This window comes from Spermophilus citellus (assembly GCF_964194105.1).
Source record: "Spermophilus citellus genome assembly, chromosome: 2".
Taxonomy (NCBI): Eukaryota; Metazoa; Chordata; class Mammalia; order Rodentia; family Sciuridae; genus Spermophilus; species Spermophilus citellus.
In genome coordinates, this window is record NC_138183.1 from 186859551 (window position 1) to 187003729 (window position 144179).

General features: G+C 34.5%; 1 long non-coding RNA gene across 3 annotated transcripts; it reads right to left on the reverse strand.

Annotated features, from left to right (window-relative positions):
- Positions 1 to 52089: 52089 nt before the first annotated feature.
- Positions 52090 to 113275, reverse strand: LOC308642879. Of its 3 annotated transcripts, none has more exons than XR_014020659.1 (5): positions 113222 to 113275; positions 111570 to 111656; positions 97176 to 97248; positions 72110 to 72169; positions 52090 to 52222 (listed from the first exon to the last, which is right to left on the reverse strand). It is a non-coding gene; the product is annotated as an uncharacterized lncRNA (long non-coding RNA). The 3 variants fall into 3 exon arrangements; XR_014020660.1 differs by lacking the exon at positions 52090 to 52222 and adding an exon at positions 61974 to 62095; XR_014020661.1 differs by lacking the exon at positions 52090 to 52222 and adding an exon at positions 70376 to 70780.
- Between the last annotated feature and the right edge of the window lie 30904 nt (positions 113276 to 144179).

Below are 144179 nucleotides of genomic sequence, written 5' to 3' on the forward strand. Positions count from 1 at the left end.
AAATAAAAGTATCATGTGCAACTGAAACTAAAGAATAATTTTAAAAAGACTAGTATTTTTTTAAAAAAAAATAAAAACTTGTCTTTAAAAGACATTGTAAAGTAAGTCCAGCTAAAAAACTCATAGAAATAATAATTTGCACATAATGTATCCAAAAAATAAATTGAAACAGAATATATAAAGAACTGACAAAACACAATAATAAAATAGCACAATAAAAGATTTCAGCATACAGTGTACCACAGAAAATGTATTGAAGGTAACTAAACCCAGGAAGACATTTAACATAGTTAGTCATGGAGGAAATATAATATTGTAATATACTCCTATTAAAATAAGTAACATTTTAAAAAATAACTTTTACAAATGGATATTATACATTGGCAAATTCTTTGGGAAATAATATTGTTTTTAAAGTTAAATATACACCTACCATGAGATCCAGACATTCTACTTCTCAATATTTTAATAAGAGAAATAAACACAAGTCAATAGCTACATTTCTGTCTACATATATTCATAACCTCTCTATTTGTGAGCCAAAAAATCAGTCAGAATTAACCTTAATGTCTATCAGCAAGTTAATGGGTAAAATATGGTATATCCATATGATAAAATGTTATTAATTAACAAAAATTAACTAAGTATTGCTACATATTCATTAATGAATATGAATTATGTTGAGTGAGAAATCAGACCAAATGTGTAGTTTCATTCTACTTACATAGAATTTTAGAAAATGCAAAAAAAAAAGTCATGACAGAAAGCTGATCAATGTTTGATCAGGGATGAAAGAGGCATGAGGAAACATTGAATGAAAACTTCATTATGTAAACTGGTGGCTTATTGTTGTGTATACCTATGTCAAAATTGATAAAATTGTACTCTTAAAAGTCTAAAGTATATTATAGGTTAGTTGCACCATACTTTTCTGTTGAAAATGTGAAAGAATAGTTCTCTAATCCAGAGAAAATCAGTTAATGGCCATAGAGGATCAGGAGAAAAGTAAATGCTTGGTTCTGTAAAAGGATCAGAGATTTGGCATTTAAATCAGCAAGAGGCTGAAAAGATGTATAATACTGATTAATGAAAGCTTTGAATTGAATATTGAAGTACATGATGCAGGTGAATTCATGAGGGAAGTCCCACAACAAGAGGCTTTATGTGCAAAGGCATGAGAGAGAAGGAAGGGTGGTATGTCTGGAGAATTACAGGTTGGTCTATTGTCAGACACTAAACATCTTTGTTTTCAGTCATGTTTTCATAATTTCTATTACACTATTTTTACATAGTATACATTTCAATTGTACATTTTTATACCTTTATTTTGTTTATTTAGTTCTTTAATGTGGTTTTGGGGATCACACCCAGTGCCTCATGTGTGATAGGCAAGTGCTCTACCACTGAGCCACAAACCCAGACCTAAACTGTACATATTGAAGACCTATGTTGGTCAGCTTTCCACAATTATAGCAAAAACCTGAGCTGATTAACTTATGGAGAGAAAATGTTTATTTCATAGTTTTAGAAGTTCAAGTCTATGTTTGGATAGCTCTGAGCCTCTAGCAGCACAACATAGTGGGAACACATGACAAAGCAAAATTGTTCACCCCATGGCAAGGGAGCAAAATAGAAAGTAAGAGACAGGGGTCCCAAGGTCATGTCCCCAGTGATCTAAAGACCTCCTACTGGGTCCTGATGTTAAAGATTCCTGTAGCCTCCCACAGTATCAAGCTTTAAAATGTGTGATTTTGGGAGAACCTCTACCAAACCATAGAACCCAATTTCCTTAATAGTCATCTTTGGGTTTGCAGAATAGGACTGTACCTGTATCATCTGCATCTTCATCCAAGAGCACACTGGTTTCTGCACAAAAAAGTCCCTTAAGCGTTTTACATAGTCCATGTCTGTAAAATATTTGTTTAGGAGAGTTATGCTTCTAAAATGAGAACAAAGGTAAAAGGAAGTCACTATTTTCCCTTGTGTGTAATATTCTGTTTTCATAAGGAATGTTCTCTCATTCCTCTTATTTGACTTTTTCTTCCTAGTACCAGAAAGGTCCTTGCCTTCCACATGTGTTCTCCAATTCTATCAGTGCTGAAGCCATCCCAGGAAAGCCTTTCTGGATTCCCATTACTTAAAACATCTCTCCTTCTAATAAAACCCACAACACTTTATGTAAAAACATCCCTGATGCCAGTTGCATGTCAGAGTGCCTGGCACTTTCCCTTATGCTAAGGGATAGATCTTCTCAACATTATGGTGAGACAGGCAAAATCACCTCTGCTATACACGTGAAGGCTCAGGACCATCCAAAACCCACACAACTGTATCATGTGCATCTTCATCCAAGAGCACACTGGTTTCTGCACAAAGAAGTCCCTTTGTTGAAAGCCAGAACTAGGAACAGGGTGCAGGGCTTTCACTTCCAAGCCACATTTTAATTCCATTTTAACACTGTTGCTACCCCCTCTCCCAGCAACTATGCTTTTCTGGCTCTAATGAGCACTTAATTTTTTTTTCATACTCATCTTTGCAGTACCATTCTAACAAGATCACATATTTCATTAGAGAAAGCAGGGTCCTTTTTTAAAAAAAAATCAGTTTATATAAGAGTTGTGCCTTTCAGGTGGTCAATAAAGGTTTGAAAAGGAAGTAATAGTAGAAGAGGAGAGAATGTAGGGAGGATGGATTTACAGGCAGAAAGAAGGGATGGAGTTATAGGAAGAAATGCTTAGCATTAATAGTGTCTTTCTCTGGGAGTGTAATATTCATCAGCCTTTGCTAAATGCTATAGATGAATTTCAGAGGAGTGCTATTCAACCTTCTACAAAACAGAAGTGTCTCCTATTATGAATCAGAATCTCATAATGAGTTTCCATAGTGCTTATATCATCAGAATTAGATGATTTTAGATCTCAGAGTAGAAAATTGTTATTTGCCACAAAATATTTGATCACCTGCAGCCCAGTTTGACAGGGATAAGGAAACCTGAGGCTTTTAAGGTAACATCCTTCTTTTTATCTGAGTAAGATGAAGCTCCAGTGGAGACATGACTTGAGGTGACAATTTAGTTTCCCATGCCACAGGGCACAGTGATTGTTTCAGAATGGGTGTGTGGCCGTAGCCACACCAATTACAAGCCACCAGAATGTTCACTAGCTGGTTTTTGAAGAAAGAGAGCAAGGCATGTACTAAATGCGGAATATTGTGCCTCTAATTAAACTATATTTAAAGCTAGAACTGACTTTGAAATTTTAATTATGTGAATTAACAGTAATTAATTTATTTTTGTCTTTAAACTTGTTTAGCTTGGATCTTTTTTTTTTCTTGTGATTATTTTCAATTACAGTGTTCCTAATACAAACCTTTCTTGTGCCTTCCAAACATATGCAACTTTTCAAGTGAATTTATTGGTATAGTCAATCTCCATCTCTGGTAACCTAGGGATAAATGAAACCATGTAACTGAGCATAGTGGTACACACCTGTAATCCCAGTGGCTTGGGAGACTGAGGCAGGACAGTTGCAGGTTCAAGGCCAGCCTCAGCAACTTTTCAAAGCCCCAGGAAACTTAGCAAGAACCAGTATCAAAATAAAGATTAAGTGGTAAAATGTATCTGGGTTCAATCCATAGTACAAAATAAACAAACAAACAAACAAGAATAAAACATTGGGTCATTCCTGTCATCTTACAATGGAAACCCAATTGTCTGTTTTCAGTATAGGATTAATTACGATTGGGTGTGTATAATGTGCTACACAGTATTCTAGGCATACATATAGAATAATTAAAACTAATTATTTAACCCCTATAATTAGCTCATAAGATTGAAGCTATTATTAGTGGTGGTGTTTTTTGTTGAGAGCAACAGCCAAAGGGGCCCCAGCAAACTTCCAGCTGCCAGCAAACCTTCAGCCTGCCAGCTGATGATTGGCTCACATCGGCCCCAGCAACATCTAGCTGATTGGATCCTCTGTGGTGATGTTCATTGGGCTGTTTCCCCGCCCTTCAGACTGCCAGCTGATGATTGGCTCACAGCGGCCCCAGCAACATCTAGCTGATTGGCTCCTCTGCGTTGATGATCATTGGGCTGCTTCCCTGCCCTTTCAGACCACGGAGCTGCTCACTGGGGGACTTCTTTGGCTCCGCTCATGCGACCCAGCCAATCGGCCTCAAGAGCAGGAGGATATGGGGAGGTGGTGAGGCTTGTGGGTGAGAGGCTTGTGGGAAGCCGGTGGTGGCAGTTGAGCTCTGAAGGTTTTCCTGAGGAGCTGTTTTGTTTGGCGTGTGTAGATCTAAAAATAAAGTTAGTTTCTTTTGACAAGTGGCTCCTGAATTGTGCCCAGCCAGACTGTGGCAGTTTTTTATTATTTTTTATTTATACATGACAGCATAATACATTATAATTCATATTACACATATAGAATACAATTTTTCCGTATCTCTGGTTGTATATAAAGTATATTCATACCAATTTGTGTCTTCATACATGTCCTTTGGATAATGATGTCCATCACTTTACACTATCATTTCTAACTCCATGCCCCCTCTGTTTTCCTCCCACCCCTATGACCTATCCATAATTTGTGTATTCATCCCACATTCTCCCTCCCTACCCAACTATGAATCAGCCTCCTTATATCAGAGAGAACATTCTGCATTTTTTTTTTGGGGGGGGTTGACTAAACTTCACTTAGCATTATCTTCTCTAACTCCATCTATTTACCTATAAATGCCATGATTTTATTATCTTTTATTGCTAAGTAATATTCCATTGTGGATAAATGGATAAAAAAATTAGCATTTATATACTGAAGGTCTTCTACGTTGGTTCCAAAATTTAGCTATGGTAAATTGTGCTGCTATAAACATTGATGTGGCTGTGTCCCTGTAGAATGCTGTTTTTAAGTCCTTTGGATAAAAACTGAGGAGAGGGTTAGCTGGGTCAAATGGTGGTTCCATTTACAATTTTCTAAGAAATCTCTGTACTACTTTCCATATTGGATGCAACAATTTGCAGTCCCCCCAGCAGTGTATGAGTGTAACTTTCCCCCCACATTCTCACCAATACTTATTGTTGTTTGTATTCATAATAGCTGCCATTCTGATTGGAGTGAGATGAAATCTTAGTTTTGCTTTGCATTTCTCTAATTGCTAGTGGTGATGAACATTTTTTCATACATTTGTTGATTGATTGTATATCATCTTCTGAGAAGTGTCTCTTCAGGTTCTTGGCCCATTTATTGATTGGGTTATTTTGTTGTTGTTTAGATTTTTGAGTTATTTATATATCCTAGAGATTAGTGCTCTATCTGATTTGTGAGGGGTAAATATTTGCTCCCAAGCAAATATATATATATATATATATATATATATATATATATATATATATATATAAAATTTATTGATTCTTGATTTTAATTCTTTCATTATAGGAGTTTATTAAAGAAGTAGGAGCCTAGTTGCATATGATGCAGATTAGGGTCTATTATATGCAGGGTTTCTGGTTTTATTTATAGGTCCTTGATCCATTTTGAGATGAGTTTTGTGCATGGTGAGATAGAGGGGTTTGATTTCATTTTGTTGCATATAGATTTCCAGTTTTCCCAGCACCATTTGTTGAAGATGCTATCTTTTCTCCAATGCACAATTTTTTGTGCTTTTGTCTAACATAAAATAATTGTATTTTTGTGGGTTAGTCTCTGTGTCCTCTATTCTATACCATTGGTCTACTTGTTTCTTTTGGTGCCAATACCATGTTGTTTTGTTACTGTTGCTTTGTAGTATAGTTTAAGATCTGGTATAGTGATGCCACCTGTTTCACTCTTCCTGAGAAGGATTGCTTTAGCTATTCTGGGTCTCATATTTTTTAAGATGAATTTCATGGCTGCTTTTTTATTTCTATGAGGAAAGTTGGTGGGATTTTGATCAGAATTGCATTAAATCTGTATAATGCTTTTGGTAGTATGCTCATTCTCACAATATTAATCCTTCCTAGCCCCGACCTCGAACCCCCCATATCTCCAGCGGTGACTCCCAAGGTCTTAGCCGCCAGTTTACCAACAGCATTGGGACTTAAATGGGACATGTGGTGGGGCTGCAAGTGTAACTAGATCTCTGGGGGAACCTCTTTTGGTGAACAGGACCTGGCTGGCTGGCTGACAGGAGGAAGGGGGGTAAGAGCCAGAGAAGTGAAATGGCTCTGGACCGACAAGTCTGAGAGACTCCCAGGAGATGCCTTACAGGGATTACTATGGGCAGGTAGAGAGCAGAAGCTCTGCTCGGATGGCACAGCTCTTCCTACTGGAAGAGAAGAAAATGCAGGACAACTTAAATCTACAGGAGGACCTAGAAGCATCAGAAACATGGACAGGGAAAGAAATCAAGGCATACCTAACTCAGATGGAACGGAATATTAGAGAAGACATGAGACAGCAAGTCCAAGCAATGAAATTATATTTTGAAAATGAACTAAACAAACAAATTCAAACTGCAAAGAACGAGCTTTACCAGGAGATAGAGATTAAAAAAAAAAAAAACAGTAATCCTAGAAATGCAAGAAACCATAAACCAGATTAAAAACTCTAACAAGAATATTACAAATAGACTAGACCAAGTAGAAGTCAGAACATCAGATAATGAAGACAAAGTTTATCAACTTAAAAGAATATAGTCAACACAGAAAAGATGCTTAAATCTCATGAGCAATCTATCCAAGAGATATGGGATCTCATAAAAAAACCAAATTTGAGAGTCATTGAGATAGAAGAAGGTACAGAGGTTCAAACTAAAGGAATGGACAACTTATTAAATGAAATAATCCTAGAAAACTTCCCAGAGATGAAAGATGGAATGGATTGCCAAATCCTGGAAGCCTACAGGACCCCAAACACCCAAAACCATAATAGACCAACTCCAAGACGTATAATTATGAAGATAGCTAACATACAGAACAAGGAGAAAATATTAAAAGCTACAAGAGAAAGGAGGCAGATTACATTCAGGGGTAAACCAATTAGGTTATCGACTGATTTTTCATCACAGACTTTGAAAGCGAGAAGATCCTGGAACAACATATTTCAAATGCTGAAAAATAATGGATTCCAACCAAGAATACTGTATCCAGCAAAATTAAGCTTCAGATTTGACAATGAAATTAAAATATGTCACGATAAACAAAAGCTAAAAGAATTCGCAGCTAGAAAACCAGCACTGCAAAGCATTTTGAGCAAAATACTACAAGAAGAGGAATTGAAAAATAGTGCCCAAAACTAACAGTGGGAGGTATCTCAGTAAAGGGGGAGAAAAATAACCAAAGAGGAAAAACTAGCCAAACTAAAATAAATAAATAAATAAACATGACTGGAAGTACAAACCATATTTCAATTGTAACCTTAAATGTTAATGGCTTAAATTCACCAATCAAGAGACATAGGCTAGGAACCTGGATTAAAAAAACAAATCCAACAATATGCTGCCTTCAGGAGACTCATATGATAGGAAAAGCCATACACGGGCTGAAGGTGAAAGGTTGGGAAAAATCATACCACTCACATGGCCCACGGAAGCAAGCAGGAGTGGCCATACTCATATCGAATAAAATCAACTTCAAACCTAAGTTAATCAAAAGGGATAAAAAGGACACTATATACTGTTAAAAGGAACCATCCACTATCAAGACATAACAATTATCAATTTGTATTCACCAAACAATGGTGGTGCAACGTTCATAAAACAAACTCTCCTCAAGTTCAAGAGTCAAATAGACCACAACACAATAATTATGGGGGACTTCAACACTGCTCTTGCCATTGGACAGATCCTCTAGACAAAAGCTGAACGAAGAAACTATAAAACTCAGTAACGCAATCAATAACCTAGACTTAACCGACATATATAGAATATATCAACCATCATTAAGTGGATACACGTTCTTCTCAGCAGCACATGGATCCTACTCAAAGATAGACCATATATTATGCCATAGGGCAACTCTCAGTAAATATAAAGGTGTGGAGATAATACCATGCACCATATCTGACCATAATGGAATGAAACTGGAAATCAATGATAAAAGAAGGAAGGAAAAGTCCTGCATCACCTGGAAAACGAACAATATGTTACTGAATGATCAATGGATTACAGAAGACATAAAGGAGGAAATCAAAAAATTCTTAGAGATAAATGACAATACAGACACAACATACAGGAATCTATGGGACACAATGAACGCAGTTTTAAGAGGGAAATTCATTTCCTGGAGTTCATTCCTCAAAAAAAGAAAAAACCAACAAATAAATGACCTCACACTACATCTTAAAACCCTAGAAAAGGAAGAGCAAAACAACAGCAAATGTAGTAGAAGACAAGAAATAATTAAAATCAGAGTGGAAATCAACGAAATTGAAACAAAAAAAAAATCCATTGAAAAAATTGATAAAACTAAAAGTTGGTTCTTTGAAAAACTAAATAAGATCGACAGACCCTTAGCCATGCTAACGAAGAAAAGAAGAGAGAGAACTCAAATTACTAACATACGGGATGAAAAAGGCAATATCACAACAGACACTACAGAAATACAGAAGATAATTAGAAAGTATTTTGAAACACTATATTCTAATAAAACAGAAGATAGTGAAGATATCGATAAATTTCTGAAGTCATATGATCTGCCCAGATTGAGTCAGGAAGACACCCACAATTTAAACAGACCAATAACAAAGGAAGAAATACAAGAGGCCATCAAAAGACTACCAACCAAGAAAAGCCCTGGACTGGATGGGTATACAGCAGAGTTTTACAATACCTTCAAAGAAGAATTAATACCAATACTTTTCAAGCTATTTCAAGAGATAGAAAAGGAAGGAGCTCTTCCAAATTCATTCTATGAGGCCAACATCACCCTGATCCTGAAATCAGACAAAGACGCTTCAAAGAAAGAAAATTACAGACCAATATCTCTAATGAACTTAGATGAAAAATTCTCAATAAAATCCTGGCAAATCGAATACAAAAGCATATCAAAAAACTTGTGCACCATGATCAAGTAGGATTCATCCCTGGGATGCAAGGATGGTTCAATATAGGGAAATCAATAAATATTATTCACCACATCAACAGACTTAAAGATAAGAACCATATGATCATCTCGATAGATGCAGAAAAAGCATTCGACAAAGTACAGCATCCCTTTATGTTCATAACACTAGAAAAACTAGGGATAACAGGAACTTACCTTAACATGGTAAAAGCTATATATGCTAAGCCTCAGGCTAGCATCATTCTAAATGGAGAAAAACTGAAGGCATTCCCTCTAAAATCTGGAACTAGACAGGGATGCCCTCTCTCACCACTTCTATTCAATTTAGTTCTTGAAATACTAGCCAGAGCTATTAGACAGACAAAAGAAATTAAAGGCATAAAAATAGGAAAAGAAGAACTTAAATTATCACTATTTGCGGATGATATGATAATATATCTAACAGACCCAAAAGTGTCTACAAAGAAACTGCTAGAGTTAATAAATGAATTCAGCAAAGTGGCAGGATATAAAATCAACACGCATAAATCAAAGGCATTCCTGTATATCAGCAACAAAACTTCTGAAATGGATTGAGGAAAACTATTCCATTCACAATATCCTCAAAAAAATAAAAATAAAAAATAAAATACTTGGGAATCAATCTAACAAAAGAGGTGAAAGATTTATAGAATGAAAACTACAGAACCCTAAATAGAGTGATAGAAGAAGATCTTAGAAGATGGAAAAATGTACCCTGTTCATGGATAGGCAGAACTAACATCATCAAAATGGCAATATTACCCAAAGTTCTCTACAGGTTTAATGTGATGCCAATCAAAATCCCAATGGTATTTCTTGTAGAAATTGATAAAGCAATCATGAAATTCATATGGAAAAACAAAAGACCCAGAATAGCAAAAGCAATTCTAAGCAGGAAGTGTGAATCTGGAGGTATAGCGATACCAGAATTCAAACTGTACTACAGAGCAATAGTAACAAAAACAGCATGGTACTGGTACCAAAACAGGCAGGTGGACCAATGGTACAGAATAGAGGACACAGAGACCAATCCACAAAATTACAACTTTCTTATATTTGATAAAGGGGCTAAAAGCATGAAATGGAGGAAGGATAGCATCTTCAACAAATGGTGCTAGGAAAACTGGAAATCCATATGCAACAAAATGAAGCTGAACCCCTTTCTCTCGCCATGCACAAAAGTTAACTCAAAATGGATCAAAGAGCTTGTTATCAAATCAGAGACCCTGCGCCTGATAGAAGAAAAAGTTGGCTCCGATCTACATATTGTGGGGTTGGGCTCCAAATTCCTTAATAGGACACCCATAGCCCAACAGTTAATAACAAGAATAAACAAATGGGACTTACTTAAACTAAAAAGTTTTTTCTCAGCAAGAGAAACAATAAGAGAAGTAAATAAGGAGCCTACATCCTGGAAACAAACCTTTACTCCTCACACTTCAGATAGAGCCCTAATTTAGGGAATATACAAAGAACTCAAAAAATTAAACAATAAGATAACAAATAACCCAATCAACAAATGGGCCAAGGACCTGAACAGACACTTCTCAGAGGAGGACATACAATCAATCAATAAGTACATGAAAAAATGCTCACCATCTCTAGCAGTCAGAGAAATGCAAATCAAAACCACCCTAAGATACCATCTCACTCCAGTAGGATTGGCAGCCATTATGTAGTCAAACAACAATAAGTGCTGGCGAGGATGTAGGGAAAAGGGTACACTTGTACATTGCTGGTGGGACTGCAACTTGGTGCGGCCAATATGGAAAGCAGTATGGAGATTCCTGGGAAAGCTGGGAATGGAACCACCATTTGACCTTTCTCGGACTATTCCCTGAGGACCTTAAAAGAGCTTACTATAGGGATACTGCCACATCAATGATCATAGCAGCACAATTCACAATAGCTAGACTGTGGAACCAACCTTGATGCCCTTCAATAGATGAATGGATAAAAAAAATGTGGCATTTATACACAATGGAGTATTATGCAGAACTAAAAAATGACAAAATCATGGAATTTGCAGGGAAATGGATGGCATTAGAGCAGATTATGCTAAGTGAATCTAGCCAATCCTTAAAAAACAAATGCCAAATGTCTTCTTTGATTTAAGGAGAGCAACTAAGAACTGAGCAGGGAGGAAGAGCGTGAGGAAAAGATTAACATTAAATAGAGATGAGGGGTGGGAGGGAAAGGGAGAGAGAAGGGAAATTGCACGGAAATGGAAGGAAACCCTCAACGTTATACGAAATCACATATAAGAGGTTGTGAGGGGAAAACGGGGGGAAACAAGGGAGAGAACTGAATAACAACAGATGAGGTAGAGAGAGAAGATGGGAGGGGAGGGGAGGGGGGATAGTAGGGGATAGGAAAGGCAGCAGAATACAACAGTCACTAATATGGCATTATGTAAAAATTGTGAATGTGTAACTGATGTGATTCTGCAATTTGTATTTGGGGTAAAAATGGGAGTTCATAACTCACTTGAATCAGATGTATGAAAGATGTTATGTCATGAGCTTTGTAATGTTTTGAACAACCAATTAAAAAAATAATAATAATAATAAAAAGAGCATCTGTGTCTTGCTCAAGTTTTTAGAGGGAATGCTTTCAATTTTTTTTCCATTTAGGATGATCTTGGCCTGGGGATTAGCATGGATAGCTATTACAATATGTTCCTGTTATCCATAGTTTTTTAGTGTTTTGAACATGAAGGGGTGCTGTGTTTTGTCAAATGCTTTTTCTTCATCTATTGAGATGATCACATGATTCTTATCTTTAAGTCTATTGATGTGATGAATTACATTTATTGATTTCATATGTTGAACTAACCTTGCATTCCTGGGATGAACCCCACTTGATCATGGTGCACTATGTTTTTGATATGTTTTTGTATTTGATTTGCTGGAATTATATTGAGAAATTTTGCATCTATGTTCATTAGTGATATTGGTCTGAAGTTCTCTTTCTTTGTCTTTGCTTTTTTTGGAATCAGGGTGATATTGGCCTCATAAACTGAATTTGGAAGTGCTTCCTCTTTTTCTATTTCATGACATAAACAGAAGAGTATTGGTATTATTTCTTCTTTAAAGGTCTTGTAAAACTTAGCTGTTTATCCATCCGGTACTGAGCTTTTCTTGGTTGGTAGGCTTCTGATGGCATCTTCTATTTCATTGCTTGAAATTTATCTGTTTAAATTTTATATATCATCATGATTTTATTTGGGCAAATAATATAACTCTAGAAATTTGTTGATGCATCGATATTTTCTATTTTATTTGCATACAAGTTTTCAAAGTAATTTCTAATTATCCTCTGTATTTATGTAGTGTCTGTGGTGATATTTTCTTTTTCATCCTGTAAGCTAGTAATTTGGGTTTTCTCTCTCCTTCTCTTCATTACCATGGCTAAGGGTCTATCAATTTTATTTATTTATTCACAGAACCAACTTTTTGTTCTGTTAATTTTTTCAATTGTTTCTTTTGTTTCAATTTCATTGATTTCAGCTCTGATTTTAATTATTTCCAGTCTTCTACTGCTTTTGGTGTAGATATGTTCTTTTTCTTAGGGCTTTGAAGTATAATGTTAAGTCATTTATTTTTTGACTTTTTGTTTCTTCTTTTAAGGAATGAACTCCATGCCACAAACTTTCCTCTTACAAGTAGTATCTGTGTTCTCAATCACCTCTAAAAATTTTTAAATCTCTTCCTTGATGTCTTCTGTAACCCATTGTTCATTTAGTAGCATATTATTTAGTCTCCAGGTGATGGAGTATCTTTTATTTCTTATTTTACCATTGATTTATACTTTCATTCCATTACGATCTGATAGAATGCAGGATAGTATCTCAACTTTTTTTATATTTGCTTAGAGTTGTTTGGTGGCATAATTTATTGTCTATTTTAGAGAAGGATCCATTTGCTGCTGAGAAGAAAGTATATTTACTCTTTGAAGGATGAAATATTCAATATATGTCAGTTAAGTCTAAATTATTGATTGTATTATTGAGTTCTATACTTTCTTTGTTCAACTTTTGTTTGGAAGATCTACTCAGTGGTGAAAGAGGTGTGTTAAAGTCACCCAAAATTATTGTGTTGTAGGCTATTTGACTCTTGAACTTGAGAAGAGTTTATATGATGAATGTAGATGCTCCATTGTTTGGGGGCATATATAATTCTTAAAGTCTTGTTGGTGTATGTTTCCTTTGAGCAGTAAATAGTGTCCTTCTTTGTCTCATTTGATAAACTTTGCCTTGAAGTCTACTATATTTGATATGAGGATGAAAACCCCTGCTTGCTTCTGCAGTCCATGTTAGTGGTATGATTTTTTCCCAACTCTTTACCTTCAGTCTTTGGATGTCTTTTCCTATGAGATGAGTCTCTTGGAACCAGCATATTGTTGGGTCATTTTTTAAAAAAATCCAATCTGCTAGTCTATGTCTTTTGATTGGTGAGTTGAGGCCATTAACATATTGAGACATGATTTGCATTCCCAGCCATTTTTGTTTATTTTTAGTATTTAAATAATTTGATTTCTCCTCTGATTAGATTTTACTTTAGAGTAATTTCTTTCTCTGCTGATTTTCATTATTGTTTTTCATTTCCTCTTCTTGGAATACTTTGCTGAGGATGTTCTGTGGTGCAAGTTTTCTAGCTTTAAATTCTTCTAATTTTTGTTTATCATGGAAGGTTTTTATTTCATCATCAAATCTAAAGCTTAGTTTTGCTGGATATAAGATTCTTGGTTGCCATCCATTTTTTTTTTTCAGAGCTTGCTATATGTTGTTCCATGATCTCTTGGCTTTGAGGGTCTGGGTTGAAAAATCTGCTGAGATACAAATTGGTCTCCCCCTATATGTAATCTGATTCCTCTCTTTTTTGGCTTTTAAGATTCTATCCTTATTCTGTATGCTAGGTATATTTATTATAATGTGCCTTGGTATAGATCTGTTGTAATTTTGTACATTTGGTGTCCTGTAGTCTCTTGTATGTGGTTTTCCAATTCGTTCTTTATTCTTGGGAAATTTTCTGATATTATCTCATTGAAGAGATTGTGCATTCCTTTAGTTTGAAACTCTGTGCCTTCCCCTATCCCTGTAGCTCTTATATTTGGTCTTTGATGCTGTCCCTTATTAATTGGATGGTTCTGTTTGTGGTTTCTTACATTCTTCACTATGTGATCAACTTTTTAATTTTTTTTTCAGATTGTATACTTTGTCTTCATTATCTGATGTTCTTTTTTCCAAGTGATCTAGTCTGTTGGTTATCCTATCTATTAATTTTTTTTATCTGGTTAATCATTTCTTTCATTTCCAGGATTTCTGACTGTTTTTTTTTTTTCCAAGTCTCTATCTCATTCTTAAAGTAAACTTTTGCTTCCTGTGTTTGTGCTCTTATCTCATTGTTGGAGTGATCAATTTTTGCCTGTGTTTGCTCATTTAGTTCATTCTTTAATTCACAGGTCATTTAAATTATGAACCTTCTAAACATCTTCTCTGGCATTTCATTAACTTCACTGTCTATGGGGTTCTGTTATTGTAGTATCCTGGTTTGTTTGGGGCACTTTCCTCCCTTGTTTTTTTTTTTTTTGGTGTTGTTGTTGTTATTGTTGTTTTTTGTTTTTAATGTTGTCTATGTGCCTTCTTTTCTTGCAGTGTGGATCTGAGATATTACAATTTCTACCCTATATTCTTATAGTATCCATGGAGATTTTCTGTTCTTCAGCTTGATGTTGGGCTTCCAGACCCTGCTCGTGTCCCTCAACATATGCTGCTGCAACTAAAGGTGGTGGTGGCAATAGCCAAGGTAACTTGAGATAATAGTAGAGGTGCCCCAAGATGGATGTAATGTCTTACAGAGATGGGGCTGAAAGGGCGGGCCTTACACCCTCTTTGGGATGTCAGCTCTGAGATGCAGCTGCTTCTAGGCCCTGTCTGTTGTCAAAAGGTAGGGGCTACTGCATGGGGAAGGCTATGGCAATGACTGCAGTGTCCCAAGATGGAAGTGGGTTAGGCTTGGGCTCCCAGAGGGAAGAAGGGATGAACTCCAACCTACCTTGGCTGGGTCCTGTGCAAGTCAGTGAGGGCAGATCTGGTCTGGGCCTGTCCTACTGTGGTAGTCTGCTGGTTGGAAGGGGTCATTCTGTGCAGAGGCTGGGCTCCAGTGGGTGTCTGTTGGTGGTGGGATGGACCCGGACCTACTTTGAGCCCAGGTCCCATGCAGGCCTGTGTAGGAGAATCTGGGTCATTCCTGAACTCTGGAGGTAGTCTGCTGGTTGGAAGGGTCTTGGTATTTTCCATTTAGGAATGAGTTAACTAGGGCCTAGAAAGATATGTAACTTTGATTACCATGCCAGAATTTGAACATTTTTCCAACATCAAGAATTGTTTGGGCTGGGGTTGTGGCTCAGCAGCAGAGTGCTTGCCTCGCATGTGCAAAACCCTGGGTGTGATCCTCAGCACCACATAAAGGTAAAAAAGTGAAGAATTGTTCTATGATAGTAAATTATTCTGCTGTGTAAACAATTACTGAAAACAATTTTCCTTTACCTTCTAAAAATACTTCCACAGCAAATAGGGAATATTGACATGGGGTGATTTTGTTTGCTCATTATTTTAAAGAAGCTAGAGTAGATCTCTAAGGGCTTATATATTATCTTTCCTCTGGAGTCATCATGGGGAAAAATACAGGCATCTTTACATTGCACCCTAAACACAAAAAGATATTCTGGTTAAAATAGCTTGACACTGTCAATCTTGAAATAGACATTTAAAAGCCTTTTCATTTTATAATGCTTTCAGTGCAGCATGTGGATTTATGGTTATACTTTTCCACACCAATTAAAATGAATATAAATAACATTCTTCATGTTTAGAATTTTAACCTTCTTTTGTTGGTGGCATGATGCTTTCAGCACATTTTCCTGAATACAGCATAAATAATCCATAAATTCAATCAGATGTGCATAATGCTATTTATATCTAAAAGTCTACAAAATGTTTCTTTGAATATATCTATTACATGAAGAGAAATAAGCTTAAAATTTAACTTCAGTGTGTTCTCTAGGCTAATTAATTAACTTGTAATTTTATGTAAATTTATAGAAACAAATAAGAACAGAAATATAGTTCATGAAAACCTCGTATTTAGTTTGAATGGTAGGAATGTAGATTTTTCCTGCACTGTCTTTCCATATATTATTTTAATGTGAGCTTTACAAATAATATCAGGGCTGGGGATATAGTTCAGTTGGTAGAGTGCTTGCCTTGCATGCATAAGTCCATGGTTTCAATCCCCAGCACCACACACACACACATACACAAAAAAGAAATAATCAATTTTGCTTTACCATTTCACACAAATTTTATTTACTGTATACAAAATTCTAAATATTTCCAAATATTTTAGTGAAATATAGAGATAGCAATTAATTGTCCAAAGCTATACATTTATTTATTCTTTCAATTATTCTTTTGCTAATTCATTGCATAATAAGATTTACAGTGAGCATTATGAGTCAAACTTTAATGTTTCTCACATTATGAATATTGAACATATGTTTGGCATTATAACAGAAGGAAAAAAATGGGGAAGAGAACAGGTCTAAGTGCATACATACCAGATGTGTACACATACACAAAACACACAGATTCCAGAAATATACATATGGGACAAGTGCCATGAAATTCAACAAAGTAATGTGGTAGATAAAAATTGAGGTGGACAGGGTCTTTCAAAAGGATGTGTACAAAAATAAATAAAAATTTGCACATGAAAATTATCATTGTGTTGGCCTTTAATATCAATATTTTAAAAAGAGAAAACACTCTAGTAAGTGAATAGATAGTCTTTGCTGCCACTTGAAAAGATAAATTATGTTGAATGTATCATAAATACTAATATCAGTACATTCTTATGAAATAATGTACAAAACAGTATGAAATTTCACTATCATTTTAAGCACACAGAAAACATTTAAATAGTCATAGTAGGATTAGGATATGTCATTGTGAGTTATGTTTTTAATGTTGCTTACATTATTTATGCCATCAAGATAATCTAATTCTTTTTTAAAAATCTCAAAGAACTAATTATTTATATCTGAATGCAAAATGATTCATCCTAATTTCAAAATTTGAGAAAATATAGAAATGAGATTAAAATGAAGACAATTTTATATCTCAGTAGAATTTATTTTAAAGAGAAATATTTTAAAAAAGCTTTCTTTTATGGAATTATGCCATAAATTATCTTCTCTCATATCTAGAAGGTGAGTTTTTATTTATTTATTATTAATGTCATGGCTTTCTTTCACAAGTATATTTGCTTATGCTAAACTTGGATGTGTCCATTCTTGCAGACCATCACACCCATCAGTAGTTCAGGACACATCTACTTGCAAGGATATGTGCAATGGAAGAGTACAGAGCCAGACCAGGGAACTTACAAGTTAAGCTTATCTGGTTTTTACTTCATCTAGCAGAGAAAGAATGGTACCAATAAAAGCTGTAGCAATTTTTAGCACTGTTTGTCACTATTTTACAAGGGGACTGAGATTATAGTTGCGACCTGACGAGTTGACCATTCACTCATTCACTTCATAAGAACACTGAATAAAATACCTTGCTTGTACCAGAACTGAGCTAGAAATGTTCTCCTAGAAATGAACATCAAGATTTGCAATAAGGCCTGAGATACTAGAGAAGAATACTATCACCTTAGGTTAGGTAAAGGGGAGTGAAGGCAGGGGAGGGGAAGTGATGTGGGGATAGAAAAGATAGTAGAATAAAACAGACATTATTACTTTATGTATATACATAACTGCATGACCGATATGTACACTCAAAAAATGAGAAATTATATATCAGCTATGTGATATATCAAAGTGCATAAATGCATTCTACTATCATGTATGACTAATTAAAACAGATTAAAAAATATTTTAAAAAAGGTTTGCAACCCCAGGGAGTATAGGTCAAAATGATGACTACTGTTTTTTATGAAATTGTTCCTTTGGAGGAAGTGTCTCCACATGCTCCTGGAAGAGTCACAAAAGTTTTAAATTGGAGTTTCAATGTTAGTTAAGATGAATATTCTGAGTAGGTTTGGATCAGAAAATGATAGAAAAGGGTATAAAACTCAGTATTGGTAAGGGGTTATGTGTTTGTAGAAAAATATCAAGATGGATCTTATTTTGTGTATCTAATTGGTGAATCTATTCTTTCTCCTCTGTTCTCTGGACACAGCTGTGTAACCTAAGAATTGATCTACTCATCTCAGCCTTGAAGGTTAGACTGCCCTTAATAGGACACAGAAGCTATGTGAACATTTATTTTTTAAAAGATTAGCTCTGGGAATTGTATCAGAAGTAGTTTTTAAAGGGTTTAGCTAAATTTTAACAAAATCAAAGTGGAGTAACCCAATCAATATGTATCAAAATTTATTCATAATTACATCAGTAATTTCAGTTATAACTGAGTCTTTTAGTGATATAAGGAAAGAGAAAACCAATCTCAGGCTGTTTGTGAAAGGACATTCTCTTAATAGCATTCTTAAGTTTTAGCCAAGGAAGACTACTAAAATACAAAGTACTAACCTGTATCTTTATGCCTTGTCATTCATATAATCCTAGAAAAGATTCTAGGAGAAATCTTAAATTTTTCCCATTTAAAGAAAAAGATCTAAGGTTCAGAAAAGGTAAGAAATGAGTTAACATTAAAAAAGCTAATAAATGGTAAACTCAGGATTTGGAACCAGATATATAGTTATGAGGTCTGCCAGTCTCACATAGATATAAGCACATAGATATAGGCAGATACATGCTTATTTTGTGTGACAGGGCAATTCACAATATGAATTTTTGTGTGATTATAACATGAACCTGCTGATATATAGTTATTTAGAGAACTCATCTTTTATTGTAGGTCACCCAATCTGGCTCTATAGTTTTTATCACATGTAGATAGCATTCCCTTCTATATGGGATTTTTTTCTCTCAAAATATTTTCTAAGGATAAAATTCTAGGAATGTATTCATATACTTTGCAGACCCATCTTAAAAGAGTGGTGCTAGTTCTAGGGGGGGAAAACAGAACTATTTCTATCTCCAATGAATTCTTCTTTTTTTTTTTTTACCAATTTTTTTCACCTGTTGAAGGTTGCTCTTCTTACCAACTTCTCTGTTAGTAATTGGTTTTCATTAATTGATTTATCAGAATTCTAATTTACATAGTATTAATTTAAAAGGTTATGTTTAAGTGTAATTTGGCCCAAGGAATAAGAAGTAAGTAGAGTTTGGAGTCAAGAAGATTTCAGAGTTCAATCCAATTGATATTTTGATAAAATTAGCTAATCTGAGGCACCTTAGTTTCATAATCTGCAAAATGGAGAAAATGGTCCACACTGGCAGGGGTGCTATGAAGACTGCCTATGGTATTAGAAGCTTCACACCTGCCACATATGTTACTAAGTTGCCTTGCCTTTGATGTTGATAATCTTTTCAATATCTGTACATTTTGAATTTACATGCACATTTTAAAAATTTACTTTTAACTGATAAAACCCCCAAATATACATATTATTGGGGTATTAACACATTTTTTACTATATGCAAACATTGCATAAATCTTTATTCATGTTAAAGAGATTTATTTGCTCATGTATCCATTACACTGAAAAATTCCACAATCCTTTCTACTAGCTTGAGATATACATTACTTTATTATCTACAGTCAGCATATTGTACAATTGCTGCCCATTCTGGTGCAAACACCAGAACTACTTACTCCACCTATCTAGCTGTACTTTAGATATTAAATTTAATTAAGCTACATTTTACCTTACTAGAAGTTAACATCTATTATATTGAAACTCATGTTTTTCTAATTGTTGAGATTTTTTTTTTAGTTATTTGAGCCTTCGATAGATTACTCTTTCACTTTAAATGAATGATATATTTCCCCTCAAAGGAAGATAGTCAATCATATACCAAACCTTGGATTAGATGCCTGTGTGTCTACAGAAATCTGTATATATCTCAACACTGAATTATAGGGAACAGACTTTGGAGTTAGGGAAATGGTCATTCTATAGTGAGGAGGTGTTATATAATTGTAACTTTTAAAGACTTGGAAAGTTACTTTTATTCTCTGAGTCTCTTTCCTCACCAACAGAATGAGGTTGGCATTATCACGGCCAGTAGTTGTGTAAGTGAAGGAACTGCACCATTGCAGAAGAGCAGAATGAAATTATCTCCTCAACCTGTGCCAGCATGTTGACATTATCACATGGCCCCTTCCTTAATACTCCTTAGCAATAAAAAGTTTAATTAGTTATTTAATACTTAGTCTTTCCTTAACATTTATTCCATTCAGTCTCTCTTTATAATCAATAGTTGCTTACAGATTTAACTTCTTTCCTGCTACAGCCAGATTGGCATCTCTAAACAATAAGAATTATCTAACTATAACCACCCCCAGCTACTTTCCTCAGCTTATGAGGTACAGAATAATGATGGATCTTAGACTGTCTTCTACACATTAGTTGATGTTCTCACTGCCAACCTATATTCACTTATTTAATCCTTATATCTAGCTTATAAAGCACACTGAGGTCATAAAACCTCAATTTAGCAGATTAGGAAATAGGCTGAGTAATTAATGGCCTTAGGTAACTAAGGTCTTGTTCTCTAATACTACATTGTACAGCTTTGTGCTCTGGGGAAGGCAGGCACCGTGTATTTGTTGGCTAGAGATGAAACAAAGACAATGTTGTAGTTATTTACTAATATTTCAAATATATTCTTAAGTAACTTTTAAAGTTATGCTTTGAAACCTAGTTCCAAATGGTCAATAATAAGATCCTTCAATCCCCTATAAACAAGCATTGTCATACCTTGAAAATGAGCTTTAAAGTGTTATAACTTGGGCTGAGGCTTCAGATCAGTGGCAGTCCCTTGTCTAGCACATGTGAGGCACTGAATAAAAATAAACAAAATAAAGGCATGTTGTCTGTGTTCAACTAGTAAAAAATTAAAATATAATAACTCATGAGTGATGTGGATCATGATGTATGCCCCTAAAGTTCATGTAGCATGATAGCAAGCGCTTAATAAATGGTGAAAATTCTTGTGTTGTTATAACTAATAATAAGACCAAACAATCATAACATCTTTCCACTTTCTGCTCAGCCTTTGTAGCCTGAGATGGCCTTCGTGTATAGGGTATTCTGGTTTCAGTTTCTGCTCCTCCCCTATTATGATTTTCTAATTTGTAACAGTTGATCCCTGTCCAAATGGTTCAACAAGCTTGCAGGTTCTTCCCAAATTTGCCTTTCTTGGATGCCATGTAACACCCATTCAGCTATCAGTCACCTCCGTCACCTCTTCTGACTGCTGACCCCCATCTCCTTGAGACCTCATTCCAAATTTCCTTTTGTTGTAGAGACGAGAAGGCACATGCCCTGAGTAGATCCCTCAGTAACTGCTTGCTACTGCTGTTGATTTATTCTGACTTTTTCATTTTGAAATGTGAGTTATCCCAGGGAAATTGAGATAAGCCACTATGAACTTTATTTGATCCTTTAAAAACCAGTGTTTGGAGAAGGAAGCTACCACTGAGATTCAAACCTCTCTGGCAGGCAAAGAGAAAATGAAAGTAATTTGTAAATGCTAAAACATCCATTTTGGGGAAAAGTATCCAGGGATTCAACAAAAGGTCATTTTCAGGACCATCTATGTTTGTCTTCATGAACATTTCAGAGAGGGACATAAATGGGGTGTTAATCACACACTCTGTACAAACTAAATTGGAATAGACAACAAATAGACAAGGTGGGGAGGGAGAACCACGAACAATATAACCCCAGAGAAAAAAAGAACATATAAAGCTTAATTTAACTGAAAGCTCAGGGAAGTTATGTATCATTATTCAAAAAAAAAAAACACAAGATAAAAATCATAATTTCCTCCACTGTTTTCTGCCCCTGACTTAATTTATCTTCATTTCCTTTCAGTCATTTCTTTTGTGGCATTGCCCATGTTAGGTCAAAGCATCCTGGAGATGAATCATTTCCTTGGCATCTGTTTTATGATGATACTCACTCAGCTTCCAGCGTCTCCAGACTGGGGCTGGACACAAAAGAGGGGAGTAGTAGTCAGGCAAGCATACGTCTTGAAAACATCTTTACTTCTGCTATACACTCCTCTTGAGTTGTTTCTTTTCCACTGCATTGATCCAGTTCAAGTACCTCCATCAAAAATTTCATCAAAAATAAATAATAGGTCCTTTTTAAAAAAGCTTATGATCTAGTGTTGGAAATTAAAATAAATTCATATCTGACTGTCAGTCATTAAAATACATCTATTCATGCTAACCAGGAGTTAGTGTGGAAAGGGGATGCAGAAGACAATGATTAAAATCATGCATGTACTTCTAAGATCAGCTTCTCTGTTGCATAGAGCCTTTCTTGAAATCACTTATGTTCTCATTGCTCATTTTTATGAACATGTTTTGTTCTTAAATTATTATTTTTTTAAAAGAGAGAGTGAGAGACAGAGAGAGAGAGAGAGAGTTTTTAATATTTATTTTTTAGTTTTCGGCGGGCACAACATCTTTGTTTGTATGTGGTGCTGAGGATCGAACCCGGGCTGCACGCATGCTAGGCGAGCGGGCTACCACTTGAGCCACATCCCCAGCCCCTTAAATTATTTTTATCTCCCTTTATCTTATACATTTTTCCCTTCCCCCACAGATAATGAAGTCTTCAGAATTGACTAGAATATCTCTTTATACAATATCGACTACTAAGTACTTCCAATGTGGTTAGAGTTCTCAGAGTGCAATATATAAATCATCAAATTTTCCTCATTTCTCCAACTGGTAGAAAAAGAATAGTAATTTCCATTTTTTTTTTTTAACATGGAGGAATTGCTCTTGAGAGAGGCTGCAGTTTGCATATGAAGCTAAGATGAAAACATTGCTCCTTTTTGGTACCACAGCACTGCCAGCCCTCCTGTTGGACTGTGCTCACTCACACACACACACACACACACACTCACTCTCTCTCTCTCTCTCTCTCTCTCTCTCTCTCTCTCTCTCTCTTTGTAAATACATAAGGGGTTAAAACAGAATTCATGATGATTCAGCTTTCTTGGAGTCTTTGATTTGCCCATGACACTTTCTTAATTTTAACATACATCTAATGCCAATGAAAATGATATTTAATCAAACATACTTTGTCAGTCTCAATCCCAGAAATTCCTTCCATAGAGTTCTTAACCTTTAAAGAATATAGTAATTGCCTATAGTGGTAACAAAAACAGTATCCTGGGTGCCCTGCCCCCAATTTTCTGTTCAGTACAGCAGAGCATAGATCTGCGATTTGCATTCCAAACAAGATTACAGGTAATGCCAAAGGTGCTGTTCAGTAAAACACACAGAGTACCACCAGAGCTTTGAGAAAAGATTTGTAGCTACTCTGATGTTCTACTCAAAGTCATACACATGGAAGGAACAACCACAAGAGACACACAATACTATAGATCCTTGCTACTCAATGAGTGGTAGCAGATGGGTCATACCATTATTTGAGGGCATTACAGAATCACAGTCTGGGGCTCTACCTGAAACCTAAATACAGATATGCATTCTAACAAAGTGCCTGGGTTACTGATACCTACATTAGAGTCTGGGATGCAGTGCTCTAATACAGACCAACCTAATCACTTGGAAATTTCAGTTCTTTCTCTCTCGTTTTTCCTGTTCCATAGAAAATGGGCCCTGATTTCTCTTTTTTAAGAAACTGTATCCTAAAATGGGTGGCGGTGCTTTATGGCTCAATGTTATAATGTGAAGAAACAAGTGCTATTTTAAGATTTTTACAAATTTTAAATGAATTTGTCAAAATATAATCCTACTCAATCAGTTAATGGACAAAAGAACTAAGCAGACATTTCTCAAAAGAAATAGAAATGGTCAACAAATATAGGAAACGTTTTTCAACATCTCTAGCAATTAGGGAAATATAATGTAAAAACACATTAAGTTTTTATCTCTCCCCAGTAAAAATGTCAATTATCAATAATACAAATAATAAACATTGGCAAAGATGAGTGTACCTTGGGGAAGCAGGTACACTTATACATTGTTGGTGGGGCTGAGAATTAGTGCAACCACTCTGGAAAGCAGTATGCAGATTTCTCAAAAAACTAGGAAAAAAACCCCCACCATATTATCCAGCAGTTACACTACTTGGTATATATCCAAGATCTTAAATCAGCATACTACAGAAATGCAATCATATCAGTGTTTATAGTAGCACAATTGAAAATAGCTAAGCTATAAAACCAACCTAGGTGCACATCAACAGATTAATGGACACACACACACACACACACACACGAGTATTCGTCAGGTATAAAGAAGAATAAAATTATGATATTTAGTGGTAAGTGGATGGAAATGAAGACTACCATGCTAAGTGAAATAATTCCTAAAGTGTCAAAGGTCAGATGTTTTCTCTGATATGCAGAACCCAATCCAAAATACGAGTGGGGAATTATAAAAACGTAAAAAGTTGGGATAGGGAATTTCATCAAAATAGAGGAAGGATCAGTAGAGTAGACAAAGGGAATTGAGGAGAAGGGAAAAGGGAGGAAGTGTGAATAGAATTAGCCTGAAATTTTGGGCATGCATGGGTCCTACCATAGAGTAAATCCACAGGACACTAATTTAAAAAGTTAACTATAAATGGAATGAAGCAGGGTAGGTGGAGTGGACAGAGGGGAGCAGGGTCCTGGGGGAAATTCTGGTTATTAAATTGCAATGGATTGGGTTACATGCTTTTGTGATTAGTCACATCATAACCTGGTGTGATAGCAGAACTAAAAAGAATAAGAAGTTTAAAAAATATAATTGTATTCAGCCTCAGTTTCATACATGAATTATTGATTTTATGTAATATAAATCCAAATATTCCATGCACAAAAGAATAGCCAGAAGAATAATAAGGTGTTTGAAAATTGTGGGATAAAGCTGGGGTTTATCTGGACCTCTGAGATTATGAAGCCAAAGATTCAAATGTCTACAAAATCCCCATCTGCACATTCCTATGGCTGCCTGCTTCAGTCTCTAAGATTGCCTTTACATCTTCCAATGTCCTCCTTTCTATGCAGGGCTTGAAACTCTTCCCTTGTTCCCATAAAAGAAAAATCCATAAGTAGGCCAATTAGTTGGTCTAATTTGAGTCCTATTTCCATTCCTGGATCAAATCAGTTGTGTATCAGAGCACTTTGATCACTAGTCTTCATGGAATCAGAGATAGCAGTTCCAGAGGTGGCAGGTATGGAGCATGTTGAATGGAAAATCAACCTATGACAGCATGTGCTATAATATCTCAGTAGCCTAAGATATTATTGACTTTGCAGTTCTTCTAGGGGCTTTGTGAGTATTTTTCTGTGCATAAGAACTTGGGAACTATCTACTGAAAGCTCTGAATGAGAAGTATGTATCTCTTGGTAGTTTTTGGAGACTGAGTCTAGAAGTGGTAACCATGCCTGTCCTATCCTACAATCCACAACACAGGACAATATCAAATAAGTAGATTGTGGGCACACAGAAGACAGGAAACAGGATTTTTGGGCAGAGAGATTTTTTCTCATTTATACAAATGAAAATACTAATATGAATATTTTACTTTCAATTTCAAATTCAAATTGATCTAGATGTTCAATTGATTTTACCAAGTCTCCCCACATTTCTATTGTTGTAACCAATCAGCCATCAAGGAAATAATCTACCATTAATTTCCACATTTTTTTCATTGATTATGAAACCATTATCATTCTTCATTCTAAAGATGTATTTGACATTCATTAATTTTTTCCTTTTTTTTTTTTTCATCCAGATTGGCAAACAGGATAGACAAATTCAATTTTCTCACTTCCCAATTCTGCTATTCCTTTCTCAGAAATTTGAATCACGCTCTCAAGTAGTGTTTGGATGTCAGGTATTTTAAAAGGAATATATTATTTGTGAAAGATACCAAATGTTATAATCACTTACTTTTAAAATCAACTCATTTGATAAAAATTTATTAAACATATGCTATGAGCTACACAGATGTGAGCAGTTAACAGTGGCATTTGATGGATCCTACTATTGTAGAAGGAAAGTAGACAGGCACTGAATAAACATTTCACTGAACAGGGAATAAATAATAAAAACAATAATCAGTCTATGATTAATACCATGCAGAGAATTAGAATAAGGTGACATGATAAATTGATGATAAAGTGATTACAGTGTACTTAAGAGATAAACTTAAATCTAAATGACAAAATATACCCTGATATGTCAAGATCAGAGGATAACATTTCAGATGAAAGGATTCTCTAGCCCAGGGTTCCTGAGGTAAAAGCCCTTGTTTCCTACTTTTTCTTGATAGAAGCCCCTTCCTGGTTCTCCTTTCCTTCTTGTTACACAAAACTTAGACATGTAGCCTCTGAAATGGATTGGCTCTCCTCCTTTTGTTGGAGGTGCAGTGGGACAGATAATTTTCAACAATAATTTTTTTATCAATCCTTAATAAAAGAAAATTAATGAAAAAATATCTACATACAAAGAATCATACTCGATGCTAGAGATGCAATGCTAACTAAGAAAGAGTCCCCCATTTTCACAAAGTGCGTACAGTCTGTGAAGGTTGTAAGCATGTCACAAATAGTGTATAATGAGCATAGGTAGGTACTGGATAAAGAGGAAGCACAGAGTTAGTGACAGAAACTTCAGAGATGGTGGTGGAGTTCCAGGGATTAAAAACAAACAAAAAACAAACAAACAAAAACAAACAAACAAACAAAACAAACAAACAAAAAACCTTGGCTTTTATTGGACATGGAGTAGGGATGAAGGAGAGAAAAGAGACATCAAGGGAAAGGGATTTTCCCAGTTTGGAAACAGTACCTCAGTTACCTATGTAATGATGGTTAGATTAAATCCTCTAGGATTAAAAGAATGCATTTCTAGGGAGGTACTATTGAAATCAGGGCTTTGTATGTGTATAGTATGTGCTCTGCCACTGAACTGAACTCCTGCCCTCTAGAGTGCATTTTTATACCCAGCAGAGACACATAAAGTGTGTATGATCCTCCGTTTGTCCTCAGACTCAGGTGTTGCTGTTCACATTCTTCAGAATGACTCAAGGCAGATTTCTTCATTCAGGTTACATATTGCATATTTCCAGCAGGGCAAAATTCTCAGTGCATCCTAAGAGGTATTACTGAAGAGCCTTTTTACACTGGTAGAGGATGACTAGATAACAATAAAATTAAACAATTTGTGTTTTCCTCTAATTTATTTGTGCCCCAACTCTCCTATTTTAAGGTGGCATTCAATTAAATGCAGAATAACTAACCTGAAGAGAAAGGGGGGGGATTATATGTTTGTTTCTTCCCTTTATATACTCTTGTAGGCAGTAAGTTCTGGTAGAATTGTGATTCTTTTAAAAAAAAGTAATGAATAAAGAACAAATTCTTAAAAAAGATGAAAGTTTAAGACATTTACTTAATATTAGAAACACAAACACTTACCCATGTGAGTTTAAGAACTCAAAAGGAAGTTGTTTGCTCAAATTAATTACCTGGAAGTTCAGTAAAGTTAAAAATTTTAGTGGAAATCTAGACTTAAAACCTCAGTATGTGAAAACTTATCGCAGGAATGTTTGGTCAAAAAGAGTGAGGATATTCACTGCTATTCTTTGTGACCATAATTATCACATTTAGATATGATGTAAAAACTGTATTTAGTTAGATATACTCAGGCTACTGATATGCTGGAAGTGACATTTTACATTAATTTAGTAAATGATGATTTAATGCAGTAAGTAACTTTTGTGCATGTTATTTCCAAACAGTACATTGTGTGAACCTCTAAGACATTAAGAAAGAACTTAAAACATGTTTTCTCTCATCAAGCTGCTAAATAGCTATGAAGAGAGAAATATTTAAATAGGTAACATATGTATAGTATAAAAATGAGAATAGCTGGTTTCTACAGTTAAAAAAAAATTCTGAGCATAGTGGTGCATGCCTGTAATTCCAGTCACTTGAGAGACTGAGTCAGAGGATCACAAGTTCAATTCCAGCCTGGGCAACTTACAGAGAGCCTGTCTCAAAGTCAAAAATAAAAAGAGCTGAGGATATAGCTCAGTGGTACAGCACTTGGTTAGCATGTGCAAATGTCTGGGTTCTATCCCAGTACTACACAAAAAAATAGTTACCAACTATTTACTGTATATAGAACATTATCCTTGGGATCATTGGTATCTAAATGCACTTCTGAGTTCACATGTGTTAAACATATGGTAAATTAGTTCTTCAGCAAACACAAAGAAAATTCATGAGTAGATAGATAATTGGGGCCAAAGCGTCCGTGAAATAGTAACAGTTTCTCTTATTTAACCACATCTCTGTATTAAGGAGAATTAATAGAAAATGAATGTTGGTAATTAAAATGACCGATGTTATTTAATTGGCATTGTTTTGTTTAAACTTGTTTAAACTAGTGCAAAACACCTTTTCCCCCCTTCTTTGACCTTGTGCTTCTGAAGGAATCTAATGGATTTTAATAAAACATAGGGTGATAAAATTACCAAATTTATGGGTTCAGCTGCTGTGCATTTCTTCCCTTGGTAGGGCATATTAACCTGTAAGTGTATATTCTTCCCATTTGTTATGAGAGATACTAAATGAGTCAATATTGCATCAATAATTCAAGAGATAATTCAGCTGCATAATTATATTTTATTGCATTAATGCTTTCAGCTACTTTGGTCTAAAGCACATCTATTGCAATATAACAACATGAAATGGCTCTTCTTTACACAAAGCTTTGTAATTATTATTAACCATTATAAAATTATAAGAATTATAGGAAATACAGAGAAAAAAGTTCCACAGGAGGATTTTTCAGACCACACTGTGAATATTTTTTAGTGTTTCCCCACTTTCTGAGTACATTAGCTTTTCTGCTTGAAATTCTTGACTTCCCCTTTGTCAGACTGTATTTAACTTCATAGAGTTGTGACCCCAGCAGTCCAGGGCATATTTGATAGCACTGCCACACAGTAGTTACAAATATAGGTGGGACATGGGTGGCTTCCAAGGCACTTTCACATTCACAGTCTCCTGGGCTCTTTGAGGTACTCCTGAGCCTCCAATATTCTTGTTCATTCCATTGTAAACATGAGATGACTCACATAGATTTGCTTTTCTTCTTGCCGCACATTATAAGTCAGGTAACAGAAAGCCAAAATTTAAGGTATTCTGGCTTCATATATTTTTTTTAAATTTTTGTTATTTGTTTCTAATTTGTTCAAGTTAGAACTTTGTGTTCAAGCTGGATCTACTTATGGCACACATTTTGGCTTTTGACTTTCTACAACTTTTTAATACAGGCAGTATGAAAATCCTATGGAAATATCCCTATTCTATAAAGAGATCCTATGGAAATATCCCTATTCTATACAGAGAAAGTAGCTCTTGCATTTTCCCCCTAAACTAATTATCAATTCACCACAATGTCATTACCTTTTTTCTTCATTGTTAAAAATAGAGCCTCATCCCTCCTAGAATACCTTGCCCAAATATCTCTTTCCTAGATTGGGATGTCTATTTCATATGGCTGAATGAGTTTTGTACTTGTGGAACATTATATTGATTGTTTTTTCCTCTACTACCTTTTGCTGTTTCTATCTAGGACCTTATTTTAATGTTTATTGCTACTTGATCTAGAGAAATCACTCAAAATATCAACTATTTGTTCAACATTGGCACGTACCAAAGGCTTAGTTTCTTTGCCAATCTGACAGGTAGTATACCTCAACTGACTTGTTATTGTAAAGTATTATGGAAAAAATAATAAGAATATTAAAAAAAAAACCTTTACTATCACTTAAAACATGAATATCTTTGTGTTCCTCTTTGGTGGTTGCAATACTGTCAGTATTTACTCCAGAAAGTAATATTAGATGCGCATACACACACACACACATTTAGAAGAATGTAGTTAGGGTATTAAAAAAAAAGAAAGAAAAGAAATGGAACTAATGTTATTTTAAACATTTTCCTCACTTTGGTTATAAAGCATAAAAATGTAACTGGAGAGGTTAGGGATTAAGGGGAAGGGAGAAGACAAGAAGAGGGGGCAACTGCTGAATGAAATAAACCAAATTATAATATGAACATGTATGAATATATCACCATGAATTAGACTTTAATGTATAATGTACCAATTTGAAAATAAAAATAGGTCAGTAGAATACTGAAAACAGGTCATCATATTTTTTTTTCTAAAATACTTCCTAGAATGATTGGAACTTGAAATAGTACTAGGAATCAGACTTTAAAGTGTAGTTTGGGAGATATTCACCCTTTATTAGACAGAGATAAGATAAATTGAGAGCTTGTTACTTGGTATTATTCTAACTTTCTGCTGAGGAACTGTGATGAGATACCATGAAACAGCTCTGAATGTTATCAATGAATTGGAAAAGATAATAAAAGACTAACAACTTTTAATTACCAATTAAGGGCAAATTGACACTAGAGGGCTTCCTCTGCAATGTAAAGATAATTCATCTCTTATACCTGGAGGGCAGAGAAAATTGAGGATTAGGTCCAGGATTTAATTATAAAGGTCATGGGACTCCAAAAATTATTAGATTCTCAAACCTAGAAAGTAAGCTATATCAATGTCAGGACCCTAAATAGGAAGACTTGAGATTATGAAACATGGAATGAGCACATCTACATTTAAGCACTTGTAAATGTTGAATCCACATATTCTATTGAAACTTCTGGGCCTGTAGACATGGTCCATCCCATTTGTTAAAGGCAGACACTCTCACAATGCTTGAAGATGTGGTAGTGATCCTTAATTTTTGGAACAAGCATCCACTTCAGGACACACTCCTCGATTTGGTAGGGCTAAAAAAATCAGTAGTTAGCATCAAACCAAGATGTGATCTGACTAGGCAGGTATTGTGTCTTTAGGATGTAAGTGGTTATACACCTAAGAAGCAAAATGTCCTAGCCCACATGTGCTAGCAGAACCAAGAGTATATTAGGGTTCTCTAGAGGAATAGAAACAACAGGATGTATGATTACAAAAAGGGGATTTATTAGATTGGCTTATATAATCAGAAGCTGAAAGGTACACAGTGGCCATCTACAAGCTGGAGAATTGGAGGGAACTATAGCTACTCAGTCCAAGAGGCGGAAGCCTCAGTACAAGAGGGATCAACAATGCTACCCCAGTCTTTAACTGAAGGGTTTTGGAAACCTCCTGGAGAATCACTGGCAGAGTCTGCTTTGGAAAAGTGAAGGAGCAAGTGTCTGATATCCTCAGGAGATCACAGCAGTAATCAAGAACTCCTTCAAGAAGAATCAAGCTTTTATCTTCTGCTGTTTTCTTGTTCTTCCAACTTTTATTCCATCCACGCTACCATCCTATTGAAGGGTGCTCTCCTCACTTAGGGAGGCTCTCCACTTCAATTTGCTATCCACATGCCAATCATTCCTCATACACACCTAGAAGCCTCTTAATCTTTGGCATCTCTTAATCCAATCAAATTGACAGATTAACCATTAAAAGGAAACTGAATGGTTAGAGGATGTCACACTAAGAGAATGTAGTATTATTTAAGCAAAGGGAAAGCTTCTCTATCAATACCTGTTAATATATGAATATGCTCCCATGATATGAGGTTTAAACTGACAAGGACTTTGGGAGACCTTCATAGGTCTAAGAAGCTGAGAACACTCTTGGAAATTTAGATTAAAGGTAAGTAAAGTAGAAGTGACAAACTTTCACAAGAGATGGTGCAAAAAACTATCAAATGATTCAAGCCATAGACAAACTAGAAAGAACAGGGTACATAATCTAGACGAAAACAAAGGAGGTCAAGAAGACAGTCCTTTTAGCAAGCAATGAAGAAAATCTTAGATAATGTGAAATCAGCATTGTTGAGTAATTCATTGGTGACTTTCCCCTACAAGGTAGGCTGATGGTGGGAAATTCTTTCACAAGTATGAATTTCTTAATAGTAATAGAGATAAAAGTATTCCCAAGTAATGAAGGCCAGATGACGGCACTTAAAAGCCAGAGAGTACATGTATCTCAGGTTACACTAAAGGCTGCATGGTAGATGAAAAATAATCTCTTGTGATCAGCTCACAGAATGGGAAAAATTCCAAAGTTTTTCCGCAGATAAGGCATCTAATTATGTGGGTTCAGAACAAAAAAGGACAACTGCTTCATTACAGCTGTGGTCACCCTTATAGATAGCAATGAGTGACTCTGTAAGAAAAGTTGATGTCAGTGTGCCTGCTTACTTGTTTTAAAAAGCCAGTGGTCCAAGGTGAGGATGTGTATGGAGTCTTGAACACTAGGGGATGGCTTTGTTGATGGTTCAGGCAGAAGCATAAAAACTTTCTTAAAAAGAAGAGTTTTGACATAGAACATGATAAAAGATACCATCAAGAACACTAGAGAACTATTCCCAGGTGGGAATAAATTCTTTATAAAGAAAGGGGATCCAAGCAGGAAAACTTAAAGAATGGAGTGGACAGTATGATCCACAATCCAGATTCCCCATAAAATCATCATTTTCCTGATCTTTCTGGATTGGTGGTTTCTGATGGTTGGAAGTCTAGAAATTTCTCTCTGCACAGAAGAAATATTATGCCCAAACTCGAGTTCCTTTCCTAGGAGCAGCCTTCATCCAGTGGCTGGTCAACATGGGGTATACAAAGGTCCACCCACTTTGTTTTGATACAGTTACCATCTGAAGGGCCAGCCCAGCTCCCAAGTTCTTGTGGGATCAGCTGAGCCTCTGCTGTAACTCCATACCAGTTTAACTCCTATTCTTGTTCAGTCCTGCTCTTCTCCACCTTTCACAGATATTATTTTGAAGATTATTTCCCCAATAATTCTCAGCACAGAAGTATCAAAACCTTAGCATCTATTTCCTGGGAAAACAGGTCTGTTTCTATTGTAACTTGTTACTATCAGTTTATTTCATTTTCCGGATATTAAATAACAAAGATTATTCTGGATTACTAGGTGGACTCAGTGTGATCACAAAGGTCCTTGCTGTAGGGAGGGAAGGAGGTCAAATATAGAAGGATATTTTTGAATGGATATAGAGATTTGAAGTGATTTTCTTGGAAAATGGAAGAAAGGGTCATGCACCAATGAATACCGGTAACTTTATGAAGCAGGGGAAGATTAGGAAATAGATTGTCCCCTGAAACCTTCAGAGACCATAGCCCTGCTAAATTTTGTTTCTTGTTCTAATGAAGTCTATATGAGAGTTGAATATATTTTGACATATTATACATATATGAAATATAACTTATTATTCTTCTGGTTATAATGATGTAGAATTACATTTGTCATGTAATCTGTTTTGTTAACCTCTAAAGCTGTAAGATAATAACTCTGTTCTGTTTTATTCCATTAAGTTTGGGGCAACTTATTACTGTAATCATATAACACTTGTACATATGGTAATAATTTAGCCTTTACTTGAAATTGATTATATATATAATATTTAACATATATATTAATATATAATATACATGATACTCAAAGGAATAATATATAATATTACACATGAGATATATGTATATTTATATATGTGTGTGTATGTATATAATTTATATATATAAAATACCCAAAGTAATTGTGTGGTATCCAAGTAGAGAAAATGCATGTTATTACTAAGTGTGTCTTTCTTCAATGCTTGAAATACTAAAAAGAAATAAAAAGACACAATATATAATTCTTCTTTATGTTATTTAACTATTATATGTCTAAAGTATTTTTTCCAAATAATTATATTTTTATAATTGTGAAATTTACAATATCATATATTTATGAATATTTGAAAAAAGCTGATGCTAAAAGAGGCAAGAGAGTAGGCTTTATTATAATAGGCAAATTCAGGCTCAACAGGAAGATAAAACAGCTTCAAATCAGGGTTATCTCTGTTATTTCACCATTCTGAGCCATTTTTCTCATCTGTATAACAAAAAAAGTTTAAGCCAATGGTTGAGTGTTTTCTCTGATATGTGGAAGCACAATCACAAAAACGGTGGAGGAGAGAATAGAAGGTCAGTGGATTAGACAAAGGGGAATAGAGTGAAAGGAGGGGAGATAAGAAAAAGGAAAGACAGTAGAATGAATCTGACACAATTTTCCCATGTACATATATGAAAACATCACAGTGAATCCCACCATCAAGTATATCGACAAGAAAGAAATCCTAACTATAATAAGGTATATTCCATGCTTATAAATTATATGAGAATGGATTCTACTGTCAAGTATAACTAAAAATGAGCCAATAAATTTTAAAAAATACTTGGAGCATGCACACATTACCTAATCTAAATCTGACAACATCAGAGATAATATGGCTTTCTAGGATTTACTGAAGAATAAACAAATATACATCATCTAGCACAATGCTTGAGACCAGATTGTGTTCAGTTAGTAGGAATTCCTACACATGTACATTCCCCACTGAGGAAAAATGAGCAGTTTTACTAAAAGAAGAAAAAGGAAAAGTGATCCATTTGTCCTGAGAGGCAAAAATGAAAGCAAAGTTTATATTTTCCCCAAAATGAGAGATAGCACCTATCCCCTGTGAAAATGAGGTGATCACAATCCAACTTAGAGAAATGAATATTGCATTCTTTTTCTTGTGATGATTTTCATTTCCATAGTTAACCAACACCTACTTCTATTGAAGTTAAACTTCTGAATAAATTATTTTCTGTATGTACATGTATATGATTGTACAATTTTCCATGAAAACTACTTGCTTTTCTGTTGGGTGAAAGGCAGCAGATTGAAAATACTACTTTTTGATTAGTGTTGCTTTTGTTCCTAGATGTGTATATTTAAGTGTCTCTATTTCTTCTTTGATACTGTTTATTAGAATTTATTTTTCCATTTAAAACATAAGTGATAAATAAATAATTTGCTTACAGCTATGTGTCTCTTTAACAATACCCACTGATCTACTGTATTTTAAGAAAAATGAAAATTATATTTTCTCTAATTTCAAAGCTATAGAATATTGAAACAATGCCAAGTCTCTCTAATTATTATTTATAATTCAAGAATACTTTTATCAGATAAAAATTCATCTTTCTCAATAATAAACAATTCCACATCCCCAGCTCCACCTTATTTTGAAAACTTCGTGGATTGAAGTTCTATCCACGCACAGATTTATTTAATTTAAGCATATCTTTCACATGGTGTTTATACATGGTATGGGACTCCCACTCATTTAAACTGAACCTCTAGAAGGAGGAAATTTTGATACATTAAATCAGAACTGTAACAAGAATACATGAGAGGTGGGAAATCATTCTGAGAATTATCAAAGGTTCTTTTCTATTTAAAACCACTCAAAGTGAAAAAGTGAGAAAGGCCATGTCGTAGTCCAATGGCAGTGGGCAAAGATAAAAGAAGAGAGAAAAGGAGATTGAGAAGCAAAGAGAAATTATAAAGTGAAGCAAAAGTGATTTTCTAGGTAGGGTGCTTTGACTCTGACTAAATGAAGAGTTGAAAATCCCTGATTTCCCCCCCCCCCCAAACCCAACCTTCCCCTGTAGACCCATGCTGTATCCAACTGGGAGTGGTACTATGGAAAATGATTAAACAGTTATGATGATAATAACATCATGTGCCATTTATGAAGCACCTCTTATGTCTACTGCACTTTTTGCAAATAAATGAATATCAATTATATTATTTTATCCCATAAAATAAGTGCAATGATTTTATCATATAGTGCTTTTCTTCAAGTAAGTAAACTAAAGTAGATTGAAAGAGAGTAAGTGAGAAGTCACATATAATGTTTGACATAAGTTGCAAACACATTACCCAAACTCCAACTCATTCTATTACATTAAATGTTTCCTAGGCCTTACATTTAGTATATATTGCAATATTAACCTTCCTATATTTTTATTTAAAAACTCATTCCAATATAAATGTTAAAAGCTTTTATACCAAAAATATAAAACACTTCCTGATGCTATCCAAAAAACATAGTTTTTGCTGTCACATACACTTTAATATAACCATAGTCATAGTGCAGATTCAACATTAATGTCATTTTTTTAAAACTAATACTCCTTCCATAAGAGTTTGCCATTTATTTTCTATTATTGTTTGTTCTGAGATGCCCTTTCCAGTTAGTTGTGGTTACCTGAAGCATCAAGGCATGAAGAAGATTGAGCTATTTAAAGATTATTTCAAATCCAGTTTTATTTCTAGAAAGTCTAGTTTAGCTCCATGGAAAATTGCTATGTTTTTGAGCCAGGTAGACATAGAAACTGACATTACAGTTATCAAAACTATTAATACTCAGCTAAGAAGAGACGTAGATTCAGACTGAGCAGCACAGACAATAACAAGTTGGAGGTTGGTGCACATCTCCCTTCCCAAGATGTCTTACCTTCTGGATGCCAGGTCTTGCCCAGTTCTTGTCAGTGTAATCTCTGGCATGGCCATTTTGATATTGGGTAAAGTTATTATCAAAGAAAAAAAAAACAGGAGATATTCACAGGTTGTTGTTAGTTTGCTTCATTGGTGTTGTGTGGTAGATTTGACTTTGGAGAGAAGTAGCATTAATGAGTTGACTTTGGACAATTGCCAAGACTTCCTTGACACTGAGGAGCACTAAGAAAGAAATAATGTTTTGGATGGGGAGCATTGAGGAATAGTTCATGGACTAGGTCTCTGCTTTATGTAGGACATTTCTTCTCATAAAGAGTCTGTGATTGTGCTTGGCACATAATTTAGCTTATTATGTAGTTGATTATAAATATTATGAGACAGTGAACATTTCAATGGTTCTAAATATTCTTTAAATCAATACTTTATATAAAGACTAAATTGGCTTTTCCATTAGACTGAAATGGAATACAAAATAGTTGCATAGGCCAATAGCATGATTTTATGAAAAAAAAATCCTGAAATCTACGTATCTGCTTATACAACAGCTATTGTTATTAGTTGGGGAATTCCACTGATACAAATAAATCATAGTAAAGTTTCAGAGCAATCTAAAATAAATACTAACTTTATCCTCCCTTGTATGTGATGTAACTTCACATTCTATAATGATTCTAAATTTGAGGATACTATAGTATTCGTGTATCAGATATTATGCCTTTGTATATGTAATAGAAAATATGATAATGACACAAAGACAAAATGTGACCTCAGAAATCCTTTAACTCACTCTTCTTATTGACTTTTCAAATTGAGTTCAACAAAGATGAATTATAATGCTCAATATCACGTAGTGAATTAATGAGTTTAAACAGAAATTAATTTTTAAAAACTCATTAAAGTGCTATGTGAACCTTACTAGAAGAATATAAAATAAGAACACTACATAGACCTAGCCTCAAGGTATTTATGTTGTTTCTTATCACAATAAAAATTATTGATAAAATCAAATATATGCTATGAAATAAAGATTGAATAAATTGATGGAGGGTTTTAGAATTTGGGAGATTGGAAATGTTGATTGAAACAAGTATAAATGATCTTGCATGTTAGTTATACCAGGGCGTCTCAAATTTTAATGTGCATGTGAATTGTGTGGGGATTTTGTTTGAATTGCAGATTCTGATTCTAGAGGTCTGGGAATAGACCAAAAATTCTATATTTCTATCATGCTCCAAGGTAATGCTAAGCTGATTCATGGACATACTTTGAATATCAGAATTAGATGGCTTAAGCTTCTTACAAGTAATGGATATTTATGTAATATATTTTTATATGGGTTGCTCAGTGGAAAATTTGATTCTTCTTTTTGACAATATTTAAATGATCTACATTTCATAGACTGAGAAGTTATGTGAAGAAAGTCATAAAGTAGTATTTAAAGCAAAGAGCTCACAATTCTTAAATTTCTTGTGTTTTACTCACAAGACTAAATTATTTCTCAATTTCATGCTATGTGAATATTAACCCAAAGCAATAAATTTTCTTTGAATCTCTTGTTATGTTTTATTTAAAATTTTTTAGGTTATGTTTTATTTTAAAATTCTTTAGGTATAGCCCATATTTTTATCTTTGTACCTCAGTCATATTCTAGCTCTTTGACATACACAGGTTAATAACTGCTTTTGTAGGCCTCACAATATTAAGTAAAGGATAATATTCCAGGAATTATGATCAATATCAAAGAAGACATACTAATATTACACATATAACTTGTCTATAAGATATATCAAATCCAGTGGGAAGAGTCAGATAAAAGGATATAAAACAAATGGTAAATAATTAAATAATATGTTACAATACACAAAGCATATTGAACATGAAGTTAAAAGATTTAATCAGGCAAATTCTGACTCTAGATGGTTATTGAAAGTTAGATTAAATGGAGAGTTACCTAAATTCTCTTAGACTGTTTCCTTGTTGATAAGAAGGAGATAGTAATAACAATATTATAAAATTACTATATGGATTATCTGTAAAACATATGCCTAAACACATAGTCCAAAGAGAGAAAGTATATAGAATGATTAAGGGCATGAATTTGGAAGCAGATTACCCAATTTATAATGTTGGTTCTGCTAATATCTGTGTAAGACTTCAGGGGAGTTATTTTATCTCTATTTAAATAAGTTTTCTAATTTAAAAAATATTTATAGGCAGTAAGACAAGAAAAACCATTTTATCAATATGGATGGATAATAGATAAGGGATAGTGTATTGAAATTCTCCAGAGAAACAGACCATATGAAATGAACGAGTGGAAAGATTACTTAAAACATTGCATCACATGATTGTGGCATCCAGGAAATCCCACAGTCTGCCAACTGCAAGATGGAGAATGAGGAAAGCAAGAAATATAATTTAGTACAAGTACAAAAGTCTGAGAATGTCGGGTACAGAGGGTATGTCAATCTGAGTCTGAAAGCCCAAAAAAACCAGTTCCCCAGAGTCTGAAGGTAACCATGACAGGCAAATTGACTGATAGAAAAACACACACAGTGTCTGGCACATAATATGAGTCATATGAAGGACTGATATCATGTTTCATGGAAAAACATTCATTAGCTCTTTGCTCCTAACTTCGGTTGATTAAGAGCAAGAATAATATGGAGAAGAATAAAAGCAGAAAAGGCCTTACTAATAACAAAGAACTTCAGATTCAAAGGACTTGTTGTAATTACAGCAAAATCATGCAGTTCATAAGTATATTTAAGATAAATAAGTTCTCACAGTATAGTAAGAGTACAATACCTAAGCAAAAATAGGTTGCTCAGTGGTAAAGAGGTAAGTGTAAAATATTTCTTACAAATATTTTGCAGGTATTTGTCAGTATAAAATAAAACAAGGGGCACAGAAGGAGTTATGGCTCTAGGAAGCAGGGATTATTTCACATTAAAGTACATGACAACTATTTACAAAGTTCCTAATATGAATCATTCCCTATGATAAACTGGCTCTAGGTACTACAAAAATAGTCTAGAAATCCATTTTAATCTAGAATGTGTGTTCATAGAGATGTAAAGTTAATGTTGAGTTTTGAAGGACAAGTACTGCTCAGGTGAATGTACAAAAGCTGATGGCTGCTTTATTTATTATTATTTATTATTCTCCATCTTTAATATTGGAGGATGCTCAAGGGCTTTCAGTGATGAAATAACAGGGCTCAGACCAGATGCAAGTTTCGCTAACTTCTCACAGCATTGCCCTGTGGTTGGAGAACTAAAGAGGAGAAAATGGAGCTGTGTTTCACCTGGACCACTGAGCATGTTGGTACTTTAAACATTTAAATTCTTCATATCATTTAGAGTGAGAAAGGAATTTTAAAGTTATCTTAAAGGGTAGCAATTAGTTACACTTTATTTATTCATAGAGAATAAAACATCCTTCACACTTAATGTTTATGCAGTGTGTGAATATTGAACATGTGTTTTGTGTGTTTTGGAATGGACTTATCTGAATTTATGTAAGTTATCTAGGAATGCAAGATATCTGAATTGCACAGGAAGTGCAGTCTCAGCCCAGCTAGAGTTTGTTTAGTAGCTAGTTAGAAGGACTAATCTGTGCTCTCCTGCAAACTTCTTTCTTCTCAAGTAATGCTTGGAACAAGCTAGAAACTAGGCTTCCTGCTGGATGTTGAAGACGTGCCTGCTGTTTTTTCCCACTGAGTCATCAAGAGAGATTTGATTGATATTACATATGCATCAAGGAAATATGTAGCAGCAAGGAACTTGATTGATCCTCTGATTTCTGACCAAACAGTGTGATTCATCTCTCTTTTTTTTTTTCTTCTACTCAGACGTGATTAAAATGGTTCTTACCGCTAGAGAGCTAACCCATGGTATACCAGTTTTTTGGAAATGTAGGTGGGTACAGATCTTTAGGATGAAATTATAGAGAATATTCTCATTTTACTCAAAATCCTACCTCTATCAGTAATTAAAATTATATAGAATAAATGGAATTTAGAAACAGTGCATTTGGTTTTCAATCTGGGTTCTACTACTATGAACTATGAAAAAGGCCCTTTTACCTCTCTGAGCCTCAGATGGCTAATCCGTAATATAAGGTCCAATTTCCTTTCAGAAATGGATGCTCAAATAGAAATAAAAATTTGAAAGTATTTAACAGAGGCTAGAAAATAGTATGTAGCTATTGTATACCAGTCCCTTTCTCCTCTTACTTGAAATGTATTCTGCTTAATTTTGATATCCCTGCATTGGGAAAAGTACACATTTAAATTCTTCATTTTCTTAAATTCAGCTTTTACTGAGTACCCATTATTTTCAAGGCATTTTATAAGCCACAAGTGATAGAAGGGGGGACAATACTGCTTTTAAATTTTTTAGAATGCAGTTCCTTCAGGGAAGGTAGTGCAGGAGAAGAGTATGATTTCACAGAGTTTCATAAACTCAGTGGATTAGGAGATGTGAGGCAGATAGCTCCATTCTATTGAGCAGGTAGGCCAAAAGCTAAAATGTCTTGCTCAAAGTAAAAATGATTATTTTCATTACCTTGATAATATAGGCTCTAAACTGAAGTGTCTATCTTTGCTTTTCTCATTTTATGAATCTCTGAATTTGGGCATATTTGAATCACCTAATGTACTAAAGGTTACAAATCTTCTAGGCATAAATATCCTCAAAATATATGCTATCTAGGAGACTGGAGCTGGGGCTAAGTGGTAGAGCACCTGCCTCACCTGTGAGGCACTGGGTTTAATCCTCGGCACTACATAAAAAATAAATAAAGATATTGTGTCCCCCTACAACTAAAACAATATTTTTAAAAGATATATACTATCTAAATGCTGAGTAGACCACAGGTTACCTGTTGCTTTTATGTAGGGTGGTGTTTTACAATTACCATGTTGGTGATTAAGATACAAAAGAGGTTATACTATTTCTATATCAATGGTTTTAACAAAAAACAAGAATATTAAAAATATGACTATAGTTAATCCCTAAAATGTGTACTTTTCCCAATGCAGGAATATCAATAACTCTTTTACATGAGAGAAAAAATTAAGTAGAATACATTTCAAGTAAGAGGAGAAAGGGATTAGTAAACAATATCTACATACTATTTTCTAGCTCTGGCTCTTCTCAATTGAATAACTCTTACTATTTTACAGTAAAAATTGACTATATATATTATCTATCAATCAAGAAAGATGATTTTGTTAATTTGAACCCACTTGTATGGACAGAGACCCAAAAAATATCTAAAAGTTTCAATATTTCAGATAATAAAATTTTTAGGTTAACTATTTCTATTCTACTTGGACTGATCATGAAAAAAGCAATATGAATCTAAGCCTAGTTTTCTAATACTGAATCTAGTACACAGAATTTTCTTATTCATTTCTCTAATAATTACTGAAATTTAGTAAATGCCAGACACAGCTCTAAGTGTTGAGGATATAAAATCAGAATAATCTAGCTTCTTTTCTTGAGGAGGTAACTGATCAATGAAAGACACAGATGGATAGACTTGCAATGGAGTATATTAAGGTTGTAATGGATAAGCTGGAAGTAGAGTGAGGAGGATAAAAATAAGTGTATTATACCAATTGTAGGAAGTAAAGAACAGCATGAGAGTACGTTGCAAGAATAGTTGACCAGGTTTGGTGTGGACAAGAATGTTTTCCTGAGCAATTGGTTGCTCAGCTAAGACTGGAAGGAGATTTAGAAAGAAGAGATTTTTTTTCAGGGAAAGTGAAAAGCATGAAGATTATGTGGAATAAAGAAAGTACATGACAAAATAAAATAACTAAAACAAATGTGGTGTGATTAAACTGTGAAGGACAATGAGGACGATAGGACATCTTAGATGATGTGAACTTACATTAAATATATTAAATTTTATTCTGAGATAAATTGGAAGTCATTGAAGGGTTATAAATTGAACTGGTCTAATTGTATTTTTTATTTAGTAGACCTACTGTCTGCAGGGTTTGTGACAGAGTTGGTTGGAACAGACAGAAAGCAAATTAGAATACTTCTGTATTAAAGTTACCCAGGGCCAGGGTAGTGAAAATACTTTAGAACATTCAAAAAAAAAAACTTGATATGAAGGAAGATGTGAAGCAAAGTGGTGAGATGTGTCCAGATTTCTGGTTTAAACATGGATATAGTTTAAGAGCCACTCGCCCTTATGAGTCATCCCCAGAGAGGGAGCAGATTTGTAAAGACCAGCAATGTAATTCCGTTCAGTTACATAATCAGCTTTAACCTTGTCCATGTTAGATCTCTTCTGAGCAAAACTGAGCAAGGATTATTTGCATGACCTGGTCAGCTGCTTTCCTCCCACAGAGAGCTGTCTACCAGAGATGTAGCAAATGTCTCCTCAAGTTTCTCCCTCAACTCTGGATGAATTTCAAAAATTACCACTACTTATTCTGCCATCCCTTCCCACCTTTCCTTCCTTCCACTCCTCAGTTTCTTTTGCAAATTATTATTAATACATCCCAGCCAGATTTTTTCCTTTTCTCTGACCCAGCTGTAACTTTTCTCAAAATAATGCTTTTTTCCCCTAGACAGGAACAGAAATGGCTCTAGAATTAAAGTTCACAGAATATATCTTCGAGTACTTTAAAGTCTCCAGTGAGAATATGTGACTGTGGTTGATATGTGATTATGAAAATTCCAATTAGATGGTACTGAATGAAAGTTTGAAATAGTAGATTAGCAATGTCATTATGGATCCCGATCTTCTGTGCTTTCATTCATGGTTCTAATACAAAGGTGATTACCAGCACTTTAGAATAAACAAGGGCAGACTGCAGGACTTAAGCCACTAGAATGAAAACAAAACCATTAACACCAGGATCAAATGAAATCAAACAGAGATGCCATGCCAAGTGCATTAAGGGGTTGGGAGGTATTTAATCAGGCTTGAGGAGACAATCATTCCACTGCTGTCTATAGGTCAAAGAGGTTCTCCCATACTTTAGCAAAACACTCATTTGTTCTGTTTAGAACCTGGCAAAGCAGATTTGTTGGGCAGTAAGTAGTTTAGGAACATTGTTATTGGCAGAACTAAATTATCTAAGGTTGATTTTGCTCCTGAAATACAAAGTCCTAACATAACTATATTGTTCAGATATACATGTGAAAAGCCTTAGCACTTCATTCCTCAAAATTCTTATTTTATAAAGGTTATTACCTGGGCCAGGAAAATCTTTGAGATTTTGACATATTTCTGAAGTATTTGGAACTCCTCACAAAGATCCAGGACTTTAACTTGAGATCAAATGCTAGCTAAATCTAATTACTTGAGCTTTTTTCCTGAACTTCATGGCAGTTTTGCTTTCTACTCACTGTTTGTTTTAGACAAGACATACGTAGGGAGGTAGAAAAAGGAATGAGAGCAAGGGAAGATAGAAAAATTTAGAAATCAGAGTTTTGAAACTTTGTATATGCTCAAGAACAGCATCATGCATTTTTCACACATTATGTTATTTGCATTTTCCAAAAATGCGTATGAGGTGTAAGCCCCCCTTTCCTGATCAACAGCATAGAGTCAAAGAAATGTCCTTCTAGGTCACAGAACTGTTGAGCAGAAGTCCTAGATTGTGAAACTCCATTTGGCTTCAAGTAAGATATTGTTTGAGATACCAAAAATATGGAAGTACTAGACAAAGTAAGACTATTTTTTAAAAAATGGCCTAACACCAAAATAACTCATAGTAATTTATACATTAAGATGAAAATAGATGTAGTTCTTTCTTTTTGTGATTTAAATGAGTGTTTTAGAGTTTGAATGTATCCTCCAAATTTGTGTTGGAAGCTTAATTCCCAGATTCATAGGAGAAGAACATTTGAAAGTAGGGCCTTTAGCAGGTAGGTAGGGTTGGATGAGGGCATGAAAGTGGAACTCTCATGATGAGACGAATGGCGTTATGATAGGAAGAGACCCCTGAGCTTCCATATTGCAGTTCTCTTACCATGAGATGCCCTCTATCATATTATGCAGCATGAAGGCCTCACCAGATGCCCACACCATTATCTGGGAATTCCCAGATTCCAGGACTGTAAGAAAGAAACTTCTGATACTTGTAAATTCTGCCATATTAAGATGTTGAAATTTTAAAATTCTTAGCCTCCATTCGCCAGTCTTTCATACATGTGTAAAAATTAAATTTCATATTCAAAACATATTTTTATTGATACAATCAAACTCCATGGTTATTTAATGGTACCCCATATGCTCGCTCACTGTGTCCCTAAGACACAAGTGTCATCAATATTAAGTGATGTCATCTAAGATTGTGGCTCACAAAGCAAAATATTTCAGTAAAATTTCATGTGGACATAGTCATTCACAAAATAGTCTATCAGATATTTATGTGCTAGGTAAAATGATAGGGTGAAGAACAACCATTTTATAAAGCATTCCTGTTATACATATTTTAATGGTGGCCACACATGTGTTTATATAATGTCATCTACAAATATCCACCAAATTGGATACCCACACATGTATATCAGAATGAAACAGACTTTATTACTTTATTCATATGTATGACTGTATGACCAATGTGATTCTACCACATGTACACCCTGAAAAATGAGAAATTATATCCCATTTATGTTTGACATATCAAAGTGCATAAATGTATTCTACTGTCATGTATAACTAATTAAAACAAAAAAATTAAAAATTAGAAAAGAGAGCACTACCAAGAATTTGAATCTGAAGTTGCTCTGTGTATATCTTCATTCATTTCTCTTTTTGTTCTCAGTTTGTATCTCTGAAGCACTCCCTGATTGACCTGCCTTCCTCTATCTCTTTAAAACTTCACCAAGCTCATTTTATTTTTAACATGTCACTGGAGTGATTTTTCCAAAGTACACTCATCACATCTTCTTAAAGCTTTTAATATTTTGACTTGAGAAAAAAAAATCTGAGATCTTTTTTTGTTCAAAGCCTTTTATAATCCAACTACTACTAACTTTTCATCCTCAAGTGAGGAGTAGCAAAATTTTCAGATAACTTCTACTTTTGCAAGATGTTTTATCAATGCATCAAAAATGTGAATGTGTCACTGGCTTTGCTTATGCTCTTGCCTTTGTCTAGATCTGCTCTTCACTCCTCATTGTCCAGCTGGGAAATTTTCTCAATCTTGAAGACCAAGTACAACAAAATCATTGCTTTTCTATTGTTTGCCGCCCCCCCCCCCCAATCGCTGGATTCCCCCAGATAGATGAAACTGTTCTCTTTGTTTCCAAAGCACTGCACACATACTTCTACTATAACACTTATCACACTCTTTAACAAAAAGCTGTAATTCATGTCTTTGCACCCCAGTAACCTATGAGCTCATTTGTCTTTGTCTCATTCATCTTTGTATTTTTACAGCCTAGCACAATTCTTGGTCTAGAGTAGATACATAATAAATGTTTGCTGAATTGCTGAGTTAAATTTTCATCCATTGCTTTTTGCTGAAGCCTCCCATATAACTGTGGCCTCTTGTTCTTTTGTATGCATACAATGTGTCTATAGCCTAGTGGGGAAGTTGTGATTCCCCTGGTGAATATTTCACTGTCTAGTTACTATCATAATAATGTTTTTCTGACTCCTGTGGACTGGCTTCCTTCATTTCTTTGTCCTTTTAATTTCTAAGGTCTTCTGTTTTTCTTCTGATGCTTGGTCTGTACCCATTTTTGTGATCAGCACATTCCTCCACCATTTGCCTCTGCCACCACTGTTGTGGTGGCAGTATTGAGGTTTTTTATTTATTTTTTCCCCTCCAGGTCAATTTTTTTCCCATTTGCTATACTTCCTTTTATACAACCATAAATGCAAATTCTACCTTTTAAAAAAATTGTGGCTGATGGAGAGAACTGGCTTCCTTATCCTGTCATTAATTGTGCAGATATTTTCATTTGAGTTCACTAAGCACATGACATTGAATCTTGTCCCAGGATAGAACAAATCTGACAGTTGTGGTCAAAACTTCAAAGTCTTTATTTTGCTGCATAATTAACATCTGTTCACAGATAACTCTAAAAATAAATAAACAGACGAGGTCATTGATAAGAATCACACTTACCTTTAAAATTTCTGGTGATCTTCATAAGTGTCTTCACCAAGGCTGCAAACACAAACCTGATAGGCAGATTTGTGGTAGGGACCAACCTATGGCTAATACTGAACATTCCAGTCTGTAACATGAGATGCTTAAAAAAAAAAAAAAAAGATTCAAGTACCAAATACTCACAGCTAGGTGAAGCTAAGACTTTCACTTAAGAGATTTTTTTTTTTTATCTGCACCTGAAGGCCCTTGAAGAATGGGCCTTATAAGTATGCCTTAATCATTAGGTTGATAAGATTAGGGAATACTTCCAAGACATATACAAATAGTGTATTAATTTGAACTGCCAACATAATTGTTGGGGTTCTCTAAGGTTTAGTGGCTACTTCCTCTTGTTTACTCCTTTGTTCAGCCATGTGAGACTTGACTTCTTCCCTCATTATTATGTAGGTAGCTATTCTCCAACTGTAGGAGTTAGCAAAGACAAACATCTTTTTGGAAGTGTTCCAGGAATCCCCAAACTGGTAGTAAAAGCCTCCTCCTGTATTACTTATCATGTGCTTATTTCCCTTGTAGAACTGACCTCACCGAGCATTATGTATTATTTGATCTATTTTTCTTTTTGATTTGAATGTTATGGGTTTCTTCATCTCATATATTCTATCCTTCTTACCTATTCTTATGGTTTGGATTTTAAATGTTCCCTCCAATCCAATATGCTTAAGGCTGTGTTCCCATCCTTTGGGTTCTTGGGAGGTGGTGAGACCTAGTGGAAGGTAGATCATTGGTGCCATGGCTCTAAAGGGAATACTGGGACCCAGCTTCATCCCCTCTCATTCCTGGCCACAATGAGGTGAGCAGAGATCCTCCAATGCATTCTGATCTGAGACACTCTGCAGCAATAGGCTCAAGTTACCATGAACTGAAACTTCTGCAATCTTTCCTCCTTTAAGTTGCTCTCCTTAGGATTTTTTTTTTTTTTGTCATGGTAGTTGAAGGCTGACTAACACAGCTATCAATTCCCTTTTATCCTTCCTCCTTCCTTATTTTTGTCTCTTTATGCATTACACATTTCTGTGATGCACTCGGGGCCAGGAATCATGAAGCAAGAAAGTGAAGCGCTCAATGCATAACTACAGTATAGATATGTCAAATGATAGTTAGAATTAGTCAACAGAAAAATATTATGAGAATAAAGTGAAATAATGCATAAAAAACATTCAAAAGGTTTATTACCATGTGTTTCCTGCCCAAAAAATGGCAGCTGTTATTGGATTTCTCAGACTTACTCTTCATTTTGTAGTTTATCTTATTGAATATATTATCTAGCTATGGAGTTTGGGGAAGATTATATGGGTATATTTAAATCACTTACCAAGTTCTCATTATGTGGTAAGTACATGATACAACACATGATAGTTCTTGATACTGCAAATTGACCCTTGAAGAATAGGTAAAAATCAGACAGAAATCAGAGAGGGACTTTTTGCTATTCTTTGGTCATTGGCTCTATTCAAGGAAGCAGAAATCATTTATTTTAGGTTCTCTAAAGATAAGTTGAGGAGGTAAGAATCAAGATTTGATCCTGATTGAGCTTGGAAGTCTTGCTGTGTGGCAAGAATTTCTGGCAACAGTCTTAAATATTTGGTGCCAAAACGTCTGCACCTGTGGCACCTGTGTTATGGAAAAACATTTAGCACAAAGGGAAATAATGACAGGAAATACAAAGAAGTCTCAGCCCTGGATGACTGATTGCAGAAAAGGTTTTAGACAATGAGGCTGCCATTGTATAATTTAGGTACTCTGTATGATCATACATTCTTGGATATGCTTTGTGTCATTTGTTTTAAGTATTTTTTGGTACTAGCTTATTTTGGGGGGGTGCCTTAGGACCTCCATCACACTAGCCCTAGCCAACACCATTTTTTTTCTTCAATTTTCCTTGGCTATCTGAGGACTGTTCCCTGGACAGGGATTAACATATTTCTCAGATTTTTATGTATACAGACTGAAACGAAACCTGCAGAAGCAGCAACAACCTGTGACACAGTGGGTGACCCAGATCCCAGACCCACCTTAGCAGGATATATAAGGGCCTTTGCAACCTGATGCAGACCTACCATTCCAGACACATTGCTGTCATTCAGCCTGGTTTCCTATGTTGTCCTTGTGCAGTCTAATCAGTACTACCCCCAGAAGCCTTTATTGTCTCCATGACTTGGCACATGTTGATGTTTTCATTTCACTCATTAGCAATATTTTATCCTTCACTTGTTTCTTACTTGTTTTCTTATAAAATCTTTGGGGTTTAATTGCTAAACACTTGAGATTTGAAGCCAGAAACACTTTGCTTTACTATTTATGACCTAATAAAATATAACTCATTAGTAGTAGCATATGTATTAACAATAATACTATATGCTGAGTGTTCATTATTCTCTAAAATCAGAACTAAGATATTGACATGCATCAAATTATTTAATGTTCATTAAGTACTTATTATGAACGTTGTGTTATTATAGCTGATGAGGTTATAGATTCTGTTGCTCCTCATAGAAACCTCATGAGCATGACCTTTTCTCATGCTGTATAGAAAGGGTATTGCCCAATGCCTGGTGCCTAGAGAGCACTCATTAAGTGGAAACTTTATTATAATGAGAGTAGTATTCTTTAAGATGCCAACCTAGATGCCTTTTAACAGATAAATACATAAAGAAAATGTAGTAAATATTCACAGTCGAGTATTACTAAGCCATAAAGAAGAATGAACTTATGGCATTTACCAAAATGAATGAAACTGGAGACTATTATACTCAGTGAAATAAGCCAATCCCCCAAAGTCAAAGGTCAAATAATTTTGCTGTTATTCAGAAGTTAATCCAAAATAAATTATAGATTATTAAAAAAAGATGAGTGGAGTAGACAATGAGGAATGAAGGGAAGGAAGGAAGGATGGGATAGGGAAAGACAGTCAATGAATCTGAGTTAACTTTCCTATGTACATATATGAATATTCCACAGAGAATCTCACCATGATGTATGCCCACAAGACACTAATTAAAAAAAAAAAAGAAACTATCAATAGCAAAAATATCAGTAGAATAGAGGGAAAGAAATGAGAGAAGAGGGGAGGAAAGGAAAGGTATTGGGGACTAAATTCTAATTATATTATGTGCTTTTATAATTATGTCAAAACAAATCCTACATAGAACTAAATAGAATCAAAAAGATTCAAATCGTTACTTTTGTAAGGCCTGTCATCCTTAGATCACCAGTATCTCTATTTTACCTCTATAGCAATTTTTACATAGTAAATAAGATAGGACTGTGTTAGACTTTTGTCTCCTGTCATAGCTGAACAATCTCAATTTGGGGCCTCATTCACCTGTGACTCGCTAACAATAGGGTCTCAAACTCGGCAAATTGATACTTTGGGATACATAGGAATTTGTTGCGTATACATTACAGAGTGTTTAGCATGGTCCCTAATTCTACTCACAAAATGGCATTTGCAACATTTTAGTTGTGACAAAATTATGTCCAGACATTGGTATATGTAATCAGGGGAAGTGATCTGGAAAATCACCTTCAGTTGAGAAGGAATGTGGATCTAGACTTAGAAATGTGCTCAGATAAGAAAATAAAGAGCAAGGATAAAAATAACAGAAGTCGTAAATAAGGGAGTAAAGAAAAAGCAAAAGCGAAAGGAAGGAGTTAAGGAAGGAGGTAAGGAAGGAGGCACAGGGAGTCAGCTAGTGTTCCTTAGGCCATGGGACTGCACCATGCCAAGGGTTTCAGCACTTTACCTTGTGGAATCCCCACAACCAAGGAAGAGAGGAGCTCTGATTACTAAGTCCTCAGAGGTGAGGAAGCTGCGGCACAGTGACACCTATTAGTGATGCGAATGTGGGGTACCAATATTTGAACCCAGGGGAAGAGGGAGAGAAAAAGGTGGATTAAAGGAAGCAAAGGAAAACAAACAGCAGGGGAGAGAAAAAGGTAGAAGGACAATATCTGCATAATTCCCTAGTTGCTTCTGGGGATAAAATTCCACCAGAGATGGTGCCATATGTAATATGGAAACTACAATGGGGTCTGGCTCTGAACCCTGGATATTTGAGTGTAAAACAGAACTAACATTAGACTTGTACTAGATAGCTCCTGAACTTTAACATGTGCCTTTTAATAGAATGAAGATCTTACTGGGCTAAGGAAAGGTGCCTATCTGGAACCCATGAAGGCCCCTTACAGACACTTGCTCTGGGTACTTGGGACTCAAGGATCCACTTTCTAAATAGCCTAAGGATTTTCCCCATGGTATGTCTCTGAAAAGAAATACCTGTGTTGGACACATCCTAGGTCCAACTGGCCATAGGATAGGTATGTATGGGTATGTGGATGGACCTTAGATGTATGAGGAGATGGTCCCCAAAGTTCCCCTTAACATGGGTTGAGTCAAGTAGAAAAGAAGGTATAGGACTGCAGATATTGGGACTTAAAAATGAGGAGTAGGAGGAAGCTCTTGTTTCAGTAGCACATTCATCTCAGAATTCCAAGAAGTGCTATAGTTATACATTAAAGTTAAGTTTTTCAGGTTATAAGATAGAATATCTCCTACTACATTTGTGTGACTTAAAACTTTTAAATATTTGGGCACATGATATGTGGACTTCCATTGATAACTTTCCCCAAGGTGCCATAGAGGGATTAAATACAAGTTTTAAGAAGGGAGAGAAGAGCTAATTATAAAACCAATGATGTATTTTTGGAATGTTTTTCTGGTAGCGTTAAAGATATGGATATCCAAATCTAGTAGAAACTTTCTTTTTCCTAAAAGGATTATATTCTCTATTAACAATATCAAAATTTTATGTGTGACAAAGATGTTCATAAAAATAATCTGCCTTTAGAAAAAGATAAAAATAAAGATTTGGTTACATTTTTCTAATTATCTTTGAACAAGCAACATTTCACTGGCCCTTAGTTTTCTTATCTCTGAATTATATATGGTAACATGTACCTTTGCAGCAGTTCTAAAACACAGAGATCATGCACAGTGAGGCCCAGAGAAGAGCATGTCATGTCCTGGGTTCTCTGGGAACGTCTCGTCAGCTGTAGCTTCTGGTTTCCATCCCTCTTGGCAGTGAACTCCCATAGCTTTAATGGTATCAAATGAGTTTTCCAAAACTACTCAAAATAGAATGAGCTGAGGTTACTATGAGTGAATATTAATAAATATGTAAATAATCATAGCAGATAATTTTCAGAGAGGACATTATATATCAGAAACACATCAGCTAATTCTAAAAAGAGATTAACTTTATTGACATGAACTTCCCATTATAAGGTATCTTTGCTTATTTGGAGTAAGAAAAAAATTGCTGAGCAGCTTATAAACAACATAAATTTATTTCTCACAGTTATGGGGAGTAGGTTATCCAAGATCAAGATGCTGGTGCATATATTGTCTGATACAGGTACTTTTTGGGTTTGCAGATAGCCATCTTTTCATTGTGTACTCTCATGGCTGAAAGGAAGACAGAAAATAATCTTTCTCTTATTTTTATATACAGGTATTAATATCATTCATGAGGGTTCCACCTTCACAACCGAATTACATTTCACAGCCTGTTTCTTAATATTTTGCCTTTGGGGATTAGGATTTCAACATATGAATTTGTGGGAGTGAGGACAGAAACATTTAGTCCACATTTATTATTTTATGTTCAGAATCACCCAGTTAAATCAAGTTTTAAATATGCAGACGGTGCATAGTAAAGAAGAACTTTATTTTAGGTTGGCTAATTTTAAAGCAAATGCATTTTCTATAAAATCATAATATTCTTCACCAATAGTTATTGCATATACATTTATGGCCTTTTATCACTTTGAAACCTAGCATAAGCAGAGAGGGAGGGATAGAGAGGCAGAAGTGTGACTGGGATAATCTATGTGAATGTAAAATAAAGTGCAATAAAGTAATGGAAACAGGATTTAAACTCGAGTCCCTCCTATGGCCCTGTCACTATAAGACAAGGGACATTGACACAAAGTTTTTATTTTACTGAAAATTGAATGGCGTATACATAAAACATAAACTTTTACTTTTCATCATTGGTCCCTCTTGACTAAAGAATCAGAGAAAATATTGGTCTGCACCATCCCTGACAGCTGGATAAAAAGAAAGAGAAGATGGATACCTTGAGAGTTTGCATTAATAAAGGTGCAATTATACTAGGCATGAAGAAAAGACATGCAGAGCAGATTTCTGTATTTAAATGAATTGTTTTGTGATGCAAATTAGCACACTCTGCACTAATGAAGTGAATTCTTTAACTGCTTGAGTCATTTCTGGTTATCATTAAACCATAGAAACCCCATGAAAAGAATTTACAACAGAAGATGGTGAATAAAACAAGGTGATGAATAAAACAAGCCATTATAAGTTCACCAAATTGATGCAATTCAGCTTCTGAAAAGTAAACTTGTTGTTCAGTTTTCAGAGTTTATATTGTAAAATGAAAATAAAGGAAATGGACTTGGCCTGTGAAGAAATGACTAACAAGTAATGCTCTGAAGTACACTGAAGTCAATTACTAGTAAAAAGCCTTTAAATTTGTATAAGCATCCTCTCAACAATAATTCAATGAGTGTCATCCATGTGTAACACACTAGGGCCAGCACTTCAGATACAACTGAAGATCATGGAGAATCTTACTTCAGGGTCAATGACAGGGCCAGCCATATTTTTACAATTACTGATGAAAACAAGTGGGTCCATGGGTGAAGATATATCTACCTGCTTGGGAGTGAAGAAGGCTTTCAATTATGGGTGAAGCCTGTGGTATTGGACCCTGTGTGAGGCTTCAGTGTACCAGGATCCTGGACACAAGGTTGTGATGAACCAGGAAGAAACAAGAGAAGGTCAACTGAGTGTTGCCAGAGAGAAAAGTTAAGTCAGGGGTAGGAGACAAAGTTTGGAAGATTAGTCCCCTCCACAGTTAAACATGAATGTCATATTATAGTTTTATCTTCTTACTGAAAGACTTGGGAGCCCATCAAGATATGCAGCCAGAGAGAAATAAATCAATCTTGCTTTTTAGAAAGATTACTATTCCCTAAGGATACACTAAGTGGATCTGTGACTTGGAGGAGAAAAGGTTACAGGTGGCTATCCTGACTGTGTTTGTAAAAGATAATGAATGTATACACACTACCAGAACTTAGTAGTAATAATGGGGAAAAAAAGATGGAAGGAGGCATTATATTTTGCAGCAGCAGATAGCTGGTATTACAGTGAAATGGGAATGCTGTGAGAAAGTTGCTCATACTCTGTTAAGCACCTCATGGCCTCATATTTCTGATGCTTCACAAAGAGAATGTAAGGGAGTCTAATAATCATCTTCACTCATCTTAGACTTAGGTAGGATTATCAGATGGGCCTAGAAATGAGATTAATTCATGGAAGATTAACAAAGGAGAAGAAAATGAGTTTTATTAATTTTATGTGTGAATGGGGAACCTTCCCAGGAGAATAGAGATTTAAAGAATGGTCAACTCAAGAGCCTTTTATGCTTGCCTTTTAGACAAAGAATAATAAATATGTGAAGAAATGAGAGCACGAAAGGATGTTAGGACTAGGGGCAATCAAGAGGGGAGTCATTAGGAGATGCATAGAATATCTACAGCTAGATAAGTGTTATGTCAGTGAGTTAATTTTTTCAGGTCCACTTATTGTAGCACTGATCTTCAGTCTCTGGTAAGGTTTATACCATTGCTTTGGTTTGGGAAAGACTGTTATGTGTAGGAAAATGCAATTCAAATAGTTCCTTATACAGCTACATTTCTTGAGGTGTGTTCAGCTAAAAATGATACACCAACTCAGTGTATTTTGAGTTGCATGTCCTTAACTTTTTCAAGAAGTTAAAAGACATAATCCCATCCTACCAAGTAAAAAGGTGACCAGACTAAAAAATCTAAAAGAATTTCTTAGATACATAAGATAAGGGTGAGCACAGAGGAAATTGTACCCCTCTTAATTGGAAAGATGAACTGGTAAATACCAGGAGTCACTGCTTACATAACATACTTATAAGTCGATTTCCTGTTTTCAGCAGTTTCCGGATAGGAATCAGCAAGCTATAATTGACCAATTGCTAGAGACTCTGTGTTAATGTCTGTCAGTCACACACTCCACATGGACCAAGTCATAGGGGCACCCTGAAGCTCAACCACGTTTGCTCAATAAATATCAGAGAAAAATCATCTTTAAATATAGGGAAGGGAAAAAAGCCATTTTGAAACATACCCGATCATGCTGTTCTTAATAAAGTCTAAGCTCAGAAAAAATTAACTAACCAGAATTTAACCTCCTAGGCCTACCTGACCTAGAGGAATGGAAACATCCAACTCGATCTAGGTGTTGCATTTTATATGCTAGAAATAAAATACACAAGATAATTTAGCTTTCAATATAGAAGAAAGGAAATAGCCAACTCTAGCCCCCTCTACCTATTCTGTTCCACATAAAGTTGGGTGGAGAAACTGAAGAGCACTTGTGAAGTTTACAGTGCAGAGGCCTATTCTAAATAAAATACTGAGAACAAAATATAGAACAAGAAAATACTGACTTTTCTCCCTGCACCTCTCAGGTCATCATTATAGGCCTATTTGCATCAACACTTATCACCTAGTACATAATTTCTGGAAAGTTACCAAGAAAAAATTACAAATCATGGTGAAAGGAAATAGTATTTGAGGGGCAAATCAAACATTAGAATTAGACATGCAGGAATTTTAGAATTATCAGACTGAAAATTTAAAACAACAATGATAAATAAGCTTAAGGACCCTGATAGATAAAGTAGATATCAAGCAGAACAGATGAGCAAAGTAATGGGAGTGATGAAAATCCTATGAAACTATCATAAAATAATGGTGGAGATCAAAAACACTGTAAAAGAATGATGAATGCCTTTGATGGGCTGTCATGCATTGCTGTCACCCAGAAAACAAAATTCAGGGCCCAGCAGGTGGAAGAAGATGTAAGATGAAGATAGAATAGTAGACAGGCTTTATTCAGAAGTGGCAGCAAACCTCAAACCTTAGCAGCAACTGTAGTCCCCAGTCAGTTCTATTTTGCCCCCATTTAGTCCATGTCTTTTCCAAAGGTCCTTTTTTTTTTTTAATTTGAAGCTAAAGAAGGCACACTGCCAACAGTTTACATCAGTGGGCAAATGCTCATAAGCAAATGTTTATGACCTTGAGCACATATACTAAATCAGAATGTTTCTCACCTTGACTATACATTAACCATAACAAAAAGAATTCATGGCCTTGGCTATAAACTAAACACATAACATAAAACATAGCCTGCTTGAAGCCTTGGTGAGAGAGCTAAAGTACAGCTATTTGGGGCCTGTCCTACATGAGCCAATTAGTAGAATGGACATGACTGAAGAGAGAATGTCTAAGTTGCTCAAGGATATATCAATTAAAGCATCAAAAACTGAAAAAGAAAAAAAATACTGAAAAAAAGAATATTTAAGGACTCTGGAATTATTTTTACATATATTATAATGTCATCAGCAAATGATTTTCTTTACAATTTGGGTGACTTTTATTTTTCCTTCTCTGCTTGCTATTGCTAGTACTTCTATCTGCATTTTGCAAAAAAGGGATAAAAATGCTTTGAACTGAATTTTAGTAGAAAAGCTTTTAGTCATTTCCTCATTAAGTATAATGATAGCTGCATATTTTATGTAACTGGATTTTATTATGCTGAGGAATTTTCCTAATATACCTCAACTATTTAGAATTTTTGTTAGGAATTGATGTTGAATATGTTTCCACATCAATTGAGATGATCAGGTACAATTTATCTATCAGCAAAGGTATAGTCTATGAAAGAAGTAATTAATGAAAGAGGCTACATTAAAGCTTAAGACTTCTGCTTTGTTAATATCAAGAAATGAGGATACAAGCCACAGACTGGGAGGAAACATGTATAAAAGACATTTGATAAAGATTTGTTTCCCCAAATACTCAAAGAATTTTTAAAACCCAGCACAAAGAAAACTACCCAATTAAAAAAAAATGAGCCAAAGATCTTTATAGCCACCTCACCAAATAAAATATACAAATGCCAAATTATCATATGAAAAGATGTGATTCTGCAACTTGTATTTGGGGTAAAAAAGGGGAGTTCATAACCCACTTGAATCAAATGTATGGAAGATGATATGTCATGAGCTTTGTAATGTTTTGAACAACCAATAAAAAAATAAAATAAAAAAAGAAAAGATGCTTCTCATCACATATTATTAGGAAAATGAAAATTAAAACAGAAAGGAGATACTACTCAATACCTACAAGAATTCTAAAAACACTGACAATGTTAAATGTTGGTGAGGATGTGGAGCAATAAGAACTTTCATATATTACTGGTGGGTTTGCAAAATGATACAGCCCCTTTCAAAGAGTTTTGTGGTTTCTTAAAAAGCTTGATATATATTCCAGCAATCATACTCCTTAGTATTTACCCAACGGGATTGAAAGCATATTTTCACACAGAAGTGTCCACATAGATGTTTATAAATCTTTGTTCATAATTTCAAGAACTTGGAAGCAACCTATATATCCTTCAGTAGTTAATGGATAAAAAAAACATAATGGATAAATAAACCTTACATGTAGACTATTGAATATCATTTAGTGATAAAAATATGCAATTTATTCTGCAATAAAATCACGTGGTGAAACTTTAAATTCATATTACTGAGAAAAAGAAGCCAATCTGAATAGGCAATATACTTGATGGTTCTAACTATATAACATTTTGAAAAAGCCAAAACTAAAGACAGTAAAGATTATTAGTTGCCAGGGATTGAAAGTGGTGGCAGTTAAATGAATGATGTGGAGAACAAAAAGAAAAGAAAAATTTAGGGCAATGGAAACACTCTATATCAAGCTCTGATGGTGGATATTTATTATTTTACCATTGTCCAAGCCCATAGAATGCACAACTCCAAGTGAGAACTCTAATATGAAGTATGGAGTTTGAGTGATTATTACATGTCCATGTAGATTTATCAGTTGTAGCCAATGTACCACTCTGGTTGGGATGGAGATAATGAGGGAGGTTATGCATGTGTGGAGATAGGATGTACTTTCAAAATCTCTGAACTTTTCCTCTCAATTTTTCTGTGACTGTAAAACTGTTTTAAATTTTTTATGCTCCTCAAAACCAGGAATATCTTACAATACCTCAGATGCATAAATTAATAGTAAAATGCCAACCATCAGTTTTTAGCATGTGAAACGGTTTGACTTTTAAAGGTCTACAGGCTGTGTAGTCCTTCACCATCCCTAAGTTTCTCTGCTCCTAATTTGTATTATCATCTGTATTAAAGTTCTCCAGAGACACAAAGTAACAGAATCATGAGGATGAATGAACACGTAGTGTACTAGCCTTTTTTTTGCTATGACAAAATACTTGATAAACATAACTGAAAGGATGACATATTTATTTTGGCTCATGATTTCAGAGGTTTTAGTTAATAATTGGTTGGCTCCATTTACTATGGGTCTGTAGTAAGGCAGAGAATCCTGTTGACTAGAGCATCATGGAGCACAGTTAGTCACATTATGGTGGCCTGAAAGCACAAAGAAAAAGATTTCTCTCCAAGAAACTTGTCAAAGTAAGAGAATATCCCTTTTCTATTGCCAAAAGATTTCACTTATTTCAGAAATTCTGATGCAGGCAGACTGAAGGATAGTGAAGAATAAAAACATGAAGTTCAACCGAACTAGCAACATCTTTAAAGGTAATCCTTTTATAGGAATGCATTTGGTTATATGATTAGTTTTCACACCTGAGAGTTTGAACTCCAGGAGCTACATTGTTTTGGTGCTTCTAGAAGTTGCTATTAAATAATAATTTTCAGTCATGAATAATTTAAAATTGAAGAGAGAGGATTATGATAACTGACATGTGGATTATTTTTCAAAATTTCTTAGAAATTATGATGCCTGAAAAATACAAAGTATCTTTTGCCTCCAAATCTTCCTGTTTTATAATAAAGATATACATTGTTCCTGAATTTCAGAAGCTCATTTTCTCAGGTTTAAATTATGAATTGGTGCTGTGAACAGGAAACTTGTTCATAATGAAAAGTTAAAGCACAGTTCTTTCCTCACACTTTCTAATGGCATAGCTCTCTCTCACACCTGTGCACCATTGTCCACAGAGAGATCAGTTTTATCCCAATTTGATTAGAAACTGGAAACTCCCAAGTAGCTACATGATTTCCTCCAATTATAACAACTAATTTGACATTTATACTTGCAAGAGTCAAGTAAAGGCTCATGATATTCCTTAGGAAAGAAAATATCTTGTGAAATTCTGACATATTTGAAAAAAATGTTGCTATAAGAGAATGAAATATTCTCTTAGATGGATGGAATTTTGGAGCAGAAGGAGATATTTTAATCACCTTTTTTTTGCTGCTTTTACCAAAAGACCTGACAAGAAAAATTAGTGAAGGGAAAATAGAAAATTTTATTAGAGAGCTCACAGTTTCAGTTCAAAGACAGTAAGTTTCACTCTTCAGGGATCAAGGTGATGCTAAATAAACATCATGGAAGAAGGGTGAGAATGGAGGAAAGCAGCTCAAGACATCACATTAGAAAGGAGGAAGATCGAGAAGACACTCTGCTCAACAAGTACAAAATATAAACCCCAAAGGCATACCCCCCAGGGACCCACCTCCTCCAGTGACACCCTACCTGCCTACAGTTAGCACTTAGTTAATCCCTATCAGAGTTAAGGTTGTCAGAACCCAATAATTTCACTTTTAAACCTTTTTGCATTGTCTCACATAGGTGCTTTTGGGGAATACCTAATATCTACACCATAACAGGGAATGTAGTTTAATCTTATGTTCTTGGATCTATGGAAATGCAAGATCAGAGAAGCCCACAATTTTGAAAAGGTTTCTAGGGTGATACCTGGTGGTAGGAAAGATATCATCATGTCCTCTCCTAGTCTCAATGATGACTATACTTCTTTGTTGTCACCCCTATTTTTCTGACAGTCTCTTCAGAAACTCTTAGGTGTAACTGGGTCAGTTTAAAGTAAAGCTTGGTGGTTTTGTCACATGTTTCTTTGGGTTATCATACCATGCACTTAGCATGTTATATAAGTTATCTATGTATCTGATTCAGTGTTAAAATAGTAGTTCAAAAAACAACAATAAAATTATAGGTATTTTCAGCAGAAAAGGATTTAATACAGAAAGGAAAAAGGTACCTAACCATTAGATGAGGAATGTTAGCAGTATTCTGAGACCACCCCCAGACCCTGAGGTAGAGAACGTACCACAGGACCTATGATTCAGAGGTGCAGAAGCTGCATCAGTCCTCACTCCTGCAAATGGGTAGGAAAATGGAAATACTGGATGTCAGAGAGGCTGCCACCACCAGCAATTTGTAAATACCTACCTCATGACCTTGCATGTCAACAGCCATCCCAGTGGCAAGAATTCATGTTACCATTTTTCTTTTTAAATCTCATGCAAGTGCCACTATGTCCTGGAATCTAATTTGTATATGGAACCCAAAGGCAAAGAATATGGGGGCTGTCATTGTTACTTACACTCTTCAAGTTGGAGTTGAAACATTATCTATCCCATTTACCTACTCAAGTATGAACTTATGCATATAGAACATCTTACGTTCATTTTTATATCAATCAATATGTCTATCATACTGTAAAGGATAGTGATCCCTTAATTTGTAAATGCTAATTGAATTGAATCAGTTTATTTCCCTTTTTGTTTCCATACTCAGTCACCACACTATGATGAGTTCGTGTACAAAATGCTATTTTTTCAATTTTTTTTAGTTATACATGGGCACAATATCTTTATTTTGTTAATTTATTTTTATGTGGTGCTGAGGATCGAACCCAGGGTCTCACATGTGCCAGGCGAGCACTCTACCGCTGAGCCACAACCCCAGCCCCCAAATGCCTCTTAATTAATATTCCTCTCGATTCACACAACACTGCCCTGGTACAGTTTCCTTTTCTTTATGAGTAGATTTTCCTACTGCTTCTATTCTAATTACCATTGATTTTGCCTCTTTACTATAGTTATTGTTCCAAAGCATGCAGACCTAACTCATCAGTTGGCTTTGTGTGAGGTTTTTGCAGGTGAAATGACCTTTAACATATAATTAAAACATTATTACATGTAAGATTTTCTGATGCAAACTGTCTGTATTCTAATGTTCCTATTATAATACATTTTATTATTATACAGTTCACATTTTGTCACGTTCTTTGCTTTTCATTTGTATACCAACTTTCTTTTATCTTCACAACAAACACTTCAATACTATGTGAAGAAATTATTTCCATGTTACTTTTTCATCACCAGACCTTTCTAATCCAAGTATGAACTATTTGTTCCCTGACTTTCAGCTATACTATCTTGGTTGCTCTCTCTCTCTCATGCACTTTTGTACCAGCTAATGCATCTTCACACTGTAGCCTAAGATGTCTTTTAAAATGAAATATATTCACCCTGAAGTCATTTTATAAAACTCTTCCATGTTCCTTCTCTCCTTACTTTCCATTCACCATGGATACTGCTCATAAAAGTATTTTTTTTTCTTAATCTTCCTTTTCCCCTTGTATCTAATTACGTTCTACTTAGTCTCAGATTATATCTGAAATTTCCATTTTATTAATAAGTCTTCCTTGACTCTTCAGATTAGATCCTCTCATGAATAAATTTACATATATGTATTATATTTATATTATGTCTATTTATAGGAGTTTATATTGTTTGAAATAGTTGTAGGATTATTTTGATAAATTTTGGCTGTTACAGAAGACTCCAAGCTCCACACAAGTGGTGATTATGTCTATTTTGCTCAAAAGTACATCCCTAGTAATTAATATAGTATAGGGTATATAATATGAAAAATATGTGATGAAATAATGAATAAAGTAATTTATGCTACACAAATAAAATGGGAAATTGTGACTACTCACAGTAAAATATTCCAGCAACACATATGAATATGACTTCAACTCATTATATTTGATTCCAGAGCCTCTAAACTTCCTGCGATATCCTGTGAACTTTCTGGGTTCATTTCTTACAGTTATATGTAGACACACATTATATAGAAAGAAGTACCAAACTTTACAACTCTGATGTTTGCTCACAATGCTTCCTTTCTACATGGTCATCTTGCCCATACTTTTTCACCTTGAACAATCTTCAGTGTCCTTTAAATTCATACTGGAAAGTCTGCCCAGAGTTATAGTAGCAGAGGTGTTGCTCAAATCATTTATTACAGGATTCTTGAGACCTGCAGTGGCCTTGGATTTCTGAAACAGCTAGAATGGGGAAGAAAGGAGGTAGACCTGAGGTTGAGGTCTGGTATGGCACTTGTAGATTTAAGACTGAAAAAGTTGCATGTCCATGCTTCTTTCATGTTAGAAGTATAATGTTGAGATTGACCTAATAGGTTATCATATTATATAGATAACTAAGAATGGGAAGTGACATGTGTGAATACTTACTAAATAGTAACTTTCTATGACATGATTTTCCTTCTATTTGTCCCTCCATCTCCTTTTTCAATAGTAAGAAGACTATTAGCCCTGTGATTCAGAATGCAATTAATCAAATTATATTACATGCATGTATGATTATTATACAATGAAACCTGTTATTTTGTATAATTAACATCACCAATAAAAATATTTTGAAAAGAAGAATATTACCTCTCATAATCTTTTCTTTTCCCAGGGCTTTTTGTTCTTATTCCATGTCCTGTTCTTTGAAGCCCTACTCTATTTTTTCAGTCTCTTTTGACTGCCTAAAATAGCCTAATTTTGATACCTCACATATATACTGTCCTTCCTCTATTTTGCGTTATATAATGTGGTGGTGTTTTAAAATTCCTTAACATATTTTCTTTTCTTTCTTTTTTTTAATATTCATTTTTTAGGTGTAGATGGACACAATACAATGCCTTTATTTTTATGTGGTGCTGAGGATTGAACCCAGGTCCTGCCCTTGCTAGGAAAGTTCTCTGTCGCTGAGCCACAATCCCAGCCCCGATATATTTTATTTTCTAACATATAAGATCAAAGAGATATTCCCATTTAATGAATCTTTGATGTCATCATATGAAGAACTTCAGGGCAGATATTTCAGAGCTTGGATGTTCTAACTGCCATAGCTACATTCAGATGGCCTATACTGTCAGCACAGCCATAGAATCTCCAGACAATCCATGCATTTGGAAGACTCCACACACATTTTTAAACTATGCTGCAGATGACTTAGACTTCTATGTGCTCTGAAAGACTTGTCTATTTCAGGTCATATTCATGGAGATTCGATGTATATTTAGTACATAGGTACATGTTGAACTGAAAGCTGCCATTTTTAAAATTAGTTCAAAGTGATTAATTTGGTGGTGGTTCATCAGAGAGAATGAGAAGAAGAATTTGGTTGATTAGCCTGCTGATACTTGTAGAGAAGGTTAAAGATTCTAAGTGTGTATTTCAGGGCTGCCATTCAAATGTCATTTGGGTCTAAATTAAATTGATGTGGTATTTTAAAACATGGCCACATGTTCTTTTGTCTCTCCTTCATTAGGAAGAGGGACCTACGTTCCCTGCCCCTTATTGCTGAAAAGTCTTGGGAATATTGATCAATAAAGTCTAGTAGCACTGACACCAAATGGCTCCTAAGGGTAGGTCACATAACGCCAGGCAGCTTCTGACTTGTTGACTGAACATTTGCCAGGCTCCACTTTCTGAGACATCTGGTTACCATGAAGCCACCAAGCAAGTAGGAAACCTAAAGGCCCTCCTGTCATCAGTCCTAGCAGAGCCCAGATTTCCACCAGTTTATGCCAAGTTACCAGAAAAATAAACAAAATCCTTGAACTCACTAGAACATTCCAATTACCAGTGTAATACTAAATAAAGATACAAATAAGAAGGACACATTAATGTGGTAACAGGCCAATGTTTTTATCTACTTTAATAAATTTTTAAATTTTCAGAATTTATTAATTTATACAAAACATAAGATCTTAATGAAATCAAAAGAAGTAGATAAAGCAATTAAATGTAAAAGCAAATAAAGAGGAGAGATCAAACTAGAATAATATAAGTGCAATAGAGTTTAAAATTTAATATTAAATTCCTGGGCACATACCTGCTTACCTCTCTAACTTATTGCATGCCATTCTTTCCTAGCCCCGAATGTTACCACCTCACAGGCCTTCATTTTGGTCTCCAAATCACTGGGTACAAGATGATATAGCATAATGGTCAAGAGCATAACTATAAAAACCAAATTCTGGCAATGTTTAAGCAAGATACTTGACCTCTGTATGGTTTCAATTTCTCTATTAGTAAAATTATAGCTCCAGTATCATGATTTGTTATAACAATAAAATGACTTCAAGGTACCAGACATAGAATTGTAGTTTTATGCATGTTAGCTAGAATTATTACTATTACTTTTACTGCTTTAATCATCTTTATAATTCCAGTAAAAAGACGTTTTTCATTACCTATTAGCCTTGCTTTCATTGCATAATATCTTTAAGGAGTTAGCATTTGTGTTTCATTCAAGTCTATATATTATCAGCAAAGAGGATGTTAAGACCACCCAACATCAAGAAGCTACATGGTTACTCAATGATACCATTTTAATTATTTGGCTATTAGTGAGCAGTTTCTTTTTTTTTTTTTCCATGTGCAAGGTTTTATTTGGACATAGGTTTTCAACTCCTTTGGGTAAATACCAAGGAATTCTGGATCATGGTAAGAATATGTTTAGTTTGTAAGAAGCTGTCAAATTGTCTTCCTAAGTGGGTATATTTTACAGCCATTCAGTAATAATATATGATGTTGTGTATCTTTTCATGTGTTTATTTGTCATCTGTATATATTCTCTGGTGAGGTGTCTGCTCAGGTCTTTTGTCCATTTTTATCTGGATTGTTCACTTTCCTATTACTGAATTTCAAGGATCCTTCACATATTTTGTCTTTGGTCAGATATGTCTTTGAAAATATCTTATCCAAGTCAGTGGTTTATCTTTTCATCGGCTTGACATTGTCTTTCACATAGCAGATGTTTCATTGAAGGCCAGGTATCAATTATTATTTTCATAGATCGTGCCTTTTTTTAATTTTTAAAATATTTATTTATTTATTTACCTGTTTATTTATTTATTTATTGTAGTTGTAGATGGACAGCATGCCTTTACTTTATTTGTGTATTTTTTAAAATTTTTATTGTTGGTTGTTCAAAACATTACATAGTTCTTGACATATCATATTTCACACTTTTATTCAAGTGGGTTATTAACTCCCATTTTCACCCCATATACAGATTGCAGCATCACATCGGTTACACATCCACTGTTTTACATATTGCTATAATAGTGTCTGTTGTATTCTGCTGCCTTTCCTATCCTCTACTATCCCCCATCCCCTCCCCTCCCATCTTCTCTCTCTACCCTATCTACTGTAATTCATTTCTCCCCCTTGTTTTTTTCCCCCTTTCCCCTCACTTCCTCTTGTATATAATTTTGTATAACCATGAGGGTCTCCTTCCATTTCCATGCAATTTCCCTTCTCTTTCCTTTTCCCTCCCACCTCTCACCCCTGTTTAATGTTAATCTTCTTCTCATGCTCTTCCTCCCAACTCTGTTCTTAGTTACTCTCCTTATGGGAGACTTCAACACACCTCTCTCACCACTGGACAGGTCTTCCAAACAAAAGTTGAATAAGGAAACTATAGAACTCAATAACACAATTAATAACCTAGACTTAATTGAGCACTTTCTTTTTTATTGATGCATTTAAATGTATATCAAAAAGTTTAGATTTATGCCACACATATTCAGTACTTTGATGTTAATATGGCAATAATGATAACAGCACACAAATAGTAGTGCTGCTAGTGATTAGCAACTTGTATTGACCACTCAATGTGTACAAGTCATAGTAATATTATATGCAGTATATAATTTATATTCACAACAATTCTTAGATATGTGAGTTCCATTATTACAGTCACTTTAAAGAGCTAAAAATATAGATGCAAGGGTATTAAATAACTTATCCTAGTTAACAATAAGTAGTACAGACAGGGTTGAAATATTTTAATAAAATTGTATTATTGCTATGTTACTAGGAAACAATAAAAAAATAAGCACACCACAAAAAGGTAGAAAATAGAGTAGAGGCCCAAGTGTTGAAGGGAGATGTTAATGCACAGATGAAATTTCAATGTATGTGAAAATGACTGGGCATGGTGGCACGCACCTGTAATCCCAGCTACCCAGGATGTTTGGACAAGAGGAACACAAGTTCAAGGATAGCTTGGGCAATTTAACAAGACCTTGTCTCAGAAATGAGACAATAAAATGGGCTTGGGATGTCATTTAGTACTACAGGTTTCATTCCCAATATCTTAAAAAAATGTACACATATGCTTAAAACATGAATACTAATGAACTATATAAAGCAGTGCCATGTTGATTAATGTACTGGCATTTTTGGTATCTGAAACTGACACTCCACAAATCTGTATGAAAATACAATGTGTATTTGAAAGACTACATAAAACTTATATCTCATTTTAAATTAAATTTACTTGTTTCAAAAAGACTATATCCCACTGTGGACTATGCATAATTCTTCCTGCTGCCATTGATCTGTGAAAAGCACACTTATACATTATTTACAATACTGCCATTTTCTAAAGATTTGCTTTTGAAAATTCCAATATGCCTCCTTATATGCCATCATCTCGTCATCTTATATAAACTTTGTTTGTTTGGTTGGTTTTTGAGCTCTGTTTTTTAAACAATCATGTACTGCTGTACAACTATCCCCATTTTTTGAGACATTCTTTTTTTGTAGGATCACTGCCCAGTCCTACTACAGTGTTTTGAAGTAACCCTCTAAATCTGATTTTAACCAAAATCCCTTGGCAGCACTTCTAAGGTTCGTGTATGTGTGTGTGTATGTGTGTCTGTGTGTGTGTGTGTGTGTGTGTGTGTGTGTATAGTTACCAATTTAAAAAATTCAAACAGCGTATTTGAGAAATGTAATGCTCAAACTCAGTGCTTCCTTAGGGTTTCTAATAGAATTTTTTATTAATGTTATTGGGCTTTCTTTTTATAAAGGCTTGGGAGGATCTTTTATTTTTCCTTTGAAATAAAAAAGTGATGTTTTTAATGAAAAAAAATAAGAATTCTGCAAGATATCCATATTAAGACTCTAAGTTACTTTAAGGAGCTAAATTTGGTGAGCCCATTTGTGATGTTATTTATAGAATATTGAAATTTAACAATTCAATTAATATAGAAACTATGTCTGGAATTTATGTTTCTTCTGAGATGTTATCATTGGAGGTACATTTTAGAACTAACATCATAAAATGTGGTACCTACTTTATCTCATTTCAATTTAGTCTCTCACTGTTTTATTAAAATGTTCAGTGGTAACAGAATATAGCAGAATGTACACTAGCCCAGGAAGAAGGAGATGTAAATTCTGTCTGGGTTCAATCATTTATCAGCTTTGTAATGTTGATTACATCTTGGAAAATTTTAAGAGCTTGCTATCCTCACATATAAAATAAAGATGGTGTTGTTTTTACCCTGTGAGGTCATTTGTGCCTTGTTTGAATTACTGCAAGTGAAGTCTTAAAAGAAAAAAAAAAGTACATAATTGTTATGTAGTAGTGGCAAGAGTACTGTTAACAATTTTTTTTTTGTAAGTAGATGCTCTTATTTTAGTCAAATAAGTAGCTATTACCAAACAAAAACAAAATCCCAACAGCAACAAAATCTCTACTTTAGTCTACTTTTTTTTACTTTGAAATATTTAATTGATAAATTTAAAAAGTGAATGTACTCAAGTCATACAGCATAATGATTTGATGTGTGTACATGTTGTATAATGCTTATGACAGTCAAATTAATTAGCATGTTATTCAACATCTGTAGTTACCTGTGTGTGTGTGTGTGTGTGTGTGTTTGTATGCGCACGCACGTGTATACATATGCATGCCCATTTTTTCATGAGGTGAGAATGTGCTCTGGTCAAATTTTGTCAGGGGTTGGGGAGAATAAGGAGATGTTTTTCTACCATTTTTAAAGAAAAATAAAAGTTAAAAGGAGCTTACCTCTTACTGTTCTCACTAGATAGAAATAAAACTTGAGAGAATGATATCACAGGCTAGATTTTTTCATTCACAAAATCACTTAATGATGCATTAATATAGACAAGTAATACTATATATATGTATATAAAAATATATACACACACACATACACTGAAGATCTCCATCAGAATATGTATTTTTAAAAAGGAAGTGCTAAACACAGTGGTGCACACCTGTAATTCCTGTTACTCAGACAGCTGAGGCAAAGGATTATCAATTGAAGGTTAGCCTCTTCAATTTAAACCCTGTCTCAAAATAAAACAAAAAGTTTTGGAAATGTAGCTCAGTGGTAAAGCATTCCTGGATTTAATCCCCAGTGCCAAAAGAGAAAAAGACTGATAACGACAACAACAACAAAACTATTTGGTTAAAGCCTTAACTCTGGAGCTACAGTTTGCAGATTTAAGATTTGTCTTCCTCTTCCATTGGTAAAGATCAGATAACCTCTTCTTAGTTGATAGATAATTGTGTGGTTAGGGAGACAAGGTAGGTGACACAGAGCACATAAACTTGATAAGGAGCTAAATCTATTCACCTTGATATGTAGTTGTCCCTAAATATCTGTCAGGGATTAGATCCAAGACCCCCAGTACATGATAAAGTTCATGATGATCAAGGCTCTTGTATAAAATATTATGGTATTTGTGTATTTCCTACACAATCTTCTCATGGGTTTCAATCACTTTCAGTTAATTATAATAATTAATACTTAATACAATATTAAAACTATTAAAAGGGTTGTTATATTACAGTGTTGAGAGAGAAATGGTGAGAAGAAAAGTCTGCATGTATTTCTTATAGACACATATTTTTCCCTCATGTATGTCAGCTCTGTGTTTGGCTCATTTCCAGGATATAGAGCCTATAGTTGTAGAGGACTGCATGTATTTTAACTAAAATTTCTTCTTACATTGCAAGCTGATTGAACTATGATTTAAGACAGGCATATAAAAATAGATTGCATGGTGAAGCATTTATATATGAAGGCCCAAATGATTTTAGGAGGATAATTAAATAATTTTTGCTGAAATGAAAGACAAGGCAATGTCAGATCATCCACCATCTTCCCTGTTGGTGACTCCTACTTTGCCCCTCAATGGCAATGCTGTGTGTCTCTTGCTTTATATGAACAACATGGAGACTTTTTAAACATACCTCATGCGATAAAAGTATCTAGCTTGTGTCTTTAAAGAAGTGTTCAAGATCATAGACGACATTCAGCCTTTGGTTTTGGGGGATTGACTTATTTCACTTAGCATGATTATTTTCCAGCTCCATTCATTTACTGGCAGATGCCATCATTTCATTCTTCTTTAAGGCTGAGTAATATTTCATTATGATAGATATCACATTTTCTTTATTCATTTATCTGCTGAAGGACACCTAAATTGGTTCCATAGCTTAGCAAGCTAATTCACAATAAGGACTGGGGGGCGGTGCTAGAGGAGACCATAGTTGCTTTTGATTGGGTAGAGGGGAGTGAAGGGAGGGGAGGGAGTCTGGGGGAAGGAAGTGACAGTAGAATGAATCTGACATTATTACTCCATGCACAGGATTACATAACTGGTGTGATTCTATATCATGTACAACCAGAAGAATGAGAAATTATACTCCATATATGTATGATATATCAAAGCGCATTCTACTGTTATATATATGTATAACTAAATAGAACAAATAAAAAAAAATCTTTTAAAAAAAGTGTTCAAGATTATGTAAGTTTTTCCAAGGAAACAGGTGACATGAGTTCTTGCCTGTGGGTAGCCTGGATTTTTATCAGGAAGGGACCTTCTTGAGATTGTACTGGTTAGATGTCTATTGTGTGAAAGGCATTCTACAGGTAGCTGGGGGAGCTATACTCAAATAGTAGTCTTTCAAGGACTAAATAATAATCTATGTGGTTATTGGCACTTTTAGATTCATGATCTTTCTCAGATTTATGATTATTAAGATACCCTTTTCATTTGTCCAGTACTAAACTAAATCTCATTAATAACCATTTGGAAATACAAAAAATAATTTCTGTTACAGGAATTTTTAAATAAAATCCTGAGTTAAATATTAAAGATATATTCTCCTGAATTCTGAAATATGCCTGCTCTTCTTATATTTGACTTCTACTTTCATCTTCTGCCCCAAATATCTTTACATAACCCAAAGCCTACATATTTAGTAACTTTTAATATGCTTTCAGATTTTTAACTAAACTTTGTCAAATCTATTTATTGTAATAAGTGAATCTATTGAACTTCAAAACCAAGTTGAAGGTTAACATTAAGACATTCTTATACTTTTAGCTTTTGTGTTAAATATACTGATTTTATTGAGATTTATTTGATAAGTATCATGGAAATCATACAAGAAAGATTTTATTGGAAACATTATTTAATTAACTAAATTGAAATGAACCACAGGATTGTTTATCATTTTAGTTGCATCCAGAATCCATGCAGAAGGATAAGCAGATGGAGCAAAACATTCTGTCCTATATTCATTTGTCCTTTATGCACATCTCAGATTCTTGATTCTGTATATATGTAATTCCCTTGTTTTTTGGAACATGTTATTTCTGCTTTATTTTCTCCTTCCAAGGCTATTTTTTTCCCCAAAAATAACCAGTCTTTCTCTGCCATCCATCTTCTCTCTTCTCTACTCAACCCACACACACCTTTTTCCAATTCTGACAAACTCAAGCCATTGTGAATTTTCCCTGAGCTACTTTGTATTATTGGACTTCATTGTTGGCATATGGGGAGTATAGATGTTCCTCAAGTTTCAATGGGGTACATCCTGTGCTGACAAACCTAAATTGTACATAGCATGATAGAAAATTCATTTGGCACATCTAACCTGTCAAAAATGGAGCTTAGCAACACAGAATACTGTAGATTATTGATTGATTGTCATTGTGATTTCATGGCTATCTAGAAGCCATGATTTGCTGGTGCTCCTTCCCAACATCAGAACTGAATCTCATTTTATGTATTGCTAGCCCAGGTAGGGATTAAAATGCTTTTAAAAAAGTTTTTCTTTTCAATCAGTCCTTTATTTAGGATTATAATCTTCCAATTAAAAACAGTGAAGATTTCAAATCCTATCATTTTGTTACATTGTAAAGCTTCGCCACATTGTATTTTTCAAGAGCTACAAAGTTTCACTTTTTTGATTTACAAAATATTGGTACAAAAGTGAATTTCAATTAGATTAACAGTGACTGGCACTTATTCCCAACCTTGTGACAACAGAGTATCAAGTTCAAAGAAATGATTAATTCAGCCAGGCTCAAACCGTATGCAGTAATACCAGTTCAAAGGCATTTATAATAGGTTGGTTTTTCTTTTTTTAATTTGAAGTATGGCTTTTATTGAATGTGTATTATAAAAACAATAGTGTAAATTTAAAATCCAGTAAAACCATAATAAGTTAGGAACTATATATTTTACAGATAAATCTGCTTTCACAAAAGCATATGCCATTTGTATAAAATTTATGATGTTTAGGAAGATCTAATTAACCAATGCTAATCATGTAGAAGTAATTAATCATTTTTAAGATCAATAGGAATAGAGAAGTTATTTAAGGCAAAGTCTTGTATTTAGAGTTATAAATATAAAAGGTTTTATTGCCAGGTCTGTTGGCATACCTGTTGTCCTTGCTTCTTGAGAATATTAGGCAAAAGCATCACTTCAGCCCCATGGTGAGACCCTGTTTCAACAACAACAAAAAGTAATATTCAAAAAAAACTTACTTACAAATAAGAAGATGGTATTATACAACTTCATCAGATTGATAAATTTAATTAATTGTTTTAATCTTCGTAAGAATTTGTCTAACTTCTACTTAAGCCTTGAACTGCTATATAACAGTCATTTGTATAATGTTCACATTTCACTTTCTTCTCACTTATTTCATTCCTGATAATAACTTGTTAAAATAACTATTTTCCTCATTTTATAAGTGGGGACATTGTAACTGACTAATGTGGCATAGTTGCCACATTTAAATATTGTAATATGACCGTACAAGAATGCTTTTGAATGCAATGCCAATTCTTAAAATGTCATTGAATGTGTAGCTTCTTTTAAAATAGTTGCCATTTTCACTAAGAAATTATCAAGTGACTTAAAAGTTACCTGCTCATCGAGGAGCTGTCCACAGCAAACTCTTCATGAAGCTCTTCACGTTTCTGTCTTCTGTTGATGAAGGAGATAATTGAGTTAAAGGATAGACGAGAAATTCTGCCTTAGGATTTGGTATCTGATATTTAGTCTTTCCTCTATGTCATCCAGATAGATAGATAGATGGACAGATACAAATATTTAGCTCTATATCTAGAGATATAGATATCACATGAGAATTTATGCAACCTCTCTCCAGTATAATTTCCTAATATATTTATATCAAATTTTATAGAAAATTATGAAGATGAGATGGTAATAAAATATGTCGAAGATCATGCCCAGTTCTGGACACAGTGTAGATTTTAATAATTCTTTCCTCTTTCTGTTTCCTTACTCAAGATGATTCCGTGTTTTCCTAACTTTCAGTGTTTAAGAACCACTGGTGGTATGCTTCAACTATTAACATTCAAACCGGCAGGAAGCTTATAAACAATAAACAGGACACAGAGTTACCACAAAGTCTGTATGGAGTATATAAAATTATGTTACTCATTATCTATGTAGAACTGTTAAATCCATAAGCATGTTTCTTATTCAAAAGTAAGTTCTTTTAAGAAACAACTATAAATGGATTGCAGACAGATCAGTAGAGCAGAGAGAGGAAAGCAGGTGGAAAGAGGAAGGTATGGGAGGGAAGTGCTGGTGACTGAGTTAAAGTCAATTTTATTATGCGCTTTTGTGATCATGTAAAAATATATCTTTTTTTAAGAGAGAGAATTTTTAATATTTATTTTTTAGTTTTCCATGGACACAACATTCTTTTTTTTTTTTAAAGAGAGAGAGAGAGAGAGAGAGAGAGAGAGAGAGAGAGAATTTTATTTATTTTTTAGTTTTTTCGGCGGACACAACATCTTTGCTTGTATGTGGTGCTGAGGATTGAACCCGGGCCGCACGCATGCCAGGCGAGTGCGCTACCGCTTGAGCCACATCTCCAGCCCAACAACATTCTTATTTTTTATTTTTATGTGGTGCTGAGGATCAAACCCAGTGCCCGGCACATGACAGGTGAGCAAGTTACTGCTTGAGCCACATCCCCAGCCCATGTCAAAGTATATCTTAGTGCTATATGTAACCAGAAAGAACCAATATTTTTTTTTTAAAAGTAAGTTCATGAGTTTCATGCTTGTGTTGCTGTATGAGTTGGCCTGGGACTGAGTAGGATGTATCTAGCTTGGTAATTTCTCAGTCGGCTCAGATCCACATGGTCTAACATGATCATCACATCTTCATCATTATATCAGAATAGTTTATGGTCATTTCAAACCTGTAGTAAGGGTTTTACATCTGTCAGGCCCTTTACTACATGACTTATATGCATTTCTTTATTAATTCTTCATCACCACACTTATTAGGTTACCATCATTAACCTCATAGTATAAATCAGAATAACAAGTATTAGTGTGGTTAGTTTTTCCAAGCGCATAAGCCAGTAAATAGTAAAGTTAGGGTTTGAACATAGGTGGAGGCCTATTATGATTTTATATCTTTATTAATCCATACAATTAAGTATAATCAGTAATGGCAAAATATATTTTACAGGCAGGCTAAAATTTGAAAACAAAAAGAAGAATCAGGCTCAGTTGCTTAATTCTTCCAGATACCATAGTTTGTCTTGACAGTGCATCTGGGTGGCAGAGACTTTACAACTGACTGAAGTCTCCAACATCGGAGAGCTTTCTAGTAGCATATAGTTGAGATGGTTTAAAAATTTTTTAAGATCAAATTTGATCATGCTTTGGAATTTTATACTTAATATTTAAAATAAGCAGAAATTTCCAGATTATGAAGTGTAGCATTTCTGGTTTACACTGTAAAATCTCTACTTGACTGATGAGTTAGTATTTGTGTCTTCTACTCAGTAGGCCCTGCAAAGACAGGGGCCAAGATATATTCTCATTTTGAGTGTTACAGGACATATCATCACTGTGTATGAATTATCTCTCTGGTGCAAAGGGATGAGCTCTAAATTTAACTTCAACAAACCTTTGTGTATTTGTACAATATTTTCTTTATCCATTGATCTGTGATGGCACCTAGGCTGATTTCATGCCTTCTCCATTGTAAATCATGTTGCAAACTCATTGAAATTGAAGTATCTCTTTGTACGCCGAGTTTGTTTTCTCTTGATAGATTTTCAGGAGTGGTATAGCTGAATCATATGGCAGTTTTAGTTTTGTTGAGGAATCTCCATACTGTTTCCCATATTGATTGCATTAATTTACATTTCCATAATATTTGAATATTCCTTTTTTTTAAGAGAGAGGAGAGAGAGAGAGAGAGAGAGAGAGAGAGAGAATTTTTAATATTTATTTTTTAGTTCTCGGCGGACACAACATCTTTGTTGGTATGTGGTGCTGAGGATTGAACCCGGGCCGCACGCATGCCAGTCGAACGCGCTACCGCTTGAGCCACATCCCCAGCCCGCCTTTTTCTTCACAACCTTGCCAGTATTCATTTTATATTTTGTTTTTTTTTTGGTAATAGCCATTTTGATAATAGCCTTTCTGACTGTGGTAAATGAAACCTCAAAATACTTTTTATTTGCATTGCTATAATGGTTAAAAAGTGATATTGTTTTCATATATTTATTGGCTGTTTACTCTTCTTATGTGTGATGTGTCTATTCAGATCATTCACCCACTTAAAGATTAGATTATTTTTGAGTTTCTTATATATTCTGCATAAATCCTTGGTTAGATGAATAGCTGATAGAGGTTTTATCCCATTCTGGATGTTGTCCATTCACTCTGTTGATTGTTTCCCTTGCAGGGAAGAAGCTTTTTAAATTGACATAATCTCATTTTTTAATTCTTGCTTTTGTTTCTGGACTACGAGAATCCTGTCCAGGAACTTATTACTGGGCCAGTTTCTTAAAGTGTTTTGCTAAGTTTTCTTCTAGTAATTTCCAAGTTTCAGGTCTTATGTTAAGGTCTTTGATAATTTTGAATTTTATGCAGGCAAGAGATGGTTTGAGTCTTGAACATGTGGATCTCGAGTGTTCCCAGCACCTATGTTAAACTGGCTATAACTTCTCCAGTGCACAGTTTTGGCAATATTTTTTGGAAAATAACTTGGCTAAAGATATGTGGACTTATTTCTGTATTTTCTATTATGTTCTGTGTTCTGCATGTCTATTCTTATGCCAATACCACACTGTTTTTGTTAATATGGCTCTATGCTATATTTATAAATTAGGTATTATAATGCCACCAACATTGCTTTTTCATTTGTCTCTTGTTTTTTGGTACAGGAGATTGAACCCAGGGGGGCTTAGCCACATCCCCAGCCCTTTTTATTTATTTTACTTTGACTAAAGGGTGTTACTAAGTTTCTAAGGGCCTGGATAAGTTGCTGGGGCTGGTATTGAATTTGTGATCCCATGATCCTCCTGGCTTAGCCTCCTGAGGAGGCCCAAGTCCTTGGGATTGCAGATGTGAACCAACAAACCTAGCTCTTTCTATTTATTTCTTGCTCATGATTGCTTTGCCATCTGCAGGAAAATATGTGGAACTGAAAGTCATGACGTTAAATGAAATATGCCAGATACAAAAATACAGATATCATATGTTCTCTCTCATTTGTGGAGACTCAATCAAAAACAAAGATGAACTGAAATTAAAGAGGGATTATAGCGTGTAGAAAGGGAGTCAAAGGGAGAGGAAAGGGGAAAGTTGGGGAGTGCAAAGAAAGTGAAAGTGGACGTGTCCAAAACTCAACATATACATGCATGGAAATGCCACAGTAAAACACTTTAATTTGGATAATTAATACATGCTAATGATAATAATCAAAAGCATTTTTGAGCTTCATTGCTTACTACTTAATACCACTTTTACCTCTGATATACTATTTCCTTTGAAGCTCATACTGAAGATAGGAATAATGTTTTAAAAATTTAATAAAAAATAGAAAAGTACTGTATAAATATTATAAAATATATTTATAGTAATGCTTAGAAAACAGTTTTAAAATCATATATATAGTACTGATCTCACACTTATTGAACAGATTAATATATTGTAAGGCATTTGTTTAACGTAAAACATTGTTGTAGAATGCTCCTTGTCTAGCAATATTACATACACGTGATTATGTTTAACATTAAGGTACTTCCATATTTGTACTGAGTATAATTTAACAAACATTGTACTATTTAATCCTTGGAACCCGCCTTTGAGGTTACTATTATCACCTCTAACTTACAAAAGTAGAAACTGAGGTAAACCTTAACCTCCCCAAAATGCAAAGCTAGAAACTGGCAGGCAGCTTCTATAACTTAACATACTTGTGTGTTCGTTAGTGTGTTAATGGTGCAGCCAGGAAAAATTTATAAGCTATTTCATTAATTTTTGTGAAGAAGTATGTTTTAAAGTTTAGGCAGAGCACTTTAAAACCTTGGGTTACTGCTTATGTTTAGTCTTTCTCAGTTCTGGCTGCCTAATTTTCTGGGCCCAATGCAAAGTGACAGTGCATGGCTCCTTCTTCAAAAATTACTAATGAGTTGATGACAGAGGTCTTAACAGCATGGTGCCTCATGCAGTTTCACAGATTGTAGGACCAGAGAGGCAGCTCTGGTCAGTCTTCCCAAGGTCATGAAAACAAGTTTGTTCACAGACCCAAGAACATGTCTTCTGTGGTTTTTTGAAAGTGCTCTCATTGAAGGAATCTGAGAGGAGACAGATGTCATTTTTGCTATAATGTAGTTTGATTGTTTGACTCATATTGATAAGTTAAACACTGTTACAAAAGGACTGGATGGAGTAGGGTGACTATAGATAGAAAATATTTACCATGCATTTCAAAAAGCTGGAAGAAAGGAATTTGAAAGTTTTCACGATTAGATTAGATAGAGGGAAGTGATGGGAGCGGAGGGAGGGGTTATGGGCATAGGAAAGACAGTAGAACGAAACAGACATTATTACTATATGTATATATGTGACTGCATGAACAATATGGTTCTGCAACATGTACACTCAGAAAAGTGAGAAATTTTATCTCATCTACGTATGATATATCAAAGTGCATAAATGCATTCTACTGTCATGTTTAATTAAAACAAATACAAAGAATTGATAAATGTTTGAGGAGATAACTATTTTTAGCCTGATTTGAACCTTACACAATGTGTACGTGTACCAAATATTCCATGACATTCCATTAATATGTACAGCATTTGTTTTAGTCACTAAGTTTTAGAAAGGATATGTAAGACTTCCACTTCTTATCAACGTCATTATTATCAATTTCAACCACATCATTGTAATCAGTACAATTATTAGTATTAATCATTAGCTAACTAGATTTCATGATCACAGAGATGATACAATAATTAAGATAATGACACCTAATTTTAATTTTATGAAAAATATAGTTTCAATACTTGAGACATTTCCCAAATACCAAACATTCTTCACGTAACAAGGCATGAATCTCAATCCAGATATCTTGGATTACAATACTTAGTATTATTCCCAAATATATTATCTTCTAGAAGAAAATGGTAGCAAGCAGTGTGAAGAGACCTCCTGATTAAACATTAATTTGTAGATTATAGAAGATTCTTCCTCAGAAATCTGTTTGAGTGAGAAACTCTCTCTCTCTCTCTCTTACATTTTTCTCTTTCATTAAGAAATAGAACAATTTATGAAAAGATTTTGATGAGGTCATAAAGTAGAACCAATGCTTAAAACCCTACATATGCTTTATGCTTCATTATTCCAATTGAATAGAGGAAAGAATTAAGTGTACTTCTGAGAAGAAGGCTAAATTATTTGTTGCTTTGTTTTGTTTTAGAATGTCACTATCCTACAATTCACTTCATTATCCATATGTGTAGCAATTTGGGTAATTTTGTTTAAAACACACACATATGCATTAGAATTTCTGCTTTAAAAGTTAAAAGACTATTTGCATATGAATTATCATTCAACAATTATTGAACAGATCCTGAATTTACATTTGCACAAAATATATCTGATAAGAATATGAGGTCTAAATTTAAAGTTTTTTTTTTATATTTTATGAAAACTTATTTTATCTTACAATGCTTATTTTGGTTTGGTTTTTTCATGCCTGCCTCCCATGAGAGTTTAAAAAACACACTATTGAAATTTAAAAGTGTGATTTCCAAATTATATTAAATAAACAATTCATGAAAATAAAGTTTATACTGTATTCTCATTTAAACTCTATGAACTTTATATTCTTACTCCTATGTTTTTTTTTCATTTTATACTGTAGAGTTAAAATTTTATCTATTTCCATTTCATCGGTTCAGTTGGTCATTAAACAAGAAATTATTGAGCACCATACATAATCTCTGAGGGGTAAATCAATAAAAAAGATAAATATGCTATGCCCCCTGCTGCCAAAGATAGGTGATATTTCATCAACTGCTGGGCTTGCTCTGGGGAAGATAAAATGACTTATGTTGTCTGTAGTCTTTGTGTGTTTGCCACATGTGCTTTCAGTCCAGATTTGGTTGCTGTCCAAATCCTTATCTGCTCTATTCTTCCAGTCTCATCAACTGCCCTAAGGTAATGGAGAAATAATGTGGTCCATTTGGAACTTTCACTCCCATAGTGTTTCACATTTCAGCAGACAGCCCTTTTGCTCTCCTTTTCTTGAATCATCCTTGGCTGCTGCTCACTTATCCTCCGAAGACTGTTCTCAATCAAAAGATCCCACAGTTCTTTATCAACCCCTAATGCATCGGGGAAAATATGCATAAACATGAATAGAACTTGGTTTTCTTAACATTCCAGACCAAATATTCTCACTGTCTCATTCAGTGAATGCATTGCTTGATTTTTGCATTCAACATTCTTATTCCTGAAGCAAGAGCAGGCAGCTAGTGACATACCAGCAAAAGTACAAAGGAAAGAATCAGACAAAACTCTCCTATGTACATATACGAATATGCCACAGTGAATCTCCATGTCATGTACCACCACAAGACTGAGATCCTAATTAGAATAAAATATGCTACACGTTTGTAAGTATGTCAGATTATACTCTACTGTCATGTGTCAATAAAAAGAAGAAATAATAAAAAAGTACAACCTAAAAGCCTAAATGGAAACTGCTAATAGCCAATAGCCAAGTGACAGGGACTATGGGGACAGCAAGTGACTGAGCAAAGAGGGATTGCACAGCCAGATTGGCTGGTGAGGGATTATTGGCGCTGTTTTGCTATTGAAAGTGTATGTTTTGTCAGATTTTTCACTGCTGTGACCAGAAAGACCTGACAAATTCTTTAAAGGAGAAAAGTTTATTTTGGAACTCATGGTTTTAGAGGTCTCAGTCCATAGACAGCTGACTCCATTCCTCAGGGCCTGAGGGGAGGTGGGACACCATGGAGAAAGAGGGTGGTAAAGGAAAGCAGGTCAGGACATGACACCAGGAAGAAGGAAGGAAGGAAGGGAGGAAGACTCCATTTGCTACATAAAATATCTATGTTCCTGTGGCATGGCCCCAGTGATCTACCTCTTCCAGCTGCCCCCTACCTGCCTTCAATTATTGCTCACTTAATCCCTATAAAGGGATTAATTCACTGATTGGGTTAAGGCTCTCATAACTCAGTCCTTTTACCTCTAAACCTTCTTGCATTGTCTCACATATGAGTTTGGGGGTACATCTTATATCTAAACCATAACATTGTGTGTAAAGCTTATCCCAGGTAGAAAGAAGAGTATAAGTCAATTTTGTGGAGGAAAGTAAAGAAATAGTATAAGCTCATCCACGAATCTGTTTCCATGTATATAGGTATACATGTATCTATTTAGCTAACATCTTTTATATCTTTTGCTTTCTTTTATCACTGGAACTTATGTTTTTGAAATCAAATCTCATTTTTATATGTAGAGTTGATCATAGATGATATGTACATCGCTCTTCTGATACCTTCCTAGAACTCATTATAAGTTATATAGGTGAAGTCACTTAGTTGTCTCCAAAGTTTACTACTATAAACACGATGAGAAACTGTAAATTGTTTAACGAAACTTTAAATGATTTTATAAACTATGGGTGAAATGGAAATCCAACAGTTGATGAATTCCCTATTGGATCATATTTGGAATGTTTTCTATATTGTGGCATAACTTACATTAGCAAGTACTTGGTTCTATTGTTAACCCCAAGCATATAGGAAATATCTCATTTTTATAAAAAAGCAATTTGGAGTTTCAAGTGAAGTTGAACTTTTTTTAAAAATTCTTCTCAGGCAGAGAGGGTTTCCCTTTGTTAAATAACCCGTTTGTAATCATTTGCCAATTTTTAAACTGGTTTTATTGGTCTTTTTTTAATACCAATATGCAGATATTCCTTATATGATCTGAATCCCTTGTATATTTCCCTTCATTTAACCCTGTAAAATTTCCATTTCATTCATGGTTCTTTAAGTTACTTAGAGGTTCTGTTTATGATACGACATATAGGTCTAATTAATTAGTGGGAAGCAATGAAGTATAAGAGGAATGACTCTGTAGCAAAACCATTGAATTTTTATTTAGCCTAGTGCTTCACACCTTCACTCTTCTCTGCCTGTTTCCTCATCTGTAAATCCATATCCTAGTGCCTTCTTTAAGGGGTAGTTGTGTTGAAAGGGTTCCTAAATTTAATTGTTGAGGTCATTGCCTGACTCATTCTGTTCATCCTAAAGGTAATACACTGCTTATTATTATTATAACTGTTTGTTAACAATTGACTAATATTCCCATCATATTAAACAAAGTAACTAATCTTTTCCACTTTGGAATACTGATTACCATGTCACATCCATTATAAATGAAATCCCAGAATATAGTCTGATCACTTGCTGGACCTTTTGTTTAGAACTTTTGTTATATGCTTCCTTTGTTGCATTGTATGACATTGTCCAATTTATTGTGGCTCTGTATTTCTTAGCAACTGGTAAATGAGACGCACCCTAGTATTCAAAATCCTTTTTCAAACACATCTTTGCTATTAAAACACCATTGTGCTCCCATAATAATTTAGAATTATTTATTCTCAAAATCATTATTGAATTTTTTGGTAACTGTTTTGAAATCATTCACTAATTTGGAAAAAAATGGAAATCCTTTATTATAGTAAGTTACAATATTCATTGTAATCTAACTTGCAATTCATTTGTATTTCCTATGTCCTTAAAGTATTACATTATTCATTGACATATGATAGTTTTGTTGCACACAACACCATAAATTTTAATTTATTAATGAAAAGGTATGTTATTGCTTTTTAAAACATTATCCTTGTACCCAACAATCTGAAATTTTGTGTGATTTTTTTAATAATTATTCTATTGTAGCTAATCACAGATTTTCAGACAATAATTGCTTTTTTTTCCTGTGTGTTACATTAGCCCAAACTCTTAGAACAGTGACTATGAGTGAGGACATTTTCATCTTGTCCCTGAACTTTAAGAGAAAAAAAAATACTTTGTATTTCAGTTTCATGAAACATTATTTTTCATTACTTTTATAATGAGACATAACAATTAGTACCATGAAAGTAAGTAAAAATAATTTAGCAAACCCATGAGTATTTTACACATATAATTTCAATGTAGGCAGTTTGTTCCTAACAATTTCCTTATGGGAAAGAGAGTTAAAATGTTAATAAACAAGATGTCATTTTACAAGACTATCTCAAAATGAGAGTAATGCCACTATACATGTCACCAAGTGGCACTGATTGCCTCTCCAACTTGGAATAATTTATTGCTTTACTAAATTCTATAGCAATATTATTAAAATGTTTCAGGTAATGAGGTCTTTTGATGAAGGACCTTTGGATTTTCAATAGCAGATCTGTTGGTAAACCTGACCTTGGTCAAGCCACTTGAATTGCAATCTATGTTTGCTCAGTTGGAATTACTGTTAAAAATTACCTAAGAAGATAAAAGCATAAACAAGGCATCTTGCTTTCCTCTCTTTTTCCTCATTAGCAAGAATATTTGTGACCTCTTTTTTTTTACTTATGTGTATGACTTCTATTATAAGTGGATATAAGATCATTACATCAACAAAAGATAAGATATAGAATAGCTTTTATTTTCTTGTGTTTCTTTGTTGGCTTTAAGAACTTTTCAAAGTTTTAGCAATTGTTTCTGTAGCTACGATTTCCAAAAATTATGGTTAGTATTTCTACATGATTATTTCTATTTCCTTCATGAAATTGGAGGAAAGCCTTAGAAGGATTTTGGGGGCTATGATTCTTCACACTTTGCTTTTCCTGACTAGAAAAATAGAATTTCAATACAAAAAGTTTATTGATATTAGAGAGTAGATATTTATAAATTATGCCTCATATATCTAATAAAATGACAATTAGAAATAGGAATTTTTTTCATAATAATTTGTGTGTATTAATATGTATTGTGTCTTATAAAGTATTTGGAAGTGATACCCATTTGCTGTAGATGTACTTTCCACTGATCTTAATCATCCAGTGCCTCAAATTCCAGAAAATAGTGTTTGACATATTTCAGAGACAAGAAGGAAAAATTGTGAAGCTTGATTATAACCTTTTATTTCTATCTCCTATTGTGCTTTGACATGTAATATCAACATTGTTCTGTTGCCTGCAATTTGAATCCATGTAAGTCATAATAAGATGAAGGCATCTGTGCCCCTCTGCTGTGCAAAGTTGCTGAGGCATAGATACAGATCAAGTTCACAACACAGAGTCACAATTGAATCTCTGGTGTGAACATCCTCTTATTTTGTTAAGGGCATGAAAGCTAAACCAAGTGCTTCCATGTTTACAATCTCTGTTAGTGCTCACAGCAAGCCCAGAGGTATACAAAATAGAAATCATGAGCTTCATTTGACATTGAGAAAAATTGAGATTTACAAAAGCTATGTGTCCTGTCTAAGAAGATAGACTAGAGAGCAACAAGGCTCTGACCTTCAAATCATATCTTTTATGTTCTAGGGCCATGAAGAAAACGCATATCCATTGTTTCCTTCATTTCTGCAGCATGGGGCCATGGAATTTTGGACAGCAGTCTTTTAAACACAAATAAATTATAACAGTTGAAAATACATGTTTAGCTTACTTTTAAAATATATATTTTAATTAAATATATTCAATGTTAAATAAAATATTCACTTACATATAATTATACATAAATATAAAGAATGTGAGTTTACTATATTATCATTTTCTATCAAGTACTAAATGATTGCAAGCAAGATGAGGATTTTTTTCACTGTGATTCAATTTTATTTGCCAAACTTATGCACCATCTAAAATTATCTGCAGCATTTCACACTAGAGAAAACACTACTCCAAGTCACCAGAGTTCTAAACTCATCAAAAGTTCCAAGAAAAGATTAAGAGTGATTTTTTTTTGTTGTTATGGGACTGAAGATGCATTTTATTTATTTTTTTTATTTTAATTCATTATATATGACAACAGAATGCATTATAATTCATATTACACATATAGAGCACAGTTTTTCATACCTTTGGTTGTACACAAAATAGTTACATCCTTCGTGTCTTCATACATGTAATTAGAGAAATGATGACCATCACATTCCACCATCTTTCCTACCCCTATACCTCTTCCCTTCTCCCCTCCTCTTTTCCCCTTTGCCCTATCTAGAGTTCATTTAATCCTCCTCCCCAGCCCACCTCCTTTATATCATGGATCAGCATCCTTAAATTGAAGAAATCATTTGGCATTTTTTGGGGGGTGGGGTTTTCTAATTTCACTTAGCATTATATTTTTCAGCTCCATCCATTTACCTGTAAATGCCATGATTTTATTCTCTTATAATCCTGAGTAATATTCTATTGTGCATATATTCCACATTTTCTTTACCCATTCATGTATTGAAGAGCATATAGGTTGGTTCTACAGTTTAACTATTGTGAATTGGGCTGCTATAAACATTGATGTGGCTGTGTCCCTGTCGTATGCTGTTTTTAAGTCCTTTAGGTATAGATCAAGGAGACAGATAGCTGGGTCAAATGTTTTCCAAGGAATCTTCGTACTGTTTTCCATATTGGCTGCACCAATTTGCCATCCCACCAGCAATGTATGATTATGCCTTTTTCCCCACATCCTCACACACACTTATTGTTGTTTATATTCTTAATAGCTGCCATTCTGACTGGAATATGAAGAAATCTTAGTTTTGATTTGCATTTCTGTAATTGCTAGAGATGTTGAATATTTTTTCATATATTTGTTGATTGATTGTATATCTTCTTCTGAGAAGTGTCTGCTTAACTTATTTTTAAGAAGAAAGTTAATATTTCTGCTCATTTCTTTCAAAAATCTCTCACTAATGCCTGCAGATATAAGTACATGTCTCTTATACAAACTTCAAGAGCAGAATCAGTAAGATAATGTATTAAGAGATTGATTATAAAGGCATAAGCATTTATGATTTGAGATATTGACCAGGCCAATCTGAAGTCCATAGAACCTGCTGTCTGGAAGGCCAAATTTGTAACTCTGGGGCAAGAGCTGAAACCACTATCCACAGGTGATAATTTTCTCTTTTAGGCTAACTCTGCCTTTAAGGCTTTTTACCTCCATCAGGCCTACACAGATTATTTAGGTTATAAATATTAATCATACCAACAAAATACCTGGGTGATTTGATCTCGCTATGTTGGCACACCAGAAAGACCATCACAGTGTCACAGTGGAGGTGCTACAAACTTCAGAAAAACTGTTGGACACCAGAAATCATGATTATGAGTTCCCAAACTCTTTGCTATTTATTTTTTTCTAAAGTTATTCTTAGCCATCTTTATCTAAAAAGTATACATTATATTAAAGTTTTTGACAATGTTCTTAAGATTAAATGAGATGGGACTAGCTTATTTCTTTTTTAATTTATTTATTCTAATTTGTTATGACAGAAGAATGCATTTCAGCTCATAGTTCACATACAGAGCACAGTTTTTCATGTCTCTGGTTGTATACAAAATAGAGTCACACAATTGGTGTCTTCATACATGTACTTAGGGTAATGAGGTCCATCTCATTTCACCATCTTTCCTACCCTCATGCCCTCTCCCTTTCCCTTCCTCCCTTTTGCCCTATCTAAAGTTCTTCCATTATTCTCATGCTTCACCCCCACCCTATTATGAATCACCATCCATATATCAGAGAAAACATTCAGCCTTTGGGTTTTGGGGATTGAATTACTTCACTTAGCATGATATTCTCCAACTCCATCCATTTACCTGAAAATGCCATGATTTTGTTCCCTTTTACTGCTGAGTAATATTTCATTGTGTATATATACAAAAGTTTCTTTATCCACTGACTTACTAAAGGACATCTAAATTAGTTTCACAATTTAGCCATTGTGAAATTGGGCTGCTATAAACATTGATGTGGCTGCATCACTGTAGTATGCTGTTTTTAAGTCCTTTGGGTATAAACCAAGGAATGGGATAGCTAGGTCAAATGGCATTTCTGTTCCAAGTTTTCCAAGGAATGTCCATACTGCTTTTCGTATTGGTTACACCAATTTGCAGTCACACCAGCAATGTATGAGTGTACCTTTCTTCCCACATCCTCATGGGAATGGCTTAGTTCACTTAGCATGAGAGTCTCCAGATCCATCCATCTTCTGGTAAATTTCATAGTCTTTCTTCTTTATGGCTGAGCAATATTTTTTTCTGGTATTTGAAAGCTAACCCACAATAAGGGGTGGGGGAAAGGGAAAGAATAGAAGTTCAGTGTATTAGACAATAGAGAATAGAGGGAAGGGAGACTGGATAGGAAAGAAATACCAGTGAAATGAATCTGACATATTTTTCCATGTACATATATGAAAATATCACACTGCATTCCACCATCATACACATCCACAAAAATGAGTTCTAACTAGAATAAGATATATTTCATGCTTGTATAATTATATCCAAATGAATTCTTTTGTCATGTAATACTAAAGAGAACCAATAAAAATAAATATAGATTAAATTAAGTGACTTTTCCCCTGAAGTCTTCCCCGAAATTCCAATCTATATCAGATTCCTGCATTATTCTCTCACCTAGAAACCAGTATTTTTCTTTAGATCAATTAATTCAGTGTGCAACTATGTATATAATTTTGTTTGTTTGTAATTAGATCTCTTCCTAGATTATGATGGTGAATACCATATTGCTTTGATCACTATTTCATCTCTGTGAATTTTCTTCTAGATATATCATACACTAAAAAATCCAATAACAAATTTCAGTCAGAAAGATATATAAACAGATCTTAAGCTTTGTCAAGTGAAAAGGTATTTATAGGAAGCAGTCTACCCATAAAGCAACAGATTCCTCTGACCTGAAATTAATTTGTTTGAGTGTAATATACTAAACATTGCAAAATATACTAAAATCTCTGCTTTGAGGTTCAGTAGTGTAGGATATGCCAGTTTATCCAATTGGTACAAATGATAAATAAACTAAGAATAATTGAACTCTGTTTTTATATTCTCTGAACCATGAAATGCAATTTAGAGTTTGTAGTTTCAAATTAAAATCAGAAAAAAATAAATAAATGGGAAGCAAATAAAGAATAGGAGGCTTTTCTCCAACCCTGATGTCTAAAATCTGGTCTGCTACAAAGTGCTATGACAGCTGTCACTGCACATTAAAGACCCTGATAAGCAGAACCCTCTCATTCCAGCAATTCTGACATGGTTCAGAGAAGATTATGTCTGATAATAGAAATTCAAAATAATGACAACTTTGTTACCTCCTGTTCATCACTTTAGCTGAGCACCAAAAGAACTAGTTCTGTCCTAGAGTTGGGGATTTGGTATAGGGACGTCAATCAGAGGATTGCCTCCTGATCCAGAGTTATTTATATCAGCACCTCTAACTTCTTGAGCTCTAAAAGGTTAAGAATATCACCCCCATAGAAGCACAATACATGACCGAATGTGCTCAAGGCCATGTCACTAGTCAGTATGGGTATTGGACATGACAACTCCAACCCCCTGCACTAATCAAGATTTGATTCTCTATCTTATGTTGGAGTAGAAGATCAAAATCAGGTGGACAGTGTGACATCTTTTTTTTTTTAATTATGAAGTTGTACTGAAAAATAAATAAAACTTAAATTATCTTAATGTCAGAATAAGCATCTGTAGTACATGTGCTGGAGAAATCAAAGAAAAGAAAAAAGTAAGAGAATATGAAGGTACAAGTGAAATAGTGACACAGGAAGGTAAAATAAGGTTCTCTTGAAGGCTGTGATGTAAGACTATCATGAAAATGATACAAATCAAAGCTGCTCTTATTTTTAAGATTGAGAAATCACAAGGTACATTTTTAAAAAAATGAGTTTTTTTCATTTTTTAAATCATAATTATGTTGCAAAAATTTTTGTTCTTTTTATTGTAAGATATCTTAGTGCATTTCTAATACAGTATGATTTACCAAAAAATCATCATTTCTGAAGAACTGTTGAAAGAGAAGACTATATATTGTCTAAAGTAAGATGTTTCAGTGTTTCACTCTGAGACACAGAATAATGTTTTTGTGAAATGACCATTTTCCAAGGGCAGAGCCTCTTAATTCTGGATATTTTTCTCAGGTTTAGCCCACCCAAACTGTATTTACAGATGGTAAATTACACAGTGGTGTTGTTCTGAGCATATTCCCCGATGAAGCATATTGTTCATATTAAAATATCAGTGGAGCGGTAGGACTGGCTTTTCCAATCTGTTAAAATCATTATACAGGTTAACATTTTTTTACTATATAATTTTGAAATGGTAGATCTAAATACTCATTGATAATAATATTTAGTATATGTTACAAATTTATCACAAAATAATATTTTAATAAATCTGGCTTAATATTTTATATGTTGCTTTGATAACACACAAGCCTTTTGTTTATATGCTGAACTGCTTTTTTCCTTCATGTCAAGTAGCCAATTCAGGTGTGAATCCTTGTGATTCCTTCCTAAGCCAACTTGTTCATTTGCTTAACATGTTCTGTTTTTCTTTTCTGTGTCCTCATGTTTATGCAGTTCGGCAGTGCTCTAAATTGAATGTCATTTTCCAAACACATTTTCCTAGAATTTGCATGGAGAGAACCAATATTATCTGCCTCTTCAAACTCAGTGTAAATTGCCTTTGTCTTTTTGATACCACGCCATGCTGTAAAGTTGCACCCCATTGTGTGGGATTTAGAATGCCTGAATGAATCTGGGCTGAGAATTTAATGTTTGGGGGTTCTAGTCATGAATCTGTTGCCGACCCCTTGTGACCTTTTGTCTTGGGGGAATTAACAGCATGTTTAATTATTGTATTTAAACAAATATGTGTTATGTACCTCCTAAAAGAATGCAAAAATGATCATAACAGTTCATATTCTCCTTGAATCCACAGCTAAAAGTATAGACAAAAGCAAGTACATCAGCAAAGTGTCCAAAAATAACTGAAGACTGTTCAGTGCACATGTGACTGCTGCATAGACTGTGCTGAGTTCCACCTGGAGATATGTAATAGCAGGAGGTACCTTTTGTACTAGATCCTAGAGGCTAAATTATTTTGCCACAGAGATTAAAAAAATAAATTTCATGTGAGGATTTGTGAACATTTTCTGGAATAATGAGAAAAAAAAGACTGAGATAAAACTGAGGGAGTGAAAGAAATCAAACTGCAAAGGTGGGACTTGTCATGAAGTCAGAGCTTAGAGTTCATGAGTGTGTAGGCACTATCAGCTGTACTCTGGATTCTACTACTCTCACCTGAATGATTCGATTTCTTAGGTGAGCTGCTCCCTGTTCTGCATCATCAACTTTAGAAGCCTCTATTTTTATTACCATCACAAAGCAAATTTTAATCATGCATTTAATTTGATAGGGTTTTGCCACAATACAAACTAGGAAAATCTGAGCTCTACATATGCTGGATACTCCAAGAGACCATGTGTATTTTCTTCCCTATTATAAACTTGGATCTTGTATATACACAATAGTTATATTTTAAATACTGGATAAATACACACATATAGAACCAAAACTTTTAATTGAGTCCATGAAGACATTTGTATGGTCCTACTTTTTTTTTTTTTTTTTTTTGGTGCTTTAGAACGGCCTTCACAATAGATGTACAAAAAGTGAAGTGAAGGAGGAAGAACCAAGGCATGAGTTTAAAAAACAAACAAACAAACAAACAAACAAAAACAAGATAGCTATTTGACTCAGGCATGGATAATGAACATTTTTTTTCTTAAAATTATTAGTAAAGATACATGCTGTAAACAATACCATCAGGCAACCAGAAGTTCAAATGTATCTTCTTATATGGAAACTTTGTCATTATGGGCACCTTAATCTTTTTGAAGGTAAATTTTCTCACCTCTTAAGCAGTCAAAAGTTAGTTATCATTAAATCCTTGCGCACTTCTAACATTATACATGACACAATATTTAATCAAGTTACAGAAAATATGTAGAAATAAAAGTAGAAATGGAAAAACTTGCAAAAGAAACTTCTACCTTTATAATAGATATTTTTTTCAATTGTATAACTTGTATTTTTATTAGTCTTATGTTACCTTCTTTTTCTTTTTGAACTATTCCATTTTATGGTGTTGTGCATAATTTGTCCACTGTGACAAAAGGCATAAGAATGCAAATATCACAGTTCACACAGTCATGTCTGCATATTTATGATGTGTGTCATGCCTTGAAGGTACACCTTAAGGGGCCACCATTCACACCGTGATATGGATGTTTTGGGGCTTCTAGACCAACCTGTAGAACAAGGAAATAGAATCCATATAAAAATCTTCCTTAAAAGCTCTTCAGGTTCAGCTGTGTTCTTTTCCCAAATGTGTTTTAGATATACCTTGAGCTTTCTTTCTCTTAACCACCTACCAGTGGTATTTGGAGCCTGAGTCTTTGCCCTCATTAAGTTTTGAATCGGACAATCATATTGCCTGAGGGGGAACATGGAACAGAACATAATGACATGTGTGTTCTTATTGTGTCCAAGTTGTTTAGGAAGACCAAATTTGGCAATGTGTGTTCAAATTACAGACAGTGCACTGTCCATTAGACTTGGAAAAGATTCTAGAACATAGCTGTTGAAGAAAAAATATGATTTCAGAAAATTTGCATGAGAAAAAGTTGCTTTTTTCTAATTTTCACAAGTTTCAATGGCAAAGAGTGTAGTAGCTTCTTTTCTGTGTCACTGTTCTGCATATTGTAGCTACATGTGTTTAGCTCTTGGATTAATTTGAACTACTCTTTATTTTTAAAAAATTTACAATGTCTTTTTTGTCCTTTTTATTGTTTTTTCTTTAATCTATGCAATACATTGGGATTCATTATGTCATGATTATAAAAATCATGGAATATAATTTGCTTTAATTCAGTCCCTTTCCTTCCTCCCCCTGTTTTCTTCCCTCTGCACCATTGATCTTTCTCCTATTTACTCATAGTTTTTACTCTTAGTTTTCTTTTTATAAAGCTAGTTTCTTATGTATATACATGATGGTGAGATTTCCTGTGGTATGTTTATATATGTACCTAGGAAAGTTAGGTCAGAATCAGTCTACTGTTCTTTCTCTATCCCACCCCTTCTCCCTCATCCACAGTCCCCTTTATATAGTCTAACTATGTATATTCTATTTTGGTCTTTTCCCCTTTCTGTATTTCCATTTCTCACTTTTATTTTCTTTAGAACTAGCTTCAGTATATCAAAGAAAACAATTGACCTTTGACTTTCTGAATCTGCCTTATATCACTTACCATGATGTTCTCCAGTCCCATCCATCTACCATAAAATCTATAAAGTCATTCTTCTTTATGGTTAATTAATATCCTAGTGTATATTACACGTGTATCATATGCATATATACAATATATCCTATACATATTCTATATCATATATATACACTTATATCATATCACATATGCACATATATATGTGAGTGTGTGTGTATGTATATATGTCACATTTCTTGTATCAATATTTTTTGCTCAAGAGCACCTAGATTGGTCTCATAGCTTGGCAATTATGAATTGTGCTGCTATAAACTTTGATGTGGCTGAATCACTATAGTATGTTGATTTAAGATCTTTTGGATATATACCAAGGAGTGGGATAGCTGGATCATATGGTGGTTTTATTCCAAGTTTTTCGAGGAACTACATCCTGCTTTCCAGAGTGGTTACACTAATTTGCAATCCCTCTAACAAAGTATGCGTGTAAGGTTTTCCCCACATTCTTGGCAACACTTTTTGAGTTTTTATAACTGTCATTCTGATTAAAGTGTAGATTCACATTTATTCACATTTACCTCATTGCTAGAGAGGTTAGATATATTTTTAATATATCTTTTGGCCAGTTGGATTTCTTCTTTTCAGAAGTGCCTCTTTAATTCTTTTGCCCATGTATTAATTTGGGGGGGGGAGGTGTGAAGTTTTTGAGTTCTTTATATACTCTGCACATTAATACCCTGAGAAGCAGGTGGCACATGTTTCTACCATTCTTAAGGGGTGCTTTGTCACCCTCCAACCGACTCTCTCCCAACATCAACACCCTAACTCTGGCTATTTTTTCATATGGATGACTAACAAAAGAGACGTCTCTGTTTTCATGATCTTAATGGCTTCCTTCACTGGGCAGGAGCTCTTTTATTTCATGCCATCCCACTTACGGATTGCTGTGTTTTCTTATATGAGGAGTTTTCTTAAGGAAGTAGGTTCCTGTGCCAACAGGTGGGATTGTTGGGGCTACATTTTCTTCCAGAAATTGTACAGTCTCTGGCCTAATTTCTAGTCTTTGATTCATTTTGAGTCCACTTTTATACAACGCGAGGGATAGAGATCAAGTTTCATTCTTCTACACGTGTATTTCTAGTTTTCTCAGCACCATTTGTTGAAAAAGGATGTCTTTTCTCCAATGAAGGTTTTTGACACCTTTGTTTCGTATTAGATAATTGTATTTATATGATTATATTTCTGTGTCTTCTACTTCACTGGTCTTCATGTCTGTTTGTTGCCACTCCCTTGTGCATTATAAGTAAACTTTGAATATGTGCAAGTAAGAATAAATTATGTACATTTTGATCCTGAAAACATCATTAAAAGGGAAATATGAGCTTTGATATATCTCTTAATATTGCTTGGGCATGTCTGCTGATTAGTTAGGTAAATATTATTATTGACCATTAACCCAGGGTCCTCAAAGGCTTGACTTTCCACCCATAAATATAGATTAGTATAATAATCTCATGCAATCACACAATAGATACAAAGTATACCAAATCACATTTTTTGTGAAGAACAATATTATAATGTTGAGAACTAACACTATTTAAGGTATGAACTCATTGAGTTAGATGTTTGAGCAGATATACTGCTAATATACAAAACCCCTGTGAATCCAGAATATCCTATTTCAAAAGGGAGAACATTTGATTACCACAGGAATTAAATCATTTACATGTGAAAAATTAAATCAATCGCTGAAGGTAGAGACCATCATCCAGGATGACTTACTCCAAATTTCTCATTTCATATGGTCCCTGTGACAATGCAACGTTTGTGGAGATAAGACTACAGTTTTGGGGAAAATATCTGAGGCCTCTGATCATGGACAAGATTGTGTACCATCTGAGATGTTCAGGAGATGGCCACAAAGAGAAATATGGCTATTCTTTTAACCATGCTGTAGTCTGAGAAAATTAATAGTCCACATCAGAGACCACCACCAATAACTATTTGTATAACATTTGTGTTTGAAGGGACAAAAGGAACTATATTTTGGTGAGAACATAGATGATTTCCTTTGAACAGACAGAATCCATGAATCCAGAGAAAGACTTCTAGCATCAGGAACACAAAGTAGTATAAGCCAGATGGCCCTCCACTCCAACTTTATTTGTACTTTAACAAGAAACCTTGAATCCCTCAGACCTAACTCTGAGTGTAGAATTTATTTAAAAATACTCTGCCTGCCAGACTAACCATTCTGCTTACAGTGAAAATCCTCGGTGATCAATCTGATTACCTTAAATAACAACAGTAACCAAGAGCTGATCAGAACCAACATACCAAAAGAGATATAAAGCATAAATTAACTGCCTGGGACACAGGGATAAATTACAGATCTTGTTTGAGGCCCATCAGTCAGTCTAGGCAGATCATTGCAGACCTATATTCTCTAACACAAGGCAAGAGTAGGAAACATTTTCCTAACTCATCATGTTTACCAACCCCAACATTCCAGGAATCCCTATTCACCCAAACTCAATCTTCTAAATAATGAAAAGGAGTTGAGTGGCATCACACAGTCATCTTTAATCTTTTATATTTAATTAATTTTTAATGAGAGATTCATCTCAAGAAAATAATGAGCATAACTTACATTTGATCACCTTAGCCAATTGTCAATCAAGTGTGTGACGTATAGATGTGTTGTATTTCAAAGTTCTGTTTAAGATTGGATATCTGAGTTCATTTTTAGTATGTATTTAGGTTGTATGCCAATCTAATTTAGAAGAGGAAAGGGGCTTAGAGCAGTATTAATATGTAGCATTGTACAGAAGGCAGAGAAAATATTAGTGGTCCATGTGAAAAAGTAGATAGAAGTAGGGTTTTAGTGTTCAAAGGAATTAAGTTGGATGGTAATGAAGCATCTGGTCATAAATCTTGCCAAGGGCTCATGGAAATTATTTATAAATGTTAAGTATTTTAATATTGAATAGGATTTAAGGTATTTGTAAGAATCATCTGTTTCTACATCTTCCTCATGGTCGATATTGACAAACACTACTTCTTCACAAATGTTTGCTTAATCATAGTTAGTGATATGTTACTTTGATAAATTTCTCAGCAGTTACTGTTTGCATAATGCTATTACTATCATTTTAGAAAGAAATGTAGAATGTTTGGACTTGTCGCCACCTATTGTCCCTAGTTTGAGCCACATTTCCATCCATTCTAAATAATAGTAACGTGCTTCTATAACTCGCCTCCTTTCTTCCTCTTCTCCCAAAGAATAGCAAAAGAAGTATTTTAAAAGCATAAATCATGCTCTCCATTATTCAAAGCTCTGCAGCAGATCCCTATAGCATTCAGTTCACCATTCAACCATCTGCATTTGAATCCTGTTGTCCTCTGAATTTCATCACCTTCCTTCTGCCTAACCCACTATGCTTAGGTCTCCCAGGGTTTTAAACCTATTGTTCTTGCTGCCTATTTTCCACTTTTGACTTCCATAGAAGTCTTAAGAAGAGCACACCTAGATTGGCCTATCTAAAAATACATTGAAAAGTAGGTGAGTCTCTTAGACTTGTGTGGCTATGTTTGGATAATCTATAGGTTCTATGTTTCAAACTACCTAAGGCACAGTACTATCATAGTTCCAGATCCCAAAATGGCAGGCCTAAATATACTAGGTAGGAACAACCCATCTTGAAAGGAAGTGGAGTTATCAAACTAACTGGTGCTAATGCTTTCTTTCCTCCTCCTCCTCCTCCTCCTCCTCCTCCTCCTCCTCCTCCTCCTCCTCCTCCTCCTCCTCCTCCTCCTCTTCCTCCTCCTCCTCCTCCTCCTCCTCCTCCTCCTCCTCCTCTTCCTCCTCCTCTTCCTCCTCCTCTTCCTTCTCCTCCTCCTCTTCCTCCTCCTCCTCTTCCTCCTCCTCCTCCTCCTTCTCCTCCTCCTCTTCCTCCTCCTCCTCCTCCTCTTCCTCCTCCTTCCATTTCTTTTTGATACCAGGGATTACACACAGGGATACTTAACCACATCCCCAGCTGGTTAACAGCCTCCATGCCTATTACCCTGTGCTTTTTGTGGGCCCTTTGTGTTTATGAGATCCCTGAGGACAGAGGCTGGCTGACCTTCATTAAATGCATTATCCTTTCCACACAGGTATACCACCACACAGGTATTCAGAGCTTCCTGCTAAGTAAATGTTCTCTTTTGGGCATTGATGTGAGACACAAAGATCTACACACATTTTGTGCTTACTTCCATGAATTCATTCAGGTGATACTTTCCCAGAAATCATCTCTGACATTTTAATCTTGCTATCTTACTCCTTCTAGATCATGACAAATCAGTCAGGCAACTGTGATTACTCAGGAACTTACGTGTGTTCCTACCTATAATCACTTCACTTCCCCTCCAGACCCACTCTGGTTTGGGCCACATCCCCAGTCCTTTTTAATTTTTATTTTGTGACATGGTCTTGCTAAGTTGCTGAGGCTGGCCTCAAACTTGCAATCCTTCTGCCTCAAGCTCCTGAGTTACTGGGGTTCTAGGCCTGCACCACCACATCCAGGGCTGATGCTTTCTTACAACTGACAGTATGTGGTAATAAAATTTATATGACTAGTACTTGCATTATCTTCTATTCAGACTATATAAAAAATCTATAAGAGCTTAGTGAATATTTTTTTAAATTTTTGTACAGCTTACAAGTTCTTATGTGTAAAAAAGTGTCTGCTGGCAGATTTTTGTAAACATTTTCTTTTATTAATGGTTTGCCTCAATTTTGCTATTTTAAGACCCAGTTTTGAGGGGGAATGGGGTTATTTATGATGGTGAAATGTGATTATTATTATCCAAAGCACAGGTATGAATACATGAATTGATGTGAATATACTTTGTATACAACCAGAAATATGAAAAACTGTGCTCTATATGTATAATAAGAATTGTAATGCATTCCATTGTCACGTATATATTACCCAGTTTTCATTGATGCATTTTCAAGGCTTAAATCATAGTTGAAACACCTGACATATGTATGTCTCCTGATGCTCCATTGGCTTTAGCAATTAGGTAACTTTGTCATAGAAGAACCAAAAGGAACTGTAATTAAGCTTTGAAAATGGCTTGTTTTAGGGCTGAGGCTGTGCTTGCCTAGCATCTGCAATTCCCTGGGTTCAATCCCCAGGCCCCAAAATAGATAAGGATGAAAAAAAATAGCACTTCCTTATTTTATCCTATTTTTAAAAAAATATATCTTTTCCTGAAATTGAGGTGTGTTTATGTGTTTATTATTATCTGCTTCATGAGGTAAGAATCCTTCAGAGATGCCATCATCCAACTTATCATTTACTGTTGAATTTTATTAAAATGAGGTGAAAATAATTTAAAAAGAGGGGATTCTATCATAATAGAAGAAAGATCAGTGAGTAGAGGAAAGTTCCTGATGGGGGAGAGGGAGGGGCGGATAAAGGAAGAACAGTGGAATGGAATCTGACCTCTCATTCCTATGTATATATGAATAAACCAGAGTGAATCTCAGCATTATGTGTATCCACAAAGCACTAATTAAATTTAAAAAACCCTAAGATTAAGTATCAGGAATATCAGTAGAGGGAAGAGGATAAGAAGAAGAGAGGGAAAGGAGAAACACTGGAGACAGAATTAGAGCAAATTATATTCCATGCTTTGATAATTCTTTCAAAATGAAACCAAATGTTAGCATAACAGCACTTGTCATGTAGGAGACACTTTCTAAGTCTGAGGCACTGTACTCTGTGCTGTTTCTATCCTGTTTGACTTTTGTTAGGATGTTTTTGAGTAGGTAATATTATATGCATTTCACAGATGAGAAAACTTAAGTTTAAGAGGTTATATAAATCCATACCTAAGATTCGGTATTATATAGCCTGAATTCTAACTATAGGTTTATCTGAGTTCATAGTGTATTTTGTTTTATTTTTACTATCCAGCTATACTTTAAAGATGATCCTACCAAAAATATAAATAGAGCATCACATTGAACATAACATGATTTACCCAATCATGGCTTGTAAGTTCAAATCTATCACCTTTTACTAAGTAGACAATAGATACGTAACTTATTTTCTGTGAATTTCAACTTTCTCATGTGTAAAAGAGTGACTTGTCAATGTCTTGTGAGTATAAAGTTAAATAATCCATGCAAATCACTTAGCACAGTGTTTATAACATAATGATCACTCCCTACAGGCTCCTTCACTCCCCTCAACCCAGCCTTTCTATGGATCCAATTATAATACAAATTGCTCATTGGATACTCACTACACATTTTTCAAGGAAGGTAGATTTTCTCTCAAATTTCATATGCCTGTTGGCAAGTACCGTTTTCTAGAAACTGAAACAGAGATAAAATATTTAGAAAATATTTATATAAATTCAAAGGTATTTAAAATTAAAAAATGTTTTTAATTTTATTGAATTCTTCAGATTTTTAAATAAAAGAAGTTCCAGATTCTTCCTTAGAAATTACACGTCCTACATTATATGTTAGGACTCTTAAATCATCTTCTATTAAATTATGATGATAAGCATAAATATGATTGTTAATTATATAGCAATATTTTTAGTATTATATCATGTTAATTCACTTATTTCTTTTAATCAATTTGTTGTTGGTATGTCAGTGACCTTGATATGTTAGTGGAAAGGCATCAGGTTCTGAGGAGACCCTACCTCCTGCAGTCCCCTTTGTTAATATCAGTTTCCTTTATTTATTTTCTTTTGAGTACTCTTAGCTTTTCCCAAAAAAGAGCATGTGGTGATTATTTCTACTCATAATTGATCTATACTTCACTGTAATCAATTTTTTATTTTTTTATTCTTCATGATGTCATCAGATTCACAACATCAACATTTTACATGACAACTTTCCCCCCGGATGCTAATCTTATTTCTTTGTTCTTCATATTTCCATGATAACATACTACTAGATTTTAGATAGTAATTGTCCCCCAAAATATAATCGGTAAATATTTGGTCCTCTGCTTGGCCCTGTTAGAAGGTTGTGGATACTTGAAGAGAGGGTCATCAATGATTTTGGGTCATGAAAGGCACAACATCAAAGGAGATTGTGGGGTGCTGGTCTCTCCCTCTTTCTTTGGCTTCCTGGTTGCCATGAGATGAGCAGCTGGCTCCATCATGAGATACTTGTCATGATGTGCGGCATTGCCAGAGGCCCAAAGGCCATGAGTCAACTGGCCATGAACTGAAACCTTAAAAGAGTGAGCCAATATATATTTTCTCTCTTCATAAGATGACTTATCTCAGGTAAGAGAAAGTTTGCTAACACACATAATGATACTTATTAGAAAACTGCTTAGGGTGTTACATGAACTGTCATTTATAATGTAACATTTCTACCTTTACTTTCATTATGTTATTCCATATTTGTATTTTTGCTCTTGGTATTTGTATTCTAATAAACAAACATCACTCTCATACTATATTTCTTTGCCATTTCTACAGCAAAATGTTGTATAAGTTTATTTTTTGCTTAGTATTTGAGTTGTCATCCATTCATTGATGCTGATCATAGAAATTCTAGGTTCACTAAAAAATCATATTATTACCTGGTTCATATATTTATATAGGATAGTGGTGATAAATTTTATTCTCTTATATGCATATCATAATTATTTTTAGGCTTATGGATCCCATGATATCTATTATCGTAACTCAATTCTGTCATTATAATGTGAAAGCTGCAATAGACAATACATAAATGAAAAGCGTGTGGCTTAGTTCAATAAAACTTTATAAATAGATACAAAAATTGAATTCCATATCAAATTCATGGATCAAATGTTATATTGATCATTTTCAATTATGTAAAGTAAGGAAAAACTCTTAGCTCTCCTTCTATACAAAATCATTAAGATAGATAGCCTGGAATTGGCTTGTAGGCATCAATGTGCTTAATCCTGAAAATGTTATTCTGTCTTTCAGATATTTAACAGCATCATAAAACTAAATTTATATAGGTAATATCTCACAATTTTTAATATCTGAATGTTACCTTATTTGTGGATAGTATAGAGTAGGTAAGAAAGGAGAATAATGTAGAGTATACAGATTGTGAGCTAGTCAAGGAATCACAAAATTAGGATTCTTTGAGGAATGTATAAATAGAAATAAATGTAGATGAAAAGCAAAATAGTCATACTGATGACAGCCTTAATTTTTAATATATTAAATAATCTACTTATTTTTTTTTAGAAAAGGGAATTGATACAGAAAAATTTTGACTTCCAGGCACACACATAATAACATTGAATAGCAAATAATTTTTTTTTTAAATTAAACAACTGTGAGCTTAATATCACTTTAAGTTCAAAGACAATGTTCAGTAAGTAGGAAAGAATCTGAAGTGTAAGCATACATCTCCCATTCCAAACCAGGCAGTCATATCCAGGCATTTTAAGAAATGGCTCTTAGGACCGCACAAAGCCCATGACAACTTGTCTGTGGATTAGACAAATTCTAGTACATTGACATGTTCTAGTTCATAAAACTGTATTCAAAACTCAATCCTCACTGATGGAAATTACCTTGATGAAAACTTTCTATTGTTCCATGGTTCTTCACTTAATGGGGGGGGGGGGGGAGGAAAAACAAATAAATGAATACACTATGAAGTTTTCATAAATGATTGTATTCATATTTATCATTATTTCGTGGTGCATGAGTAGGGTGGTCATATTTCCTAGTTAGTCTATATCAATCATGGTATAAAGCCCTGTTTACTTTCAGAACTGTCTTCTTTGGACAATAAATTTTATCAACTTATATAAAACCAAAATCTGATAAATTAATATATAAAACAGATTTAAGAGCTAATGAAAGCTTTGGGCCTTGAGCTGAGGTAACTCAAAAGCTCTTCTTCAATAAATTAAGATTCTGTCCCCAGACATTCACACATATATACACAGCAATAAAAGAAAAACTAAGGTTAAATCCATAGTATGTCAAGAACTATGTAATGTTTTGAACAACCAACAATAAATAAATAAATAAATAAATAAATAAAAAGTATGAACACAACTTAAAACAATTCATACTGAGGAAGAAGCAGTCATTACCATTAAGAAATCTTCATAATCCAAGTAAAATTAATTTTAAAAATAATTCAAAATATTCAAATAGGCAAATAAAAATAGAAACCTAAGCAAGGGTCTTAATTAAAAAATCAATAAATATAGAAAATAGCCAAGTAGAACTTTTAGACTGAATAAATATTTAAGAAATAACCTAGATTAATGACCTAAAAAGTAGATCAGATATATAATTCTAGAGGTATTATCAGAAATAATAATACTGAAGAAAAACAGTTCAGAGATATAAAAGATAGAAAGAAAATACGAACTCATTTAGCACTAAAAAAGCTAATGAAATATCGCTATATGTTTGAATATTGGATGATTTTCCCAGAATTGTAAAAGATGATTCCTGGTATGGAAGAAGCAAACTGAATTCAGAAAATAAAAGAAATTCACATGAGAAACCCAATACTGAAGATGTATAGCATCAAAAATGAAAAATTTAAATGTCAAAGAGAAAGATTATTACAGGGTAATAACAATGAGAAAATAGATTGATGATAGGCTTATCTTCAGTAATAATACATGGTACAAGTTCATTGATTGATATCTTCAAAGTAATTGAGAAAAATAATGGTCAACCGAGAATTTTACGCAAGGCTAAATTATTAGTCAATAATGTCACACTTAGTCCTTTTAGAGCTAGCAGGGATTCAGAGTGAATTAATTCTTCACTGACATTGAAAAATTCAATAAATGATATTCTTACTGAAACCAGAAGGAAGGAGTTGAATTTTAAAAATGGTTGGCAATATACTCGTAAGTATATTGTTAAATAATAATTTTCCTTAAAATTCTTATACATTGGACTTTAAAAACTTTGAACTAGTATCTCAAATGCCCTTTAAATTATTGACAGTGATGAGTTATATAACATAACAAAAGATGGTCTTCTTCGAGCCCTTGATACAGTGATGACTGGCTTATATGTTTTCTTTGCTAAACATCATTGTGCTGGCCATTTCATCAAGCAGGCATGTGAGCAGGTTTTTGTTTGTTTTTTGAGCCAAATAGCTAAGATTAAAAGTGTGTCCACCAGACACAGCTCCCTGTTACACATACATTCTACATATATGTTTGTAGAGATGAATAAATATAAAACAGAACTATCAGAGATTGTGTGGTGCTAACAGTAAATGGGATTTAAATTTATTGTTTTATGAATTAAATCTCTTTACTATGTTATGAAGTCTTAAATTACATGACAATATATTTGTATCAGAGGCCTCCTCCGTGCCTGATGCTATGTAATATTAAATCTTGTGATGGCATACAAAGATCAATTACAATCTCATATGTGAGAAGAAGAAAGCATAGAATTATGTTATGAAATATATATAAAAATGTAACTATGGTGACTAATATTCATTAGAATATTTGTCTACACAAGTGCTAAGATCATTTTTCATTCATGTAAATTTTATCAGTGTTGCCCAGTGTGGTCACTACTTGCCACGTAGAATGTTTTTGCACTACAACACTTTAAATGCAGTTAGTACAACTGAGATGTTGAATTTTCTTTATTTATTTTTTTATTGGTTGTTCACAACATTACAAAGCTCTTGACATACCATATTTCATACATTTGAGATGTTGAATTTCAAATAATAGGACTTCTTAGAGTTATATTATATAGTTGTGCATAGCTGGTGGCCACTGTATCAGGCAGTACTTGTCTAGAACTACAAATTATAAGTTGTGGAAAGGAGATTTCACCAGCCAGTTAGAAATAAATTCCAACTTAATGGCAAAACTTTTAAACAATTATTTCAGGTATCCATATTTGAACATTGCCATACTTGTTTGTTTAGTACAATGATGTTTATGAAAATATTCACAATGATTTTTTTCCTCAAAAATATTGTGTAAGTAGGTAGGTATCATTTTAAGTCCAAATAAAATTAACAGGGTTATTTTAGACCATTTATTTAATTTATTTATTTATTTATTTATTTATTTATTTTGTCTTTTTCTTCTTTTTATTTGTTCTAATTAGTTATACATAGACAGTAGAATGCATTTTGACACATTGTACACAAATGGAGCACAATTCTCATTCCTCTGGCTGTACATGGTGCAGAGTCACCCCAGTAGTGTAACCACACATGCATATAGGGCAGTCATGTCTCTCTCCTACTGTCTTTCCCATCCCTACTGCCTCACTCTTGCCTTCACTCCCTCTGCACTATCCAAAGTTCCTTCATTCTTCCCTACCCCCCCCCCCCAACTATGGATCAGCATTTGCTTTTCAGAGAAAACATTTGGCCTTTGGTTTTTTGGGATTGGCTTATTTCACTTAGCATGCTATTCTCTAGTTCCATCCATTTATCTGCAAATGCCATAATTTCATTCTTCTTCAAGGCTGAGTAATATTCTATTGTGTATATGAACCACAGTTTCTTTATTCATTCATCTGTTGAAGGGCATCTAGTTTGGTTCCATAGTTCAGCTATCATGAATTGAGCTGCTATAAACATTGATGTGGCTGTGTCACCATAGTATTCTGATTTTAAGTCCTTTGGGTATAAACCAAGAAGAGGGATAGCTGGGCAGTGGGCTTCCCCCAAAGTGAATGATGGGATTATGGGAGAAAGAAAGAAGATGCAAAGAATATTATGACCTAGTCTGAGAAGTCACACACAGTCATGTTGGCCACATTCTCTTCATTGGAAAAGTAACTAAGTCTGGCCCACACTCAAGCGGAGGGAAGTTTGGCTTCACATTTTAAGGGAAGATTATCAGAGAATTGCTGGCATATTGTAGAATTTTCAGGAGAGCAGGGGGTGGGGGCAACTGGATAAACAGGAGCAGTGCTGGAAGATTTTGGCTACACAGTTAACAAAATATGTGTGTGTGTGTGTGTGTGTGTGTGTGTGTATTTAGTTGTAGTTGGACATAATACCTTTATTTTATTTATTTATTTATTATTTTTTTTCAGTTTTCTTTTTTTTATTGGTTGTTCACAACATTACAAAGCTCTTGACATATCATATTTCATACATTAGATTGAAGTAGGTAATGAACCCACAATTTTACCCCAAATGCAGATTGCAGAATCACATCGGTTACACATCCACAATTTTACATAATGCCCTATTCGTAATTGTTGTATTCTGCTACCTTTCCTATCCCCTACTATCCTCCCTCCCCTCCCCTCCCATCTTCTCTCTCTACCCCATCTACTGTAATTCATTTCCCTCTTTGTTTATTTTCCCATTCCCCTCACAACCTCTTATATGTAATTTTGTATAGCAATGAGGGTCTCTCTTCATTATGCAATATTCCTTTTCTCTCCCTTTCCCTCCCATCTCATGTCTCTGTTTAAAGTTAATCTTTTCTTCCTGCTCTTCCTCCCTGCTCTGTTCATAGTTGTTCTCATTATATCAAAGAAGACATTCGGTATTTGTTTCAGGGATTGGCTAGCTTCACTAAGCATAATCTGCTCTAGTGCCATCCATTTCTCTGCAAATTCTATGATTTTGTCATTTTTTATTGCTGCATAGTACTCCATTGTGTATAGATGCCACATTTTTTTATCCATTCATCTATTGAAGGGCATCTGGGTTGATTCCACAGTCTAGCTATTGTGAATTGTGCTGCTATGAACATCGATGTGGCAGTATCCCTGTAGCATGCTCTTTTAAGGTCTTCAGAAAATAGTCCGAGAAGGGCAATAGCAGGGTCAAATGGTGGTTCCATTCCCAGCTTTCCCAGGAATCTCCAAACTGCTTTCCAAATTGGCCGCACCAATTTGCAGTCCCACCAGCAGTGTACAAGTGTACCCTTTTCTCCACATCCTCTCCAGCACTTGTTGTTGTTTGACTTCATAGTGGCTGCCAATCTTACTGGAGTGAGATGGTATCTTAGGGTTGTTTTGATTTGCATTTCTCTGACTGCTAGAGATGGTGAGCATTTTTTCATGTACTTGTTGATTGATTGTATGTCCTCCTCTGAGAAGTGTCTGTTCAGGTCCTTGGCCCATTTGTTGATTGGGTTATTTGTTATCTTATTGTTTAAATTTTTGAGTTCTTTGTATACTCTGGATATTAGGGCTCTATCTGAAGTGTGAGGAGTAAAAATTTGTTCCCAGGATGTAGGCTTCCTATTTACCTCTCTTATTGTATCGCTTGCTGAGAAAAAACATTTTAGTTTAACTAAGTCCCATTTGTAGATTCTTGTTATTAACTCTTGTGCTATGGGTGTCCTATTAAGGAATTTGGAGCCCAACCCCACAATATGTAGATCGTAGCCAACATTTTCTTCTATCACATGCTGTGTCTCTGATTTGATAACAAGCTCCTTGATCCGTTTTGAGTTAACTTTTGTGCATGGCGAGAGAAAGGGATTCAGTTTCATTTTGTTGCATATGGATTTCCAGTATTCCCAACACCATTTGTTGAAGATGCTATCCTTCCTCCATTGCATGCTTTTAGCCTCTTTATCAAATATAAGATAGTTGTAACTTTGTGGATTAGTCTCTGTGTCCTCTATTCTATACCATTGGTCTACCCGCCTGTTTTGGTACCAGTACCATGCTGTTTTTGTCACTATTGCTCTGTAATATAGTTTGAAATCTGGTATCGCTATACCGCCTGATTCACACTTCCTGCTTAGAATTGCTTTTGCTATTCTGGGTCTTTTATTTTTCCATATGAATTTCATGATTGCTTTATCTATTTCTACAAGAAATGCTGTTGGGATTTTGATTGGCATTGCATTAAACCTATAGAGAACTTTTGGTAATACCGCCATTTTGATAATGTTAGTTCTGCCTATCCAGGAACAGGGTATATTTTTCCATCTTCTATGATCTTCTTCTACTTCTCTCTTTAGGGTTCTGTAGTTTTCATTGTATAAATCTTTCACCTCTTTTGTTAGGTTGATTCCCAAGTATTTTATTATTTTTTTTTTGAGGATATTGTGAATGGAGTGTTTTTCCTCATTTCCGTTTCAGAAGTTTTGTCGCTGATATACAGAAATGCCTTTGATTTATGTGTGTTGATTTTATATCCTGCCACTTTGCTGAATTCATTTATTAGTTCTAGTAGTTTCTTTGTAGACCTTTTTGGGTCTTCTAGGTATAGAATCATGTCATCTGCAAATAGTGATACTTTAAGTTCTTCTTTTCCTATTTTTATGCCTTTAATTTCTTTCGTCTGTCTAATTGCTCTGGCCAGTGTTTCGAGGACTATGTTGAACAGAAGTGGTGAGAGAGGGCATCCCTGTATTGTTCCAGATTTTAGAGGGAATGCCTTCAATTTTTCTCCATTCAGAATGATGCTAGCCTGAGGCTTAGCTTAGATTGCTTTTACAATGTTGAGGTAAGTTCCTGTTATCCCTAGTTTTTCTAATGTTTTGAACATAAAGGGATGCTGTACTTTGTCGAATGCTTTCTCTGCGTCTATCGAGATGATCATATGGTTCTTATCTTTAAGTCTATTGATGTGGTGAATAACATTTATTGATTTCTGTATATTGAACCATCCTTGCATCCCAGGGATGAATCCTACTTGATCATGGTGCACAATTTTTTTGATGTGTTTTTGTATTCGATTCACCAGAATTTTATTGAGGATTTTTGCATCTAGGTTCATTAGAGATATTGGTCTGTAGTTTTCTTTCTTTGAGGTGTCTTTGCCTGGTTTCGGAATCAGGGTGATGTTGGCCTCATAGTATGAATTTGGAAGAGCTCCCTCTTTTTCTATTTCCTGAAATTACTTGAAAAGTATTGGTATTAATTCTTCTTTAAAGGTTTTGTAAAACTCCGCTGTATACCCATCCGGTCCTGGGCTTTTCTTGGTTGGTAGTCTTTTGATGGCTTCTTCAATTTCATCCATTGATATTGGTCTGTTCAAATTGTGTGTATCCTCCTGACTCACTCTGGGCAAATCATATGACTTAAGGAATTTATCGGTGTCTTCACTATCTTCTATTTTATTGGAATATAAGTTTTCAAGATAATTTCTAATTGTCTTCTGTATTTCTGTAGCATCTGTTGTGATATTGCCTTTTTCATCCCGTGTGTTAGTAATTTGAGTTCTCTCTCGTCTTCTCTTTGTTATCATGGCTAAAGGTCTGTTGATCTTATTTATTTTTTCGAAGAACCAACTTTTAGTTTTGTTATTTTTTCAATAGTTTCTTTTGTTTCAATTTCATTGATTTTCGCTCTGATTTTAATTATTTCTTACCTTCTGCTACATTTGCTGTTGTTTTGCTCTTCCTTTTCTAGGGCTTTGAGATGAAGTGTGAGCTCATTTATTTGTTGTTTTTTTCTTTTTTTGAGGAATGACCACCAGGTGATGAATTTTCCTCTTAAAACTGCTTTCATTGTGTCCCATAGATTCCGATATGTTGTGTCTGTATTTTCATTTATCTCTAAGAATTTTTTGATTTCCTCCTTTATGTCTCCTGTAACCCATTGATCATTCAGTAGCATATTGTTCATTTTCCATGTGATGTAGGATTTTTCCTTCCTTCTTTTATCATTGATTTCCAGTTTCATTCCATTATGATCAGATAAAATGCATGGTATTATCTCCACCCCTTTATATTTACTGAGGGTTGCCCTATGGCATAATATATGGTCTATTTTTGAGAAGGATCCATGTGCTGCTGAGAAAAAAGTATATCCATTTGATGATGGTTGATATATTCTATATATGTCAGTTAAGTCTAGGTTATTGATTGTGATATTGAGTTCTATAGTTTCTTTATTCAACTTTTGTTTGGAGGATCTGTCCAATGGTGAGAGAGGTGTGTTGAAGTCACCCATAATTATTGTGTTGTGGTCTATTTGATTCTTGAACTTGAGGAGAATTTGTTTTATGAATATCACAGCACCATTATTTGTGCATAAATATTGATAATTGTTATGTCTTGTTGGTGAATGGTTCCTTTTAACAGTATATAATGTCCTTCTTTATCCCTTTTGATTAACTTAGTCTTGAAGTCGATTTTATTCGATATGAGGATGGCCACCCCTGTTTGCTTACGAGGACCATGTGCATGGTATATTTTTTCCCATCCTTTCACCTTCAGTCTGTGTATGTCTTTTCCAATCAGATGTGTCTCCTGGAGGCAGCATATTGTTGGATTTGTTTTTTTAATCCATGATACCAGCCTATGTCGCTTTATTGGAGAGTTTAAGCCATTAACATTCAGAGTTACTATTGATATATGGTTTGTAAGTCTATCCATGTTTGATTATTTATCCATTTTTTTAAAAAAATTAGTTTGTTTCTCCATGATTATCTTTCCCCTCACCCTCTGTCTTTACCGAGGCACTTCCCACTGATGGTTTTGGTTATTGTTTTTCATTTCTTCCTTGTGTAGTGTTTTGCTCAAAATGCTTTGCAATGCTGGTTTTCTGGCTGCAAATTCTTTTAACTTTTGTTTATCATGAAAGATTTTTATTTTGTTGTCATACCTGAAGCTTAATTTTGCTGGATACAGAATTCTTGGTTGGCATCCATTGTCTTTCAGTGTTTGAAATACATTGTTCCATGACCTTCTTGCTTTCAGTGTCTGTGATAAAAAATCTGTTGTTAACCTTATTGGTTTACCTCTGAATGTAATCTCTCTCCTTTCTCTTGTAGCTTTTAATATTTTCTCTTTGTTCTGTATATTGGACATCTTCATAACAATGTGTCTTGGTGTTGGTCTACGGTGATTTTGTGTGCTCGGTGTCCTGTATGCATCTTCAATTTGTATATCTGTTTCCTTTTTTATTTCTGGAAAGTTTTCTGTAATTATTTCATTCAGCAGGTTACTCATTCCCTTGGTTTGAATCTCTGTACCTTCTTCTATCCTGATGACTCGTAAGTTTGTTTTTTTATGTTATCCCATAACTCTTGGATGTTTTTCTCGTGATTTTTTACCAGCCTTTCTGAGTTGGCTAGACTCTTTTCAAGATGATATATTTTGTCTTCATTATCTGACGTTCTGGCTTCTACTTGCTCCACTCTGTTAGTGATACTCTCAATTGAGTTTTTAATTTGGTTTATCATTCCTTCATTTCTAGAATTATTGTTTGATTATTTTTTATAATCTCTATCTCCTGATAAAGATGCTTAACTTCTTCTTTTATCTGTTTATGTAATTCTTTCTCAATGTGTTCTTTCGCTGCTTGAATTTTCTGTCTTGTATCCTCTTTAAGGTTCCATTCCATCTGTCTAAGGTGTTCCTTGAGTTCTTTATATGACCATTTTTATGATTACTCTAGGTCCTCCTGAATATTTAGGCTGTCCTGCATTGTTTGTAGTCCTTTTCTTCCTTGCTTTTTGAAGCTGCTCATGTTACTTCTTGTTCTGTTTGACTGCTGAGTTACTGTTTACTCCTATAAATTTATTTGATGCTTGGGAGGAAAGGTATTAGAAGGGAAGGGAAGAAGTCACTAAAGAGAATGAGAGTAAGAAGGTAGAATTCAAGGAAGGGGGGATAAGATAATTGAAAAGAAATGAAAAGACAAAAGAAGAAAAAAAATAGGAAATAAAAAAAGAAAAAAAAATTTAAAAAAATAATAAAAAAAATTAAAATTAAAATTAGAAGAAAAAAAATTTAAAAAAAAATTTTGTAAAAAAAAAAAATTAAAAAAAACAAGAAAGAGAAATGAAAGAAAAACCCAAATCAAAAAAAAAAAGAGAAAAGAAAACACACACACACACACACACACACACACACAAAAAAAAAAAACTAATAAATGCAGTCTTAGAGTTTGATTAACTTCTCTTCCAGTAGGTGGCGCTGTGCCCACCAGGCCAAGTTTCTCCTGTCAATACGCGGGAACCAATCACTGTGCAGCAGCTCCTCCCAGACTGGGCGATTCTCCAATCCTGAGTGCCTAGAGCCTCCTCTTGTGTCTAGTCACTTCCCACTTTTCCTCTAGCCATGCCCCTCTCACGAGTGCCGCTCACCACAATACTGGCTACACGCCATGTCTGTTGCTCCCGGAAGCCCTGTTTTCATGAACGACTGGGCATACTCTTCCAGTTTGCCATTCCCTCAGACCCTAAGTTTGTAGAGCTTGGAGCTGAGAATCCTCAGCGAATTTTACTTGCCCTCCTGTAGCCACGTCCCCGGTAGCTGGTGCAAGAGACCTCAGCTGTCAGCACTGGTGGGAGTGGTAGTTCCGCGCCGCGGGTCCCTCGCCACCTCTGATTCCCTCCATCTGGCTATGCGCTCACGCGAGAGCTGGGAGGGTCCCTTACGGGAGAGCTGGGGGGGACCCTTAAGGTTTCCCTGATGTGTGGAGAGGGAAGGCTAGGGAATTACACACCTGTAGCCGCAGGTTTCAATGAAGTTATCTCCTCCGCTGCAGTCTGATGACGTCAGTTCTCTGCCATGGTGGTATCTCTTGCAAATGGCGACAGTTCGTTTCCCTTTGCCGGACGACCAATGCAACGGGTGGGTCCTTACTGTCTCTCCCGAGCCCCGTTTCAAACCTGTGGCCACTACCTATGAAGGCTCGGTAGGCATTTACCTCCGTAGGATGAGAAGGGCTGACCAGTTGTTTCAGCTGGATGGATTAGTGCTGAGTCACAGCTGTTTGTCTGCGGGAAGCAGGCGAATGGGAGCTTGAATTCAGCCAATCCGGGCTCAGTGTGTGTTCTGAGAGGCCCAGACTGTTCGCCCCAGATCCACGTCAGCTCAGCATTGCCTAGTGATCCTGAGCAAATAGATTTAGGTTGCTTATGACTCCCTATGCCTGCACAGCTGAAGAGGTCAGAGACTTGATCTCTCCGCGCCTGCCGCCATGTTGGAATCCTCTGGTTTCAGTTTTCATGACTTCTGAACCCATTATTCATTTAGTTTTCTTTTCAGCTCTGAGTTGGTAATAGTTTGTAAAGCGTGAGGGGCAGCCAGGAAGCTTCATCAGAGAAATCAAAATTAATGTCCTTTGGGAAAATTGGGCTCGAGCCCTGGTCACTTTACTGGACAAGTCGAAGGCAAGGAAGGAAAAAAGGTTTACCAGCAGTAGCCAATGGTCAATTTGTTTAACCTCTCTACACCTGGAAAACACTCCACTTTGAGCCACTTGGATGCAGGTGCTCCTTCTTAAGGGCCAGGAAGTCCTGGTAGAGAGCACACCTCTGGCACCTCACCAGCAGCGAGCAAAGTCCTTCCTGCAGCTCGTGGGGATCCGGGCGTCCAAGCGGGATCCCGGACGCAAAGACAGGAGCTTCCTCTTAATGCCACAGTGTCTGGGGTGCTAAGGGGACAGCTACCAGCCGAGCAGGGTCCACCTAGGGCGCCCGGGATCGGACCGCACCCACAGGGGGTCTTGGGGGCCTCTGGCTCCAGCCCAAGTAGTGAGGGGCGAAGCGGGGAGGCAAACAGACGCGGGACACGTCTCGAGTGTGGGAGCGGACGCCAGGGTACGTAGCGACTGAGAGGCTGGGCGAACCTCGCAGGCCCGGAGCGGTGGGCGGTGAAGACCTATTTAATTTATTTAAACCACAGTGTTCTCGTTTTTTAGTACTAATAATCCCTTGTCCACTTCAAAGATTAAAAGCACAAAAGTTGTTTGGGGAAGTGGAGGAGCAATACAGGTAAATGACATTATGCTGTAACTTATATAAATCTAAATACACAAGTATCAAAAAGGGTTAAATTTAAATTACAAGCATATTTCACTATGGAAACATTATTAGATATTATGAGATGGAAAAAAGGAAAATAAACCAGATAAATAAATAATAAAAAACAATAGCAAATATTGAGATGTGTTTTGCTGTTATGACAAGAAATAGTCATGCTAATATGTGGATACATTTTTCAAAGTTGTGTATGAATCAGGTATGTGAGTATAGGTGTGAAGAGAACAAAAAAAAATTTAAAAAGTTATAAGATCATATTAGATAAATTTACAGCATTTAATTATTGTGTTAAATCAGTCCTAGTCATAGCTATTCTACCCATATCAAATTACTAAATGTTATCCTTTAACAACAAATATTTGAATAATTGTTTAAGTGAGTTTATGCTGTAAAGGGTTAATTAAAATATTCTGTACTTCATATTGTATATTTGTCACAAGCTGAATTGATATAATTAGTATTATTCAGGGGGAATTAAAACTAGAAGCCCTTTTGGTGTATTCCACTTTCATCCATGTATTTCATGTCCCTTTCCAATGTTTTCTCCATTTATTTCTCCTTCTAATTGATTTAGTTGTAATCAATAGCTCAATGCTTGAATCTCTAAGGATGTGGAAAGAGTAAATAAATAGCTACAAATATTAAGATAAGAAATCTTTTTTATAAAATGATTTGAAAACTAAGTGACTAATTTCTGAAAAGCCATTTTCTATTAAGTAGAAGCAGAAAATTTATACACTTAGCTCTAATTATACCTATGCATTTCATGACAGAGTTGTACAGGTAAATAGTCTATTTGCTTGAAAAGGGCAAGTTAAAACTCCATTATTCTATTTAATGAAGAGACAGTTTATTGGCAAGTCATTTTAATACAAGTATTATTTTTGGCTGAAAGTAGAATAAGTGGCTTCCTATTTTAACAATTGTTTCAATTACATGACAAGTTCTTATTTGCTAGTTCTTACCTGATGCAACAAAACTACCTAATTCTTCAAGGGAGGTACTTGGAAAGCATGGAGTGTTTTGAGAGTATCTCTTAGTCTTTGCTTTATCTATGAAAAAAATCACAAAGTTAATAATTCATTTGAAAGTTAGAAGTAAATAAAATATCCACTTTTAAAAAGCTTTCTCTACTGTTTCCTATATTTCCTACTTTATACTCTTCACTGTCAATGTAATTTTCCTTTGGTTTTCTTTTTCTCACCATCAGTTTTATAGGTATGCTCCATAACTCATAGGCACATTCACAGATTTGGGAAAGGGAATCCCTAAGATGGGGTAAAACTATAAGCAGAGTCTGGATAAACCAGTGTTCTGCATTCATTGATGCTACAGCAAGCAAGTTACACGGGAGGGGTACTTTTGAGTACTAGGTGACTCATATGACCACTGATGTTGAAATTTCATACATCACACTGGATCTTTCATTATATTTCTATCACAGGTTCATAAATTCTTACAGTGGCACTATTTTTATAGCATGAACTCATGGGCATAACTATTCCCTCTATATCCTGTTTATCTCTGTGCTGTCCACTCCTGAGTTCATGGAAAATATTGGTAATCATTTGACCATTTTTTTTCTCAGACTGCCTTTAACACAACACAGTTCTCCAGACAGCTTCTAAACAATCAGAATTGGCATGCATAATGAAAACCAATTGCCATATCTTCCACGTGTCCCACCTCCATAAGGAATGTTTACTAAAGCATTAGGGCTTGTAGATTATTAACAAATTTCCAATATAAAAATTCCAATAGCATATTAAAATTGAAGAAAACCATTAGTCCAATTTCCTCACATTTTGGTGAAATTTGAAGTCTAGAGAGGTAATTTACTTAAACTCATTTATTTTGAATAGTCCATTAAAATACCATGTTACATTTTCATCACTGTATAAAGTACTTGAGATAATCAAATTAAATTGAAACAGTTTTGTTTTAAAGATTCTAGTCCATGGTCAGTTGGCCCATTGTTTTGGGGACTATAGAAGGAAGCAGATCATGGCAAAACATGTGTAACAAAGCAAAGGCTTTCACCTCATTGCCAGGATGTTGGTGAAAAAAAGAAAGATGAGACTGGATTCCCATAATCCACTTTAACGGCATGCTTTAATAACCTAAAATCTCTTACATTGCCCTATCAAATTTCCCACCACTTCCAAACTGGAGCATTCTACCCTTGCCCGCCCTCCCAACAATTATTCCTATACCTCTCACAATGCAAAATGCTTACTTCATCTCTAACAGTAACCCAAACATTAACTGCAGCAGTGCTCAAAAGCCTAAGTATAAAGGCCTTTCAGACTCATGGAAAACTCTTAACTGTGTGCTTCTATAAAAAATCACAAGAGGGGCTGGAGATGTGGCTCAAGTGGTAGCGCGCTCGCCTGGCATGCGTGCGGCCCGGGTTCGATCCTCAGCACCACATACCAACAAAGATGTTGTGTCCGCCTAAAAATAAATAAATAAATAAAAATTCTCTCTCTCTCTCTCTCTCTCTCTCTCTCTTAAAAAAAAAATCACAAGAAAACGTTACATACTTCCAAGATAAGTGGACATGGACTAAACAGTCTTGTTCCAAATTTAAGGAACAGAATTCAGCCAAAAGACCTACCTAAACCCAGCAGGACAAACATTAAATCCTAAATCTTCACAACTATAATCAGCCCTGCTCACACAGCCTTGCCAAGTGTAGCCCAAATTATCACTCTCCTGGCTTGGCACCAAGTGCTGCCTGTAACTTCCCTTGCAAAGTGATCCAAGTTCCTTCTCCTGGATCTAACTCCTGTTTCTACTGTAGATTTGGCTTCACTTGTACAGTACATGTCACCCTGTTGGGGCTAATTGCATGGATTCCAACCACAACATATGCTGCCTGACCGTCTAGGCATTTTTTTAAAAAATTGATCAAAGGCTCCATGACTCTATAACTCATATATATATATATATATATATATATATATATATATATATATATTTATTTATGTCTGCAAAACCAGAATTGTGTGTTCAATACCAAAATTTGCCCATGGCATGAACTGTGCCTAACCTGCTGACTCTGAGTACCTTGCTGGCTGGACACAGGCGAATCCCTGAGGTGGTCCTGGGCAAGCAGGGCACCATGGTGCTTTCTTCTCAAAAGACTCTACTTTGGAAAGTCTTGGGACAAATTTTCATTTATATATTTCTGAAAGAGTCAGTGATGGTGACCTTGCTGATTCCTTAGAAGGCCCTGAAGTGTCCTTGAAGCACAAAGCTCTTGATTTCTCTGAATAGCACAAATCTTTAATACAAGCACCCTCCTTTGGCTGTGAACTTTTACAATCACTTCTTTCCTGACATGATTGCAGATGTTTTAAATATTTCAACTCTGTTCCTATTTTGTTCCTGATTTATACTATAAATTTGGCTAAGGTAATCAGTAATACCCATTCTGCAGACTGAATGCTATGCTGCCTTGAAATATCCTCCACTACATAAACCAGTCCTTAGACCTATGCAAACCAATATGAAAGACTCTTCCACGTTATTTCAGGTATTAGAAAACCACCCCATTCCTGGTAGCAAATTTTAGTGTTAGTCCACTTTCTGTTACTGTAAAAAAAAAAAAAAATACCTGAAACAATGAACTTGCAAAGGAAAAATCCTCATAGATTCATGGTCCATTGTCCTTGTTGCTTTGGGGTCATGGTAGGCAGCACCTTAAAATGGGGAACACATGGCCAAGCAAACCTCTTCCACTAAAGGCTGGCAAGGGAAATAAAGCAGGATCTCACCTTCCACTTCAAAGTCACAGTCTCAAAGTCTAGAAGATCCCAATCAGGGCCCCAACTCTTAAAGTTTCCACACCTCTCAACAGCGCTGATTTGGAAACCAGGTCTGTAAGGGATAGGCCTTAGGGGACATTCCAGATCCAAAGACAGAACACACTCTCTATCTTTATGCCTCTTTTATTTTTAAATGGTTATTTCTCTCAAGTCTGTTAATCCAAAGTTCTTATTCTAACCAATACATTTATCTTTAAATGTCAAGTCCATGCCATATTTCCTTCAAATTATTTTTTTCCAAATTCTGTTATTATATTCCACTCTTTCACAGTACTTTGTTCCAACTTTTTTGGGTCTATTATATCATATTACATTGTAATTACTGCCATTAGCAATTAACTTTTCCAGATTCATCAAAATAATGAGCATAACTCCAGGACAGAAATTGTTTACATACCTCATCGATTTAATGTAAATATAAAGCATAATGAATTTTTTTCTGTTTTTTTTTTCCTCCTCTGTTTTCATTTCTTATCCAAAAAACTCCTTGCCCCTTCGCATGTTCTATTCTTTCTCATTTCTTCAATTAGTTTCATACTTTAAGGTCTTAAATCCATTTAGAGTTATTTTTTTTAGCTGATGAGAGTCTGGGGTCTATTCTCATTCTTTATGTGAATACCAATTTTCCCAGCATCATTTATTTAAAAAGTATTTCTTTCTCCAAGGTGCATTCTTAGCCCCTTTGTAGAAATTCATTTGGCCAAAAATGATAGGTACACTTCTAGGCTTTCTATTCTGTTCTGTCCATTTGTATATCTGTTGTTATACCAATGCTTCACTGTTCTTAAACAGTACCTATTACACTATCTCACTTCAAAATATACTAGAGTTTGTAGCATATTTTGAAGAGAGGTATTGTTATGACTCCTGTTTTATTCATTTTGCTCAAACAACTTTGGGGTCATTTTGTTTTTGTTTCATTTTGTAGTTCCATACAAATTTTAGGATTTTTTTTTCTATTTCTGTAAGAAGCATTATTGGTATTTTGATGGATTTCACTGAATGTGCAGATGACATTGGCTGTTATGAGAATATTAACAATATTGATTTTTCCATTTCCTTAACTTGAGATGTCTTTCCATTTTTTTATTCTTTTTAATTTCTTTCATAAATGTTTACAATTTTCATTGTAGAGATATTTCATTTCTTAAGTTTAGAATACTGAGGGTAAGAGAAGTCAAATGAGCTGTTAAAATTTACACATTTGATGTAATAGTTATACAAAATATTAGACAAGCCTAATATCTAATAATTGTAGATTGGTTTATTATACTTCTGTAATACATAACATAGTATTCACATAACCATTAAAGTGATATTGCAAAATAGTTAATGATATGGAAAATGTGTATGATACATTGCTATATACATTGTCAAATAGCTAATTTGCTACTGAAATAAACTTTATGATTTTATGAAATAAACTGAAAAATAACAGAATACATTTGCTTAGAATAAAAACCTGAAACAAATTTCATAATCTATTATTATTTTCAGATGGTGTGATTGTGGGTCAGATTTTATTTACCTTATATATTCTTTCTCTCTTTCTCTGTGTGTGTGTGTCTCCCTGTTTTATTTTTGTCCTCATCTTTTGTCTTGTATTGGTGCATTGTAATTACACATAATGGTTTATTAACTTTGACAGAATCTTCCTTGTACTGAATTTGATTTACTCTTCTTTTGGTATATTGGTACCTTCCCATTCCCCCCCCCTTCATTCTTCCACAGGTCATCTTCACTTGTTTATTTTTTTTATTTTGATTGGTGCTTTAAAGATTACCATGAAGGTAAAATTCACTGTGGGGTGGGTGTGTGTGTGTGTGTGTGTGTGTGTGTAAATAAAATCTGACCCATAATCACACCTGAAAATAATAATACATACACACACATACATATATGTATGTATGTGTGTGTATGTATATATATATATATATATATATATGTATGTATTATGCACATAACTAAATTTTTATCAGATTCATTTTCTATTTCCTCCTCTTTCCCATTCCTCTTCCCTCTCTTCTTTGATATTTTATATACCTTTATAACATCTTCCCCACATTTATCCCTCATTTTGCTCTAGCTTCTGTATATGAGAGAAACCATTCAACCCTTGATTTTCTGAGTCTGGTTTATTTCACATAGGATGATGTTCTCCAGTTCCATCCATTTACCAGTGAGTATCATAATTTCATTTTTCTTAATAGCTGAGTAAAATTTCATTGTGTATATATTCTGCATTCTCTTAATCCAGTCACCACTGCTGAGCATATGGACTGGTTCCCTAACTTGGCTCTTGTGAATTGTGCTGCTATAAAGATTGATATAGTTACATTGCTGTAGTACACTGATTTTAAAATCTTTTGGATATGTACAGAGGAGTGGGATAACTAATTTATATGGTGGTTTCATTTTTAGTTTTGTGAGAAATATACATACTTCTTTCCAGGGCTTATACTAATTGCAGTCCCACCAACAATGTGTGAATATACCTTTTCCCCCATATCCTCGCCACCATTTATCATTTGTGTTCTTCATTTCTATTCTGACTGAAGTGAGATAAAATATCAATATAGTTTTGATTAGTATTTACATGATTGCTAGCGATGTGGAACTTTAGTACATTTTTGATCTTTATGTTTGTTCTTTTGGGAAGTCTATTTCTTTTTCCCACTTATTATTGGGGTATGCGTTTTTCTGGTCTCAAGTTTGAGTTATTTTTTATTTGTTCTAGCCATTATCCTCTGTCAGAGGAAAAGATGGAAAAGATTTTTTCCTATTTTGTAGCTTTTATTTTCATGCTTTTAAGCATTTGCTTTGTAGAAGCTTTTCAATTTGATGTAATCCCATTTATTGATTCTTTGTTTAATTTCTTGAGTTTAGATGTTTCATTAAGGAAGCCAATGCTTGCACAATTATATTTGGGGTGTTGAGCCTATGTTTACTTCTAGAAGTTTCAAAATTTCTGATCTAATCCCTAGGTCTTTTGTTCATTTTCATATTCCTCTACATATAAATATACATTTGAGGTAAACATCCCTTGTTTCTTTATTCCAACATATGTTTTTGGCAACTTTGTGAAGTATTAGATCAGTAAAAGTACGTGAGTTTGTCTCTGTGTCTTTGGTCTTTGTCTGATTTATGCCAACATCATGCATTTTTAAAAATACACGTAGCCCTGTCAGTATTATAATTTGAGATGTGGTGCTGTGAAGCCTCCTGAATCACTCTTTTTGTCAGAACTGTTTTGGGTATTCTAGCCTCTTTCTTCCAAATAACTTTTAGGATTTTTCTCGTTCTAGGAAGAATGTCATTAGTGTTTTGATGAGGATTACATTGAATCATTACAGTGCATTTGATAATATGGCCATTTTGACATATAAATTCTGCCCATCCAAGAACATAGGAGGTCTTTCCTCCTTCTAAAGTCTTCTTTAATTTCTTAAGTGTTTTATAATGTTCATTATATAACTTTTTCTTGGGATTTTTCATGGATAGCCACAAAAATATTAAGGTAAGTTTCTTCTATCTCTAGTTTCTTCAGATTTTTAACATGAATTGGTATTGAATTCTATCAAAGACTTTTAATGCATCTATTGAGATGATTTGTATGATTCTTGTTCTTAATTCTACGTGTGTGGTGAATTACATTTACTGATTTGTATGTGTTGAACCAACATCTCATCCCTTGGATAAAGCCATTTGATTGACGTATATTATTATCATCTTATTTTTTTAATTCAGTTCACTAATATTTTATTAAGGATTTTCACATCTATGTTCATCAGGTATATTGATATGTTATTTTCTTTCCTTGATATTTTCTTGTCTGGTTTTGGCATCAGGGTTACATTGACTTTGCAGAATATGTTGGGAATGGCCCGTCTCTTTCAGTTTCATTGACTAGTTTGAGAAATACTGGCATTTGTTCTTCTTTAAAGGTCTGGTAGAACTCGATGAGAACTTTTCTTTGTTTGAAAGGTTTTAATTGCTGTTCCAATTTCATTGCATGCGATTGGTCTCTTTTGGTTGTTCATATCTTTGTGGTTCAGTCTGGGAAGGTTATATATATAGAGAAATTTGTCAATATCTTCTAAATTTTTCTGTTTTTGTAATGCTTTTTTTCTTTATGGTGCTTGGAATCGAACCCAGGGCCTTGTGCATGTGAGACAAGCACTCTACCAACTGAGCTATATCCCTAACTCTGTAGTACAAATTTTTAAAATAGTTTCTAGTGATCTTCTGGATTTCTAAAGTATCTGTGGTGATATTTTCTTTTTCAGCTCCAGTTTTGTTAATTTGGGTTTTCTCTTTCTCTCTCTCCCCATCCCTCCCTTCCTCCCTCCCTCCTCCCCATCCCTCCCTCCCTCCCTCCCTCCCTCCTCCCCATCCCTCTCCCTCACCCTCTCCCTCTCCCTCTCTTTCTATTTCTGTCTTTTTGGTTAGTTTGACTAGTTGGTTATCAATATTGTTTATCTTTTCAAAAAACCAACTCTTTGTTACATTAATCTTATGTACTGCTTTTACTAATTCTCAATTTTATTAATTTGGCTCTGATATTAATCATTTTCATCTTTTATTGATTTGGGCATCAGTTCTTCCTTTTCTAAGGCCTTGAGATGGACCAGAATCTTATTGATTTGGGATCTTTGTACATCTTTAATGTAGGATATCAATGATAACAATAATTCCTGTAAGAACTACCTTCATGCTAACCCAGAGATTTTGATATGTTGCATCTATGTTCTTATTTATGTCTAAGAATTTAATTATTTATTATCACATTTATTCTTCAGTCCATTTTTCATTTAAAAAGAGTATAGTTCATATAGTTTTTATAGCTTTCTAGCTGTTAATTTCAAGTTTTATTCCATTATATTCTTTTTTTATCAGTTGCTCAAGACAATACAATGATCTTGACATATCATACATTTGATTCAAATAGGGTATTAATTCTCATTTGTTTACTTGTACAGATTGCAGGATCACATTGGTTATACATCCATGTGTACACAGCAATCCTAGTGTCAGTTGTATTCTGCTGCCCTCCCTATCCCCCCCTCTCCTCCCCTCCCCTACCATCACTATTCTCTACCCATTCTACTGTGACACTTATCTCTCTCTCTTTTTTTCTTCCCTTCCCCCAATGCATGGAATTATGTCAGTGTTTTGGCATTAACTAAAACTTGAATTATGACCTACAATATGGTCTATTTTGGAAAGGTTCATAATTAATTCTTAAAAAATGCCTTCAATATATATCTCCATGTTCGCTTCTATCAAATGAGTTTAAGGTCTTGTCTCTTAATGTTCTCCCAGAGATCTGGTATATTATGATCATGGTCTTTTATTTTTTTTTCCTTTATTGCATATTGAGTATTCAAGTTCATGTAACCTGTCTTCAAGGCCTGAAGTTTATGTTCTGTATAATCTATTCTGTTGATATTAACTTGCAGGTAAACTTTTAAATTTGATTCATTTTCTCTTTAATTTCCTGGAATTCTGATTGGCTTATTTTCAATATATCTCTGTTTCTTCATGGAAGTGGTCTTTCACCCTTTCCTACTATACTGATCTTTCTATTATGGTTTTTTAAAGTAATGTCTTGTGGATCTACATAATGGTGAGATTCATTATGATATATTCACATATGCTCATGGGAAGATTAGGTCAGATTTATTCCACTGGTCTTCACTCAGCCAATCTCTCCTCCCTCCTCCTCAATTGTCTTTCTTTAATCCAATGGTCTTACTTCTATTTTAATGGACTCCCCCCTTTTTATTTTTTCCTTATTTTGAACAAACTTCCACATATTACAGATGTCACAGTAAACACTCGATCTTTGACTTTCTGATTTTGGCTTATTTCATTTAGCCTGTATAGTCTCCAGTTCCATCCATTTACTTTCAAATGCTATGATGACATACTTCTTTGTGGCTGAGTAATAATACATTGTGTGTATATACCATATTTTGTATCCATTCATCTGGTGAAGGGCACCTTGGTTATTGTGAATTGTGTCTTGGTTATTGTGAATTGTGCTTCTATAAGCATTGATTTTGTTGCATCTCTATAGTGTTCTCATTAAAGAACTTTCAGACATATATCAGGGAGCAGGGTAGCTGCATCCTATCATAGTTTCATGTCTAAATTTTTGAGAAATTTCCGTACTGCTTTTCAGAGTGATTGCAATAATTTGCATTCCCAGCAACAATTTTTGAGTATAACCTTTCCCCCACATCCTTGCCAACACATTATTATTTGCATTTTTGATAACTGTTATTTTGACTGGAGTAAGATGAAATATCAATGTAGTTTTAATTTGCATTTCCCTGATTGCTAGGGATATTGAACATTTTCATATACTTGTTGACCAATGGTTTCCTTCTTTTGAGAAGTGTCCATTTATTAATTAGGGTATTTGTATTTGTGCTGTCAAAATTTGTGAGTTCATTATATATTCTGGATATTATTGCCATATCTGAGGCACAGATAGCAAATATTTTCTCCCATTCTGTAGGTTCTCTCTGCATGTTCTTAATCATTTACTTTGCTGTCAAGAATTTTTTTAAATTTGAAGCTATCCAACTTATTGATATTTGGGTTTATATCTTGAGTTTTAGGATTTTTCTTAAGAAACTTAGTTCCTGTGGCAACACTTGGAATGTTAGGCCTATATTTGATTCTAGCAATTGCAGAATTTATGGTCTAATTTCTAGGTCTTTGATCCACTTAGAGTTTAGTTTTGTGCACGGTCAAAAATAGGAGTCAATTTACATTCTTCTAGTTGGATATTTAGTTTTCCAAGCACCAATTACTAAAAAGGCTATATTTATCTAACATTGTTTGCATCTTTGTCTAGTATCAGTTAACTCTTTCTGTGGTTGTCTTCTATCCCATTGGTCTTTTTGTTAATTTTGGTGGCAGTACCATGCTGTTTTTGTAACTGTAGCTCTAATAAAATTTGAGATCAGGTATTTTGATGCATACAGAATCATTTTTTTTTAAAGAGAGAGTGAGAGAGGGGAGAGAGAGAGAGAGAGAGAGAGAGAGAAAGAGAGAGAGAGAGAGTTTTTAATATTTATTTTTTAGTTCTCGGCGGACACAACATCTTTGTTGGTATGTGGTGCTGAGGATCGAACCCGGGCCGCACGCATGCCTGGCAAGCGCACTACCACTTGAGCCACATCCCCAGCCCCCAGAATCATTTTTTTATACTCAGTTTTTTATTGGCTATTCTGGGTCTCTTATTTTTCTAAGTGAAGTTTAGAACTCATTTTTCTAGCTCTATGAAGAATGTCATTGGTATTTTTTATAAGGATTGCATTGAATTTAACACTTTTGATAGTATGGCCATTTTGCCACCATCAATTCTGCCTATGCAAGAACATGGTAGGTTTTTTCATCTTCTAAGGTCTTTGTCAATTTCTCCCTTCAGTTTTCTATAGGTTTCATTTTTGAGGTCCTTTTTTCTTTGTTAGAATAATTCCCATTATTTAAAATTCATGTGAATGGGATAAAAATTCTTAATGAGGGAAAAAAAGGGGGTTTATTTTCACAAGGAGATCAAATCTCTTAACTGATGTCCCATTCATTATAATTTATTTTGGGCGTGTTCTATAACCACTGAGTAAGTTGTATGGGTTAAGTTCCTGTCTTTGTGTTTCTGCTTTCCCTACCAGTCTATTTTGGTGCCAGTACCATTCCATTTTTGTTACTCTGCTCTGTGGTATAGTTTAAGGTCTGGTATCGTGATGCCACCTGCTTCACTCTTTTTGCTAAGAATTGCTTTAGCTATGCTGGGTCTCTTTTTTTTCCAGATGAATTTCATGACTGCTTTTTCTGTTTCTATGAGAAATGTCAATGATTTTGATTGGAATTGCATTAAATCTGTACAGTGCTTTTTGTAGTATGGTTCTTTTGACAATATTAATTCTACCTATTCAAGAACAAGGAAAATCTTTTTATCTTCTAAGGTCTTCTTTAATTTCTTTCTTTATCATTCTCTGATTTTCCTAGTTGATGTTGATTCACCTCTTTCATTAAGTTGATTCCCAAGTATTTTTTTTCAGGCTATTGTAAATTGGGTAGGTTTTATAGTTTGTCTTTCAGTGCATTTGTCACTGATGTACAGAAATGTCTTTGATTTATGCATGTTGATTTTATATCCTGCTACTTTGCTGAATTAACATATTAGTTCTCACAGTTTTCTGATGGAACTTATTTTGATCTTCTACATACAGAAAGATATCATCAGCAAATAGTAAAAATTTTGAGTTCTTATTTTTCTATCAGTTTCTCTTTAATTTCTTTTGTCTAATTGCTCTAGCTATAGTTACAAGAAATCTGTCAAACAAAAGTGGTAAAAGAGGACATCCCTGTCTTCTCCAAGGTTTTAGAGGGAATTATTTCAATATTTCTGCATTTAGAATGATGTTGGACAGGGCCTTAGCATAGATACCTTTTACAATGTTGAGATATGTTCCATTATGCTTAGATTTTCTCGTGGTTTGAATATGAAATTGTGCTGTATTTTGTCAAATGCTTTTTCTGCAACTGTTGAAATGATCATATGATCCTTATCTATAAGTCTATTGATATGATTAATTACATTTTTTGATTTCCATATATTGAAACAACCTTGCATCCCTGGGATGAACCCCATTTGTGAGTGGCACACTATCTTTTTAATATGTTTTTATATTTTATTTGCCAGAATTTTTATTGAGAATTTTTGCATCTATGTTCATTAGCCATATTGGTCTAAAATTTTCTTTGATGTGTCTTTTTCTGTTTTTGGAATCAGGATGATATTGTGCTCATAGAATAAGTTTAAGTGTTCCCTTTTTTTCTATTTTATGGAATAATTTGAGGAGCATTGGTATTTGATCCACTTTGAAGGTCTTGGATATCTCAGCTGTGTATCTTGTTTTCTTGATTGGTAGGCTTCTGATGCCTTCTTCTGTTTCTTGAAATTTATTTGTTTTAAATTGTGTATAACATTCTGACTCACTTCGAGCAAATCATATGACTCTAAAAATTTGTCAGTGCTTTTGATATTTTCTATTTTATTGGAGTACAAATTTTCAAAATAATTCCTAATTATCTTCTGTATTTCTGTAGTGTCCATTGTGATATTTTAATCATGTATGTTAATAATTTGAGTTTTCTTTCTCCTCTTTTTTAGCATGGTTAAGGGCTTGTCAATTTTATTTATTTATATATTTATTTTTTGAAGAACCAACTTTTTGTTTTTTCAACTTTTTCAATTGTTTCTTTTGTTTCAATTTCATTGATTTAAATATTTTGGGTATTCTACTGCTTTTGGTGTTGATTTGTTCTTCTTTCTCTAGGTCTTTGAGATATAATGTTAGGGCATTTATTTGTGGATGTTTTTCTTCATTTAAGGAATGAACTCCATGCAATTAACTTTCCTTTTAGTACTGCCTTCATAATATCCCAGAAATTTGATATGCTGTATCAGTTTTCTCATTTACCTCTAAGAATTTTTGAATCTCCTTTGATATCTTTTTCAACCCACTGTTCATTCAGTGGCATATTATTCAGTCTCCAGGTGTTGGAGTAGCTTCTATTTTTTTATTATTGATTTCTAATTTCATTTCATTATAATCTGACAGAATGCAAGGTAGTATCTCTATTTTTTTGAATTTGCTAAGAATTGCTTTGTTACATAATATATGGTCCATATTAGAGAGGATTCATGTGCTGGGGAGAAGAAAGTGTATTCATTCATTGATGGATGAAATAGTCTATATATGTCTGGTAAGTCTAAGTTATTGGTTGTGTTATTGAGTTCTATAGTATCTTTTTTTAGCTTTGTTTAAAATATCTATCCAGTGGTGAAAGAAGTATGTTAAATTCACCCAGAATTATTGTGTTGTGGTCTATTTGACTTTTGAACTTGACAAGAGTTTGTTTTATACTTCGATGCTCCATTGTTTTGGCCATATGTATTTATAATTGTTATGTCTTATTGATGAATGGTTCCCTTAAGCAATATATAATATTCTTTTTGATTAACTTTGGCTTGAACTCTGCTTTTTTTGATATGAGGATAGAAACCCCTGCTTCTTTCCACAGTGCATGTGAGTGGTATGTTTTTTACCAACCTTTCACCTTCAGTCTGTGTATGTCTTTTCCTATGAGATGAATCTCTTGAAGGCAGTGAATTGTTTGTTTGTTGTTTTGTTTGTTGTTGTTTTTTTGTTTTGTTTTGTTTTGTTGTATCCAACCTGCCAGTCTGTCTTTTGATTGGTGAGTTGAGGACATTAACTTTTGCAGTTATTTTTGAGATATGATTTATATTCCCAGACATTTTTGTTTGTTTATGGTATTTAACTTGACTTGGTTTCTCCTTTTATTAGTTTTTCCGTTAGTGTAATACCTCCCTCTACTAATTTTCATTGTTGTTTTTCATTTCCTCCTCATGGAATATTTTGCTTAGGATATATTTTAGTGCAGGTTTTCTAGTTGTAAATTCTTTTAACTTTAACATGGAAGGTCTTTATTTCATTATTAAATCTAAAACTTAATTTTGTTGGATATAAGATTCTTGCTTGGTATCCATTTTCTTTCAGAGCTTTGGATATGTTTGTCAAGGATCTTCTAGTAGTCAGGATCTGGGTTAAAAAATCTGCAGATATCCTAGTTGGTTTCCCCTCTATATATAATCTGGCTCCTTTCTCTTGTGGCTTTTAAAATTATCTCCTAATTCTATATGCAAGGTATTTTCATTGCAATGTGTGTTGCTTTGGATCTGTTGTGATTTTGTACATTTGGTGTCCTGTAAGCTTCTTGTATTTGATTCTCCAATTCATTCTTTATGTTTGGAATTTTTTTATATTATTTCACTCAATAAGTTGTTTATTTCTTTGGTTTGTAACTCTGTGCCTTCCTCTGTCCCAATAATTCTTAAATTTGGTCTTGTTATGTCATCCCCTTATTCTTAAATGTTCTTCTCAGGGTTTCTTACCATCTTAACTGTGTGGTCAACATTCTTTTCAAGATTATATTTTTTTTCTTCATTGTCCGAGGTTCTGTCTTCCAAGTAATCTAATCTGTTGATGATTCTTTCTATTGATTTTTAAATTTGGTTTATTGTGTCTTTCTTTTCAAGTATTTCTGTTTGATTTGTTGAGATCTCTATCTCCTTACTGAAATAATCTCTTGCTTTCTGTATTTACTTATGTAGCTCTTTAATGAAATGATCTTTTGCTTCCTGTATTTTCTCTCTAATGTCATTCTTTAATTCACAGAATGTTACAATTATGTAAATTGCAAACACCTTCTTTGTCATTTATTATGCTGTGCTGGCCATGGATTCTACAAATGCATCATGTTGGTTTATTGTGAGGCACTTTCTTCCCTTGTTTTTTTCATGCTGTTTTATCTATTTTCCCTTGTAGCACTGTGAATCAGAGTCATTACAGTTTCTACCCTCTAGGTTTATAGTGTTCCTGCGGGTTTCCAATACTACTTCTTTAAGGGGGATATCAATGTGAATAGATCCCAATACAAACAATATACAACCTTAAACCAAATAACTGCTATTAAGATGTTTATGGTTTTGTCACCAAATACAGAAATTATAAGTTAAAAAAATTATTATCTACAATATAAACAATAGGTTTGCCAAAGGGTCTACACTTTCTGATGGTGGACAAAAAACTGGGGATGAGGTGTAAGATGAGATGTTGAGGAGATAGGAGGTGTGGATATGGAGTTATTAGATCTCAGAAAGCATTGAAGAGGAATCTATGGAAGAGGACCAATGTGAGGGGGAAGAGGGAAGAATACCAGAGGTTAGTATTAAGAATGGTGAATGCAGTAAAAGTACAATGTATGCATGTATGAAAGCTTACAGTCAAACCCACTACCTTATACAGCTTATATATGTTGTTAATAATTACAGAATTAGATATTTTTTTAACTTTCAATTAGCTATCAGTTATTAGAATAAAGAAAAGATCCAGTATCTCTGTTCATCATGCTGTGAACTATTTTCACTGCATTAGGACACAAAGAATATTTTCTCTTAGTGTGAAAAGAATGATTAGTAAAATTCTCATCATATGAGGAGGAGAGACCATGATCTTTTGGCAACCACATGAGCCATCAGGAATGACAAGGTGCTAGATAACAGCCTGTGTAGCTTGAATTAATTGTAAGGTTGTTGTTGAGGAGCACTTTGAAGCGATAGCATGGTGCCAATTCCTTACACATATTTTATGACATAGTAACTAGAATTTTGTATGTTATTGGAAACTTTTGGCATATTTGTAAAGAAAACTGAAATAATCAGATTGTAAGTGAAATAAACTGTTGTACCAGACTAAACACAGAAGACTTTCAAGAGGGAAGAGTAAAAAATACAGTACATATATTGGAAAATATGTATATATAAACTTGCTCAATCGTACATTTATTTTCAATCCAATCTAGAATGCCACTTGAATATGAATACTTCATCATTCACTTAGAGGTAATAAAATTATAACCAGTATTTTAGTAGAGGCTGAGTTTTCTGGGTTATTTTTTATATGATACCATAATACATTACAATTATTAAGAATGGTGAATGCATATACTGTGGTCTTTCTGAATTATATATGCATATAGAGCACAATGTTTTATATTTCTGGTTTTATACAAAACATATTCACACCAATTCGTGTCTTCATACATGTACTATGGATAATGATGTCCATCAATTTCCACCATCATTTCTAGCCCCGTGCCTCCTTCCTTCCCATCCAACCCTCTGTCCTATCTAGAGTTCTTCTATTCCTCCTATGGTCCCCATTTCTATCCCACTATGAATCACTCTCCTTTCCATTGTTTATATATACCATTTTATCCATTCATCTACTGAAGGGTATCTAAGTTGGTTCTACAGTTTAGATATTGTGAATTGTGCTGCTAAAAACATTGCTGTGGCTGTGTCCCTGTAGTATGCTGTTTTTAAGTCCTTTGGGTATAGACCAAGGAGCAGGATAGCTGGATCAAATGGTGGTCCCATTCCCAGATTTCCAAAGAATATCTATACTGCTTTCCGTATTAGCTGCACCAATTTGCAGTCCTACCAGAAATGTTTCAGTGTGCCTTTTCCCCCACATCCTCACCAACACTTAGTGTTGTTTGTATTCATAATAGCTGCCATTCTGACAGGAGTGAGATGCTATCTTAGAGTAGTTTTGATTTGCATTTCTCTAATTGCTACAGATTATGGAATTTTTCATATAATTTTTGATTGATTGTATATAGTCTTCTGAGAAATTACTGTTCAGGTCCTTGGCCCATTTATTGATTGGGTTATTTGTGTTTTTTGGTGTTAAGATTTTTGTGTTCTTTATATACCCTAGAGATTAGTGCTCTCGCTGAAGCGTGAGGGGTAAAGATTTGCTCCCAAGATGTAGGCTCTCATTCACCTCACAGATTGTTTCTTTTGCTAAGAAGAAATTTTTTAGTTCGAATTCATCTCTGAACTAAAATTTAATTGACTGTATGATAAGCTGTTAAAACCACTTGAGTATATTCCTATAATAAAGATAAAAACATGATACAGCAAAAAGAATATAAAATTATATCTGTCAGAAATGTAAATTCTCATTTTGTGACTTTTGAGTTTGGGGAATGTATCACACAGACACACATACACACACACACACACACACACACACACATACACAGATACACACACTCATTTCTAAACAATCCAGTAGCACTGCATTTACATGAAAATTAAGCTGTTGGCTATATCTGATGATTCCAAAAACTACTCCTACTACTATTACTATTAATTTGTCTTTGTCTTTATCTTCATCATTGTATTTTCAGTAAAAAAAACTTCTTTATTAGGTATAATAAAACAAAAGGGAGGTCAGTGATGAACAAATAGTAATTGACAGTACAATGAATCATCAAAATATTGGAATCTGGAGTTTGGACATGGTGTTAAATATAATATGTACTAAATATTTTTGAGCCTCAGTTTTTTAATCTGAAGTTTGACTATAACACAGGGTTTAATAGGGTTTTGATGAAGACCAAATCTAACATAGTAAAGAGACTTCAGATTAATTTACTAAGAGTAAATGTTAATACTCTTTATTATCATTCGTAGGCATCACAGGCACAAGAATTATAGCCTATGATTCGAAATTCTGATGCCATAGATTTCATCTATGTTTATTGGTTCAGAAAAATCTTATATTCACAAACTTTTTTACAGGGTTAATCTTGCAAAAAAGTGATACACTGGAACAAATTAAACAAAAATTATAATGAAAGAAATCTTTCTTTGGTGTCTCTTAACCCTTAACCAGAAATATGATGTTTTACAATTGAAAAATTCTAGTCAAAGAATTCAACTTCAGGACAAAATAAGTATTATAAATTATGTAATCTGATTTTGAAAGTCACTGTAAACTTATCCAAATAATCCTTGACCAAATCTCATATTTCCTGTGACATTAGAATGCTTCTACTAATGTAATTTTGGTATGGTTATGGATTTTAAAAAGCCCCTACTTTCCTAAATTATCAGATGGAACACTGGTGTAGTATAAAGGTGTATTAAGAATTGTAATGCAAAAAAAGAGAGCTCATGTATAGTGTCATAATTTGGCATGAACATACTTTATATACAGAGTTAAAAAAATTGTGCTGTGAATGGATAATTATGAATGTAGTCATTCTACTTTGCTTGTATATAAGAAATACAAAAACAAACAAACAAACCCAACATATTGTATCAAATAATTCCTCAAAGAACATTTCCAATAAAATAACAAGGAAAGCAGTGCTAAATTGTAAGACTAAACACTTTAAAAACAAAATCCACAGCAAGAAAGTGAATTTGACAATAGGGCATTTACCTTGGTATCAGATTTGTTGCTCTCTTCTGAAGTAGACTTGGTATCACCAGCACCAGGTTCCTCTGCAAATCTTTAGAGCAAAATACATTATAAAAATGGGTGAGTCCAATTTTTTAAAGTAATAAAATTTGGTGAGTGTTTGGATATCACTATATTAAATGAGATTTTTGGCTGATAGGATTAAAATGTGACCTCCATTTTAAGAAAACATTTGTTTACTTCTTTCTGCCTTCACTTTTCCCATTCTATGAAACATTCAGTGAAGTCACACTTAGATCAATTTCAAATTGGCCAAGTCTGAGAATCATTTATCTTCAAACACCACCTTTCCTAAAGTCTGAACTGAAGAATCCAATCAGAGGCCAACATAACCTTTGTGTCCTGGACTGAAACAAACCTGATAATCTAGCATGAGGTAGAAAGATATACTGCTCCTTCTCCCTTGTTTCTACCTGGATCAGAGTTGACTAACTTGAAAGTGGTAGCCTTGATGCTTTGGCATGGAAACCACCTATGAAAATGTACCTATTGCCTCCCTTTGCTCAGAAATGGCACAGGGATTTCCCTGAAACATGTTTATGGTTTGAAAGATGAAGATAGACAAGAGAAAAGAACAGATGTATATGTTGTTACTGGGAATTCCTTTCTTAGACACATTAAAACATTATAAATTATACAATTCAATTAATTTCCCAGTAAAAGTCCTTCAGGGCTATAAAAGCACTTCGAAATATTCACAGACACTCAGACATTCAGTGGGAATGATTGCCTCTGAGGTAGAGTACTGCATGTGGGACTCTGTTTCCCTAAGTACTATCTAAATAAGTTGTACTTCAGTTTCCTCAAATATCTCAATGTCTTCCTTCCTGTGGGCTTCCACTCCCATGTCCTTCTTCTGCAGGACCTTTCATAAAGATGTACTATAAAGATGTACTTTCCTGAAACAAGGTTGGCTTCAATGACCATGAGTGGGAGCTGCTCTTTCCTCACTTCTAGAAAACAAGCTAAATGGAGTCTCAGTCACTGGTCTCAGCATAAGCATGTTACCAACCATCCAACTAAAGCTCCATGATAGCTCTGCCAGATTGTACCCCTGTCCTACCTTACCTCTACATAGGAAGAAAATTAGTCAGTTGGCAAAAGTGGCAGAAGTAAGCACATGTCTGCTCTGGGCCATAGAATCATACTGTATAATGTTATTTGTATTTCCCAGTCCATATAATTGCTTTTCTAAAAGGTGATATGTGTTCTTAAGTTTCACTTTATCCCAATAATTCTAAGTTAATTTTCTTCTTCCCATTAATTTAATATTTTACTTGAATTATTTTTCATTCCATGAAACTTTGAAAAATATCACTACTATACCTTTTCTCCTTGTCAACTACATGTATATTTGCTTTTTTTCTGAATTAAAAGTGCTGCAACTTGTAAAAAAAAAAAAAAAAAGAATTCAACTTCATTTTAAGTTCTTTCAGGGGGCAAAATGAGAAGCCACCAGGTGGATACCATACTGTGATAGATATGGGTTTAATATTTGAAATGAATTTGTGACTTCAGAGGTAGAGTGTGAGGCAGTGTTCTGTTTGATATTTCTTTTTTTCAAATTTTATTGGTGCATTATAATTTGTAATGTACATAATTATATAATGATACATAATGGTGAGATTTGTGGTTACATATTCATACATTCACACAATACAACAATATAATTTGGCCAATATTATTTCAAAGTACTTCCCCTTTCCTTCCTGTCCTCCCTCCCTTTGGTCCCTTTCCTCACCATTTGACCCAACAATTCCTCTTCTCAGACTATACCCAAAGGACCTAAAAAGAGCATACCACAGGGAAACAGCCACATCAATGTTTATAGCAGCATAATTCACGATAGCTAAACTGTGGAGCCAACCTAAATTCCTTTCAATGGATGAATGGATAAAAAAATGTGGCATTAATACACAATGGAATATTACTCAGCACTAAAAAAATAATAAGAACATGGCATTTGCAGGGAAATGGATGGCATTAGAGCATATTATGCTAAGTGAAGTTAGCCAAGCTCAAAAAACAAATGCTGAATGTCTTCTCTGATATAAGGGGGTGACTCAAAATGGGGTAGGGAGGAAGAGCATGGGAAGAAGATTACCTCTAGATAGGGAAGAGGGGTAGGAAGGAAAGGGAGGGACAAGGGGAATTGCATGGATGATTGGAGGAGACCCTCATCGTTATACAAAATACATGTATGAAGATGTGAAAAAAAAAAAGAATTTCTGTTTGATATTTCTGAGAAAAGCCATAGAAAGACTCTATGTTTACTAAAGGTCAAGGAAACACCTGAAAAAGGTTCTCTTGCTCCTATACCTTTTCAGATTAGTGCAAGTTCTTCTGCATCCTCCTCTATGTGTTGCCCTATTATTATAGTAAATATTCTTTGAAATATTGCACTCTATTAAATGTCATCAAATTTTTATCACCAATTTTATTCTTTATCTACTCCAATTTGGGTTCCATTCCTACCACCTCACTGAAATATTTTTTCCTGCTATGTTGACTAATCAAATATGTACTTCTCTAGTGCTGCTTCAGCCGAATAAGTGGATGCTTCCTCCTTCCAGAACTACTTTCTAAAATCATTATATATTTATTCTGAAATTAAATACTTTGTAAATGAATGGTGTATGGTAGAAGGCAGAGCTCTTCCCATTGGAAAGGAAAGTTATAGATAAGCATGAAGAGGATAAGATAATTACTATGTATATGGATTGTCATTAAATAATTCCTATTTATCTTAATATTGGTAGGAAAGAATGTACATGGAAATAAGTATAAATATGTGTGTATATACATTATATCATTATATCATTAATTTAGATAGATATATTTCCTTATTTTATAAGATATAAGAGCCCGGAAGAAGCAATGGCCGAGTGACAATGTGCATACCTAGGTCTTTGTTTCTTATTATGTTCTTCAGAAAAAGGTGGTGGGCTGCTTAGAAAATTGGCATGTTCTAGAATTAGGTCCAAAAATACTCAAGATGAGCCTGGAATATCTTATAGTAGAAGGGAAAAAGAGAAGTTCTCAAAAGTCACACTGATGATGGAACATTTCAGGATACAAATGAAATAGCTTCTAATGGTCAATTTGGAGAGCTTCTAAAGGTCCATTTGAAGAGGAGAGACAGTAATTGATTATAACAAACAGTACAAAACAAATATTCATAATACCATACTAATATAAGTAAATGGTTGAATAAATATATATGGAAAAATGGGCAAATCTCTGAAGTAGAACATTGCCGAATATTTTATGTATAGAGCCACTCTCAAGGAAGAAAAGCATAACTTCCACTTCCTGAGTGAAGTCTCTTCATAATGACATCCTTCCAAAGAATACAGTAGTGACAAAAGAAAATAGAATAACTTTAGAATTGAGAAGCCTGGAAATCACCAGCCAGCCCAGTGACCAAGACAAATAAAAGTCCTGTGGATAATATACACTTGATAGGATTGACACTTTGCCTCTGGTCTTCTTTCCTAAAATCCATAACACTAATGCAGTCAGGGGAAATGTACCAGATAAATCACATTAGAGAACATTCTACAAAATGTCTGACTAATACTTTTCAAAACATTTCAAAAAATGTTTTATTATTGCATTAAATGTATGCCTAATAATGCCATTCATTTTGATAAAATCATACATTCATGGAACATAATTTGCTTTGTTTCGATTTCTACTACTTCCTCTTTTCCTCTTGTCATTTCTCCCCTTGTTTCACTTCCCCAACTCTACTGATCTTTGTTCTACTTATTTATTTGTTTGTTTATTTTTTCTCAGAGTAATTGATGTAAGTTTCTTAGAAGGGATAAGAAAGAGGAAAATGGAATGCTTTCCTGGGAAAGTGTGGGTCTTCTCAAAGAGGAGAGGAATGGTGTGCCTCTCTGTCCTGCAGTTTTACTGGGGAATTTTGACTAACAGTATAGGGGGCTACATGGACCTCTTCAAAGAGATATTGTGGTTCTCAGAGAGGAAATTGAGTGCTACTATTTTTATGCTTCAATATCATGTGCCCTTAATTGGTTTATTACTTTTGAAAAGCCCTCAGCCAAGATTTATTTGTGAGGGTGCTGACGTTTTAGTGCCAGTGTGATTGAGAGTTGTGATAGGTAGTATGATAAAGAAGGGTCAAGGCCAATTGGCAGGGTGTGCCATGATTTTGAAACAATATTTTTTCTCAATGGGATATAAAGGATATGAGGGTTCACCTACTAATCCCCATTTTCCAGGTGCATATATGCTCTGTGGTTTTCAGTGGTTCCTTATTATCTTTTTCCTGCTCACCGATTCATGGCAAACTAGCTACCCAATATTCCCGCGCCTTAAGAACTTGGGCTTCTATATTCTTTTAGTGTTATTATTGTTTTTGAATTAGTGCATTATAGAGATAAATACAGTTGGAATTTCAATGGTGTATTCATATATGTACGTAGCATAATTTGGTAAATTTAATTTCACATATTCCCTCAGTTTTCCTGTCTCCTCCCTCCCAGCCTATACTTTCTATACTCTACTGATCTTTCATTAATTTTCTTATCCCACCCTTTTCCTTTCCTTTACACTAGCTTCTGCATAAGAGAGAATGTATTCAACCTTTGACTTGAGTCTGACTTATTTCACTTAGCATAATGTTCTCCAGTTCCATCAATTTACATGCAAATGAAATTTTATTTTTTATGACTGAAAAAACTCCGTTGTGATACACTACATTTATTTATCCACTCAACTGTTGAAGCATACTTCAGCTGGCTCCAAACTTGACTTTTTTGAATCACACTTGTGTAACATCCATGTGCTTGTATTACTAAAATATGCTAATTTTAGTTATTTGGGATAAATACCAAGGAACAGGATAGCTGGGTCATATGGTGGTTACATTGGTAGTTCTTTGAGGAATCTCCATATTGCATTCCAAAGTGGATGTGCTAATTCAAAGGTCTACCAACAATGCATAATTATACCCTTTTCTCTATGTTATCACCAAATTTTATTATTATTTCTAGATGATTGCTATTCCAACTAGAGTGAGATGAAATGCCAATATAGTTTTAATTTGCATTTCTCTGATTGCTAAAGATCTTGAATTTTTTTTCATGTATTTTTCTGACACCTAGTATTTCTCTTGAGAAATGTTTGTTTAGCTCTTTTGCCCATTTATTGAGGGTTTTTTTAAAATTTAATTTTGGTATTAAATGTTTAAGTTCTTTGTTTGTTTTGGATATTAATACCCTGTCAAAGGAATAGCTGGGAAAAAATGCCCATTCTGTAAACTCCCTCTTCATGCTTTCAGTTGTTTGATTCTATTTCATTTACTGATCCTTGGTTTTATTTCATGAGCTTTAAAGGTCTTCTAATGAAGTTTGTGCCTGCACAAATATGTTGAGGTATTGTGCCCATGTTTTCATCTAATAGTTGATAAGTTTCTGTCTCATGGCCTTTTGTGTGGCCAGACACAGTGGCACATGCCTATAATCCCAGCATCTTAGGAGGCTAATAAAGGAGGATCTTACATTCAAAGGCAGCCACAGCAAAAAGTAAGGCAGTAAGTAACTCAGTGAAACCCTGTCTCTAAATAAAACACAAAATAGTGCTGAGGATGTGAATCAGTGGTCAAGTGCCCCTGAGTTCAATCCCTCATATTGCCCCCACAAAAAAAAAAAAGCCTTTTTTGTTGGGAGAGAGAGAGATCTTGTTATATTATTTTATATTTGCATATCCATTTTTCAAATAAAAATTTGCCCAAAAGGCTATCATTTCTTAAAAATACATTCTTTGGACATTTGTCAAATCAAATGGTTCTATGAGGTATGTTTTTCTCTGTTTCTTGCATTATATTATGTTGGTCTATAGATCTGTAGTATAATTTTAGATAGATATTGTGATGCCTTCAACATCACTCTTCTTTCTCAGTATTGCATTGGTTACTCTGAGAGATTTTCCGTCCAAAAGAATTTCAGGACTGTTTTTGTTAATTATATAAAAAATGATATTATTATTTTGATAATGACCAAATTGAATTTGTATAATAATTTTGGTAATATTACCATTTAAAAAATATTAATTCTGCCTACCCCAAAACATGGAAACTCCTTTAATCTTCTAAGAACTTCAAATTTTTCAGAATTTTATAGTTTTTATTTCAGAGGCCTTCATCCTTTTTGGTTAATTTTCAAGTATTTTATTTTCAAGGTTGTTATGAATGATATTGTTTTTCTTCTTTTTCAGCAGATTTATTATTGGAGTATAGGAAAGCTATTGATTTTTATATGTTGATCTTTGCTAAAACTTTAGGAGACTTTTGGTAGAGTTTTTTTGGTTTGTTTTTGGTTTTTGTTTGTTATTTTTTTTGGGGGGGGTGGAGTTCTTCTAGAATATTATTTCATCATCAGATATAATTTGACTTTTAGTTTTTAGTCCTTTAATTTCTTTTTCTTGCCTGATTTCTCTGGCTAAAGTTTCAACACCTATATTGAACAGAAGTAGTAAGCATGAATGTCTTTTTTTCTTATTTTAGAGGAAATTCTAATTATCTTACCTCAAGATGTGACCTGCCATTTTTCTCTTGTGACTTTTAAGATTATATCCTTACTCTGTATATGGGCATTTTATTAAAATGTGCCTTGGGGAGTATATATTGAGATCTCACTTATGTGAAGTTCTAAATGTTTCTTGTATTTGGATTTCCATCTCATTTTTAAGATTTGGACATTTTTCTGGTATTATTTAATTTAAAAGGTTTTATATTCCTTTAGTTTGTATTTTGGTGCCTCCTTTGCCAATGAACAGAATTTTTTGTTCTTAATGTTACCCTAAATTTCTTGAATATTCTAATCATGGTCTCAACATTTTTTTTCTTATTGTCAACATTATTTTAAACACTACGTACTTTTTTAAGGATCTTCTTCATGAAGTTTGTGCCTGCACAAATATGTTGGGGTATTGTGCCCATGTTTTCATCTAGTAGTTGATAAGTTTTTGTCTTTGAGGTGTGAGATTCTGTCTTCTATATGATGCTTTCAACTGAATTTTAAATTCGATTTATTGCATCTTTTATTTCCAGAATTTGTTTGGTTCTTTTTCAAAATCTCTATGTCTTTATTTAAATGATCTCTGAAATACTGTATTTTCTCTCTAAATTAATTTCTTATATCTTCTCTTACATCATTGATTGTTTTTAAGTATAGAATTTCAAAAGTCTCTCTGATGTTCCCTCCACTGTGTTGTCAATTGGATTGGTTGTTGCAGTGCTGTGTGGTGTTTGGTGTGGTTTATTTTCCTACTTTTTCATGATATTTGTATGTCTGTCCATCTCCTGGGATGATGATCTCTTATACTTTTGTGCAAGAGACTATTTAGTGAGTATTTTTCTCTTAAGTGCCCTTGCCTGGATACACAGGTATTGACACTCCCATTCAATATGCATCCTTTTCTATGCTCATTGTCAGCTCCACTTTGAGAGAAGATTGTAAACTCTATGTACAACAATCACTTCAGAGAGAAGCCATGTAATAATAAATTTTAAGAACAGAAAGTTATTGAAAATGTTTTCTAAAGTCCCTCTACTCCAGGTACAAAACTGTAGTCATGTTATTAAATAGATTAAGAATTTAGTTCTTAAAAATAGTAAAATTCCTGTTACACTAAGTAGGGTTTGAAAAGTGGGGGAAAAAGAATTGTGAAAGTAAAAAAGAAAGAGAAAAGAAAAATGTAAAGACATAACACAAACTAAGATACAAAGGAGAAAATTGAGGGGTGTTGAAGTAGAAGCAGGTAATGTAAGAAGGAACAGAGAAACGAAGACTTTAGCTAAAAAAAAAAAAAAACAAAGATAAAAAGAATGATTCCTGCTAATGCTTTAAAACATTAGAAGAAGTATAATAAAATGTTTTGAAAGTTGCAATATTAAATAATAGGGAACATTGTGATTCAGTATGAAATGTGTATCTATAAGATTACAACTGACATTGGAGCTATTTATGATAATCAATGCGAAGGCAGGGAGATTTCTCCCTGCGTCTTCCTGTTTGGGATTTCATCAGGACTTGGGATCTGTGGAAGATGCCCAATATTCCTTGGTTTTACCTTGAAATTTCCCTGTGTGTGCAGGTAGTCAACACACCAGCTCACCTCTGATGCAATTCTAAGAAGTGACCTCTGTTGTTGGTGTGTCTGTGTACCTATTAGCTTTCTAGTGGGTTGGAAGAGATGATCACTAATTCTCTGTGACTTATTAACTGGGTTACTCGCTTTGAAGTCTTGGGTGCCCTCCTGAACAAAGGTACAGGTATCCAGCACTGTCAAATCTAGTGTAGGCTCCCCGTGTTTATCTTGGATTTTGTGGGGTATGAAAGACTATGTTAAAGCTATTGACATTTATTTGATGAGCAACTGGTTGACTTGTGTTGGGTTGTATGGCTGCTACCTCCTTTGAAGTGTATAGGTCACAGGTTGGTGAACTTGTATTTAGGCACCATGGGTGATGGCTAGTATCTGTTGGATGTTCCTCTGTACAACCCTTTGTATATTTTTCTGTTACATATACATGATGTTATTTATGAGCCACTTGGGTTATCCTCAGAAATTATCTTGTTTGGGTCCATCTGTTGGAATGATGATCGAATTTACTGGAAACTCTGTGGTTTAAAACTATGGACCCACTTTGAGATGCTAAGGCTCAGAGCTACTTCCCTGTTGCTACAGTTTTCTTGCTAGCCACTGATTGTTTGTTAGTCTAGAAGCCTGATTCTGCAGGCTTGGATGATGTTGTGCTTAATCTGGTGACTGGTTTTTTTTGGGGGTTGGGGGTGCATGGCATAGGGCTATTGCTAGGGAATGCTATGCACCTGTTTCCCACCACAGAGACTTCTTTATAGTAGCATAGAGATTGGTTTCTATCTGCTACTGTCATACCTATGAATAGAATACAATATAGTCCATGCTTATATAATTATATAAAAATTGATTCTGCTATCATATGTAACTGAAAAGAACCAATTTTTTTAAAAGTATACTAAGAACACTGCCCAGTATATAATAGATAACCCAAAATATACATTGAAAGAAAATTAAGTATATTATGATTTAACTGAGACATATCTTTGTTTCACTATGCTAGTAGCAGCAGAAATGTAAAGGGACTAATGTTTTAAAATACATTTCTGAAGACTACAAAATGTGAGTCTGTAATTTCTAAGTACAGGAGGAATTGGTTTAAGTGCCAGTATCTGAGTTACATGCATTTGAGAGCAGCTTTAGTCAGCCAGTAACATTGACTAAATGTCTGAACCCTGTGCCACTTAGCACAAGATGATTTGTCTCTGGGAAGACACAAAAGCTTCTTCTCTGTGACTATCCATCTTCTGACTATCTCCAACCTCAAAAAATTCACACTATGAAGTAAAAGTTACAATGGTTTCTGCTTCTCATCTATGGGGGGTTGTCTCTGAAATGTTGGAATTCCTTTTATTCTAATTCCATGTTGACAAAGTAGAAGAATGAGATGTGGAATACAGATAAATTTTGTTTCTTTTCCCTAAGTGACATATCAAACCAGAATAATGTTTTCTTTCTACCTAATCCCATGTCTGGAACATTATTATGGATTAGTAAATATTAATAGGTAGCAATTAATAAAAATTTGTAGCATTGGCATATGTACTAAATGGCAAGAGGTGTTGTTCTCATTGACTTGTCATAGTTTCTGATAAAATAATGGAATAAAAAAAAAACATACATGTAGCTATGTGATACTCTAGAATAGCTTATATATAATTTGCTATTTAAATAGCTTTAGATGAAGACAGTATAAGCTAGATGGATAAATGCATTAAATAGCTTGATGAGGGATCAAACAAAAAAGCCAATTTCCAGCAGGATCTATGTTGGAAAAGTCTATTGGTTTAGGGAAACTGAATATGCCTTCAAATTGTGGTGGAGATACTTGAAACATGATTCCTCTTGTCTGTGAATGCTATTCATATTGAGTTTGAACATTACCAAATCAATTTTTAATTCCTTCCTTATGCATAGAGTATTCCCATTCTAACTCACATTTGAATATTACCACGAAACTGAATAGAAAGCAAGAAATTATCCCTATTATACAAAGAAGAAAGTCAAAACACAAAGAGGTGATATCTCTCTGGGTTTTCAGGTGTTCAGTCCTTGCCTGTGTCCTTTTTACTCTATTGGATAATCGTTTTATCCTGGCCTTATTTTAGTTAATGTAAGACTTCATTCTCTAACTTCTTTATTTCTACTCCAGCCACTGTGTCTCACTCAGAAATCTATAGATTTCCTGGCAGAAGGCAACTATAGAAGTGTGGTCTTTTAGTTGACTTGACTATTCAAAGTGCCATTTCTGTGTTTATCCTGGGGTTTGGTGTGCTTCAAGTGATCCTATCCTCTTCCTTTGTAAGGAAGTCTCAGAGTCAGCATTTCAGGATTCAAAATGCAATATTTTAGTGGACAAGGTGCCTAGAGACCATTATCCAGCAGTTACTAAATGTCAGGACCATGGAGGTAACATATGGATTTCTTTAAAGAGCTTCATTAACTTGACTAATTGGAAAGTGGAGATTTGCAGACTTGTCTGCTTCTAAGGGTGAGAAGATAGTCAATAAGATGTGTGCAGGACATTTGGGACTGTGATAAGCCACCGAGCATCCCTGGCAATTAGCCCACTGTAAAGAGGTGATAACAGAGATGACAGTAAGGAGCAGAAAGACCATAGATTTTGAGTCACTCTGAACTTGATAAGAATCCTAACTCCACCAATTAACACTGATAATAAATAATAAATGCACAACTATGTGCATTTTTAACTTAATTTAAAATTTGTCTTAATGTACTCTGAGTAGAGGTGGTAAATTAAAAAACACTTTCCCTTTTATTTCTTTTTTTTCTTTTATTTATTTATTTATTTATTTTTTTATTGTTGGTTGTTCAAAACATTACATAGTTCTTGACATATCATATTTCACATTTTGATCCAAGTGGGTTATGAACTCCCATTTTTACCCCGTATACAGATTGCAGAATCACATCAGTTACACTTCCATTGATTTACATATTGCCATACTAGTGTCTGTTGTATTCTGCTGCCTTTCCTACCCTCTACTATCCCCCTCCCCTCCCCTCCCCTCCCCTCCCCTCCCCTCCCCTCTTCTCTCTCTACCCCCTCTACTGTAATTCATTTCTCCCCCTTGTATTATTTTTCCCTTTCCCCTCACTTCCTCTTGTATGTAATTTTGTATAACCATGAGGGTCTCCTTCCATTTCCATGCAATTTCCCTTCCCTCTCACTTTCCCTCCCACCTTTTATCCGTGTTTAATGTTAATCTTCTTCTCATGATCTTCATCCCTACTCTGTTCTTAGTTACTCTCCTTATATCAAAGAAGACATTTGGCATTTGTTTTTTAGGGATTGACTGGCTTCACTTAGCATAATCTGCTCTAATGTGATCCATTTCCCTCCAAATTCTATGATTTTGTCATTTTTTAATGCAGAGTAATACTCCATTGTGTATAGATGACACATTTTTTTTATCCATTCATCTATTGAAGGGCATCTAGGTTGGTTCCACAGTCTTGCTATTGTGAATTGTGCTGCTATGAACATCAATGTAGCAGTGTCCCTGTAGCATGCTCTTTTTAGGTCTTTAGGGAATAGACCAAGAAGGGGAATAGCTGGGTCAAATGGTGGTTCCATTCCCAGCTTTCCAAGAAATCTCCATACTGCTTTCCAAATTGGCTGCACCAATTTGCAGTCCCACCAACAATGAGCAAGTATACCCTTTTCCCTGCAACCTCTCCAGCACTTGTTGTTGTTGGACTTCTTAATGGCTGCCAATCTTACTGGAGTGAGATGGTATCTTAGGGTGGTTTTGATTTGCATTTCTCTGACTGCTAGCGATGCTGAGCATTTTTTCATGTGCTTGTTGATTGATAGTATGTCCTCCTCTGAGAATTGTCTGTTCAGGTCCTTGGTCCGTCTGTTGATTGGGTTATTTGTTATCTTATTGTTTAATTTTTTGAGTTCTTTGTATATTCCCTAAATTAGGGCTCTATCTCTATACTCTGGATATTAGGGCTCTATCTGAAGTGTGAGGAGTAAAAATTTGTTCCCAGGACGTAGGCTCCCTATTTACCTCTCTTATTGTTTCTTTTGCTGAGAAAAAACTTTTTAGTTTGAGTAAGTCCCATTTGTTGATTCTAGTTATTAACTCTTGTGCTATGGGTGTCCTATTGAGGAATTTGGGGCCCGACTCCACAGTATGTAGATCGTAGCCAACATTTTCTATCACATGCTGTGTCTCTGATTTGATATCAAGCTCCTTGATCCGTTTTGAGTTAACTTTTGTGCATGGCGAGAGAAAGGGATTCAGTTTCATTTTGATGCATATGGTTTTCCAGTTTTCCCAGCACCATTTGTTGAAGATGCTATCCTTCCTCCATTGCATGCTTTTAGCCCCTTTATCAAATATAAGATAGTTTTAGTTTTGTGGATTGGTTTCTGTGTCCTTTATTCTGTACCATTGGTCCACCTGCCTGTTTTGGTACCAGTACCATGCTGTTTTTGTTACTATTGCTCTGTAGTATAGTTTGAAGTCTGGTATTGCTATACCGCCTGATTCACACTTCCTGATTAGCATTGTTTTTGCTATTCTGGGTCTTTTGTTTTTCCATATGAATTTCATGATTGCTTTATCTATTTCTACAAGAAATGCCATTGGGATTTTGGTTGGTATTGCATTAAACCTATAGAGAACTTTTGGTAATATCGCCATTTTGATGATGTTAGTTCTGCCTATCCATGAACAGGGTATATTTTTCCATCTTCTAAGATCTTCTATTTCTCTCTTTAGGGTTCTGTAGTTTTCATTGTATAAATCTTTCACCTCTTTTGTTAGGTTGATTCCCAAGTATTTTTTTTTTTTTTTGAGAATATTGTGAATGGAGTGGTTGTCCTCATTTCCATTTCAGAGGATTTGTCACTGATATACAGGAATGCCTTTGATTTATGCGTGTTGATTTTATATCCTGCCACTTTGCTGAATTCATTTATTATCTCTAATAGTTTCTTTGTAGACCCTTTTGGGTCTGTTAGGTATAGAATCATGTCATCTGCAAATAGTGATAATTTAAGTTCTTCTTTTCCTATTTTTATGCCTTTAATTTCTTTCGTCTGTCTAATTGCTCTGGCCAGTGTTTCCAGAACTATATTGAATAGAAGTGGAGATAGAGGGCATCCCTGTCTTGTTCCGGATTTTAGAGGGAATGCCTTCAACTTTTGTCCATTCAGAATGATGCTAGCCTGAGGCTTAGCATAGATTGCTTTTACAATGTTGAGGTATGTTCCTGTTATCCCTAGTTTTTCTAGAGTTTTGAACATAAAGGGATGCTGTACTTTGTCGAATGTTTTTTCTGCATCTATCGAGATGATCATATGGTTCTTAATTTTAAGTCTATTGATGTGGTGAATAACATTTATTGATTTCCGTATTTGAACCAGCCTTGCATCCCAGGGATGAATCCTATTTGATCATGATGCACAATTTTTTTGATATGTTTTTGAATCTGATTCGCCAGAATTTTATTGAGGATTTTTGCATCTAGGTTCAGTAGAGATATTGGTCTGTAGTTTTCTTTCTTTGAAGTGTCTTTGTCTGGTTTAGGAATCAGGGTGATGTTGGCCTCGTAGAATGAATTTGGAAGTTCTCCCTCTTTTTCTATTTCCCGAAATAGCTTGAAAAGTATTGGTATTAGTTCCTCTTTAAAGGTTTTGTAAAACTCTGCTGTATACCCATCCGGTCCTGGGCTTTTCTTAGTTGGTAGTCTTTTGATGGTTTCTTCTATTTCTTCAATTGATATTGGTCTGTTTAAGTTGTCTATATCCTCCTGACTCAATCTGGGCAGATCATATGACTTAAGAAATTTATCGATGCCTTCACTATCTTCTATTTTATTGGAGTATAAGGATTCAAAATAATTTCTGATTATCTTCTGTATTTCTGAAGTGTCTGTTGTGATGTTGCCTTTTTCATCCCGTATGCTAGTAATTTGAGTTCTCTCTCTTCTTCTCTTTGTTAGCATGGCTAAGGGTCTGTCGATTTTATTTATTTTTTTCAAAGAAACAACTTTCAGTTTTGTCAATTTTTTCAATTGTTTCTTTTGTTTCGATTTCATTAATTTCAGCTCTGATTTTATTTATTTCTTGCCTTCTACTTCTTTTTCCGTTGTTTTGCTCTTCTTTTTCTAGGATTTTGAGATGAAGTATGAGATCATTTATTTGTCGTTTTTTTCTTTTTTTAAGGAATGAACTCCAAGCAATGAATTTTCCTCTTAGAACTGCTTTCAATGTGTCCCATAGATTCTGATATGTTGTGTCTGTGTTTTCATTTAACTCTAAGAATTTTTTTAATTTCCTCCTTGATGTCTTCCATAACCCATTGATCCTTCAGTAACCTATTGTTCATTCTCCAAGTGATGCATGATTTTTCCTTCCTTCTTTTATCATTCATTTTCAGTTTCATTCCATTATGATCAGATAAGATGCATGGTATTATCTCTACTCCTTTATATTGTCTAAGAGTTGCCCTGTGACATAATATATGATCTGTTTTTGAGAAGGATCCATGTGCTGCTGAGAAAAAAGTGTAACTGCTTGATATTGGGTGGTATATTCTATATATGTCAATTAAGTCTAGGTTATTAATTGTGTTATTGAGTTCTATAGTTTCCTTATTTAACTTTTGTTTGGAAGATCTGTCCAGTGGTGAGAGAGGTG